Source organism: Styela clava, chromosome 3 (assembly GCF_964204865.1).
Source record: "Styela clava chromosome 3, kaStyClav1.hap1.2, whole genome shotgun sequence".
Taxonomy (NCBI): Eukaryota; Metazoa; Chordata; class Ascidiacea; order Stolidobranchia; family Styelidae; genus Styela; species Styela clava.
In genome coordinates this window covers 14,208,088-14,319,793 of record NC_135252.1, presented here as the reverse complement: position 1 = coordinate 14,319,793, position 111,706 = coordinate 14,208,088, and the positions used below count along the sequence as shown (strand labels likewise).

General features: G+C 31.8%; 10 protein-coding genes across 11 annotated transcripts; 5 read left to right on the top strand and 5 right to left on the bottom strand.

Annotated features, from left to right (window-relative positions):
* Window positions 1-210: 210 nt before the first annotated feature.
* LOC120342788 (uncharacterized) lies at window positions 211-13,931 on the top strand. Its single transcript, XM_078110557.1, has 15 exons — window positions 211-768; window positions 1,202-1,408; window positions 1,697-1,980; window positions 2,532-2,579; window positions 2,796-2,982; window positions 3,658-3,750; window positions 4,169-4,424; window positions 4,880-4,959; window positions 9,363-9,806; window positions 10,361-10,567; window positions 10,877-11,154; window positions 11,553-11,600; window positions 11,793-11,979; window positions 12,201-12,293; window positions 12,720-13,931. The coding sequence occupies exons 1-15, from the start codon at window positions 326-328 to the stop codon at window positions 12,979-12,981; spliced, it is 3,117 nt and encodes a 1,038-aa protein (XP_077966683.1). The 5' UTR covers window positions 211-325; the 3' UTR covers window positions 12,982-13,931.
* Window positions 13,932-14,278: 347 nt separating this feature from the next.
* On the bottom strand, window positions 14,279-19,479 carry LOC120342792 (ectonucleotide pyrophosphatase/phosphodiesterase family member 7-like). Its single transcript, XM_039411774.2, has 9 exons — window positions 19,153-19,479; window positions 18,129-18,259; window positions 17,476-17,627; window positions 17,018-17,206; window positions 16,810-16,955; window positions 16,298-16,464; window positions 15,869-15,990; window positions 15,454-15,552; window positions 14,279-14,712 (listed from the first exon to the last, which is right to left on the bottom strand). The coding sequence occupies exons 1-9, from the start codon at window positions 19,272-19,274 to the stop codon at window positions 14,458-14,460; spliced, it is 1,383 nt and encodes a 460-aa protein (XP_039267708.2). The 5' UTR covers window positions 19,275-19,479; the 3' UTR covers window positions 14,279-14,457.
* A 19,295-nt stretch (window positions 19,480-38,774) lies between these two features.
* LOC120342806 (uncharacterized) lies at window positions 38,775-40,477 on the bottom strand. The gene is made up of 4 exons (XM_039411789.2): window positions 40,313-40,477; window positions 39,983-40,196; window positions 39,747-39,892; window positions 38,775-39,629 (listed from the first exon to the last, which is right to left on the bottom strand). Exons 1-4 carry the CDS (start codon window positions 40,342-40,344, stop codon window positions 39,023-39,025), a joined length of 999 nt encoding a protein of 332 aa, XP_039267723.2. The 5' UTR covers window positions 40,345-40,477; the 3' UTR covers window positions 38,775-39,022.
* Window positions 40,478-48,436: 7,959 nt separating this feature from the next.
* Window positions 48,437-49,291, top strand: LOC144420850 (putative methyltransferase DDB_G0268948). Its single transcript, XM_078110556.1, has one exon. It carries the CDS (start codon window positions 48,437-48,439, stop codon window positions 49,289-49,291), a length of 855 nt encoding a protein of 284 aa, XP_077966682.1.
* Window positions 49,292-57,471: 8,180 nt separating this feature from the next.
* LOC144420759 (uncharacterized) lies at window positions 57,472-59,174 on the bottom strand. Its single transcript, XM_078110348.1, has 4 exons — window positions 59,010-59,174; window positions 58,680-58,893; window positions 58,444-58,589; window positions 57,472-58,326 (listed from the first exon to the last, which is right to left on the bottom strand). Exons 1-4 carry the CDS (start codon window positions 59,039-59,041, stop codon window positions 57,720-57,722), a joined length of 999 nt encoding a protein of 332 aa, XP_077966474.1. The 5' UTR covers window positions 59,042-59,174; the 3' UTR covers window positions 57,472-57,719.
* A 7,959-nt stretch (window positions 59,175-67,133) lies between these two features.
* Window positions 67,134-67,988, top strand: LOC144420849 (putative methyltransferase DDB_G0268948). The gene has a single exon (XM_078110555.1). It carries the CDS (start codon window positions 67,134-67,136, stop codon window positions 67,986-67,988), a length of 855 nt encoding a protein of 284 aa, XP_077966681.1.
* An 8,180-nt stretch (window positions 67,989-76,168) lies between these two features.
* Window positions 76,169-77,871, bottom strand: LOC144420757 (uncharacterized). The gene is made up of 4 exons (XM_078110342.1): window positions 77,707-77,871; window positions 77,377-77,590; window positions 77,141-77,286; window positions 76,169-77,023 (listed from the first exon to the last, which is right to left on the bottom strand). The coding sequence occupies exons 1-4, from the start codon at window positions 77,736-77,738 to the stop codon at window positions 76,417-76,419; spliced, it is 999 nt and encodes a 332-aa protein (XP_077966468.1). The 5' UTR covers window positions 77,739-77,871; the 3' UTR covers window positions 76,169-76,416.
* A 7,962-nt stretch (window positions 77,872-85,833) lies between these two features.
* On the top strand, window positions 85,834-86,688 carry LOC144420847 (putative methyltransferase DDB_G0268948). Its single transcript, XM_078110553.1, has one exon. The coding sequence runs from the start codon at window positions 85,834-85,836 to the stop codon at window positions 86,686-86,688; it is 855 nt and encodes a 284-aa protein (XP_077966679.1).
* Window positions 86,689-95,121: 8,433 nt separating this feature from the next.
* Window positions 95,122-96,799, bottom strand: LOC144420846 (uncharacterized). Its single transcript, XM_078110552.1, has 4 exons — window positions 96,412-96,799; window positions 96,082-96,295; window positions 95,846-95,991; window positions 95,122-95,449 (listed from the first exon to the last, which is right to left on the bottom strand). The coding sequence occupies exons 1-4, from the start codon at window positions 96,441-96,443 to the stop codon at window positions 95,122-95,124; spliced, it is 720 nt and encodes a 239-aa protein (XP_077966678.1). The 5' UTR covers window positions 96,444-96,799.
* Window positions 96,800-101,308: 4,509 nt separating this feature from the next.
* On the top strand, window positions 101,309-111,494 carry LOC120342810 (putative methyltransferase DDB_G0268948). Of its 2 annotated transcripts, none has more exons than XM_039411792.2 (2): window positions 101,309-102,463; window positions 110,473-111,494. In XM_039411792.2, exon 2 carries the CDS (start codon window positions 110,497-110,499, stop codon window positions 111,349-111,351), a length of 855 nt encoding a protein of 284 aa, XP_039267726.2. In that variant the 5' UTR covers window positions 101,309-102,463; window positions 110,473-110,496; the 3' UTR covers window positions 111,352-111,494. The 2 variants fall into 2 exon arrangements, with proteins under 2 accessions (XP_039267726.2, XP_077967062.1); XM_078110936.1 differs by lacking the exon at window positions 101,309-102,463 and adding an exon at window positions 109,742-110,230.
* Window positions 111,495-111,706: the final 212 nt, after the last annotated feature.

The following is a 111,706-nucleotide window of genomic DNA, read 5'->3' as shown; positions in this document are numbered from 1 at the left end:
TTGATATTAGCTGCAACTAATCGTAAACAAACAAGAAAGGAATGGTAAATATGTACAATAAAGATATCGTGCATAACGACCATGATCAAAGTATTTTATGCCATGTTTGTTGTTACTGCAAGATAGTCTCAGGAATACAGTATTGAGAAATAGCATCAAGATTTATGTAATTATAAGTCGGTCCGTATTGAGATCATAAAGATTTGTCACCGTGATTATGGTCTAATCTAAGTCTTTTATGTTTCAGATATTTAGAAATCCAAACTTTTCTGGTCATTTCATTCCAAAGAATTACAATATCTGACCGTAAGAGATCAGTGTGGCTATGGAACTAAGCTTTTCTGCATTAGTGTTCACGGTTGTGCTGGCTTGGATAATAATAAAGACTATTTTATTTGCCAAAAACTTCGTTACAAAATGGAAAATTTACGCAAAAATTCCTGGTCCACCAACATCGTATCCACCTGTTGGACACATCCAGCTCTTGAATTTCTACCCTGATAATGTATACGCAAGCACAGTAAAGATAATCAAAGACTACATAGTACCCCGCAAAAGCAATGTAGGATGTATATGGTGGGGACCAATGCCTGTTGTGTTAATCACGGGACCAGAAGCAGCAGAAGAGATTTTGAAAAGTTCTGAACACTTGGACAAATCGTATTTCTACAAATTTTTCCATGACTGGCTTGGAACGGGATTATTAACAGCAACAGGCGAAAAATGGAAATCTAGAAGGAAATTACTTACACCTGCGTTCCACTTCGAGTATTGAATTTACATTTATTGTTATATGTTATGGTAAAATCAAATATTATGGGAGCATAAAAATGTCATGTAATTTTATCTTGAATTTTTGCCATTAGAGATGTATAGTTTACAGAAGGAATTTGGCCAGTGTGGCGTTGAAAAATGTTGATCAAATTATAGAAATTTAAGCATATAAGTGTCTACAGAATTAAAATCAACTGGTGCTTCTAAAATAGTATCAGCAGTTTGATTTCATAAATCCTTCATGAAGATTGATATCGGCGTATCAGAAAAAAGAATCAGATAATCTCAATAACATTTTTCTATTCAGTCGTACTAATAAACTGAACAGGCATTATAGCTTTTAATCAATTTAAAAATCTGGCCATCAATATTTAGTGCTTACTTAGTTTAAGTTCAAAACTGTCTTTACCTATTCCGCTTTTTTTAGTATTTTGAAAGACTTTTTGCCAAGTATGAATGATAAGTGCGCGATATTCACGGAAAGATTACAAAAACTTGCAAATTCGGACACATATTTTGAACTATTGGAACATGTTGGTCTATGTGCTTTGGACATCATATGTGAAACAGCAATGGGAGAAAATGTAAATGCTCAAGTTGACGAGGGATCAGAATACGTTACGTCAATACACAGGTTAATAAATTCAATTGATAACCTAATTTTATCTATTTTATATTTAATCGTTCCTGTGTCATGCATTTTTTTTTCTGTATCTCATTCATGCATCTCAATCGTGTCGTAACTAAGAAAAATATTCCATGGGTATAAGCATTCAAAGGAAAACGTTTGGAGATTTGAAACCTATTACTTCAAGAATTGTCAGTGATAAAATTGTACAAACTCACGGGAATTTAAATTAAAGTTATGAGTGTTTAATGTACATAGATATACAGTTTAATATATTTTTTAATCCTAAATCAGAATTACTAGTTTGCTAATGGAACGATTCAAATATCCATGGATGTGGCCCGATGTAACTTACAATTTAACAAAAATGGGAAAAGAATACAGGAAGGTGCTGAACGTTATTCACACATTCACAAAATCAGTAATCAAAGATCGTATGTCGAAATTCGACAAGGAAGACGATACTAGGAACCATAGACGTCGTGCATTCTTAGATTTGTTAATCAAAGTTTCAGAAGGAGGAAAACACCTTTCTATAGAAGACATTCGAGAGGAAGTTGATACATTCATGTTTGGAGGTAACAAATCTTCCAATTATTGGACACTATTGATCGTTTTGTTGAATTGTTGATGTTACTGACAGTTGGGGTTACGTGAAATTCTAGAAGGTTACTACATTCAATTATTTCGAAAATTTCTTTGAGCTCTATGCAAAGGGTTTTTCACTCCGACTCCTATTTTGTGATGACGTCATTAAAATTAAAAATTGCGCACCTGGTGTCGGTTCTGCGGCCGCATTACAGCGATCTCTTGGTCAGCAAAATCAGAAGCTTTTGAATGAGGAGGACTATCGGTACTGGCACTGTGAAAAATTTGATACTACTTCGTTTTGGCTTTCGTTTCGATATATTTGAGAATGTCTTATCTATCTCTACAATTTAATCTAATAAACTTGGCCGTTCTTAAATTACCTTAATCCTCTCAAAATTTCAACAATTTTACAAAACGTGTTGGTTACCGTATATTTTAATAAAATTGTTCCTAGTCGTAATACAATTTTTTGAACAGATTCGAAATATGACCAAAAGCAAAATTCTTTTCTTAAAAACACCATTTGTTCTCGTTATAGGTCATGACACGTCGTCTGCAGGAATGACATGGACTCTTTATCTTATTGGTAAGATGATATTTTTCAAATGTGTAATGTAGGCTATACTAAAACATATTTTTTTCTTATTCTAAACAGCCTAGAAATATGTGATGTATTGATAATATGATAATAATAATGATAACTGTAACACGTTGCCAAACTTGGTGTCTCGATACAACGCGTCTAAGTTCGTAATTTTCGATAAAAATGCTTTATTTGTAGTTTATAAATTGAATTAATTAGGTACTTATCCCGATGTTCAACGTCGAATTCAAGAGGAATTGGACAATATTTTTGTCGACGATATCAATCGCGAAATAACATTCGAAGATCTTCGGAAACTTCAATATCTAGAAATGGTCATCAAAGAATCTCATCGATTCCTTGCACCTGTCCCAATAGTCAGTAGAAATTCAGCTCACGATTGCAAGTAAGTATCACAATGAATGTCGATATTTGAAATACCATGAAAATTTTGCACTTTATATGACTGACGTGTAACTTAGAGTAATGCACAACAGCGTGTAGAACCAGCGTACTTGGTCCAACTGACCGTTCAACAAATAAAATCGAAGCTAAAAAAAAACGTGCTGAATTCAAACATTACAGCCCGAACTTTTTATCTGTTCTATGAGTTCAACACCAGTAGAAGCCACAAATAGATAAATCACCTGGCTATAACAGATATTTCACGAAGCTGTCTGTTATAACAAGACACCAGAAACAGTCAAAATAAATCTCCAATATTTATCAGATGAAACTTATTTGTTAGGAAATAAGTAAAAAATTTAAACAATAAAAGGGCCTGTGTTTGTTCAAACGATTATTTATCATCTATTCGCTAAGTCGAACAAATATCTCTAATTAGCTATAACCATAAGCATCGAATAGATTCGAAAATTCATATTACAAAAAATACAATATTTGTAGCAGTTGAGACTAGTTTAAAATATCATCTATAGTCGCGAAATTTTATATGGAACAGTTTAAGATTAGTTCCTATCGGTGACCCGACAAATGAAAATACACGTTTGAGTTTCTTTAGAGCTATCTATAATATTAAGTCTCAGAGAAGACTTTACGCAATAATCAAAACATATTTCAGGATTGATGGATATGACGTACCTAAAGGGACTTATTGCATGATCTTCATCCAATTTATCAACAACAATCCGGAATGTTGGACCAATCCAGAAAAGTGAGGATTATTTATTAATATTATTTCTTGTCATATATTGGCGCGATAATCAAGCAGTTTAACCATGGAATTAATTTTGTTGGCGTTTCAAGTTAAAGATCTTAGGTATGCTTATTATCTCACTCACACTGCCGTTGATTGGTATGTGTAATTCTGAACGAAGCATACGGCCTTTCCAAAATAGTAGCCAATGTGTACCGGTAGTTTTCCTTTTGAAGGAGTTTTGTTCGGAGTTTTACACAATAAAAAAAGATTATTCTACAGAGACTAATCTTAAAATTTACTATTGTGAGCTTGGATTAAATGGGAAATACACATTAACAAAATTATTATTCGATGGGAATAACAAGAATATCATTTTATTTTTAGGCTTTGTACATACGAATTTAAAAATTTAACTAATTAATATTTTTCATAGATTTGATCCAGAAAGATTTAAGACCGAGCAGTTTGAAGGTCGACATCCGTATTCTTATATTCCATTTTCCGCCGGCCCAAGAAATTGCATTGGTCAGAAGTTTGCTTTAATGGAAGAAAAAGTGGTACTTGCACACATTTTAAGGAAGTTTGACATTGAATCTCGTGACAAATTGGAAGATATGCGAAGAACCGGGAATTTAATTTTGAGACCTATGGATGGCGTTTATGTGAAACTGAAAAATAGAAAAAATATTGAATAAGTCTTTCGGTATGGTATAATCCACCCACAAACGTTTACAGGACTTTTTTTTTGCTGGAGAAAATTGCTAGCAACAGTTTCAAATTCGTCCCAACAAAAAAACACTACATGAATGACAAGTGAACAATGCGCAAATATATGAACACGAAAGCCAAAATGAAATATTTTCTCCACAATTTCGCCATCAATCATATGCTGGACGAAGCTGAAACTATGGACACACAGCTGAAGTACTTTACCTTTTACAGTCACTTGCCATGCCGTACCTACCTGCAGTGCGTCAGATCACCGGTATACCGAAAAACTTCAAGCTTGGTGGATTAAAAATCGTGTTTCCACTAATAAAAAAAGATTACAGCCAAATTTTGGATGATATATCAGACAATTTAGGAATAAATAAAACTAATAGGCTTCAAGCGACAACAACTTAATCACTGAAAATTGGTCCAGTGGTTCAAGAGAAAAGCGACTATTTCACCACAAAAAGAAGAAGAAATGAAATACCAACAAGATGATCAACAACAACATCGGTATTAAACGATCCATATGTACATTTCATGTCCAATAAACGACCTGACCGCAACAACTCATTCTCTTATACACCTTTTAGTGCAATTATGTATTAAAGAACTCACTTTTCTGACAATATAAATATTATTATTACATATACTGTCTTTCTAAGAGCCTATAAACATCGAAAAGCATAAAATCTATGTTATTTATAGCTTGAAAAACGTTTTGAAATTTTCTTTGCGAATTAATTTTAAACTTGTTGTTTGCTAAGCTGTTTTAAAATTTGACCGGATATTGAAGGCAATAAACATCAATTAGCAACCAATCTCAAAGATTGATACTGAATATTGCAAACTTTTTGTAATCTCTTATTTTATTAAAAACCTTCTTAAATGATCCAAGCAAATTTCAATTGAGTTGGTCTCAGCTTTTTTGACGCAGAAACAATTTAAATGTAGAGCGGCTAGGTCAGGATTTTCCAAACTGGGACGAATACACAGACAGTCCACTGCAATGTTAGAAGTCTGAAATATATACATTTAACGTATATCCACCGTTACATAGACATTCATAAACGAAATATAGTCGTAAGTTAACGCAATCTCGAATGGTAATTGTTACGAGATCTTAACAATGGGAGTGAAAAAGTTGTTGTATATGCAGACGATCGTTGCTTTCAGCGTATGTGAGGTTAACCTCTGTCACAGAGTTACATCGTCGGTAATAATTGATTGTATGCGTTAGCGGTGTAGTGAGACCATTCGAGAAAAACTCATTTAGACTGTTTTCTAGGCTTTTATTAACTTAAAGATTACCGGTATTACTATACTAAAACAAGAAAAAGAACAAGTTACAAGATGTAGCAACTTTGACGCACGCTAACCAAATAAAACCCAAGCTTTGCAACGCCGACTATTATTACATTTCAGATCGCTCGGCGATGGTGCCACGTTGGCCACATTAGATGGCGCTAATTCAATTTCATCACAAGCGGTATTGAGTTATCACCAGTCGAGAACTTGTACGAATTTGCCAAGGTCATTTGGGCCCCACTGCTGCCAGAAAAAGGCGTGAAACCCAGTTAGTTAATTGTGAGAGACTATCCAAGTATACACAATTAACTTAGTTCGTTGTTGTAGAATTGGGCCTACGAGTTTGCCTGTCACCAATGTTTCGGTCACATTATTGTCGTTTGTGTTGTTGTGTTCTAAATCCAAATGGAACATCATCCTTCCTCCTAGGTTACGCACATAAATTGATATAAAATCGGGATATGGGGATTTCCTGTTTGATGGTATAGGATGGGGGTCCGTAAAAAATTATATCCCAAAAAACTCTGGGCTAGGCCACTATAATCTCAACACAATGTCAAAATAAAAATATGCGCCTGGAGAACTTGCAACGACTTCCCAGTCAAACGGGGATGTAATAGCACAATAGCACAAGTACACAACGGAATATGTTTACTGACTTGATAGTTTTGCGATTGCCAAAAAGCAAACAACCGGATACTCCGAATACATCTGATATGGCGCCTCTGTTGGGTACTCGCTGCGGAAGTTACGGGTTGATGCAAGTGGTATGAGCAATGAAGAATACTGATGACGATTGGGACTAAATTTCTAAATTTAATGAGCAATTACACAAATTTTGCGGCATTCTCTCTGAGAGATTGTCTTTTTCTTATACAATACGATAAGTTGCTGGCACAGTCAAAAACAGCGCGCACACTCGTTCGTTTTGCTTCAATGCAGAACTGTCCATGTCATAGATAATAATGTATTGTTGCATATCTTTTACGTCTGTTCAGTCTGGTGTGTTATCAATGTATTTCATGTATTGTACATGAGAGCATCCCGTTGCGGTTACACATTATGGTTCAGGTTATTCGAGTACAATGAATCGAGATATTGGGGCTCGGCTGATAACTCTTTGAGACATAGGCGTTGATTATATAAAGCAGGGTTTGCAAGGTAGCTGTTGTCATAAACCATCGGACTTCATAATATTTTCTGCCAGTTCGTTTATCACCTAACCCTGCTTTTACATACCTTATATGAAAAGTTGCGTAAAAATTTCCGATCAGTGTTGAGTATTTTTACCAGAGACTAAGGTGTTCCTATATCAAGATTTTTTGAATCGAGCTAGCAGCGTATTGTGTTTGTTTGGTACGATCGTATTTCGATTGGAGCTTTTATCATCTTAGATTAGGGATGATGAAAATACTTCATGTATATATTATGATTCCGATATATCTATAAATTGCACTGAGGACGTTTGGGCCATAATTGGCGATATAAAAGTAATTGTACGTAATGTAGAGTGTATGAATATGAGTAGATGTATTCATCTGCCCTTACGAGCTGTGTCCAGATTAATGATTAACTTTGTTACAAGATTTTCTGCACAATGCTGGCCTAGTTTGCGTGGCTTATTGCACAATGAATGGGATGTTTCGAAGTCGTTGAACTCGAAAGTAAACACAACTATGTTTTATAATGCTGCGTCATCATGTGGGTAAAATGAGGATAAGACTTTTATCTTATACTCGAGAGCAATTCGGGTATTCTATTCACACGAATAGCTCAAGTTTTACGAACACGTTGCAGCGTACAGCTTAGGTCAGTGGTTCTTAAACTGGGGGGCGCGCCCCTTTTTCTCTCATGGGGGGGAGGCATATCATCGTTTTACAGCATATAATAAAAATATGAATTAGATATTAATTAGGATAAATTAAATCTGCTACTGCGCCGATAAAATAAAAGCACCATTAGTCCAAAACACCGCGGCATTCGTCGGACATAATAATATGTGGCAAAGTGCCCGATCACATTTTGTTTTGATTCGTATTCTTGCAAATTTTACCAATATGAGCTGTCCCTGCAACCCTTACTTCGCTCCATCGCAAGGCTACCACACGATTAAATTTTAAGATATCACCGTTAGAGAAATTCCTAAGTCTGCGATAATATCCCACGGAGTAAAATTTTTTAATTTTAGAACACTACAGATGTGCACAAGGAATTTATGAGAGTGATCTAAATAGAGATCTAAGAAAGTGTGTTTAATCTGTCGCGGTCCACCCAAAAACAAAATCATGGTGTTTTTCGTTTTATTTTTAGTATATTATAATGCCGCTTTTTCAATTAATAAATTTTTTGTTGCGGATTCACTTATTTATTCTATCTTTAGCAACTTGTCTCTGATGAATATATAATAGAAACTAACTCGTTCCTTCACATATGTCAAGGTTCCACGCGAGAACAAAAAAAGTAATTATCATCGTCTTCGCGGCACAAAAATATGTCCGAGGGAAATTTCTGATTTAGGGAGAATAAACACCGAAATAAAGATTTTTACGGCTTAAATAACACGTCACGCTGACGAAAACAATCGAGATTTTAAAAAAATGCAATCGCAAACGTCTTAGCAACTTTATTTTTCAGCGGTCAAGGGCCGGGGAAACGTCCACGTGCATAATAACTAATAAAAATGAACAACTTTACTTTATGCTAAAAATGTACATATATTCATTTGAACTTCTCCATTTTGTAAACTGTATTTTTGAACCTGGTGGTTGTCCGAGGGTATTGGTAGTGAATTTTGGAGACGTTAGGCAAGCCAAGAAGTCTGTAATTGTAATTGTTGTGTATTTTAAACAGACAATAAATAATTTTTGCACTGCTCAATATAGGGATAAAGTAAACAATTGATTGAAACTGTACGTGTCTTATGTAAACGTTTAAGCAGAAAATACATTAAAGCACAAAAAGCATACGTCTATTGCGTGTTTAGTTTTATCCAAAACTTTGTTTGACTTTACCAGGTATCGCAAACTGAGCGGAGAAAGGAGAATGTATGATGACCACTATTTGAGTATGGCTTTATACATACGACAGTGAATGGCGAAGTTGTATTCCGATGCGTTTTATGCCTAAAAAATCTGAGCAATGACGCTATGAGACCAACACTCTTACAACGCCATCTCAATATAAAGCAACATGCCCATCACAAAAGCATTTTTTCAAAGCAAAAAGTGGGGGGGGGCGCGAAGTTTGTAAAATATTCAAAGGGAGGCGCTGCTCAAAAAGTTTAAGAACCACTGGGCCTTAGGTGATGTTGTGCGTGGGGTTTGAAGAGAGTATTTATAACATGTGACGCCAACTTATTTACCCATTAAACAATCATGACTACTTACAATGAAGTATTCTGTAAAATTCCAAATATACTTTCTGGGTGTAGTGAATGATATATGCAAGATAGAGGTTATTTTGACATTATATACTGATCTTCGTAGTGAGTTATATTTATTTTGAAATGATTGAATTCTGGTAGACATTCTGATCCAGTTGACCAGATTGATGTCAACAATAAAATATTAGCATATTGCTAACATTTGATTTTTTATTTGGTAAAATAGGTTAAATATTATGGAACTCAGCTTTTCCGTATTCGCTGTAACAATTCTACTAGTTTGGTTAATATTACGATGGAGGAAAGCTGCAAAGAAATGGGCAATATACGCGAAAATTCCTGGTCCATCCCAACTAGCATACCCTCTGATCGGACATGCTAGGCTTCTGAACTCTTGTCCAGACAATACTTATGCAAGCCTCTTGAAAATAACTGAAGGAAATATTGAATGTCAAACCAGCAATATCGTATGTATATGGTGGGGACCTATGCCTGTTGTGCTAATCAAGGGACCAAAGGCAGCCGAAGAGATTTTACGAAGTTCTGAGCACTTGGACAAAACATATTTTTACCAATTTTTTCACAATTGGTTGGGAACTGGATTACTAACATCGACTGGCTCCAAGTGGAGGTCGAGAAGGAAGTTGCTCACTCCCACATTCCATTTTAGGTGGGTGTTAATATTTTTTTCGTGTAATCTAGTGTAATGAATTTGTAATAAAATAAAATAGAGTATGTTTCATGGAAAAAACATATAATTAAATGACAGTTGAAATATTACCAAAGATAGCTTGAAAAAATATTGTTATTATAACCATTGTAACTATGCAAGACTACCTACTCCCAATATGCATCAGCGCTGCTCGGTTGCGTCCGTGTGCGTATATTGTAAGTATATTGTATTAAGAATAAACCTGTCGTCAATATATGAGTAAGTTTTAAATTATGATATTTCCTTTTTTTTCTATTAAATTTGCTATTGTTAAAATGAAATCCCCATTTGGTAAATATTATACGATTCCCTTGCAAATTTTATATATGGAGATGATTTAAATTCAGCAAGTTTTGAAAATATTTTTAAAACAAAATACTGAAATTCAACAATGGTAATCGTCGGTCTTCAATAAAAAAAATTAAAAGAAATCTCTCAATTTAATATTTTGTTCTTGATTATTTATCTTTTGAATTGAATAAAATCGTACAACTTAATTTATTTATATTAAGCATTTTGAAAGACTTCCTGCCAATTATGAACGATAAAGCTGAAATATTTACTGAACGAATAGGTAAATTTGCCGGCACAAATAATCATTTTGAACTATTCAAGCCTGTTGGTTTATGTGCTTTGGACATTATATGTGAGACAGCGATGGGAGAAAATGTGAATGCCCAAGTGGACGAGGAATCAGAATATGTTACTTCAATATCCAGGTAACCGATATAATTTTGCCTTACTTCTTAAAAATTAACTAATTTGTAAGTATAAATTAGTAGCAATAGCACATCGGGGAAAATGCCACGTCATTATTGCGACTAATCAAATTTTAGATACAAAAATCAATAAACTAACGCCTCTTCGGACAATACAAATTGGTCAGTTTCAGGTTGTCATGAAAAACTCCAAAAATGCGAAGTCGAATATATCAGATATCAAAACGAATCACAAATGCATAACGGTTAGGTCCAAACGTGTGTCCAAATCATATAAACCACGTTTCGTGTTTTAATATATGTTTTTAGGGTCAGTCATTTGTTTTTCGATCGAATAAAACGTCCATGGATGTGGCCTGATGCATCGTACAATTTAACGGAAGATGGAAGAGAATGTAGCGAAAGGCTGGACCGTCTTCACAAGTTCACGGAATCTGTTATCCGAGATCGTATGAAACACAAGGAAAACGTGACGCAGAAGAATAGAAGACAAGCTTTTTTAGACTTGTTGATCAATGTTTCAGATGGAGGAAAACAACTCTCTATTAATGATATTCGAGAGGAAGTCGACACATTCATGTTTGAAGGTAACCACTGAGACCACAATCTTATATAACTTTTATTTACAATAAAATTCAGATTGAATTGGTATATATTCTAATCGTTAAAACTACATAGTATGCGTATAATTAGGGCGGTATCAGATCTCGCTTTACTATAAATAAAAAATTGATTATTCAGTAAATTATAATATATATTTTATTGTTATCAAGACTTTATATTGGTGAACAATTTTACCTTTAATATAAAACTTTCAGAGTAAACTGAATACAGAATCCGCACAAAGCGAAACGTTCAACTTAGACAGCTCCAGGGTGGTCAACCGTGGCGGTGATATATCTCCTACAACAACTTTTAATTAAATTTTAAAAGCTTTCTGGTTCATTTACGGCTTATTAAGGCCTATCTTTTTCATTTACTATAGGCCATGACACATCTTCTGCAGGAATGACATGGACCCTTTATCTTGTCGGTGAGTTCATTTTAGATTTCTCCTCGTTCAGCGTCGAGATTTGAATCAAATTTTCCAGTCATAGTCAGGAAGGAGTCGATTTAAAAAATAATGAGTCCGAACTTTATTATATTTTCTTGTACCTTAAACAAAATTTCTTAATTGCTGATAACTTGTTAATTTCAACCCATTGTTAAATTATTCGAAAATTAGGTTTACACCCCGATGTTCAACGACGTATCCAAGAGGAACTGGACGAGGTTTTCAACGACGACGAGAATCGCAATATAACGTTCGAGGATCTACGCAAACTTCAATATTTGGAAATGGTCATCAAAGAATCTCATCGGTTACTGCCACCTGTACCATTAGTTGGTAGAAATACAGCTCACGATTGCAAGTAATAACAGCATTTCTAGAATGTTTAATCGCCAAACTTCAGACATTCCGCCAGGCATTCAGCTTGTTAAACTGTTTTTTAGAAATATTTAATTATATTTTGACAAGATTATAATGTATTCTATGGGTGTGTGAGTTGCAGATCAGATAAGCACAATTAAGAAAAATTATTGCCATAGTCGTGTTCTTTCGTGTACTTTAAAAGAGCATCTTATGTTACAGATTGGATGGATATGAAATACCCAAAGAAACCACGTGTATACTCTTTATTCAGAAAATCAACAATAACCCAGAATACTGGACTGATCCAGAAAGGTGGCGCATTTTCCTATAGTCTACACATATCGATGTTTTAAAACTTCCCTGATTTCGTTCAAAAAAAAATCTCAGCTCATTAAAATTTGAAAGGGTCATCGAAAAGTGATAAACAACATTTTTTATTTTTAGTCTTTGAGGAAGCATGTACCATAATCACTGATACTATTAACAAGACAAAACCACATAAAAAAAGTTCCGTTTGAAATCATAGTAAGTCAACAAACTTAATCTAACCATCGATATGCATCCAGCTTTTGGGTAGTAGTGAGCAAAAACAGCTACTTACCGACCTTCACTTTAGGAAGCTTAAGGAAAATAATAAAATTTTCTATTGCTTACTCGATAGACGAGATATTTTGTATACTGTTTTTTTGTCGAATATCCGACGTAATGCAAAAATACATTTAGTATTTTTTGTTTCAGGTTCGACCCAGAAAGATTCAGTACCGACAATTGTGAAGGCCGACACCCATACTCTTACGTGCCCTTTTCTGCTGGACCGCGTAATTGCATCGGGCAGAAATTTGCTCTCATGGAAGAAAAAGTTGTTCTGGCACACACGTTGCGAAAATTTGAAGTGGAATCTCGAGATAAATTCGAAGATGTCGAAATGCTTGGTGATCTAATTATGAGACCTATGGATGGTGTTTACGTCAAACTGAAGAAAAGAAAAAATGCCACGTAAAGTGGAAGATGCAGTTATTGTAATATTTCTGTTTGGTAATTCGCTTTTAATAGAAATTGCTACATACAAAGTTTGTAAAACATGCAAATTTTCTTTCGCTTACTCGATAGACGAGATATTTTGTAATTTTTATCCTGCTCCATGATCTGTATATATATATATGCCCATTACATCTCTAACTCTAACTAAACTTTGATTTTCTCAGATGAGGATCTTTGAATAATATGTCTCTTAAGCTCTTACTGACTTCACTAAGTTTATTGTTAAGACAGTTTTCCTATATTAAGGGTTAATAATACAGATAATTTCTGTTGGGACTTGCACTCTAAACTAGACTCAGATAACGCACTCGTTAGTAGTTTTATCACTGGCTTTCACGATACGAAATCAAAATCATATCTTGAATACTGCACTCTGTTGTAGTGTGTATTATACAAAAAATCAATTGAAAGCGAAAATATTAGTCAGTATTAATATTTCAAAGAATTTTAGTAGAATTATTGGCGCTCCGTATGGAGTATGAACATAGCATGTGTACCAGGTTAGGGTTGTGCGTCATCTTGGTACAAATACTTCGGGAGCATCGAATGTTTTTGTAAAATACAGATACCTATTTTTATTGAACATATGATTCAATCGGCATACTTTAGACAGTGTCGTGTCATTTTTGGGGATCGTGAAAAAAGCTTCTGACCTGCCCCGTTAGGTATCTGTTCTTTTCAAACTACAACTCCACACTTTCCACCTGTTTCAATTTGCACACCCGAATGTTCTGAGCCTCCGCATGTACGGCGTTGTTTACCCTTTTTCAAAGAGCTAGCAATTAGGAAACAAGATGTTAATATCTGTTGAACTACCAACCTTTCATTCTCTAATTCTTTTGCATACGTATAATACATACGACTTCTAATGTACTGAACTGCTGATGTAAAAAAAATGTGAATGACATGCGTAATGCTAATAAAACTAAATAAGATGTTATAATAACGCTTCGTGTAATAAAAACTTCTAGTTTATTGTAAAAACCTCATTCGCTGTTAGATTAAGTTATATCTTTTTTGTCAAGTTGAACTAGCTCCATTGTTATAATTTATCCCGAACATGAAAATAAGGGGCCACAATACATAATTGAATTTATTTCCTAGAATATGAAGGAAAGAGGCACAAAGAATTATCACAAACAAAACCTTCTTTTGTAAAATGATAGGTCTTACTCTAAAAAACGTTTGTAGTGACCGCCTTTTCGGTAAGTGATAGAAAGGGCGTTTCATCGTGCTATTTGTACTGTCTCTAAATTTCTAATAAGCATGAGCGCGTACTGATTGAATGTAATTATAACATACATTTTTAGACACTACAACGTTGTGCTTCATTAAACCACAATCTCGGCATCACGCCTTCTTTGCTTCACAATGTCAAAATGTAAAATATTCCTTCTTTGTTATAATTATGTTTTATTTTATTAAGTTTTATATTTTAATTATGTTTTATCAACCAACAAGCCAATGTTAGAATACTCAGAAAATGTACTACAGCTACAGGACGCTGCGCACCGCTGGTTGTACTCTGCACATTTGTCGTCGTGAATGAGGTTGTTTCCAGCAACTCGTCCCTTAAAATGGGGTAAAGAACGTCGAGTGATCCATTGTTTGGTGCAGGAGTCAAACCTAGTAAATGACACATCAGTTCATAAACATGTATCGACTGAAATCCCGGTACAATGTAGTTTTTCTGAAAAAGAAATGTTTTCTGCAATAATTAAATTTTAGTTAAACAGAAATAAAAATTGTCATACTGATTAAACACAATTAAATGAAAATTTATAATTTTGGATTTTCCGCTCCTAATATACATTATAAAATAAGAATAAAATAACTTATAATAATGGCTACATCCTAAAATTTTTATTATTTCAATTTCTGAACTATATCGAATTTTAATTTTTTCTAAAATAAATTTTAGGGAAATAACAAATTATATCTTATAAATGCCGATGCCAATAATCCGATTACTGAAGTTTTCCCTCACTGAATATCTGAATTTCGGTAAAAAGTAATTGAAACAACAGAGCAATGATCAAACATATGGACACAAAGGCCAAGACGAAGTAGTATAGATCAAATCTTTTACATTACCCATACCGGTAGTCTACCTTGTCAAAAACACACGACTTGGCTGACCACGAGATTGCTGAAATGCAATCATTGAACAGTCACAAAGGCTCAAGTTTTAATTTTGATGACGTCACGGCACAAACTTTAAAATGAAAAACGAAACTCCCACAGAGTCCCCATTTTTAACTATATAAATTAATATAATTCTAGCAACTGCAAAAATTATTAACCGCTGTACATTCCGAAGGAATTGGTCTAGCAACAATAATAACTACAACAATAGTACCAAGAATACAATTCAACAAATCGATCCATAGGTCAATAAAAATTTGAGTTTGATTAATTCATTAATTTTTACCTTGAATGAAGGCCCAATAGCAAAAAATGAAGCTCTCATATCTGGCAATTTGCTATCATATCCATGTTCACCCTTGTTAATGTGGAATCCTGGAAAAACCTTAAGAAAAAATCGTTTGATTGTTGAAAACAACTTTTGAAAAACGTTTTTGAAAACTTGGTATTGTATTCAAATTTAAACCTAATAAATACGAATGAATGAATATTTTGTCGCTAGAAAACAAAAAATTTAGGATTGTTATAACACACACTTTGCTATACAAAGTAGTACTGTTGAATAGGAACTATTTCTGCTGAAGCTGTCTAATTTAGTTAACTTGTGGTATATGATATCTTGATGTTAAACGAAAACCTGATATTTTCTAAATTAGAGTATCTTGTATATTAGTATAATATAGAATAATAAAATTACTAACCCTATACATGGTGTAACCTAAATCCGCTGTGAGCACGATAGAAGTAATTCTGTCATTGTTGGAATAATGAAAATATTCAGGCAAATCTTCTTTATAGAATGTATTCAAACGAGGGTGTGCCCCTGAATCAGCATTATACCCATTAAATCAAACTATTTAATTGAATAAAAGCAGAAATAGTTCAGTTACACAAAAAATATAAAATTGGTCTATACGGATCCCCCGCAAATTGCCTTTAATTCTATATAACACTTCTTTGTGGCTGATTCTTTTTTACCGACGGGCACTATAGTTAGCATTTTTGTGATTGCCAAAAATCAGTAATCAGATAACAATATTTAGCATTGATGTGATAATTTATCAGATGCAGTGATGTAATGCACCTCTAAGTCAAAACGTTAACAAATACATTTGGATGGTAATATTTACCTGTAAGCTGGTTGTATACTTTTTCCCTTTCGTTTGGGTACGGTTCTACGAGTCCTAATGCCGCATACGGGAACATGAAAAATATGTCTGAGACGTTAACGTAGTTCACCAATGAAATGACGTCATTAAAGCTAACGTCGATATCAACTGTTGTCATGCCGTGATCACTGATAAAAATATTCGCATGTTTAGCACAGCCAATTTTGGGGTTTTAAGTTATGGAAATTTATTCTCACTTCATGATGGAACGAAGCTCAAACCAGTTTAAATTATAAGCAGTGACTGGCAACACAATCTGTTTTGAAAAGATTTTTTACAACTTAATATTCTGGTCGTAGATCAATGGTATTTTTCTGTATTTGATTTTCAATGTAATTTAATGAAAAAAATTAGAAGTCGCAGTGCGATTCGATAACTTAAATGCAATTGGTAGCGAAAACGCAGGCAAAGCTGTGACAACGTTTTTACAAATTATTAACTTTAAGATACGCGGAGGGACTACAAATATTTACCTTGCTATGATAATATTGAGCTCGTCAGTTAATCCAGCTTCCTGGACTTTACTAAGAAGATAGCCTATTGTACGGTTGATAAGTGGTAGGGTTGTAGATTCAATAATATCATCATCTGGGCCTTTGTCGTGACCATCTGAATCGGGCTATTGACAATAAACAAATCATTACTATTAGTCCTACCTTTGTAAAAAATGTATGAGTTTACCTGTTCAAAATATAGTGCAATAAAGTCAAAATTGTCTTCGACAAACCACGAAATGACGTCATCAATTCTCTCTTGCCAATCGGATTCTTCTTTTGAAGTGCGAGCAGTTTGTAAAATGGAACGAGTTGCTGTTCTTCCGCCGATGGTGGCATTGCTACCAGGGAACAAGTAACCTCCGCTTTTCAGGCCCTGGTGTATATGTAAATGTCTCGAATGTATAATTCTAATTTTCATACAATGCATCGCCTATTTTCCAAACTATCTGGCATTAACATATGCTGCAGAATATTGCATTTTACATTTGCTATATTTGAAAGTATTCTTTCCAGATTCAATTTAATATTTAGCTTCGGATAATAATATTATGATATTTTATCTTACCCTATCTGACCACGGAATAAACGTTTTTTTTTTGTAATACCCAATAATAGAAATGAAATAAAAAAAAAGTCTAAAACCTGTGAGCTGGCAGTTATCCATATAGGTTCGTCTCCATTATCCCACCATTCATTTATGGCGAGAGTTCTATAGAAATCTCCTGTTACGACTTCACTACTGTATCGGTCATAATATACATTGTGAACAACCCCATGACTCTCTACATAAAGACCTATTACAATAAAAAGAAAAGGTTTACACCAACAACGTGTGCAGTCGCTTTTCTGTAACTTTGTGCAGTCAGTCAATCAATAGTTAATTTTTCACATAGCCTATCGAAAATACAAAGTGTACGGACAGTGAGGTAAAATACAAGAAAAATGTATTTTATCGTGAAGGAAAACGCGATAAACCAGTAATGGTCATCCAACAGCGTCACCTATGAGGGAGTCTAACATTGAATCATAAAAAGATAAAAATAAAAAATAAAACAGTTAGACAGAGCGGTATTTCAGCAGTATCTTCAATCTATAAAATATTTATATTTTTGATATCTCTTATATATATATTTAGTACAATTCATTTGTTTAACGAATTGCAATTTCAAGATCGAATGTTTGAATCCAATAACGTGAACTACTTAATAAAGGGACCGATAGAGTGAAAATAAACTGTTAAATTACAAATGTACTAAGTCGTATTTATAATGAAATCACTTATTGCGCAGTCAAACCTGTAGCCAAAGTAGTATGAGACGGAGATGTTTGACTAGGAAAAGGTGGCTCCAAAAACTCAGCTTTTACTCCTTCCTCTCTCAAAATATTGAAACTTTCTAGATCTGGTCTTCGATCAACATAATCCCACCTGAAATAAGTTTTAACTTTTGCTTTCTAAGTTATAATAATTTAAAAATCATAACGAATTGAATACCACGTATATATATAACTGCATTTTCATCAGTCATGACAAATATGGAAATCAGGGTTAGATTGTTTTTCGTTTTTTTAGTGTTGAAAAAAAAAATTTTGAATAATGGCTAGTCAAAACTTGCCAAAAATGCAAATTATTAAAAATAACATTTTAATGAAGATAAAGTCGAAAGTATGGTCGTGTGAGTAAAGAAACGTATATTTTTTCACCAATCGAGCCCTTAATAAAAACGATCCTTTTTTAAAAACAAAATTATGAACAGATTTTAGTCAATTCGCTAAAATAGTACAGTCAATTTTACTTTATCCCAGTCATAATAGCATCAATGAGTTGGTAGGTATGTCGGTTTCTTAAACACAGTGACCAAACAACAACAAGAATTTAGCAAAACGTTCCAAGTGTACACTTTTTGTCCGATTGCGATTATATGGTGACCGTACATTTGAACCCACGTACATTTGAACCATTTGTATATCCGCGGCTTTAATCTATATGCGGGTGCTAAAACCCATGGGTTAGGGTTAGAATGGGTTCAAGTATCCGTAAAACAAAAACAATTCCATATGTGGGTGCAATTGTCGTGGGATCAAATGTACGTGGGTTCAAATGTAATGGAACCCGATTATATATATGAGCAGAATTTTAACCCAGTGATATAGAGTCAAACTGAAGAAAAGTCATTGGAGACAAACACAGGCAAACTGGATTCACAAACTAGAATTTGCAAAAACAAGTTTTGAAATTATCACTTATTAGGTATATAATTAATTATCGAAATTTTCGATCAGAAGCAAAATGCTTTGAATAATAAATAAACGCTAATTAACCTCAATCCATCAAAAGATATGAGCAGAAGTTTGTGATGATCTTCTAGTGAATATTGATACGTTGGGATAATCGCCATTGACAAACCCACCAGCAAAGTAAAGCAGTAATCACGATTGTTCATCTTCGATGATTGTTTGATTTATAATCAAATAAGATCATATGAACAAGTCTTACTGTATTTTAATAAATATTTTTAACAATTAGTAAGTTTTCTTTTTCAAACTTTTGTTTTGTCATAATATTTATATCATCGGTAAAGTAAGTGTCAGTTTGGGAAATCTAATTTGTTTATACCTACCGAAGTACTGCATATGGTTCTGAGACACAATTTGAGTTTTCATAATACATAATACTGACGCTGTCTACTTGTTTTTGCAGCTTTATTCTATATTTTGCGTTAATAACGGGGAAGGGAATCACTGGCTTTAGATATACCTACTATCGCGTATAAGAAAATTGTACTGCTCAAGCCTTGTGCTGTAATAACAATCCATGAACATTCTCGTTGCAACTGCAATAAAACGATTCAAAACAGTGTACAAACAGTGACAGAAGATTTCATCAGTATCAGTACAGTTCAAATTAGTACGCAATATGTGATTTAGTGCTTATAATACGTCATTATATATTTGAGCAAATATTAGACGTCGTTGCAAAAATGTATATAACAACAGTGTTCGTAAATTATCCGATCGCAAATAAATTAAAACATGTCAATATTGATTTATAACTAGGTGTGCCATTACGACATATACTGTCTACTCTAGGGTATTTGATTGGCTAACTTCTGCGTAGATATACAAAACTAATCTTATCATTCAATTTGTACTAATAAGAATATGATCTGATATTGCATTAAAGTTAAAGCAATAGGCTTCTTTGCAACATCGTGATATGATTCACTTTGAAAATAATAATGTTTTTCTGGAACAAATTAGTTGGGTATTTTTGTTCACGGATCATACATTTGTGCGAATAATTTACTCATAGAAATGAATCGTTGCATTTATTTCGTGATTCTAAGTTAAGTATTATTGGACAGTTCACAACTAGAACCATGTGCAAAAATGACTGGCATGGAGCATATGACTAAGTTTGAAGAAACAAAATATTCCAGTTCCACTCTTGTAACATCCGCGCTTAGTTTGGGTTCTATTGCAATTATACCCATCAAAGTGCAGAATAATGCTCGCCATCAAATGGTTTATTTCACTCATTGAAATTGATATCGGGAACTTCTGAGAAATTAAAAAGAAAAATTTTAGTCAGTAGATGGCGGACAAGGGCAGAAATTTGAAAAAAGAAAAAGATGAACGAATGACGTCTAAGACAAGACAATTGTATTTTTCTAATTTTCTTAATGTGAAAGACTGTGTACGCCAAAATTTAGTTTCATCATTCCGTATTACTCTTCTTTCTATACACAGATTACTCTAGGCACTTTGATTTTCCCTAATTAACCCTCCTGAATCTCTGAAGTCTCAGATGTTTTTGCTCGAATTTCGCATTTCTAATTGCCTTTGTTATATATCAAAGTTGAGTACTCCTAAAGCTTAGCAGCTTTCTCAACGCCAATATGTCCAAACAAAACGTTGGGTTTTGGCCGCCAAATTGGCGATAACATACTCGTTCTTTTGCAGATTTATAACAATTTAAATATCAATTCTTTTCAACAGACAAGAACTCAAACTATATTTTTTTATATGTAATTTTCATTATAAAATCAAAAACAAATTCTAAATTTGGAATGAGTAAGGTGACTTAATAATAACCACCCACTTATCACACATAACTTGTGATAATGTCTTCAAACAAATTTATTTTTATATCTTAGAATATTCGAAACCACTACATTTTATTTGGCGAATTAGATGTTCGTTTGCCGAAAATGATAATAAAAAAGTTTACTTGCCTATAATTTTTTTAAATTCGAGAATTAGGCATTCGTGTTATGTGCCCATTACGATGGCAGTAAAGTCCGCCCTATCTTCAGATATAAATTCACCCCAATTGAGCAATAGATAATATATCAGACAACAAAAAAACTTCTCTAAGTTTATATAACATCATGTTTGTACTGAAAAAATCGGCTTGTGAGAAAAACGATCTGATGTCATGTTGCTATGTAAGTCACACTAGCAATCTACAGAGAAATGATCTTATTGTGGTATGAACTCTAACTTTCAAAACTGTGACCTTCAATTATGTAGCAATTTTTCGCACGAGGTTCGCTATTGCAAATTATACAGAAAATTGCTTGAACGTAACAAATTCCGTAATTTGACCATAAAGTAAAATTGTTACATAATTTTGTAGGTTTGTAAAAGTGATTTTAAATTTTACGTCAAATGTGAGTCTGTCGGTGAAACGCAATGAGTATTAGGAGTTTGTTGTTTAACCCGATTGTGTAAACGTCCGACAATAGAAATATTTTTCTTTTATGTTATTGTATTTCACTTGGTATGCATAAAAATAGATTTCTGGAGTAATATTTGCAATGAAAATATTGTTTATAGAAAAATAACTTTTCTATTTTTTGTTTGATTACATTCAGTTATTTTTTCCATACATAATATTTGACTATGCAAGAGCCTAAACGAAGAACTCGAAAACTTAAAAATACAGGTGTATTTTGAGGCAGAAATAAAAACTTTCTGGTATGATTTCGATAAATCAGTCCCCCTCAAACAAAACTGTAATCATTTTGTACGTTGTTTGTTTTCATTATACCTTCACAAACAATAGAAGTTGCTATTAGCAGATCAATAATTACACGGAAATTACCGAACTTCTTGTCTAATGAGATGTAATTAACAGTTTACAGGAGATCATATACTTTCAAAAGCTTTTCCCATGAGAAACACATCACAAGCACCTGTTTATGAAACAAGTATAAACATTTTTATTGAAGGAATGTTTTGTTGGAAATAAGCTAGTATATATAATTATAATATTAAAATATTTCGGTACAAATAAATATTACTGTCAAATATTATTCTGTTTTTAAACTAGAACCTCGAACTATCGTAATTTAATGCATTTTTATGTTATTCAACTTGTAATGAAAAATTGCAGAATCAAAACAAACAACAACAATGTACACCACTGATACCCTGACAACGAAAAAACCTATTCTGAATAAGAACGCAGATATAAAATTCCCTTTTTTTGTATTTTTACTGCCTATGTATTGTTCTGTAAAATAGATCGATTTTCTGAATATTGAAAACAGGTTATTTTGTTACGTTGACAATGTTGAATGGTTTTTATTTCCTAATTAACACAAATTTCTGAATATTCAAACGGGAAAAAAAATTACAGAATCAAAAATCAGCCACAATGTACACAGCGCACAATGCATTCAACTTATTTTGAAATAATCATGTTTGAAGCGTTGTAATATTAAATAATTTTTATAATTAATTGTGCGATATATTCAATAAACCTAAATGAATATTGGTAATATTAGACCAGACAGTAAATAAATTAATGGTTTGTATTTCGATTCGACTTTTCCTTTTCAAAATATATATACGTTTAGCTATTGATGTTGCCATAAGAACATAACTTATTTTGATATCATTTGGTGCAGCTGCCTAATGAGAATGAAAAACAAAAAATTTCAATTTGTCTGACTAGTCTACTCTATATATATAATATACGCAAGTACATATTTGGAACGAGCAATTTGAGAAATCCCCAAAAGTGTGATTTTTTTACCAAAAGTGGGTGTAGTTGAAAAAGTTTACTCCAAAGTCTCAAATATTTCTGTATTTAAAGAATACCCTAATTCACTAGCTTTTACAAAAAAAAAACGAATCTCAGAAAATGAAAGTTCTCTTTGAGATAAACCAAATTAGGAAACTGCAGAGATCTACAATTTAGCCCTCTGCTTGATTGAATTCATGATAGCAAGGTGTGATCTGAATCAAAAATATCGGTAAATACAAAAAACACGAATTATGGGTTTCACATCGCAATATATAATTGTACGTCCTATATGGAAATTAGCTGATATGATCAGGTATGCGCTGATTTATGGGTATTTGTTTTCTGTTCTTTGCACGACATTTTAACATTAGTATTTTAAACAAGCAAATATACTTTTGAATAAAGATCAACATAGATAATTTGAAGGTATTAGTGAAAGCACATGGCAAATATTTTGATAATAATCTAAAATGATAACCATTGTGAATTTTGTCTCAAAATCTTCCAATAAGATTTTTATAGCTGTAACTAAAATCTATTTGAAAACAATTAGAAATGATAGCTATGATTAACACCAGGATTCAATAAATTGCATGATGATATCAACGAAAGAACTTACCTCTAATAATATGTTAGTTTTATTTTCGTAACATTTTTGCCAGCGCACAGTTTCTGTATTATATAACAAATGATATTTATAAAAAAATATCAACATATTTATTATTCGTTTTATTATTGAAAGTTGTGTATGAAGGTGAGGAAGATTTTAAACTCACTTGCACTCAGCGGTGGTTAACTGACTAAGTGAATATGGATATCGTTATGTGATAAAGACTTTAAAATCATGGCTAGCATAAAAAGTTCTTCAGATCTGTGCTAATGCTCAACTTCTGCAGTCTGAAACTAAAAACGAGAAAGATCAATTGAAAGTAATAAGTAACACAAATATAATAATACTTAACGAAATATATTAATAAGCTCTTTATTTAAATACGGAATACTATACGATAAACATATTTTAAAGTTATTTTTGTATCAACTCTCGACATCACTCGCCTCACAAAAGTAAAAACTGGAATAGATTAAATCTACAATCCATCGAGCTATTTTGTTAGAAATTATTCGTATTTTTGCCAGATTCACTCTTCTGTGCTGGTGCTAATGAGATGAACTTTTTGCAATCATAATATCAAAATCTTGCAATTACATGCTTATTTAACCAATTTGGATCGAAAAATGATGGCACTTTTTAATATCTTAATAATTGAAACTCGGTTTTTCTCTTCTTTCTTTTACGCTCCAATATTAATATCATTCAACTTGTTTTTATTAGGTGTTTAATAAAAACTTCAGTATTTTTGCATTCTCATTCCCCATATTCTTTGCATGAAGGGACAATCATGAATTATCCGCTAAGTGTGTATGAAGATATATTGTATAAACATTAAAAAAATATTTTAATGAAAAAACGATATTGATTATTTATATCAATATGCAAACTTTCTTCTTCAATTATTTGAAATATGAAATACGATGGCAAAAAACAGTATCTAAAAAATCTTTACAACCTCAGAATTTTAATCAGTTCGTGGGTATTCTTATGTAAAAGTTATTTGTGGGTATCTAAAGAAGCAGAACCCCTTTAGTTGAATTATAAATATTTTACCCATATCTTCTTTGAATAGATTTCTGTAGCTTTATTGATATCATAAAGCAAGGACTAATTTTGTCACACTAGTCGGTATCGACATAACTTAGCGTCAATCGCTTTCTAATAGTTGGGCTAAATAACCTTTATAACATAAATTGTGATTAACTCGGTGTTGTAGTCGATACACTTGTAATTTCATACATCCTTGTTAGAAATTGTGAAATGTCATTTTCCACTTCTTATGTTAATGTCGTAACTAGAACATTTTGAATCCTATATTGGTTTAAAGTAAAAATGTTAAGAAAAATCTGCTAGGTACCCGTACTTAAACCTATAACGACTCTCGCTTTATCAGAATAGTTAGCTCAGGTTCCAATTTAAATTCGTCTCTTTTTAAAATGAATACATCGTATATTTATAGTTTAACATTATCGATTTGGGAGTTATTTTGTGCCATACGATCCGAGCCTTCACTATGTGAACCAAGACGATCATATCCATTAAGGATATTTTTATCATTATGTGTTTAAAAATAGGAACAATGTACGATGCACACTTCAAAAAATTGTTTTGCCTCGTATTTCAAAATTAAAAATATTATCAAATTACTTCAACCCTTCTCTCGCAATATTGAATTTATTACATATCAACAAAATGTATTTTTTTTTTGTGGGATAAAACAGGAACATGCTTCAAAAATATGTTAGCGGGCAATGCATCACGTGGAAATATTTACCGTCAATTTAAAAAAGGCCATATTAAACATGACAACAGGGCATTTGGAAAAAATCAAACTTAATTACGTCGTCTTGGCGATACATTCCCCATTCGTGAACAAAATCACCAAGGGAGCGATTTCAATATGTATATTAGGTAAATCATGTGAAGTGCTAATCAGTGATCCATCACTTTCATTACAGGGTATATTATTTTTTACACTTTCCTCCAATAATATTTTATTTTTATTTCCACCGAGTTTTGGCAATTGAACCAAGTAATTTTGGTCAATTTACACTTTATAGATAAAACACCCAATATGCGACTGGCGGAACACCGCACTTCGCAATATGAGTATCTAATTAGGTGGCTATAAGCGCTTAAGTCGATTTGTTAGTAACTTCTATAAACTACCCTTGTTACATATTGTTTCAAATAAATGATAGGATAGGTGAATGGGTCATTCGTAAATCTGTAAAAAGTCATTTTAAGCGTCAATTACGATTACCTACTCGTCTATTTTATATCAAATCTAAACAAAATGTCGCTAAAAATCCCCGTTACTTCATCTATTTAAGTAGAAATAATAGAAACGGTCACATTCACGTGGATACTTTGGTATCGGATTTTCATTATGAAAAATTTCATTTTATTTAGCATGCTACTATCACATATTATGGCGTTACGCATGACTGTGGCGTAATAATCAAACGATATTTAATCTACAATTCGAAAATATTTCCGAAACTCTAGTTGCGATGACTCACACCTGCAAATTTTATATTTATCTTGCCTCTATTATCTTGAAATAATAAATATTGCTCAACGAATGGTGGACTGTTAATACTGATATAGATTTAGAATATTTAGAAACGATGTTGAACGATATAATTAGACCTAATGTGTGAACCTTTACTTTTAACTTGTAGATCATGTAGGTAAAGATTATTCGGTTGAATATATTGAATATAATATTTTATACAAAATCCCAAACGAAACAAAGAAAAACACATTTTATATGTGTATGTATATATATTAAAAAATGCATTCTGGTATATTGCCAAAAATAGCCGAATAAACTTTTATTTCAATAGAAGCATGCTCTGAGTTAATATAACCTCTACTTCTACGAAAATAAAAGTGTGAAATTTACATAAATAATGTGTCAAAGAATTGTTTGTTTGTTAAACACTAGGTGTCGATAAAAATAAATACAAAATTTTTTAAAGGACTCTAAATTAGAAGTTAAAATATTTAATCAAATTAGGGAAATATAAATTTAGTATCTATGTACAGAGAGAGGTCTTTCAGAAATATTTCGATTGTGACGTTTTGTAACAGCAGAATACCGACTATAACAAATCTATCATACATTACATTCAAATCTGATTGCAAGATTGTTACAGTTGTCATTGGTGTATTTTACTTGAACTTATTTAATAATTTTTATACTTATGAAACATTCTTAATTTCAATTTGCATAGTTTGAGCACTTGGCAAGAAGAATATTCTATTCTTCAATTTCATTTTTTACTTTCATCATTTTTAATACAAATATTAATTAATTATATGTTTTACAGTGAGTTGAGTGAGATGAGTTAGAGCCGGATAACCTAGAAGCCGGATAACCTCGCCTAATTCTTTTTACATTGAATGTTCAGAATATTAAGTTTGAGCTCTTCTAATTCCGTGGTTCACTCAAACCAAAATGTAGGTCGTATTTTCTATTGGTGGACTCGAAATATATATTATATATATAGTTGTATATTGTTTCCAAATTAGTGTTGGCTGCAAGTTTTTTTAGAGCTTAGTAATTTTTCCATTTTTTTTTTAAATCAAATAAATAAATATATATGTTTATCAATGTCATTTAGTGTACTAATTTTACATTGACATTCCTAAAAATAAAAAGCATAGAAAGCACTGATGTTCTCGGACATTGATCCAAAAAAAGAATTTAACAGAATATACTCTTCGAAAAGGAAAGAAAACGCCAGTTATAAATAGTTTTATACGCCCCCACACGCATATCAGTTTACAGTGTTTATACAATAAAAACATAAAAATATTCTAAAAGAATTTAAGTAATTTTAGGATTATAAGATATTATTTAAGATATCTCTTCTTTTCCAATTGTAGGATTTATTATCAGGTAATTTCTTTTATTGTTAAAGTCAATTATGTTGTTATACTAAATCTATTCAAAAGCACGTTGGACATTTACGCGAAAGGAATGCCTCGTGTGAGAAAAATACAATTTTATACTAACCGAAGTGATTTTTATCTATAGGTCATCTTAATGTTTAGACGATGTGTAATAAATAATGACCGAAGCTCAAACTACGCTTTTCCAACGTCTATATTTTTCAGAAAAACATGAATAAATTCATTAAAATGAGATCACGTTTACTTCGGATACGTGTTATGTAGAATTCATTCTCGGTTTTGCATTTTAGGAAAAGTTCAACTTTATGATTTCCATATCAAAGCTTAGAAACCAACTAGTTGCCCAGGATTTCGTTCCATACGATACTTTCCACCGGGCCTCATAAACTATACTGAACGCTCAATTTTTTTTTCCGAATTTATGTAGTCCATGATTCAAACAAAAATTTGTCTTTTCTTATTTGATAATAAATCATATTTATGATAAAATCACAACTAGTGTAGTTTAATTTTCTCTATTTAATTTAATTTAGGTATTCAATCTATATTTAATATGTTTTTATTTGATATTTATATGGTTTGATTAAATCTTTTGCTAAATATGAAACTATGTTTGGCGGAACTGAATTGAATACTGACTGAATTGAGTGTATATATGTACATATATTCATAAATGTCGGAACAGCCCATGCTTTCATTAATTTACTGAATTGGGAAATCCCCCGTCCAGCAGTGGGTTTTCCGACTCTTTAATGGAATCTCAAAAAACTAAAAAACAGTAGTTTCTTAACTCTAAAAATTCACTTATTCAAACAAGATATTTGAACCTTGGGTGTCGTTGCTCGATAACCAGTTTTGGTTCCTCGCGACTTCTTTTTCCCAGTAAAACTGTAATTTTTCTTTTTTTTTCTCGTATTTTCTGTGTATAATTGTTCCTTTTATTTATTTACTGGTTGGAAAAAATAAACTCGACTTGACTTGGTACTTCAAATGTGCGGTTAATCAACTCACAAAGTAATAGATGTAAAGAAATAAATCGAGAAAATAAATAATTTAAGGTAATAAAATAAAAATTGTTTCAGTTACCATGTGATATTTCATTTTTAAGATTATGTGATTAAATTTTTGTTTTCCCGCTTTACATTACAAATAAAGCCTTTGCAACGATCTGAATCCATCGCGATAGTTTAGTCGTCCAATAGCCAAAATAAAATATTTACCAACGAAGCAACTACAAAACCCACTCGTAGATACTGAAAATTGGATTCGTAGATAGCCAATATTTTCTTGATAAATCTCTAATTAATTAAACAAAGAATTTCTAGTTAAAGCCACAGGTCTGTAAAACAATGAACACCGACTTTTACTAATACGTGTTTAAGCCACTAATGACAATTGTGCTTGGAACGACACAGCTGCATAGCTTGAAATAAATTACACAGTGCGACTTTCATATATCTGTGGTTGACGCAATTATAATTACTTAACAAAGAATTTTTTCAGAACTGACAACTTCCAGACGTCACCGCGTTAGTGTTTGACAATTACCTAGTCTACTTGCAGGAATGTGCTAAGAGGTTTGCGAAAACAAAACAATACATTGTCATCATCTAATTGTCAATAATTTACTGGCTTTTGGCCTAGACTTAAATATATGGATTTGTAGAATTGAAACATATTTGAGTTGAAGTTTCGGATTTCATTATCGGTTTTGTTGAAACGAACTTGGTGATGATGTGGTGAACGCAATTAAACAACAAAAGTTATATTTTTTATAATTATAACTGTGGTATGTTGTGGTACTTTTCAGTTTCAATTTTTATCAAATATATCCGACATGTTTTTCCAAATTAAACGGCAGTTTCATGTGTGTTTGAGTCCGGCGTATAGTGTCTGTGATTCAAGTAAGGGCCATCCATCATAATGCACAGATCGTGGGAACTTACTAAGGTACTACATACAGGTGACTGAACTTGCAATAAAAAAAAATATCATAAAAATCACCTCAAAATTTGAAACTCTGTACCGTTGGGTGTAGCGCCTTTTATATTGGATATTATATACGTACTTCCGTCGTAGCTCCTTAAATTATACCTGTAAAACAAGTAATTAGGAAAAACGCGTTGTTTTATTTTTAATATAAACTACGTTAAAAATTGAACAGTATTTTAAATATTCGCAAAAGCATAACAAATAAGCATATTAGCACTTTTAAGTCGTAAGTTATATTATTAAACCATCGACTTACTCTGAGTTTCAGACTTCAACGGCAACTTGCCTTTCATTTTTTACACATTCGGTGTATAAATGAGTAGCATGATTCAAAAACCAATGTATATTAATAACATTTTGCATAATAATGTAAATATCAATAATGTGGTTGTTAGGGAAAAATGATTTTTATAATATAGTTTTCAAAGTAGTTGTGATAAAAAATAATAAATTTATCCCTCGTAACATATGTCAAAAATTTGAATTTTCTTGTGTTTCAATGCATTCTACAATTTTCTTCTACTGATTAACTATTGTATTTTAATTCGATCAGAATGATTTAGCAAATGATCTATTTTTTTCGAATAATATTGCCTTCAACTAAATTGTACGCTATTAGATTCCCTAATCTATGTTTATAACCAGTGGTGGGATTCAAATTTTTTGTCAGTCGGTTCCATCACACGAATGTCATATTTTTCAGTCGGTTCTGTTACATAAAGTCCGTTTTTTACAGTAACGCCAACCGGTTCGCTGATCTCATAAAATTCCGTGGGACGGTTCTATAGAACCGGTGCGAACCGGCTGAATCCCACTACTGTTTATAACTCTATATAATTATTTTGCTGCCTTGAGTACAAATAACATCTACCAACGTAGCTTGGTATTTTCTCATTATTCCATTTTGCATATGCTTATTTAAAAAAAAAATATAGTATGGATGACGTAGCACTCGGACTAAAAATATTTGACCTTATTAAATAACATTTTGAGCAAGTGATGTGTTATTTTTGGCACACTGTTGGTGGCTTTAAGTTAAAAGTCGAATTTTTTTGTTAATAAAAAAAAATTTGATAATAAAACGGTTTCAACATTTCTACGGCATATTTACAGTTACGTTGATATATACCGAAGCTGTCCCCGATTCGTAAGATATGACAGTTGAATTTGAAAGTCATTTTCTCTTAGCTGCTTCCCTGACAGTGTTGACTTGAATTGTTTTATCTCCTATCAACTACCATCTCTGTTGAAGTGGTAAGCTGATATAGTGCGTCGTAAGTTGCTTGTTACTTATTGATCTTTAGATCGGTAAGTATGTTTATAGGTTTTTGTCTGTTTGTCTTTCAAATGCACGCGATATCTCACGAAGGCGTGGTTGAAACTACTCCAATTTTTTGCATGTGCATTCATCATATCTCGGACCAGAAGCCTATTGATTTTGGATGAATTATGTCCTATAATTAGCAAGTTATTAATTAATTAGTTATAGGACACGCGGTGTCACTATAGAGTCATGAATCGAAACCGCAGTTTCGATCGATAAGTCTTTGGTCTCCAACCGATATTTTCGTTACTATTTCATTAGTGCTTTTTCTACTTTTTGTTGAGTGTTCGGGGTATTACTTTAAGAAAATTTGCATAAATTCTCCCCAATCGGTGATCAAAATTATGATCAATTTAATTAGGTTATTGCTTAATATCGATTCTAAATATATAAATGAATACTAGGAGGCATTACGTTACCTGTGTGTGAATCGTATTCTTCCTTTCCGGAAACATGTGGCTGATGAATAACAAGAAATTTTGCTCTACATTTTCCCGATGACCTCACACAATTTAGTAATTATCCCGCAGTAATTTGAAAATCAGAAATTTAAAATATTACATCATTTTCATCTAGAAAACAACGCTTTGCAGTAAAACAAATTTATCAGAATAAAATTGAATATACTTTTCGGCATGTTTTAGGATGTTGAATTGAAAATTCGATTTTTTTTAAACACAAAGAGTACATCCGTCGTTACAATATTACTCTGACAAAATATCAGAATCTGATGTGAAAGGAACCTAATATTTCATGATTAACATTAGACTTGTCCTATAAATCATTTTATGACCTATTTAAAATCATTAATCCAATATTATTAAACGAATTCAACAAATCTAGGCATTTGTTTTCAACCGTAACAACGTTAAAACTACAACTTAATTTACACTTTCCAAGTATATAGTGAAAATAATGTGGCCAAAAAGTAATTGACACACCGAACACATGAAATTGTAGCGTTTCAACCACCATTGAGTGGTACTTAATCTAAATGGTGCATAATTACAAACAACAACGTCAAATTTCTCATGACCTATTGCACATTTAGATAACAACGAGATTTAAACATGAAAATACAATAGAGGTCATCCGCGATGGTGGGCCTGCGCAGAAATTGATGAAAGTTTCAAATTTAAATGAATTAATTAGTCAATTGTAATATAAAACGTTATTTTATTAAAATAGCGGCATAAGAAATGCACGAACAATAGTGAAATACTTTAATTCCAAACAATACTAGTTCGGGTTATATCATTTTTCGTTGGCGAAATTGAACTAAGACGAATATTATTATTTAAAAATCAGTAATAGCAAGTGTTCACATATACTTTTAAAATTTTCACGGGAAAACAGATTATGGCACATATATCGGCGACAATTTTTTGTTTTCAGTATAGGTAGAAGTCAGGTTATTTTTAAAACAAGCGGTGTTTATTTGATACGGCAGAATTACATGAAATAACTTATTTTGATATATAAAAGTGGTAGTAGGATATTTTTAGATTGTAAAATTTGTCAATATTGAAATGAACGGTGAAAAGAATCGGAGAAAGTTCATGCTCTCCTTTTTAAAAAGGCGATATACGTTTGGACATTACCTTTTTCGAGACATTTTGATTTTGAGAAGAACAAATGCGTCATGAAATCAGTATATAAAAGCTGCGGACTTCAACACATATTATTACACAGTGTCGAGCGCTGATACAACAATCGAAACAATCGAATTTTGTTGAGATCAAAGTATTTTGCAAATTATCTACAATTTTCTAAGGAAGATAAAAGTTATAAACTTCAACAAAAGTTAAAATGTGCAGGTATGACACTTACGTATAATTTAAGAATTAAGATAATAACATATTATAATTTTAGTTTTGATGTTTAATAAACGTTTATTGCTATATCGTTCATATTTTAAATTTTTTTTTCAGTAAAGTTATAGTTGAAGTATCACGTGAGGAAGAAGATTGGACAGAAGTCAGGGAATGCCTTGTTCGAGCTTTTCATCATTATGCTTTGTATAAATACTTGATACCAAACGAACAAACAAGACCAGAATTTTTAAGAAGATACTTAGAAGCAATATATGACGTCACTATACGTAATGGAAACTCAATACTTCTAGTTGGAAGATTATCTGACAATGTAAGTTTACGAATGTTGTCAAGTATATGTAATTCATAATAAAATGTTTAAATGTTTTCCTTATTATCTTTTAAATGTTTTCATTATTATCAAATACAGAACACAATTATCGGAGGAGTTATGGCTGTTCCTCCATCTCAAGATCATGGAGGATGGGAATGTGAAAAAGCTGATGATTTTTACGAAGCATATGAAAAATACAAGTTAAAAGAAATCGATCTTGAAGCATTTGAAAGAATGGAGAAGTAAGTTCGTATTTTTCGAATAACTTTATGATTTTCCATCGTATTATTTGTCAGAGATAAATTAATTCAGACATATTATTTATATTTATTTATATTCAGATATGAAGAATGGGAATATGAAAATATATCAAAACATGTTTGTTCAACTAAAGTACCGTTATGGAATGGAATATTTTGTGCTGTTGATCCCAAGTATGCAGGAAGAGGATGTGGGAGTATGAGTTACAATGAATGTTTGAAAATAATAAATAATATTCAAGAAACCAAGATAACCAAAATAAAGAAAATGGAGAGTAAAAACAGCGGGAATTTTTCAATAATTTCTCAAAAATTACTCGAGTATTGCAGAAAACAAATTAATTCCAAAACTTTTATGGCATTTATTCATAGTTTGGCAATACTAACACATCGTTCACCAGTCATTCAGAATGTTAAAGTCAACAACTCTGCAGCAAAAATTGAAAATACCAAAATCGAATCAAGAAAATCTTTAAAAAAGGATTTTAAAAAGTCACCAATGCTTTTTATGATTAGTCACAGTAGACAAGCAGTTCGATTTCACCAGAAGAATGGTTTATGCACAGTTGCCGATATTCCATACTACGATGAAAACACATCGATTGATAAAGCAAAATCTCATTTCAATGTAAACGTTTTGATGTTGGATCCTTTGGACGCCGATAGAATTGCTGACTTTACGCAAAAAATAAATTGTACAATGCCGGGAAAACAAAATGTCCAATTCGGAATCAGTTTTCCGACAACACATTCGGCTACAGCAGAGAAATCTCAGGTGAAACACAACATTCCCATTTCTAGTATGATAAATACATATGATCACTATGGAATCATCAGAAATAGAGGTTGAATAATATTCTTGTGGAAATCACGTTCTAATTTCCAATCCACAATTAGATATGTTGTAATTGGTAATTTAAAAAAAAATGCTTCGGTATCAATTTTAAATTCGCGTCATCCAAAATGTGAGTTGTTTTAGTCCCGTGTAAATATTACTTCAGAGAAAATGCCACATATAACAGTCTTTTTACTTTATACTTCATATATGTGCTATATTATTGGGAAGATATTTAAACAAGTTACTGTGAAATCCGCTAAAATTGATTTATTTTACACAACTTTTTTATATAAATGGGTGTTTTTTTCTAATAATATGTCAATATATTTTCAAAAATTATCTGATTTTTTTATGTTTCATTTTTTTCTATCTTTCCTGTATTATGTTTATTAATTTTTAATACAAATCTTTATGCCGACTTTTTGATGTTGTCGCGAGATTTGCGAGTTGCTACAAAAGAGTTATTTAAATTTTAAATCAGATCTCAAATGCTTCTCCGAGCTATTTTTCTCATTGAGTCAAAGTAAAAGTTAAATGCAGTTACAAGTTTAGACAGAGAGGATTAAAATAAAACTTGAAATTTCCACAATAAAATTTTACTTGCTTTCTGAAGTTGTTGGAGGTCATTTTGAGCAACTTTAACATTACTCAGTATTGTTTATAAATTGTGCTGGTCTTTCTTAAACATAATTCATCATTATGGTTTCAATATGTAAACTGATTTAACCACACTTTAATTTCATGACGTTTATTTAACGATGTGACATTATTACTACAGACAAATGGTAAGATATTAGGGTATTTTAAATTTGGTTCACCCGAACTAAACAACAATTTTTTATATAATGAAATATTTTCTCAAAAAAATAAAAAATAAAATAATCCCAATCACTTCTAATTTGGGACATTTTATTATTAGATATCAACTTGATATTTCTTTCTGCTTATCTGCAGCACATTTGATTAAATCTCTTTCGTTAATTAAACAAATATGTTAAAAGTTAAAAGTAAAAAAACTATGAGCATGGGAATGTGAGAAATGATTAGAGTCTAACAAACCAAATGTACTCAATCCAAAAACATTCAACCATACTGGTAAATGGTAAAAATTAATGATTTCTATTGTGTGGCATTTTCTCAAACATGAAATTGTATTCTCACGTGAAGTGACTTGATGTTACGCTTGCGTGATTGATAAAATTTGTACGTTTCTGGAAATCCATGATTGGATAATGGCAAATGATTGCCCAGATGACTTCACACAGCTTCGTTTTTAATATCCAATAAATTTTTGATCATAGAATGACGGATTGATAACGTGACATCATATTTTGGGCATATAAGGTTGAAATTGAATCTCATAAGGCATTTCAAGTTAATTGTTATAATTGAATTTCCGTTTTTGTTTGATTCGTTTGTCAGAGAACTTTTGATTTTCATTATAAAGAATATTTTACACTAGGTAGTACACAATTTAATCGTTTACCAATACTGATATAAATCAAAAAGCTGTCAAATTTAGCTGTGTCACTAGAAAATGTGCCTCTGAGTATAAATTAATTAAAAGATTATGGAAACATTTAAGAAAATCAACAAATGAATACATAACTCTATTGATATTGTTTGCAAAAATATTTAAATATTTATCCTATATATTTTAAATAGCTTTTTTAATATATTATATATATTATTTATTATTGGACATAAATATTGGGAGTGGTAGAAAAAATAAAGAGCAGAAAATTAAAAATAATTAAGAATACAAGATATTTGAAGTTTGCTTACAAATTTGATTATTTTTGTATTGATGAACTAACTTTGTTTGTAATTCTTGATTACAAAATTGAATTAACGCATACATTGATGAAAAGGTAATAATAAAAAAGTTAAAACCATGAGCCCCATTGAACGTAGATGAAATCCAATAGCCTTCTAACAAGGTATTTCATCTTTTAGGTATTAATTTGTGTAAATTGATTTTTACAACATTAACACAACAACAACAACAATTTAACAAAACTGTAGATTGCTACACTTTTTGTCTAATAAATATGCTATATAATTTTGACGTACTTTAAAAGTTACTTCAAGTGTGTTAATAATAAAATACATTATGATTTACTTGAATATTAACTTTGACATGCTGTAACTTTTAGAGGCTACACTTTCCAAATTCCGAATATAATGATGCTTGCGACATGATGAGCTGTTATACACCAATTTTACTCATTATAATAAAGATTTTTGATGCTATTTCTATTTACCATTATTATGGAATGCGTTTTTTGAAAAATATAAAATTTCCTTAACATTTTTGGTGAACATGAACAGAAACTTTCAAAAACGTTAGACGATTTTCTCATTATCGGATTAACTCACTGAAGTTCAAAATAATTTGGTTTATATGAAATAGAAACAGCACGACACAATTGATCAACAGTATAATGTAAGTGAGCTGTAGTTTGATTTTATCGCTTTGGGGGTTATTTTATGTTATACGATACCACTGATACGTATAACTAAAACTATCAAAACAGAGATATTTTTATCACAATGTGTTTAAAAATAGAAACAGTGAAAGCAACAAACTAGAATCTTTAGCCCACATTTTAAAAATGGATACAAGATCAAATTATCTTTTATACAGAATTTTTGTACGTCTGAATAAGATAAGAAATTTATTAGATAAGAAACAAATATAAAATTACATATTTAACAACCTTGGGCTATTTTTTTGTTGTTATAAATTAGGCAATCCATAATATACCGGAATATATAAGGCTAATATTACACTAATCCCAGTCAAAATTTAGATTAGATTTTGACTCCATTTATGAATTTATATTTTTCATTAGCTAAAACTTGTTAAGCTTTCTTGAAAAAGAAAGTAAGTGTATGGCATGATATTAAACAATTAGAAAAATATTTGATACGACTTATACGAATTTTAATACCTACTTAATGGTATCATTACTTTAAGGTGACTAAATTATAGTGTGTGAAATAAGTTTCGTGCATAATTAGTTTCGTAAATAATAATTAGTGTTTGGTTTCAAAGTACAACTTCATTTCTAACCTATTTTTTCAGGAACTTTTGAATTTTAAGTAACAAAACTGTTTACCACATATGTTTAAAAAACAATAAAATATTAGACAATAAACAATTTAATTTTTGTATTAGTAGTGTTTGTATTATACCATTGCCCTAACCAGATTCTGACTAAAATGTAGGCTGGATAACTACGATGTGGTTACTTTCTAAATCTAATTATATAAATTAAAACTTACTCAATCTCATGGTAATTTGTAAATGAAGTCATTAAACTCCCGCACCTGCTAGAAATGAGAATCACTTTTCGGTTACTCAAGAGAAAAGTACTTTATCTGAGAAAGATTTGGTTTTGGTTTATGAGGTGATTTCCTGGTTTTATGGTTTCAGCCTTAAAACCGCAATCTAATATATGACGTAATAATTTTTATGTGTATCTCAAATTTATTCCAACTGTTACAACCATATATGGTAATAGGTAAATTAGGTCTAGCAAAATAAATAGACTAGATAGTTTCATCTTTCATACTTTCATCTTGTGTTCAATTGTGTCTTTTTAAAAAATTTTGTTAAACATTATAGCTCGATTGGTAAAAATGTGGATGCAATAGCACAAGAGACAGGTTTATACGTTTTTGCTCAACGGACATTTTATTAATTAGTCTAGTTAAATAACTAGTTCTTGAGAAATGGTCACATTGATGAAGTGACGCACAACCTCGTGGATTTTCCAAGGTCTTGTTGCATCGCCACATGAAACGCAATTATAAGTCAAAATTTATTCTTGTTTTCCGATAGGCAATTTGTAATATGCGTATTCAACATATTTTGCAATTTTTATAAAAAAATAATTTGTTCGTGAATACTTAATATTTGCCCAATAAACCTACTGAGTTTATCACAACTTTATGATTGATCACAAACTTATATTTTCGCAAAGTAAAAACATTACATATTTACATTAAAAAAAATTTCATGTTAACCACTGAATGACTAAAACTGTTAGATGTATTCAAATTTTTCTGGTGTTAAATATATTTTCCATAATTTACCTTTCTATTAAAACATTAAAACGCGATCTGACAGCATTTGACTTTACGTAAAAAGTATGACTCTATTTACTTTTGGTTCATCCAAAATATACCAAAATTACTAATTTCAAGTAGCAAACTCTAAAATATAAAAGCTTCATGTGTTAGTTGTTCAACTAAGATTTATCTGAACCTATTACCAAACCCATACAATACTTCCGGTCGCATCTTAATTAAAGGATATAGGTATGCTAGTGTAAAAAAATTGAAATTTTAGTTGACGATCACCAGTGTCTGACGATTAAAAAACCTTAATTTGTGACTGTTTTCAAGATTTCAATTCAGTTCAGTCAAATATCGGAATATTCAACTCAATTTTCACGGATTCCTTGGTTTTCCACACCCTCTCAACATATTAACGAATATATTGTGTCTGTTATCAAAACGGCTGAGAATTTTACTTGTGAATCACGTCTTCTTATATAAAAATCTGTCAGACAGCACTACCTAATCACTCCTATAAGAGAATTACTAGAATTCCTATGCAGTAGAAAAAACAAGACAACGTATCAATAAATAGGTCAGTGTATTATTAAGTATATATAAAACATAATTTGAGCAAAATAGGAAAAATTGTATAAGATATAATAAAAACATATACAAAAATTAAACAGTGAATAATCGAGCCAAATTTGTAAAAAGCACCCATTTAAAAAAATAAAAATGAGAAAGAAAAGAACATTTCACAGCTGCTATTTTTTGATATATTATTACAAACAGATTAAATAATTCAAAAAAGATTGTTTTGCGTGACATTTTACTTATATATATAAACTTTTCAGAGCTAAAAGTCTCACAGTATTTTTAATTATTCAACTGAAAACAAATGTTAGTCAACGAGACACGTTGGGAGTGTATTAATATTTAGTACCTGTCTCAAAGTAACTCTAAAGAAAACTACCTTATTTGATAACTTTTTTATTTACCCTCTATTTCTAGTGATTTTTAAGCGACCATACATATTTATTATGCTAGTAATTGAGCTGTTGTGTATCAAATGAGATTCAGCTGTTACAGAAATATGTGTCATTTGTAAACCAGTTTCGATATTGTTTGTTCTCTTCGTTGGAAAATTTATTTTTTTCCTAAATTCAGCAATTCTATCAGCGTTAAGAGGATCCATCATCAATACAGTAGCGTTGAATTGAGAATTATCTTGATCAGTCGATGTGTTTTCATCGTAGTACGGTATATCGGCAACGGACTGAAAACCATTCTTTAGGTGAAATCGAACTGCTCGTTTACTGTGACTAATCATGAAGAGCATTGGTGAGTTTTCTGAATCTGTCAATCTCTTTATTAATTTTCTTGATTTTATTTCAAGATTTTCTTCGTGTTTAATTTGAAGTTGTTTCTTTTTATTGCTTTCTTGAATATTTTTAATTATTTTCAAGCATTCATTATAACTCATACTTCCACAACCTTTTCCTGAATATTTAGGATCAACCGCACAAAATATTCCATTCCATAACGGTACTTTAGTTGAACAAACATGTTTTGATATATTTTCATATTCCCATTCTTCATATCTGAATATAAATAATATAAATGAATAGAAATGAAATATCTAAATTAATTTCTCTTTTCTATCTCTGACAAGTAATAAGCTGGCAAATCATAGAGTTATTTGAAAAGTCCAAACTTACTTTTTCATTCTTTCAAATGCTTCAAGATCGATGTCTCTCAATCTATATTTTTCATAAGCTTCGTAAAAATCATCAGCTTTTTCACATTCCCATCCTCCATATTCTTTAGATGGAGGAACAACCATAACTCCTCCTATAATTGTGTTCTGTATTTGATATAAAAATAAAACATTTAATAGGTTGAATTTTATTTTGAATTAGATACGAATAAACTCATTTAGTATACCGGTACTTACATTTTCAGATAATCTTCCAACTAAAAGTATTGAATTTCCATTACGTATAGTGACGTCATATATTGCTTCTAAATATCTTCTTAAAAATTCTGGTCTTGTTTGTTCATTTGGTATCAAGTATTTATACAAAGAATAATGATGAAAAGCTCGAACAAGGCATTCCCTGACTTCTGTCCAATCTTGTTCTCCGCGTGATATTTCAACTAAAACTTCACTGAAAAAATAAAAATTTGTTAATATGGAAATAAGTACAACTTACCAACATACATATATTTTTCATGAGGTTATAATTACAAAAAGTTATAATAGTAGATAAATTAAATTGCATACCTGCACATGTTAAATTTTGTTTGTGACTTCATAGTTTTTAAACTTAAATGTAATTTCTGCGAGAAAAAAATGTAAAACACTTTGGCCTCCAAATTCGATGGCTCGACATTCGCAACAACGCGCCAAAATGTTTAATGTTTCGTTCTCTGATTCCGACCTTTTTATATATCGATTTCATGACGTATTTTTTCTTCGTGAAATTAAAATGTCTCGACAAACGTAAATTGCATTTCCGAAAACGAGAGCTTGAAGATTTCTTCAATTACCGTTACCGTTCATTTCTATTTAATTATCCAAATGCTTTGCGTTCTAAAAATATACACATGACACTTTTGTGAGTCAGAATATGCTTAATGTTATTTCTGACGATAGTTCTATCTACCAAGCATAATTGAAACATACGTCGATTGTTTTTATTCTACTTGCTTATCAGAAAAAAATTGTGTCGAAATAATTCGCAACAGACCTCATGCCATGTTTTTTAATCACGTCTTTCAAATATACGTGAACAAAATACCTGTAATATAAACAAATGGAAGGAGGAATTGTAAAACAATATTTCTAGTTTTTAAACACATTATTCCTCAGCGAGAATTGATCAATTTAAATATTATAAATTTCTCATGTGATTTAAAAGTCGCACTGCACACTTATACAAATGATTTTTATCACCGAAGTCAGACATCAACAGACAAGTATATTTGAACTATGACAAGAAAAGCGTCAAGACTACAATTTCGGATAACTGTTGGACAAAGTTATCCTATAGCCACGGTCAGCAGACATCGTAGTCTTCAACCAGCATGAGCTCACAAGCGCTGTTGTCGAATTTCTTAAAGAATGGAGTAGATATGATCATTTCATACGCTATCGCCTTTCTTGTCGTAAGACTGTCTGGGTAAGCTTGACCTCGGTCGGTCAGACAAAACATTACAGAAATAAATTGTGTTAGAGTGTAGCAAAACTGTTAATACAAATAATAGAGTCATCTTTATTCTTTCTACAACATATGTGCGCATACGTAACCACCAGTGCAAAGGCACTGAAAAGGATCAGTAGTTAGTCTTGTTCAATTCCAACTAGTAGTTAGGTTTAGATTCAGTATAAAACAATAACATTATATAATAATAATGATAATAACAGAATATTTTTGATCAAAACTGGGTTAATCATACACCTTTATTCTCAGCTCAAATTGAAAATATGTTTCTAAGAATACTGCTGAATCTTTTCTAGCATTATTGCATTTCTTTATTTATCTTCCGCTTCTCGATCTTGGTGAAAATTTAAAAATACTGTTTTTGATTGTAATTGCTTACCATTTAGCTTAAGTACCAGTAAATATCATTTTAATTGATACTGCTGCAATCTACCAGTGCCTGGTAGCGTAAATTGATTTTTGGACACCGAGTGGACCTATTGAAGAATGTTTTTCATGAAGTTGCTTATGGTAATTACTCATGTGATCATTTTCGAAAGCTTAACAAATATAAATTAATGGGATTAGTTGAGCATTTAAAATTATAAACTAATGATCACTTCAGACATCTGTTCTACTTCACTTTTCGTGACGCTTTTAGCATGATTTTGCATTTTCGAAAAACGACAATCTTTTTTTGTAGATTTTAGATTAATACCACAAGCTAATGAGTTTTAAAGTATTAACTTTCATAACTCGATTGAAGTATTTTTAGAAATAAATCTGAGATATGTTGAGAGCTTTTTATCTGGCGTAAACAGTCGTTATTTTACAAGAATTAATTAATCATCAAAATCACATTCCAGTCATTTAGAAAGAGTCTACATAGCCGACTAACATTGTTACAGCATCAGTACATTTAGAGATGTATTTCATATTCTTTTTATTTAAATACAGACCATGGAATATTTGAAGTAATAATTCGCTACAGAAATAATACTCAAATGTGGCCAAAATACAAAAATATAGTTTTAGTAGTTTCCGTGGTTTATATGTTGTGAAATATAGCAAAACGTCGTAAAAGTTATTTGACGTATTTTGACAAAGCAATAAAATGCTGAGTGAAAGTCTGAAAGTTATTACTTTCAGTTTAAACTCTCATAAACAATCATAAACTTCCTTTATCTTCTTTTATCTTCCTCCATCTTCTTTAATGTATGTTGTATATGTTGATATAAATCGCTGAATCCTATTTTTTCTGTGTTTAAACTTGCATTTATATGTCTCAAATCAAGATTATTGTATATGTTGATATGAATTGCTGCATTCTATTTTCTATGTTAAACCAACTTTGCATTTATATTATTTAATCCAATTTAAAGGATTTATATCTCAAATCTTTATTATTGTATATGATGATATGAATTGCTGCGTTCTATTTTCTATGTTAAACCAAACTTGCATTTATATTATTAATCCAATCTAAAGGATTTATATCCCAAATCATTATTATTGTTGATATGAATTGCTGCATCCAAGGTTCTGTGTTCAAACTTGCATCTATACGTCCTAAATTGTTATTATTGTATATACTGATGAAAAATGCTACATTGAGTCCATACCAAACTGGGCATTTGCCCCTATATGTGGGCAATATGGATTATAAAAATTGATAAGGGTCAGAACAATAATGAAAAATCTCTCACAACCATTCATATTCTGGAATATGATATTTGTATAGTAGAGATCATTTAGACTTTGTATTATTCCAAGTGTATATAATTAGAGATGTCACCTAACATTGTACTTCTGTCATTCAAATTGAAATTCATGATTACAAATTGTATGACTATTATATCATATTTTCTTATCTGATCGAACGGGTTCTAGGTATATTAATATATATATTATGTATAGTATATTGCAGCTAATACTCTTCTTTGAGCATACATGTCTTGAGTACTTCCTGTATATATTAAACAACTCGTTCGGGCCTACTGTGGTTCTAGGCATCATTGAATAATTTCCTCCTGGTCTTATAATCCATCATTATAGCAGTGGAGTACTACCAACTCAATAGTACATCCTGTTAAAATGTGAAAATTTTTCGTATCTCTAGACTTGTTAAATCATAGTGTCCATTATAAATCAACTATTTACTCAATCATAAAAAAAATTATTATATTTCAATTATTTAACATTGAAATAAATCCTCAAACACAATTGGCAATGTTAAATGCCAGTTGTGTTTAGGTTGAATTGCTCTACATTTGAGACCCTTTGACTTGATATACTAATCTACTACTATTTCCTAGAAATCATTCCCCCCCTCTTTTCATGTACAGCTCGCCATAGATGCTTTTTATATTCATATTTTGTGATAATGAAATTACGATACTGCATTATACTTTGCTGTTACATCAACTCATACTATTATAATTATTTACATTTTTATTTATCTTTCACTTGTCTTTTTATATACTACTTTGACATCCCTCTGCAAGCAAAAAATTGTTGATTATTATGCTGAAATATTGCTTGTTAGGTCCTATTAACTATTTTTTCCCCTCCTAATCTAGACAAATCAAAGCAGATCATGTTCGTTACATCTTCAATGCGTACCTATGCCATGAAATGAAGCATTTCTGCTAATTCATCACATATGCGTATAAATTATTTAAATTCTTTCAGTAACCTTTGGAATCTCTTCAGATTTTGATATCCCGCTCCACATAAATAAATAAAAATGATTTACTCTAGCATTCCCCTCCCCAATTTTATTCTTCCATTTTGAGAATATAATTTTAAATTCTAGAATGTTCCTCCCCAATATTTTAGTCATCTGAAACTGTGGATCTTAAACATAATAGCTTGAAGGGGGGGGGGGGGGGTTGACTTTGATGACCGTCTGGTCGTATCACTCCATCCTGTCTATACCAAACTAATTTATTTCTTATTGTTATTTTTATTATTATTACGATGACTGTTATTTTTGGTTGACGAAAAAATAAATCTCTCTCTCTCTCCCTCTCTCTCTCTCTCTCTCTCTCTCTCTCTCTCTCTCTCTCTCTCTCTCTCTCTCTCTCTCTTTATCGTAGTTATTTGATGCATGAACTTTTGTGGAATCTATCTAGATTGTTGAGATTTTTCAGAGCTACATTCAATAACCTGGTTTCCAGCACATTCCAAACTTTGCATAAATTGCATAAAGTAAAAGAAGGAAACAGTGCATTCGATAACTAAATTTTATAGAGATGATATCAACGACTTTTTCATTACAACTGCCTGATACTTGCCAAATTACTTGTGCTTTTTGGTACAGTATCTTTCATACATAGTTATTTTTCCTTCTTTTTTCGCAACATATCATTTGTAGAATATTATATAGTATGTATGGCATAGCATAGTGGTACGCGGGATCTTTTTGAGTGGTACGCGAGCAGATTTGAATTATTGCAACAATTAACCTTTGGGTTGGCTAAAATATGCCAGCAACGCTTTATCTTCCTTACTGTATGTATTCGCTGAACAGCGTTTACGGATGTTTCCCCAAGCATTCAGTTTCCTTTTAACTATAACCACGGAATCAATAATGACGCAACACGTAACAATTGCAATTTCTGCACCCAGCCGCTCAGACACTTTTGTCGCTCAAACAGATATTCAAGCATGGTTGCAAACATTGGCTGGTTTTTGTAGTTTTTAGAGATATTTGTCAGTTTTCAGTTGTGTTTCAAGAAATTAATTGTACATTAATTGACTTAATTATCATTATGTCTTCCGCGGAGCTTTACTTTAGTTGCAGTAATCAAAATTGAATCTCGCAAATGCTGCGATGTACAAGGCTAAACTTAGCTATACCAGTATCAGCAAACGGCACATGGTTGATTCATTTTAGTAAAAATGATGGTGTCAAACACGCAAACCCGTTTATATGCGCCTACAACCAAAACACTCTCAGAATAAGCATGAAGTTTGCAAAAGTAAAGTATAGGGGTATTTTTTCCGGGGTCAATGTTCGGGGAAACGTCCACAGCTCTGATGCGCTATCAATTCTTGTTTTTAGAGATCGCCGTCGCCCGCTATTGCCCACCTTAAATGAAGCGATATTGGGAAGTGTTTTTGTCCGTTTTACGTGTTACGCCACAAAAGATGTAGTGCCACATTATAGAATACTTCCATAGCACGTTTCTTGTGTCTTTTTCTCCACGCCAAAAAAGGAGCTTTGTCGGTGGTACGCGGCCATAGTAAAAAAGAGTAAAGTGGTACGCGGTCGGTAAAAGGTTGAGAACCACTGTTTTATATACTTGATCTGTTCACTATATCCAACTGCATGACAATGTCCCAGGTCCGTTAGATTATGTATTTGATCTGGTAAGAAAAGATTTGGCGCCGCTTTTTGATGGCCCAACTGCATTGCTTACTTATTTTCATTAATTAAGAGATATCTCGATTAATAAGTGTATGGTCATTTGGTTTTCATCGCCATATGGATGTCGTGTAATTGGCTTTGCTGAATTAAAATGTTACTCGTTTTTTAAAATTCAAGTATTTTTCCGGTTTATTGTAAGTATGGCTTTAAGTATGATTTTCCGATTGATTCTGAACTATACGGTATTTCCATATTTTCCAACAGTTTTATATTACTGTATGCGCGTGCCGTATTTGATGTATGTGGCAAACTAAATTTATTGCGTCATCCTTTTTGTTTGTTAAATCAACTTATTGAGCTATTCAGTCTAATAGCAGAAATACCTCACCAGAAATACAACGCCGTTTCTAGTTTAATCCCCGGGGGAAATTGTTACTAATCATTGGTTACGAAATATGAAGGCCATTATTCAGACAATTGTTTTGAAGGGTGACCGTACATTTGAACCCATGTACATTTGAACCCATGCGTATATCCACGGGTTCAATCTATATGTGGGTGCTAAAACCCATGGGTTAGGGTTAGTATGGGTTTAACTATTCGTGAAACAAAAAAAATTCCATAGGTGCAATAGCATACAGGTGCAATTGTCATGGGTTCAAATGTACGTGGGTTCAAATGTAATGGAACCGTTTTGAAGCGATGGACTGTGACAGCGGCAACTTATGCTGCCACTCAGGCTTTTGTTATTTTACTTATTCAGCATTTTTGCTGCTTGGCAGCGAGCTAAATCGGGGTGAAAATGACGCTTTTGTGCAAACAACAATTGCTGGGAATTAGTATTGCAATTACAAGCAGATTTGTAGATTGTAGAATATTGCACTGGTCTATGGACAGAGGGTTAGTGTTCTGCGTTAACTTATGACATGATGTATGATATATACACAGGTTATGTTATGTAATGATATATATATGATGAAAGTCGGGATGTGAAATATTATTTACACAACCAGTGTATATCTGTGACAGTTATTCTAGTGACAGTGATCTAAAGTCAAAATGTAGTTACTTTTATAAAGTAGCAACTTATATTTAATTATTTTCACTGTGGTTGTTAATTTATTGTAAATTAAACAATCAAGTGAAATAGGGCAATGCGAGTGTCTGAATACGTGTGAGCTAATGTCAGACTCGCAGGTTGCTCAGCGACAAAACGTTGAAGCCTCATTATTTATAAGTAGATGAGATTGAGTTAGCAAACAAATACATGAATTAAAAGGATGACAGTTCATTACATAAAAAAAAATTTGGGACCTCCAGAAGTATGCGCACCAAGATGGCGCACAGCCTGAACATAGTATGTGTGTACCGGTTAGGATTCAGGCTGTGCGACATCTTGGTGCGCATACTTCTGGAGCCCCAAAATTTGGATGGGGATCCTGTTATGTTCAATTCGCATTATGATAATATTACTTCATTTACGAAAAGTTTGTTTACAGCAATGATTCTTTGCGCTACTCTGCAAACTCCCGTCGTACTTAGCGGTTAAAACTAAGAATCCAATCTTAACTTGAAAAGAGAAAGCTAATGTCGTGCAAAGTTATAGAAATGAATATTGTGGTGTAACCTAAGATACCATTACATCGTGAGGAAATAGCCATTATTTTATAACAATAGTGTCGACGGCAGGGGAAGCAGATGTTTTTTTGTTGTTCAAGTTATGCGAATGAAAAGACGAAAAACTGATAAAAAAAAGTTTAAAAATCCGAAAAAATGGTAATATGCCTCAAAAACGTTAGTAGTTCAGATCATTTGTTTCTCAAACTTTTAACTGCAATAAATGCGGATAAAAGCGTTTGCCAATTGTTTTATATTAAAGAAATAAATATAGTATATGACTCGGCGCCATATCGAGTTGTCCGTAACGAATGATGATAACTTCGGGCAAAACACTGCAATTAAGTATACTTTGTCGCAAATTTATCTATCACCTAGGTCCTAGAGAATTCGAACACACTCAAACACATTTTGCATTCATTCATGTACATTTACTGCCTAACTTCGATTTATCTGTGAAACTGAGTTAAATTTTAATAGTAAGGTAGAATATGAATAGGGTCACGCAAATATACCCCTTGGTTTTTCATAACAACCAGTGGTGGGATTCAGCCGGTTCGCACCGGTTCTATAGAACCGTCTCACTGAATTTTATTAGATCAGCGAACCGGTTAGCTTTACTGATTACTGTCAATGTTCTGTCTGTAACAGAACCGGTTAAAAAAATATAACTCTTGTGATGAAACCAGCTAACAACAATTTTAAATCCCACCACTGGTAACAACCTAATATATTCGAAGGCCAAAATAATCAAAAAGATACACACACCCAAGCGTGCATCATCTGTGGAGATGTGAGATTTCAATGAAATGTACTGGAATCTAAGGAGTAACATCGACAGGTCCTGCAGGAAGCTATACACACAACTAAGCTAATATATTAGTTGTTGAACGTATAAGTTTGAATATCTGCGATGAACCAAAGTTGTTTTTTGCATAATTAGTAGGCTAGGTAATAAAAACGTCTCATAACATGTAACTGTTTCTCAGGACCTTTGTCGAACCCATGAAACAGCTTCACCAGGGTTTCGATTGAACCCAGGTTAGGAATCACTGATTTACAGCGTGAAGACTGTAAAGACATGAATAAACAAAAATTAGTTCAGACCGCTTCAAATAAAATATATTATCTTTTTATATTGTTGTATTCACATTTTAGATATAAATTCCGTTTTTTTTGCTATTTTCATTAGCTGAATTTTTAAAACAAGATCGGCATGGAACCCTGGTTGTCGGAAGGATCAGCAGAACTTTATGCAACGAATCCAATACATTATCCAGACTTGGTGTATGATGTTATGATGCAACATTTGAGAGAAAAGCGAAAATCAACTTCAGACAATAAATTTGATGTTCTTTTGGATGCTGGATGTGGAAATGGCGAAGCTCTCAGGAAGTTTCTCCCGTATTTTCAATCAGCTATTGGCTTTGATATAAGTGAGGAACAGATAACGTTGGCTAAAACCATGAACGACTTAGCAAAAACTAAATATTTCGTCGCTCGAGAAAATGCTATGCCTGCAGAAAATAATTCTGTGGACCTGTTGATTAGTTTTGGAGCTGCTCACTATATGGATATTGACTTATTCGTAGCGGAATGTAAAAGAGTCCTTAAAGATGATGGATTGGTGGCATTGTCTGGTTGTTCTGTCTCCGGAGTGGACGTCCTGCTTCCACCAAGCAATGGAGAGTCGTCTCAATCAGTGTCAGGAAATCACATTCTTGAGGAATACTTTCTTAGACCATTACATCAATACCACTCTAAAGTTAATCATCCATATCTAAAATGTTGTGATAATTACCGTGGCTTTTACAATGAAATAACTGGATTGAAAAAATATCAGGCCAGCGATATTGATTTAGAACAAAATGTTTCTTTGGCAGAAATGAAGCAATATTTTGTTTCCATGCCCACTTTCAAAGTTTTCAATGATCTTTTCGATGCTGATGTTGCTCCTCTTAAAGTCATGGGAGACAAACTGAAAGAATACGTTAACGAGACTGGAATATCTGACAACGACTTGAGATTGAAATTCAAAAGCAAAATCTTATATATTTTTTTGTGGAAATAAGTATACATATATAGTTTATATATTTATTTCTATATTCAGATCGCATTCAACTTGATTTGTAAAACGAAGCTGTCCCCGATGCGTAAGATTTGACAGTTGAATTTGAAAGTCATTTTCTCTTAGCTGCTTCCCTGACAGTGTTGACTTGAATTGTTTTATTTGCTATCGACTGGCATCTCTGTTGAAGGAGTAAGCTGATATAGCGCGTCGTACGTAGCTTGTTACTATTTCATCAGTGCTTTCTCAACTTTTCTAATGAACTGTCGTGCATATAGAAATGAAAGACGCATACTAAAGATGAAATGCCGCGATTATGGCATTGAATTTCAACTCAAAGCTATCTTACGCGACCCTAGCATTTTCCCTGCTCTTGTTGATTTTGTGAAATCTACCAAGAGAGTACTATAGGCATATACAAAATTTTGATTTAAATTGTCTGGCGCAAAAGACTCAAATTGTTTAAAGCGCCATATATGACCATACCACACACATACTTTTTGTTGAGTGTTCGAAGCATTACTTCAAGAAAATTTGCATAAATTCTCTCCAATTGGTGATTAAAATTATGATCAATCGAATTAGGTTATTGCTTAATATCGATTCTAAATATATAAATGAATACTAGGAGGCATTACGTTACCTGTGTGTGAATCGTATTCTTCTTTTCCGGAAACATGTGGCTGATGAATAACAAGAAATTTTGCTCTACATTTTCTCGATGACCTCACACAATTTAGTAATTATCCCGCAGTAATTTGAAAATCAGAAATTTAAAATATTACATCATTTTCATCTAGAAAACAACGCTTTGCAGTAAAACAAATTTATCAGAATAAAATTGAATATACTTTTCGGCATGTTTTAGAATGTTGAATTGAAAATTCGATTTTTTTTAAACACAAAGAGTACATCCGTCGTTACAATAATACTCTGACAAAATATCAGAATCTGATGTGAAAGGAACCTAATATTTCATGATTAACATTAGACTTGTCCTATAAATCATTTTATGACCTATTTAAAATCATTAATCCAATATTATTAAACGAATTCAACAAATCTAGGCATTTGTTTTCAACCGTAACAACGTTAAAACTACAACTTAATTTACACTTTCCAAGTATATAGTGAAAATAATGTGGCCAAAAAGTAATTGACACACCGAACACATGAAATTGTAGCGTTTCAACCACCATTGAGTGGTACTTAATCTAAATGGTGCATAATTACAAACAACAACGTCAAATTTCTCATGACCTATTGCACATTTAGATAACAACGAGATTTAAACATGAAAATACAATAGAGGTCATCCGCGATGGTAGGCCTGCGCAGAAATTGATGAAAGTTTCAAATTTAAATGAATTAATTAGTCAATTGTAATATAAAACGTTATTTTATTAAAATAGCGGTATAAGAAATGCACGAACAATAGTGAAATACTTTAATTCCAAACAATACTAGTTCGGGTTATATCATTTTTCGTTGGCGAAATTGAACTAAGACGAATATTATTATTTAAAAATCAGTAATAGCAAGTGTTCACATATACTTTTAAAATTTCTACGGGAAAACAGATTATGGCACATATATCGGCGACAATTTTTTGTTTTCAGTATAGGTAGAAGTCAGGTTATTTTTGAAACAAGCGATGTTTATTTGATACGGCAGAATTACATGAAATAACTTATTTTGATATATAAAAGTGATAGTAGGAAATTTTTAGATTGTAAAATTTGTCAATATTGAAATGAACGGTGAAAAGAATCGGAGAAAGTTCATGCTCTCACTTTCATAAAGGCGACACACGTTTGGACATTATCTTTTTCGAGACATTTTGATTTTGAGAAGAACAAATGCGTCAGAAAATCAGTATATAAAAGCTGCGGAGTTCAACACATATTATTACACAGTGTCGAGCGCTGATACAACAATCGAAACAATCGAATTTTGTTGAGATCAAAGTATTTTGCAAATTATCTACAATTTTCTAAGGAAGATAAAAGTTATAAACTTCAACAAAAATTGAAATGTACAGGTTTGAAACTTACGTATAATTTAAGAATTACGATATTAACATATTATAATTATAGTTTTGATGTTCAATAAACGTTTATTGCTATATCGTTCATATTTTCAATTTTTTTCCAGTAAAGTTAAAGTTGAAGTATCACGTGGAGAAGAAGATTGGATAGAGGTCAGGGAATGCCTTGTTCGAGCTTTTCATCATTATTCTTTGTATAAATACTTGATACCAAACGAACAAACAAGACCAGAATTTTTAAGAAAATATTTAGAAGCAATATATGACGTCACTATACGTAATGGAAACTCAATACTTTTAGTTGGAAGATTATCTGACAATGTAAGTTTACGAATGTTGTCAAGTATATGTAATTCATAATAAAATGTTTAAATGTTTTCCTTATTATCTTTTAAATGTTTTTATTATTATCAAATACAGAACACAATTATCGGAGGAGTTATGGCTGTTCCTCCATCTCAAGATCATGGAGGATGGGAATGTGAAAAAGCTGATGATTTTTACGAAGCATATGAAAAATACAAGTTGAAAGAAATCGATCTTGAAGCATTTGAGAGAATAGAGAAGTAAGTTCGTATTTTTCGAATAACTTTATGATTTTCCATCGTATTATTTGTCAGAGATAAATTAATTCAGACATATTATTCATATTTATTTATATTCAGATATGAAGAATGGGAATATGAAAATATATCAAAACATGTTTGTTCAACTAAAGTACCGTTATGGAATGGAATATTTTGTGCTGTTGATCCCCAGTATGCAGGAAGAGGATGTGGGAGTATGAGTTACAATGAATGTTTGAAAATAATAAATAATATTCAAGAAACCAAGATAACCAAAATAAAGAAAATGGAGAGTAAAAACAGCGGGAATTTTTCAATAATTTCTCAAAAATTACTCGAGTATTGCAGAAAACAAATTAATTCCAAAACTTTTATGGCATTTATTCATAGTTTGGCAATACTAACACATCGTTCACCAGTCATTCAGAATGTTAAAGTCAACAACTCTGCAGCAAAAATTGAAAATACCAAAATCGAATCAAGAAAATCTTTAAAAAAGGATTTTAAAAAGTCACCAATGCTTTTTATGATTAGTCACAGTAGACAAGCAGTTCGATTTCACCAGAAGAATGGTTTTTGCACAGTTGCTGATATTCCATACTACGATGGAAACACATCGATTGATAAAGCAAAATCTCATTTCAATGTAAACGTTTTGATGTTGGATCCTTTGGACGCCGATAGAATTGCTGACTTTACGCAAAAAATAAATTGTACAATGCCGGGAAAACAAAATGTCCAATTCGGAATCAGTTTTCCGACAACACATTCGGCTACAGCAGAGAAATCTCAGGTGAAACACAACATTCCCATTTCTAGTATGATAAATACATATGATCACCATGGAATCATCAGAAATAGAGGTTGAATAATATTCTTGTGGAAATCACGTTCTAATTTCCAATCCACAATTAGATATGTTGTAATTGGTAATTTAAAAAAAAATGCTTCGGTATCAATTTTAAATTCGCGTCATCCAAAATGTGAGTTGTTTTAGTCCCGGGTAAATATTACTTCAGAGAAAATGCCACATATAACAGTCTTTTCACTTTTATACTCCATATATGTGCTATATTATTGGGAAGATATTTAAACAAATTACTGTGAAATCTGCTAAAATTGATTTATTTTACACAACTTTTTTATATAAATGGGTATTTTTTTCTAATAATATGTCAATATATTTTCAAAAATTATTTGATATCTTATGTTTCATTTTTTTTCTATCTTTCCTGTATTATGTTTATTAATTTTTAATACAAATCTTTATGCCGACTTTTTGATGTTGTTGTGAGATTTGCGAGTTGCTACAAAAGAGTTATTTAAATTTTAAATCAGATCTCAAATGCTTCTCCGAGCTATTTTTCTCATTGAGTCAAAGTAAAAGTTAAATGCAGTTACAAGTATAGACAGAGAGGATTAAAATAAAACTTGAAATTTCCACAATAAAATTTTACTTGCCTTCTGAAGTTGTTGGAGGTCTTTTTGAGCAACTTCAACATTACTCAGTATTGTTTATTAATTTTGCTGGTCTTTCTTAAACATAATTCATCATTATGGGTTCAATATGTAAACTGATTTAACCACACTTTAATTTCATGACGTTTATTTAACGATGTGACATTATTACTACAGACAAATGGTAAGATATTAGGGTATTTTAAATTTGGTTCACACAAACTAAACAACAATTTTTTAATTAAATATTTTCTCAAAAAAAACACATATTCCATCAAATAATTCCAATCACTTCTAGTTTGGGAAATTTCATTCTTAGGTATCAACTTGATATCCCTTGCCTAACTGCAGCACATTTGATTCAATCTCTTTCGTTAATTAAACAAATATGTTAAAAGTAAATAAAAAAAAACTATGAGCATGGGAATGTGAAAAATGATTAGACAAACCAAATGTACCGTACTCAATCCAAAAACATTCAACCATACTGGTAAATGGTAAAAATTAATGATTTCTATTGTGTGGCATTTTCTCAAACATGAAATTGTATTCTCACGTGAAGTGACTTGATGTTACGATTGCGTGATTGATAAAATTTGTACGTTTCTGGAAATCCATGATTGGATAATGGCAAATGATTGCTCAGATGACTTCACACAGCTTCGTATTTAATATGCAACTAATTTTTGATCATAGAATGACGGATTGATAACGTGACATCATATTTTGGGCATATAAGGTTGAAATTGAATCTCATAAGGCATTTCAAGTTAATTGTTATAATTGAATTTCCGTTTTTGTTTGATTTGTTTGTCAGAGAACTTTTGATTTTCATTATAAAGAATATTTTAAACTAGGTAGTACACAATTTAATCGTTTACCAATACTGATATAAATCAAAAAGCTTTCAAATTTAGCTGTGTCACTAGAAAATGTGCCTCTGAGTATAAATTAATTAAAAGATTATGGAAACATTTAAGAAAATCAACAATTGAATACATAATTCTATTGATATTGTTTGCAGAAATATTTAAATTTTAATCATATATATTTTAAATAGCTTTTTTATTATATTATATATATTATATATTATTGGCCATAAATATTGGGAGTGGTAGAAAAAATAGAGAAGAGCAATAAAAAGAATTAAGAATACAAGATATTCGAAGTTTGCCAACAGCCTTCTAACAAGGTAGTTTATCTTTAAGTATTAAATTTTGTGTAAAGTGATTTTTACAACATTAACACAACAACAACAACAATTTAGCTAAACTGTAGATTGCTCCACTTCCTGTCTAATAAATATGTTATATAATTTTAACGTACTTTTAAGTTACTTCAAATGTGTTAATAATAAAATACATTATGATTTACTTGAATATTAACTTTGACATGCTGTAACTTTTAGAGGCTACACTTTCCAAATATAATGATGCTTGCGACATGATGAGCTGTTATACACCAATTTTACCCATTATAATAAAGATTTTTGATGCTATTTCTATTCACCATTATTATGGAATGCGTTTTTTAAACAAATATGTAATTTCCTTAACATTTTTGGTGAACATGAACAGAAACTTTCAAAAATGTTAGACGATTTTCTCATTATCGGATTAACTCACTGAAGTTCAAAATAATTTGGTTTATATGAAATAGAAACAGCACGACACAATTGATCAACAGTATAATGTAAGTGAGCTGTAGTTCGATTTTATCGGTTTTGGGGTTATTTTATGTCATACGATACCACTGATACGTATAACAAAAACTATCATATCGAAACGAGGATATTTTTATCACAATGTGTTTAAAAATAGGAACAGTGAATGCAACAAACTAGAATCTTTAGCCCACGTTTTCAAAAATGAATACAAAATAAAATTTTCTTAATCTATTTTAAACAGAATTTTTGTACGTCTGAATAAGATAAGAAATTTATTAGATAAGAAACAAATATAAAATTACATATTTTGCAACCTTGGGCTTAGAATACACAAACGCGTTTTCACCCATTTTTTTTTTTGTTTCGTTGTAAATTAGGCAATCCATAATATATCGAAATATATAAGGATAATATTGCACTAATCGCAGTAAAAAAAATAATTTTTTTAAGCTTTTGACTCAATTTATGAATTTATATTTTTCATTAGCTAAAACTTGTTAAGCTTTCTCGAAGAAGAAAGTAAGTGTATGGCATGATATTAAACAATTAGAAAAATATTTGATACGACTTATACGAATTTTAATACCTACTTAATGGTATCATTACTTTAAGGTGACTAAATTATAGTGTGTGAAATAAGTTTCGTGCATAATTAGTTTCGTAAATAATAATTAGTGTTTGGTTTCAAAGTACAACTTCATTTCTAACCTATTTTTTCAGGAACTTTTGAATTTTAAGTAACAAAACTGTTTACCACATATGTTTAAAAAACAATAAAATATTAGACAATAAACAATTTAATTTTTGTATTAGTAGTGTTTGTATTATACCATTGCCCTAACCAGATTCTGACTAAAATGTAGGCTGGATAACTACGATGTGGTTACTTTCTAAATCTAATTATATAAATTAAAACTTACTCAATCTCATGGTAATTTGTAAATGAAGTCATTAAACTCCCGCACCTGCTAGAAATGAGAATCACTTTTCGGTTACTCAAGAGAAAAGTACTTTATCTGAGAAAGATTTGGTTTTGGTTTATGAGGTGATTTCCTGGTTTTATGGTTTCAGCCTTAAAACCGCAATCTAATATATGACGTAATAATTTTTATGTGTATCTCAAATTTATTCCAACTGTTACAACCATATATGGTAATAGGTAAATTAGGTCTAGCAAAATAAATAGACTAGATAGTTTCATCTTTCATACTTTCATCTTGTGTTCAATTGTGTCTTTTTAAAAAATTTTGTTAAACATTATAGCTCGATTGGTAAAAATGTGGATGCAATAGCACAAGAGACAGGTTTATACGTTTTTGCTCAACGGACATTTTATTAATTAGTCTAGTTAAATAACTAGTTCTTGAGAAATGGTCACATTGATGAAGTGACGCACAACCTCGTGGATTTTCCAAGGTCTTGTTGCATCGCCACATGAAACGCAATTATAAGTCAAAATTTATTCTTGTTTTCCGATAGGCAATTTGTAATATGCGTATTCAACATATTTTGCAATTTTTATAAAAAAATAATTTGTTCGTGAATACTTAATATTTGCCCAATAAACCTACTGAGTTTATCACAACTTTATGATTGATCACAAACTTATATTTTCGCAAAGTAAAAACATTACATATTTACATTAAAAAAAATTTCATGTTAACCACTGAATGACTAAAACTGTTAGATGTATTCAAATTTTTCTGGTGTTAAATATATTTTCCATAATTTACCTTTCTATTAAAACATTAAAACGCGATCTGACAGCATTTGACTTTACGTAAAAAGTATGACTCTATTTACTTTTGGTTCATCCAAAATATACCAAAATTACTAATTTCAAGTAGCAAACTCTAAAATATAAAAGCTTCATGTGTTAGTTGTTCAACTAAGATTTATCTGAACCTATTACCAAACCCATACAATACTTCCGGTCGCATCTTAATTAAAGGATATAGGTATGCTAGTGTAAAAAAATTGAAATTTTAGTTGACGATCACCAGTGTCTGACGATTAAAAAACCTTAATTTGTGACTGTTTTCAAGATTTCAATTCAGTTCAGTCAAATATCGGAATATTCAACTCAATTTTCACGGATTCCTTGGTTTTCCACACCCTCTCAACATATTAACGAATATATTGTGTCTGTTATCAAAACGGCTGAGAATTTTACTTGTGAATCACGTCTTCTTATATAAAAATCTGTCAGACAGCACTACCTAATCACTCCTATAAGAGAATTACTAGAATTCCTATGCAGTAGAAAAAACAAGACAACGTATCAATAAATAGGTCAGTGTATTATTAAGTATATATAAAACATAATTTGAGCAAAATAGGAAAAATTGTATAAGATATAATAAAAACATATACAAAAATTAAACAGTGAATAATCGAGCCAAATTTGTAAAAAGCACCCATTTAAAAAAATAAAAATGAGAAAGAAAAGAACATTTCACAGCTGCTATTTTTTGATATATTATTACAAACAGATTAAATAATTCAAAAAAGATTGTTTTGCGTGACATTTTACTTATATATATAAACTTTTCAGAGCTAAAAGTCTCACAGTATTTTTAATTATTCAACTGAAAACAAATGTTAGTCAACGAGACACGTTGGGAGTGTATTAATATTTAGTACCTGTCTCAAAGTAACTCTAAAGAAAACTACCTTATTTGATAACTTTTTTATTTACCCTCTATTTCTAGTGATTTTTAAGCGACCATACATATTTATTATGCTAGTAATTGAGCTGTTGTGTATCAAATGAGATTCAGCTGTTACAGAAATATGTGTCATTTGTAAACCAGTTTCGATATTGTTTGTTCTCTTCGTTGGAAAATTTATTTTTTTCCTAAATTCAGCAATTCTATCAGCGTTAAGAGGATCCATCATCAATACAGTAGCGTTGAATTGAGAATTATCTTGATCAGTCGATGTGTTTTCATCGTAGTACGGTATATCGGCAACGGACTGAAAACCATTCTTTAGGTGAAATCGAACTGCTCGTTTACTGTGACTAATCATGAAGAGCATTGGTGAGTTTTCTGAATCTGTCAATCTCTTTATTAATTTTCTTGATTTTATTTCAAGATTTTCTTCGTGTTTAATTTGAAGTTGTTTCTTTTTATTGCTTTCTTGAATATTTTTAATTATTTTCAAGCATTCATTATAACTCATACTTCCACAACCTTTTCCTGAATATTTAGGATCAACCGCACAAAATATTCCATTCCATAACGGTACTTTAGTTGAACAAACATGTTTTGATATATTTTCATATTCCCATTCTTCATATCTGAATATAAATAATATAAATGAATAGAAATGAAATATCTAAATTAATTTCTCTTTTCTATCTCTGACAAGTAATAAGCTGGCAAATCATAGAGTTATTTGAAAAGTCCAAACTTACTTTTTCATTCTTTCAAATGCTTCAAGATCGATGTCTCTCAATCTATATTTTTCATAAGCTTCGTAAAAATCATCAGCTTTTTCACATTCCCATCCTCCATATTCTTTAGATGGAGGAACAACCATAACTCCTCCTATAATTGTGTTCTGTATTTGATATAAAAATAAAACATTTAATAGGTTGAATTTTATTTTGAATTAGATACGAATAAACTCATTTAGTATACCGGTACTTACATTTTCAGATAATCTTCCAACTAAAAGTATTGAATTTCCATTACGTATAGTGACGTCATATATTGCTTCTAAATATCTTCTTAAAAATTCTGGTCTTGTTTGTTCATTTGGTATCAAGTATTTATACAAAGAATAATGATGAAAAGCTCGAACAAGGCATTCCCTGACTTCTGTCCAATCTTGTTCTCCGCGTGATATTTCAACTAAAACTTCACTGAAAAAATAAAAATTTGTTAATATGGAAATAAGTACAACTTACCAACATACATATATTTTTCATGAGGTTATAATTACAAAAAGTTATAATAGTAGATAAATTAAATTGCATACCTGCACATGTTAAATTTTGTTTGTGACTTCATAGTTTTTAAACTTAAATGTAATTTCTGCGAGAAAAAAATGTAAAACACTTTGGCCTCCAAATTCGATGGCTCGACATTCGCAACAACGCGCCAAAATGTTTAATGTTTCGTTCTCTGATTCCGACCTTTTTATATATCGATTTCATGACGTATTTTTTCTTCGTGAAATTAAAATGTCTCGACAAACGTAAATTGCATTTCCGAAAACGAGAGCTTGAAGATTTCTTCAATTACCGTTACCGTTCATTTCTATTTAATTATCCAAATGCTTTGCGTTCTAAAAATATACACATGACACTTTTGTGAGTCAGAATATGCTTAATGTTATTTCTGACGATAGTTCTATCTACCAAGCATAATTGAAACATACGTCGATTGTTTTTATTCTACTTGCTTATCAGAAAAAAATTGTGTCGAAATAATTCGCAACAGACCTCATGCCATGTTTTTTAATCACGTCTTTCAAATATACGTGAACAAAATACCTGTAATATAAACAAATGGAAGGAGGAATTGTAAAACAATATTTCTAGTTTTTAAACACATTATTCCTCAGCGAGAATTGATCAATTTAAATATTATAAATTTCTCATGTGATTTAAAAGTCGCACTGCACACTTATACAAATGATTTTTATCACCGAAGTCAGACATCAACAGACAAGTATATTTGAACTATGACAAGAAAAGCGTCAAGACTACAATTTCGGATAACTGTTGGACAAAGTTATCCTATAGCCACGGTCAGCAGACATCGTAGTCTTCAACCAGCATGAGCTCACAAGCGCTGTTGTCGAATTTCTTAAAGAATGGAGTAGATATGATCATTTCATACGCTATCGCCTTTCTTGTCGTAAGACTGTCTGGGTAAGCTTGACCTCGGTCGGTCAGACAAAACATTACAGAAATAAATTGTGTTAGAGTGTAGCAAAACTGTTAATACAAATAATAGAGTCATCTTTATTCTTTCTACAACATATGTGCGCATACGTAACCACCAGTGCAAAGGCACTGAAAAGGATCAGTAGTTAGTCTTGTTCAATTCCAACTAGTAGTTAGGTTTAGATTCAGTATAAAACAATAACATTATATAATAATAATGATAATAACAGAATATTTTTGATCAAAACTGGGTTAATCATACACCTTTATTCTCAGCTCAAATTGAAAATATGTTTCTAAGAATACTGCTGAATCTTTTCTAGCATTATTGCATTTCTTTATTTATCTTCCGCTTCTCGATCTTGGTGAAAATTTAAAAATACTGTTTTTGATTGTAATTGCTTACCATTTAGCTTAAGTACCAGTAAATATCATTTTAATTGATACTGCTGCAATCTACCAGTGCCTGGTAGCGTAAATTGATTTTTGGACACCGAGTGGACCTATTGAAGAATGTTTTTCATGAAGTTGCTTATGGTAATTACTCATGTGATCATTTTCGAAAGCTTAACAAATATAAATTAATGGGATTAGTTGAGCATTTAAAATTATAAACTAATGATCACTTCAGACATCTGTTCTACTTCACTTTTCGTGACGCTTTTAGCATGATTTTGCATTTTCGAAAAACGACAATCTTTTTTTGTAGATTTTAGATTAATACCACAAGCTAATGAGTTTTAAAGTATTAACTTTCATAACTCGATTGAAGTATTTTTAGAAATAAATCTGAGATATGTTGAGAGCTTTTTATCTGGCGTAAACAGTCGTTATTTTACAAGAATTAATTAATCATCAAAATCACATTCCAGTCATTTAGAAAGAGTCTACATAGCCGACTAACATTGTTACAGCATCAGTACATTTAGAGATGTATTTCATATTCTTTTTATTTAAATACAGACCATGGAATATTTGAAGTAATAATTCGCTACAGAAATAATACTCAAATGTGGCCAAAATACAAAAATATAGTTTTAGTAGTTTCCGTGGTTTATATGTTGTGAAATATAGCAAAACGTCGTAAAAGTTATTTGACGTATTTTGACAAAGCAATAAAATGCTGAGTGAAAGTCTGAAAGTTATTACTTTCAGTTTAAACTCTCATAAACAATCATAAACTTCCTTTATCTTCTTTTATCTTCCTCCATCTTCTTTAATGTATGTTGTATATGTTGATATAAATCGCTGAATCCTATTTTTTCTGTGTTTAAACTTGCATTTATATGTCTCAAATCAAGATTATTGTATATGTTGATATGAATTGCTGCATTCTATTTTCTATGTTAAACCAACTTTGCATTTATATTATTTAATCCAATTTAAAGGATTTATATCTCAAATCTTTATTATTGTATATGATGATATGAATTGCTGCGTTCTATTTTCTATGTTAAACCAAACTTGCATTTATATTATTAATCCAATCTAAAGGATTTATATCCCAAATCATTATTATTGTTGATATGAATTGCTGCATCCAAGGTTCTGTGTTCAAACTTGCATCTATACGTCCTAAATTGTTATTATTGTATATACTGATGAAAAATGCTACATTGAGTCCATACCAAACTGGGCATTTGCCCCTATATGTGGGCAATATGGATTATAAAAATTGATAAGGGTCAGAACAATAATGAAAAATCTCTCACAACCATTCATATTCTGGAATATGATATTTGTATAGTAGAGATCATTTAGACTTTGTATTATTCCAAGTGTATATAATTAGAGATGTCACCTAACATTGTACTTCTGTCATTCAAATTGAAATTCATGATTACAAATTGTATGACTATTATATCATATTTTCTTATCTGATCGAACGGGTTCTAGGTATATTAATATATATATTATGTATAGTATATTGCAGCTAATACTCTTCTTTGAGCATACATGTCTTGAGTACTTCCTGTATATATTAAACAACTCGTTCGGGCCTACTGTGGTTCTAGGCATCATTGAATAATTTCCTCCTGGTCTTATAATCCATCATTATAGCAGTGGAGTACTACCAACTCAATAGTACATCCTGTTAAAATGTGAAAATTTTTCGTATCTCTAGACTTGTTAAATCATAGTGTCCATTATAAATCAACTATTTACTCAATCATAAAAAAAATTATTATATTTCAATTATTTAACATTGAAATAAATCCTCAAACACAATTGGCAATGTTAAATGCCAGTTGTGTTTAGGTTGAATTGCTCTACATTTGAGACCCTTTGACTTGATATACTAATCTACTACTATTTCCTAGAAATCATTCCCCCCCTCTTTTCATGTACAGCTCGCCATAGATGCTTTTTATATTCATATTTTGTGATAATGAAATTACGATACTGCATTATACTTTGCTGTTACATCAACTCATACTATTATAATTATTTACATTTTTATTTATCTTTCACTTGTCTTTTTATATACTACTTTGACATCCCTCTGCAAGCAAAAAATTGTTGATTATTATGCTGAAATATTGCTTGTTAGGTCCTATTAACTATTTTTTCCCCTCCTAATCTAGACAAATCAAAGCAGATCATGTTCGTTACATCTTCAATGCGTACCTATGCCATGAAATGAAGCATTTCTGCTAATTCATCACATATGCGTATAAATTATTTAAATTCTTTCAGTAACCTTTGGAATCTCTTCAGATTTTGATATCCCGCTCCACATAAATAAATAAAAATGATTTACTCTAGCATTCCCCTCCCCAATTTTATTCTTCCATTTTGAGAATATAATTTTAAATTCTAGAATGTTCCTCCCCAATATTTTAGTCATCTGAAACTGTGGATCTTAAACATAATAGCTTGAAGGGGGGGGGGGGGGGTTGACTTTGATGACCGTCTGGTCGTATCACTCCATCCTGTCTATACCAAACTAATTTATTTCTTATTGTTATTTTTATTATTATTACGATGACTGTTATTTTTGGTTGACGAAAAAATAAATCTCTCTCTCTCTCCCTCTCTCTCTCTCTCTCTCTCTCTCTCTCTCTCTCTCTCTCTCTCTCTCTCTCTCTCTCTCTTTATCGTAGTTATTTGATGCATGAACTTTTGTGGAATCTATCTAGATTGTTGAGATTTTTCAGAGCTACATTCAATAACCTGGTTTCCAGCACATTCCAAACTTTGCATAAATTGCATAAAGTAAAAGAAGGAAACAGTGCATTCGATAACTAAATTTTATAGAGATGATATCAACGACTTTTTCATTACAACTGCCTGATACTTGCCAAATTACTTGTGCTTTTTGGTACAGTATCTTTCATACATAGTTATTTTTCCTTCTTTTTTCGCAACATATCATTTGTAGAATATTATATAGTATGTATGGCATAGCATAGTGGTACGCGGGATCTTTTTGAGTGGTACGCGAGCAGATTTGAATTATTGCAACAATTAACCTTTGGGTTGGCTAAAATATGCCAGCAACGCTTTATCTTCCTTACTGTATGTATTCGCTGAACAGCGTTTACGGATGTTTCCCCAAGCATTCAGTTTCCTTTTAACTATAACCACGGAATCAATAATGACGCAACACGTAACAATTGCAATTTCTGCACCCAGCCGCTCAGACACTTTTGTCGCTCAAACAGATATTCAAGCATGGTTGCAAACATTGGCTGGTTTTTGTAGTTTTTAGAGATATTTGTCAGTTTTCAGTTGTGTTTCAAGAAATTAATTGTACATTAATTGACTTAATTATCATTATGTCTTCCGCGGAGCTTTACTTTAGTTGCAGTAATCAAAATTGAATCTCGCAAATGCTGCGATGTACAAGGCTAAACTTAGCTATACCAGTATCAGCAAACGGCACATGGTTGATTCATTTTAGTAAAAATGATGGTGTCAAACACGCAAACCCGTTTATATGCGCCTACAACCAAAACACTCTCAGAATAAGCATGAAGTTTGCAAAAGTAAAGTATAGGGGTATTTTTTCCGGGGTCAATGTTCGGGGAAACGTCCACAGCTCTGATGCGCTATCAATTCTTGTTTTTAGAGATCGCCGTCGCCCGCTATTGCCCACCTTAAATGAAGCGATATTGGGAAGTGTTTTTGTCCGTTTTACGTGTTACGCCACAAAAGATGTAGTGCCACATTATAGAATACTTCCATAGCACGTTTCTTGTGTCTTTTTCTCCACGCCAAAAAAGGAGCTTTGTCGGTGGTACGCGGCCATAGTAAAAAAGAGTAAAGTGGTACGCGGTCGGTAAAAGGTTGAGAACCACTGTTTTATATACTTGATCTGTTCACTATATCCAACTGCATGACAATGTCCCAGGTCCGTTAGATTATGTATTTGATCTGGTAAGAAAAGATTTGGCGCCGCTTTTTGATGGCCCAACTGCATTGCTTACTTATTTTCATTAATTAAGAGATATCTCGATTAATAAGTGTATGGTCATTTGGTTTTCATCGCCATATGGATGTCGTGTAATTGGCTTTGCTGAATTAAAATGTTACTCGTTTTTTAAAATTCAAGTATTTTTCCGGTTTATTGTAAGTATGGCTTTAAGTATGATTTTCCGATTGATTCTGAACTATACGGTATTTCCATATTTTCCAACAGTTTTATATTACTGTATGCGCGTGCCGTATTTGATGTATGTGGCAAACTAAATTTATTGCGTCATCCTTTTTGTTTGTTAAATCAACTTATTGAGCTATTCAGTCTAATAGCAGAAATACCTCACCAGAAATACAACGCCGTTTCTAGTTTAATCCCCGGGGGAAATTGTTACTAATCATTGGTTACGAAATATGAAGGCCATTATTCAGACAATTGTTTTGAAGGGTGACCGTACATTTGAACCCATGTACATTTGAACCCATGCGTATATCCACGGGTTCAATCTATATGTGGGTGCTAAAACCCATGGGTTAGGGTTAGTATGGGTTTAACTATTCGTGAAACAAAAAAAATTCCATAGGTGCAATAGCATACAGGTGCAATTGTCATGGGTTCAAATGTACGTGGGTTCAAATGTAATGGAACCGTTTTGAAGCGATGGACTGTGACAGCGGCAACTTATGCTGCCACTCAGGCTTTTGTTATTTTACTTATTCAGCATTTTTGCTGCTTGGCAGCGAGCTAAATCGGGGTGAAAATGACGCTTTTGTGCAAACAACAATTGCTGGGAATTAGTATTGCAATTACAAGCAGATTTGTAGATTGTAGAATATTGCACTGGTCTATGGACAGAGGGTTAGTGTTCTGCGTTAACTTATGACATGATGTATGATATATACACAGGTTATGTTATGTAATGATATATATATGATGAAAGTCGGGATGTGAAATATTATTTACACAACCAGTGTATATCTGTGACAGTTATTCTAGTGACAGTGATCTAAAGTCAAAATGTAGTTACTTTTATAAAGTAGCAACTTATATTTAATTATTTTCACTGTGGTTGTTAATTTATTGTAAATTAAACAATCAAGTGAAATAGGGCAATGCGAGTGTCTGAATACGTGTGAGCTAATGTCAGACTCGCAGGTTGCTCAGCGACAAAACGTTGAAGCCTCATTATTTATAAGTAGATGAGATTGAGTTAGCAAACAAATACATGAATTAAAAGGATGACAGTTCATTACATAAAAAAAAATTTGGGACCTCCAGAAGTATGCGCACCAAGATGGCGCACAGCCTGAACATAGTATGTGTGTACCGGTTAGGATTCAGGCTGTGCGACATCTTGGTGCGCATACTTCTGGAGCCCCAAAATTTGGATGGGGATCCTGTTATGTTCAATTCGCATTATGATAATATTACTTCATTTACGAAAAGTTTGTTTACAGCAATGATTCTTTGCGCTACTCTGCAAACTCCCGTCGTACTTAGCGGTTAAAACTAAGAATCCAATCTTAACTTGAAAAGAGAAAGCTAATGTCGTGCAAAGTTATAGAAATGAATATTGTGGTGTAACCTAAGATACCATTACATCGTGAGGAAATAGCCATTATTTTATAACAATAGTGTCGACGGCAGGGGAAGCAGATGTTTTTTTGTTGTTCAAGTTATGCGAATGAAAAGACGAAAAACTGATAAAAAAAAGTTTAAAAATCCGAAAAAATGGTAATATGCCTCAAAAACGTTAGTAGTTCAGATCATTTGTTTCTCAAACTTTTAACTGCAATAAATGCGGATAAAAGCGTTTGCCAATTGTTTTATATTAAAGAAATAAATATAGTATATGACTCGGCGCCATATCGAGTTGTCCGTAACGAATGATGATAACTTCGGGCAAAACACTGCAATTAAGTATACTTTGTCGCAAATTTATCTATCACCTAGGTCCTAGAGAATTCGAACACACTCAAACACATTTTGCATTCATTCATGTACATTTACTGCCTAACTTCGATTTATCTGTGAAACTGAGTTAAATTTTAATAGTAAGGTAGAATATGAATAGGGTCACGCAAATATACCCCTTGGTTTTTCATAACAACCAGTGGTGGGATTCAGCCGGTTCGCACCGGTTCTATAGAACCGTCTCACTGAATTTTATTAGATCAGCGAACCGGTTAGCTTTACTGATTACTGTCAATGTTCTGTCTGTAACAGAACCGGTTAAAAAAATATAACTCTTGTGATGAAACCAGCTAACAACAATTTTAAATCCCACCACTGGTAACAACCTAATATATTCGAAGGCCAAAATAATCAAAAAGATACACACACCCAAGCGTGCATCATCTGTGGAGATGTGAGATTTCAATGAAATGTACTGGAATCTAAGGAGTAACATCGACAGGTCCTGCAGGAAGCTATACACACAACTAAGCTAATATATTAGTTGTTGAACGTATAAGTTTGAATATCTGCGATGAACCAAAGTTGTTTTTTGCATAATTAGTAGGCTAGGTAATAAAAACGTCTCATAACATGTAACTGTTTCTCAGGACCTTTGTCGAACCCATGAAACAGCTTCACCAGGGTTTCGATTGAACCCAGGTTAGGAATCACTGATTTACAGCGTGAAGACTGTAAAGACATGAATAAACAAAAATTAGTTCAGACCGCTTCAAATAAAATATATTATCTTTTTATATTGTTGTATTCACATTTTAGATATAAATTCCGTTTTTTTTGCTATTTTCATTAGCTGAATTTTTAAAACAAGATCGGCATGGAACCCTGGTTGTCGGAAGGATCAGCAGAACTTTATGCAACGAATCCAATACATTATCCAGACTTGGTGTATGATGTTATGATGCAACATTTGAGAGAAAAGCGAAAATCAACTTCAGACAATAAATTTGATGTTCTTTTGGATGCTGGATGTGGAAATGGCGAAGCTCTCAGGAAGTTTCTCCCGTATTTTCAATCAGCTATTGGCTTTGATATAAGTGAGGAACAGATAACGTTGGCTAAAACCATGAACGACTTAGCAAAAACTAAATATTTCGTCGCTCGAGAAAATGCTATGCCTGCAGAAAATAATTCTGTGGACCTGTTGATTAGTTTTGGAGCTGCTCACTATATGGATATTGACTTATTCGTAGCGGAATGTAAAAGAGTCCTTAAAGATGATGGATTGGTGGCATTGTCTGGTTGTTCTGTCTCCGGAGTGGACGTCCTGCTTCCACCAAGCAATGGAGAGTCGTCTCAATCAGTGTCAGGAAATCACATTCTTGAGGAATACTTTCTTAGACCATTACATCAATACCACTCTAAAGTTAATCATCCATATCTAAAATGTTGTGATAATTACCGTGGCTTTTACAATGAAATAACTGGATTGAAAAAATATCAGGCCAGCGATATTGATTTAGAACAAAATGTTTCTTTGGCAGAAATGAAGCAATATTTTGTTTCCATGCCCACTTTCAAAGTTTTCAATGATCTTTTCGATGCTGATGTTGCTCCTCTTAAAGTCATGGGAGACAAACTGAAAGAATACGTTAACGAGACTGGAATATCTGACAACGACTTGAGATTGAAATTCAAAAGCAAAATCTTATATATTTTTTTGTGGAAATAAGTATACATATATAGTTTATATATTTATTTCTATATTCAGATCGCATTCAACTTGATTTGTAAAACGAAGCTGTCCCCGATGCGTAAGATTTGACAGTTGAATTTGAAAGTCATTTTCTCTTAGCTGCTTCCCTGACAGTGTTGACTTGAATTGTTTTATTTGCTATCGACTGGCATCTCTGTTGAAGGAGTAAGCTGATATAGCGCGTCGTACGTAGCTTGTTACTATTTCATCAGTGCTTTCTCAACTTTTCTAATGAACTGTCGTGCATATAGAAATGAAAGACGCATACTAAAGATGAAATGCCGCGATTATGGCATTGAATTTCAACTCAAAGCTATCTTACGCGACCCTAGCATTTTCCCTGCTCTTGTTGATTTTGTGAAATCTACCAAGAGAGTACTATAGGCATATACAAAATTTTGATTTAAATTGTCTGGCGCAAAAGACTCAAATTGTTTAAAGCGCCATATATGACCATACCACACACATACTTTTTGTTGAGTGTTCGAAGCATTACTTCAAGAAAATTTGCATAAATTCTCTCCAATTGGTGATTAAAATTATGATCAATCGAATTAGGTTATTGCTTAATATCGATTCTAAATATATAAATGAATACTAGGAGGCATTACGTTACCTGTGTGTGAATCGTATTCTTCTTTTCCGGAAACATGTGGCTGATGAATAACAAGAAATTTTGCTCTACATTTTCTCGATGACCTCACACAATTTAGTAATTATCCCGCAGTAATTTGAAAATCAGAAATTTAAAATATTACATCATTTTCATCTAGAAAACAACGCTTTGCAGTAAAACAAATTTATCAGAATAAAATTGAATATACTTTTCGGCATGTTTTAGAATGTTGAATTGAAAATTCGATTTTTTTTAAACACAAAGAGTACATCCGTCGTTACAATAATACTCTGACAAAATATCAGAATCTGATGTGAAAGGAACCTAATATTTCATGATTAACATTAGACTTGTCCTATAAATCATTTTATGACCTATTTAAAATCATTAATCCAATATTATTAAACGAATTCAACAAATCTAGGCATTTGTTTTCAACCGTAACAACGTTAAAACTACAACTTAATTTACACTTTCCAAGTATATAGTGAAAATAATGTGGCCAAAAAGTAATTGACACACCGAACACATGAAATTGTAGCGTTTCAACCACCATTGAGTGGTACTTAATCTAAATGGTGCATAATTACAAACAACAACGTCAAATTTCTCATGACCTATTGCACATTTAGATAACAACGAGATTTAAACATGAAAATACAATAGAGGTCATCCGCGATGGTAGGCCTGCGCAGAAATTGATGAAAGTTTCAAATTTAAATGAATTAATTAGTCAATTGTAATATAAAACGTTATTTTATTAAAATAGCGGTATAAGAAATGCACGAACAATAGTGAAATACTTTAATTCCAAACAATACTAGTTCGGGTTATATCATTTTTCGTTGGCGAAATTGAACTAAGACGAATATTATTATTTAAAAATCAGTAATAGCAAGTGTTCACATATACTTTTAAAATTTCTACGGGAAAACAGATTATGGCACATATATCGGCGACAATTTTTTGTTTTCAGTATAGGTAGAAGTCAGGTTATTTTTGAAACAAGCGATGTTTATTTGATACGGCAGAATTACATGAAATAACTTATTTTGATATATAAAAGTGATAGTAGGAAATTTTTAGATTGTAAAATTTGTCAATATTGAAATGAACGGTGAAAAGAATCGGAGAAAGTTCATGCTCTCACTTTCATAAAGGCGACACACGTTTGGACATTATCTTTTTCGAGACATTTTGATTTTGAGAAGAACAAATGCGTCAGAAAATCAGTATATAAAAGCTGCGGAGTTCAACACATATTATTACACAGTGTCGAGCGCTGATACAACAATCGAAACAATCGAATTTTGTTGAGATCAAAGTATTTTGCAAATTATCTACAATTTTCTAAGGAAGATAAAAGTTATAAACTTCAACAAAAATTGAAATGTACAGGTTTGAAACTTACGTATAATTTAAGAATTACGATATTAACATATTATAATTATAGTTTTGATGTTCAATAAACGTTTATTGCTATATCGTTCATATTTTCAATTTTTTTCCAGTAAAGTTAAAGTTGAAGTATCACGTGGAGAAGAAGATTGGATAGAGGTCAGGGAATGCCTTGTTCGAGCTTTTCATCATTATTCTTTGTATAAATACTTGATACCAAACGAACAAACAAGACCAGAATTTTTAAGAAAATATTTAGAAGCAATATATGACGTCACTATACGTAATGGAAACTCAATACTTTTAGTTGGAAGATTATCTGACAATGTAAGTTTACGAATGTTGTCAAGTATATGTAATTCATAATAAAATGTTTAAATGTTTTCCTTATTATCTTTTAAATGTTTTTATTATTATCAAATACAGAACACAATTATCGGAGGAGTTATGGCTGTTCCTCCATCTCAAGATCATGGAGGATGGGAATGTGAAAAAGCTGATGATTTTTACGAAGCATATGAAAAATACAAGTTGAAAGAAATCGATCTTGAAGCATTTGAGAGAATAGAGAAGTAAGTTCGTATTTTTCGAATAACTTTATGATTTTCCATCGTATTATTTGTCAGAGATAAATTAATTCAGACATATTATTCATATTTATTTATATTCAGATATGAAGAATGGGAATATGAAAATATATCAAAACATGTTTGTTCAACTAAAGTACCGTTATGGAATGGAATATTTTGTGCTGTTGATCCCCAGTATGCAGGAAGAGGATGTGGGAGTATGAGTTACAATGAATGTTTGAAAATAATAAATAATATTCAAGAAACCAAGATAACCAAAATAAAGAAAATGGAGAGTAAAAACAGCGGGAATTTTTCAATAATTTCTCAAAAATTACTCGAGTATTGCAGAAAACAAATTAATTCCAAAACTTTTATGGCATTTATTCATAGTTTGGCAATACTAACACATCGTTCACCAGTCATTCAGAATGTTAAAGTCAACAACTCTGCAGCAAAAATTGAAAATACCAAAATCGAATCAAGAAAATCTTTAAAAAAGGATTTTAAAAAGTCACCAATGCTTTTTATGATTAGTCACAGTAGACAAGCAGTTCGATTTCACCAGAAGAATGGTTTTTGCACAGTTGCTGATATTCCATACTACGATGGAAACACATCGATTGATAAAGCAAAATCTCATTTCAATGTAAACGTTTTGATGTTGGATCCTTTGGACGCCGATAGAATTGCTGACTTTACGCAAAAAATAAATTGTACAATGCCGGGAAAACAAAATGTCCAATTCGGAATCAGTTTTCCGACAACACATTCGGCTACAGCAGAGAAATCTCAGGTGAAACACAACATTCCCATTTCTAGTATGATAAATACATATGATCACCATGGAATCATCAGAAATAGAGGTTGAATAATATTCTTGTGGAAATCACGTTCTAATTTCCAATCCACAATTAGATATGTTGTAATTGGTAATTTAAAAAAAAATGCTTCGGTATCAATTTTAAATTCGCGTCATCCAAAATGTGAGTTGTTTTAGTCCCGGGTAAATATTACTTCAGAGAAAATGCCACATATAACAGTCTTTTCACTTTTATACTCCATATATGTGCTATATTATTGGGAAGATATTTAAACAAATTACTGTGAAATCTGCTAAAATTGATTTATTTTACACAACTTTTTTATATAAATGGGTATTTTTTTCTAATAATATGTCAATATATTTTCAAAAATTATTTGATATCTTATGTTTCATTTTTTTTCTATCTTTCCTGTATTATGTTTATTAATTTTTAATACAAATCTTTATGCCGACTTTTTGATGTTGTTGTGAGATTTGCGAGTTGCTACAAAAGAGTTATTTAAATTTTAAATCAGATCTCAAATGCTTCTCCGAGCTATTTTTCTCATTGAGTCAAAGTAAAAGTTAAATGCAGTTACAAGTATAGACAGAGAGGATTAAAATAAAACTTGAAATTTCCACAATAAAATTTTACTTGCCTTCTGAAGTTGTTGGAGGTCTTTTTGAGCAACTTCAACATTACTCAGTATTGTTTATTAATTTTGCTGGTCTTTCTTAAACATAATTCATCATTATGGGTTCAATATGTAAACTGATTTAACCACACTTTAATTTCATGACGTTTATTTAACGATGTGACATTATTACTACAGACAAATGGTAAGATATTAGGGTATTTTAAATTTGGTTCACACAAACTAAACAACAATTTTTTAATTAAATATTTTCTCAAAAAAAACACATATTCCATCAAATAATTCCAATCACTTCTAGTTTGGGAAATTTCATTCTTAGGTATCAACTTGATATCCCTTGCCTAACTGCAGCACATTTGATTCAATCTCTTTCGTTAATTAAACAAATATGTTAAAAGTAAATAAAAAAAAACTATGAGCATGGGAATGTGAAAAATGATTAGACAAACCAAATGTACCGTACTCAATCCAAAAACATTCAACCATACTGGTAAATGGTAAAAATTAATGATTTCTATTGTGTGGCATTTTCTCAAACATGAAATTGTATTCTCACGTGAAGTGACTTGATGTTACGATTGCGTGATTGATAAAATTTGTACGTTTCTGGAAATCCATGATTGGATAATGGCAAATGATTGCTCAGATGACTTCACACAGCTTCGTATTTAATATGCAACTAATTTTTGATCATAGAATGACGGATTGATAACGTGACATCATATTTTGGGCATATAAGGTTGAAATTGAATCTCATAAGGCATTTCAAGTTAATTGTTATAATTGAATTTCCGTTTTTGTTTGATTTGTTTGTCAGAGAACTTTTGATTTTCATTATAAAGAATATTTTAAACTAGGTAGTACACAATTTAATCGTTTACCAATACTGATATAAATCAAAAAGCTTTCAAATTTAGCTGTGTCACTAGAAAATGTGCCTCTGAGTATAAATTAATTAAAAGATTATGGAAACATTTAAGAAAATCAACAATTGAATACATAATTCTATTGATATTGTTTGCAGAAATATTTAAATTTTAATCATATATATTTTAAATAGCTTTTTTATTATATTATATATATTATATATTATTGGCCATAAATATTGGGAGTGGTAGAAAAAATAGAGAAGAGCAATAAAAAGAATTAAGAATACAAGATATTCGAAGTTTGCCAACAGCCTTCTAACAAGGTAGTTTATCTTTAAGTATTAAATTTTGTGTAAAGTGATTTTTACAACATTAACACAACAACAACAACAATTTAGCTAAACTGTAGATTGCTCCACTTCCTGTCTAATAAATATGTTATATAATTTTAACGTACTTTTAAGTTACTTCAAATGTGTTAATAATAAAATACATTATGATTTACTTGAATATTAACTTTGACATGCTGTAACTTTTAGAGGCTACACTTTCCAAATATAATGATGCTTGCGACATGATGAGCTGTTATACACCAATTTTACCCATTATAATAAAGATTTTTGATGCTATTTCTATTCACCATTATTATGGAATGCGTTTTTTAAACAAATATGTAATTTCCTTAACATTTTTGGTGAACATGAACAGAAACTTTCAAAAATGTTAGACGATTTTCTCATTATCGGATTAACTCACTGAAGTTCAAAATAATTTGGTTTATATGAAATAGAAACAGCACGACACAATTGATCAACAGTATAATGTAAGTGAGCTGTAGTTCGATTTTATCGGTTTTGGGGTTATTTTATGTCATACGATACCACTGATACGTATAACAAAAACTATCATATCGAAACGAGGATATTTTTATCACAATGTGTTTAAAAATAGGAACAGTGAATGCAACAAACTAGAATCTTTAGCCCACGTTTTCAAAAATGAATACAAAATAAAATTTTCTTAATCTATTTTAAACAGAATTTTTGTACGTCTGAATAAGATAAGAAATTTATTAGATAAGAAACAAATATAAAATTACATATTTTGCAACCTTGGGCTTAGAATACACAAACGCGTTTTCACCCATTTTTTTTTTTGTTTCGTTGTAAATTAGGCAATCCATAATATATCGAAATATATAAGGATAATATTGCACTAATCGCAGTAAAAAAAATAATTTTTTTAAGCTTTTGACTCAATTTATGAATTTATATTTTTCATTAGCTAAAACTTGTTAAGCTTTCTCGAAGAAGAAAGTAAGTGTATGGCATGATATTAAACAATTAGAAAAATATTTGATACGACTTATACGAATTTTAATACCTACTTAATGGTATCATTACTTTAAGGTGACTAAATTATAGTGTGTGAAATAAGTTTCGTGCATAATTAGTTTCGTAAATAATAATTAGTGTTTGGTTTCAAAGTACAACTTCATTTCTAACCTATTTTTTCAGGAACTTTTGAATTTTAAGTAACAAAACTGTTTACCACATATGTTTAAAAAACAATAAAATATTAGACAATAAACAATTTAATTTTTGTATTAGTAGTGTTTGTATTATACCATTGCCCTAACCAGATTCTGACTAAAATGTAGGCTGGATAACTACGATGTGGTTACTTTCTAAATCTAATTATATAAATTAAAACTTACTCAATCTCATGGTAATTTGTAAATGAAGTCATTAAACTCCCGCACCTGCTAGAAATGAGAATCACTTTTCGGTTACTCAAGAGAAAAGTACTTTATCTGAGAAAGATTTGGTTTTGGTTTATGAGGTGATTTCCTGGTTTTATGGTTTCAGCCTTAAAACCGCAATCTAATATATGACGTAATAATTTTTATGTGTATCTCAAATTTATTCCAACTGTTACAACCATATATGGTAATAGGTAAATTAGGTCTAGCAAAATAAATAGACTAGATAGTTTCATCTTTCATACTTTCATCTTGTGTTCAATTGTGTCTTTTTAAAAAATTTTGTTAAACATTATAGCTCGATTGGTAAAAATGTGGATGCAATAGCACAAGAGACAGGTTTATACGTTTTTGCTCAACGGACATTTTATTAATTAGTCTAGTTAAATAACTAGTTCTTGAGAAATGGTCACATTGATGAAGTGACGCACAACCTCGTGGATTTTCCAAGGTCTTGTTGCATCGCCACATGAAACGCAATTATAAGTCAAAATTTATTCTTGTTTTCCGATAGGCAATTTGTAATATGCGTATTCAACATATTTTGCAATTTTTATAAAAAAATAATTTGTTCGTGAATACTTAATATTTGCCCAATAAACCTACTGAGTTTATCACAACTTTATGATTGATCACAAACTTATATTTTCGCAAAGTAAAAACATTACATATTTACATTAAAAAAAATTTCATGTTAACCACTGAATGACTAAAACTGTTAGATGTATTCAAATTTTTCTGGTGTTAAATATATTTTCCATAATTTACCTTTCTATTAAAACATTAAAACGCGATCTGACAGCATTTGACTTTACGTAAAAAGTATGACTCTATTTACTTTTGGTTCATCCAAAATATACCAAAATTACTAATTTCAAGTAGCAAACTCTAAAATATAAAAGCTTCATGTGTTAGTTGTTCAACTAAGATTTATCTGAACCTATTACCAAACCCATACAATACTTCCGGTCGCATCTTAATTAAAGGATATAGGTATGCTAGTGTAAAAAAATTGAAATTTTAGTTGACGATCACCAGTGTCTGACGATTAAAAAACCTTAATTTGTGACTGTTTTCAAGATTTCAATTCAGTTCAGTCAAATATCGGAATATTCAACTCAATTTTCACGGATTCCTTGGTTTTCCACACCCTCTCAACATATTAACGAATATATTGTGTCTGTTATCAAAACGGCTGAGAATTTTACTTGTGAATCACGTCTTCTTATATAAAAATCTGTCAGACAGCACTACCTAATCACTCCTATAAGAGAATTACTAGAATTCCTATGCAGTAGAAAAAACAAGACAACGTATCAATAAATAGGTCAGTGTATTATTAAGTATATATAAAACATAATTTGAGCAAAATAGGAAAAATTGTATAAGATATAATAAAAACATATACAAAAATTAAACAGTGAATAATCGAGCCAAATTTGTAAAAAGCACCCATTTAAAAAAATAAAAATGAGAAAGAAAAGAACATTTCACAGCTGCTATTTTTTGATATATTATTACAAACAGATTAAATAATTCAAAAAAGATTGTTTTGCGTGACATTTTACTTATATATATAAACTTTTCAGAGCTAAAAGTCTCACAGTATTTTTAATTATTCAACTGAAAACAAATGTTAGTCAACGAGACACGTTGGGAGTGTATTAATATTTAGTACCTGTCTCAAAGTAACTCTAAAGAAAACTACCTTATTTGATAACTTTTTTATTTACCCTCTATTTCTAGTGATTTTTAAGCGACCATACATATTTATTATGCTAGTAATTGAGCTGTTGTGTATCAAATGAGATTCAGCTGTTACAGAAATATGTGTCATTTGTAAACCAGTTTCGATATTGTTTGTTCTCTTCGTTGGAAAATTTATTTTTTTCCTAAATTCAGCAATTCTATCAGCGTTAAGAGGATCCATCATCAATACAGTAGCGTTGAATTGAGAATTATCTTGATCAGTCGATGTGTTTTCATCGTAGTACGGTATATCGGCAACGGACTGAAAACCATTCTTTAGGTGAAATCGAACTGCTCGTTTACTGTGACTAATCATGAAGAGCATTGGTGAGTTTTCTGAATCTGTCAATCTCTTTATTAATTTTCTTGATTTTATTTCAAGATTTTCTTCGTGTTTAATTTGAAGTTGTTTCTTTTTATTGCTTTCTTGAATATTTTTAATTATTTTCAAGCATTCATTATAACTCATACTTCCACAACCTTTTCCTGAATATTTAGGATCAACCGCACAAAATATTCCATTCCATAACGGTACTTTAGTTGAACAAACATGTTTTGATATATTTTCATATTCCCATTCTTCATATCTGAATATAAATAATATAAATGAATAGAAATGAAATATCTAAATTAATTTCTCTTTTCTATCTCTGACAAGTAATAAGCTGGCAAATCATAGAGTTATTTGAAAAGTCCAAACTTACTTTTTCATTCTTTCAAATGCTTCAAGATCGATGTCTCTCAATCTATATTTTTCATAAGCTTCGTAAAAATCATCAGCTTTTTCACATTCCCATCCTCCATATTCTTTAGATGGAGGAACAACCATAACTCCTCCTATAATTGTGTTCTGTATTTGATATAAAAATAAAACATTTAATAGGTTGAATTTTATTTTGAATTAGATACGAATAAACTCATTTAGTATACCGGTACTTACATTTTCAGATAATCTTCCAACTAAAAGTATTGAATTTCCATTACGTATAGTGACGTCATATATTGCTTCTAAATATCTTCTTAAAAATTCTGGTCTTGTTTGTTCATTTGGTATCAAGTATTTATACAAAGAATAATGATGAAAAGCTCGAACAAGGCATTCCCTGACTTCTGTCCAATCTTGTTCTCCGCGTGATATTTCAACTAAAACTTCACTGAAAAAATAAAAATTTGTTAATATGGAAATAAGTACAACTTACCAACATACATATATTTTTCATGAGGTTATAATTACAAAAAGTTATAATAGTAGATAAATTAAATTGCATACCTGCACATGTTAAATTTTGTTTGTGACTTCATAGTTTTTAAACTTAAATGTAATTTCTGCGAGAAAAAAATGTAAAACACTTTGGCCTCCAAATTCGATGGCTCGACATTCGCAACAACGCGCCAAAATGTTTAATGTTTCGTTCTCTGATTCCGACCTTTTTATATATCGATTTCATGACGTATTTTTTCTTCGTGAAATTAAAATGTCTCGACAAACGTAAATTGCATTTCCGAAAACGAGAGCTTGAAGATTTCTTCAATTACCGTTACCGTTCATTTCTATTTAATTATCCAAATGCTTTGCGTTCTAAAAATATACACATGACACTTTTGTGAGTCAGAATATGCTTAATGTTATTTCTGACGATAGTTCTATCTACCAAGCATAATTGAAACATACGTCGATTGTTTTTATTCTACTTGCTTATCAGAAAAAAATTGTGTCGAAATAATTCGCAACAGACCTCATGCCATGTTTTTTAATCACGTCTTTCAAATATACGTGAACAAAATACCTGTAATATAAACAAATGGAAGGAGGAATTGTAAAACAATATTTCTAGTTTTTAAACACATTATTCCTCAGCGAGAATTGATCAATTTAAATATTATAAATTTCTCATGTGATTTAAAAGTCGCACTGCACACTTATACAAATGATTTTTATCACCGAAGTCAGACATCAACAGACAAGTATATTTGAACTATGACAAGAAAAGCGTCAAGACTACAATTTCGGATAACTGTTGGACAAAGTTATCCTATAGCCACGGTCAGCAGACATCGTAGTCTTCAACCAGCATGAGCTCACAAGCGCTGTTGTCGAATTTCTTAAAGAATGGAGTAGATATGATCATTTCATACGCTATCGCCTTTCTTGTCGTAAGACTGTCTGGGTAAGCTTGACCTCGGTCGGTCAGACAAAACATTACAGAAATAAATTGTGTTAGAGTGTAGCAAAACTGTTAATACAAATAATAGAGTCATCTTTATTCTTTCTACAACATATGTGCGCATACGTAACCACCAGTGCAAAGGCACTGAAAAGGATCAGTAGTTAGTCTTGTTCAATTCCAACTAGTAGTTAGGTTTAGATTCAGTATAAAACAATAACATTATATAATAATAATGATAATAACAGAATATTTTTGATCAAAACTGGGTTAATCATACACCTTTATTCTCAGCTCAAATTGAAAATATGTTTCTAAGAATACTGCTGAATCTTTTCTAGCATTATTGCATTTCTTTATTTATCTTCCGCTTCTCGATCTTGGTGAAAATTTAAAAATACTGTTTTTGATTGTAATTGCTTACCATTTAGCTTAAGTACCAGTAAATATCATTTTAATTGATACTGCTGCAATCTACCAGTGCCTGGTAGCGTAAATTGATTTTTGGACACCGAGTGGACCTATTGAAGAATGTTTTTCATGAAGTTGCTTATGGTAATTACTCATGTGATCATTTTCGAAAGCTTAACAAATATAAATTAATGGGATTAGTTGAGCATTTAAAATTATAAACTAATGATCACTTCAGACATCTGTTCTACTTCACTTTTCGTGACGCTTTTAGCATGATTTTGCATTTTCGAAAAACGACAATCTTTTTTTGTAGATTTTAGATTAATACCACAAGCTAATGAGTTTTAAAGTATTAACTTTCATAACTCGATTGAAGTATTTTTAGAAATAAATCTGAGATATGTTGAGAGCTTTTTATCTGGCGTAAACAGTCGTTATTTTACAAGAATTAATTAATCATCAAAATCACATTCCAGTCATTTAGAAAGAGTCTACATAGCCGACTAACATTGTTACAGCATCAGTACATTTAGAGATGTATTTCATATTCTTTTTATTTAAATACAGACCATGGAATATTTGAAGTAATAATTCGCTACAGAAATAATACTCAAATGTGGCCAAAATACAAAAATATAGTTTTAGTAGTTTCCGTGGTTTATATGTTGTGAAATATAGCAAAACGTCGTAAAAGTTATTTGACGTATTTTGACAAAGCAATAAAATGCTGAGTGAAAGTCTGAAAGTTATTACTTTCAGTTTAAACTCTCATAAACAATCATAAACTTCCTTTATCTTCTTTTATCTTCCTCCATCTTCTTTAATGTATGTTGTATATGTTGATATAAATCGCTGAATCCTATTTTTTCTGTGTTTAAACTTGCATTTATATGTCTCAAATCAAGATTATTGTATATGTTGATATGAATTGCTGCATTCTATTTTCTATGTTAAACCAACTTTGCATTTATATTATTTAATCCAATTTAAAGGATTTATATCTCAAATCTTTATTATTGTATATGATGATATGAATTGCTGCGTTCTATTTTCTATGTTAAACCAAACTTGCATTTATATTATTAATCCAATCTAAAGGATTTATATCCCAAATCATTATTATTGTTGATATGAATTGCTGCATCCAAGGTTCTGTGTTCAAACTTGCATCTATACGTCCTAAATTGTTATTATTGTATATACTGATGAAAAATGCTACATTGAGTCCATACCAAACTGGGCATTTGCCCCTATATGTGGGCAATATGGATTATAAAAATTGATAAGGGTCAGAACAATAATGAAAAATCTCTCACAACCATTCATATTCTGGAATATGATATTTGTATAGTAGAGATCATTTAGACTTTGTATTATTCCAAGTGTATATAATTAGAGATGTCACCTAACATTGTACTTCTGTCATTCAAATTGAAATTCATGATTACAAATTGTATGACTATTATATCATATTTTCTTATCTGATCGAACGGGTTCTAGGTATATTAATATATATATTATGTATAGTATATTGCAGCTAATACTCTTCTTTGAGCATACATGTCTTGAGTACTTCCTGTATATATTAAACAACTCGTTCGGGCCTACTGTGGTTCTAGGCATCATTGAATAATTTCCTCCTGGTCTTATAATCCATCATTATAGCAGTGGAGTACTACCAACTCAATAGTACATCCTGTTAAAATGTGAAAATTTTTCGTATCTCTAGACTTGTTAAATCATAGTGTCCATTATAAATCAACTATTTACTCAATCATAAAAAAAATTATTATATTTCAATTATTTAACATTGAAATAAATCCTCAAACACAATTGGCAATGTTAAATGCCAGTTGTGTTTAGGTTGAATTGCTCTACATTTGAGACCCTTTGACTTGATATACTAATCTACTACTATTTCCTAGAAATCATTCCCCCCCTCTTTTCATGTACAGCTCGCCATAGATGCTTTTTATATTCATATTTTGTGATAATGAAATTACGATACTGCATTATACTTTGCTGTTACATCAACTCATACTATTATAATTATTTACATTTTTATTTATCTTTCACTTGTCTTTTTATATACTACTTTGACATCCCTCTGCAAGCAAAAAATTGTTGATTATTATGCTGAAATATTGCTTGTTAGGTCCTATTAACTATTTTTTCCCCTCCTAATCTAGACAAATCAAAGCAGATCATGTTCGTTACATCTTCAATGCGTACCTATGCCATGAAATGAAGCATTTCTGCTAATTCATCACATATGCGTATAAATTATTTAAATTCTTTCAGTAACCTTTGGAATCTCTTCAGATTTTGATATCCCGCTCCACATAAATAAATAAAAATGATTTACTCTAGCATTCCCCTCCCCAATTTTATTCTTCCATTTTGAGAATATAATTTTAAATTCTAGAATGTTCCTCCCCAATATTTTAGTCATCTGAAACTGTGGATCTTAAACATAATAGCTTGAAGGGGGGGGGGGGGGGTTGACTTTGATGACCGTCTGGTCGTATCACTCCATCCTGTCTATACCAAACTAATTTATTTCTTATTGTTATTTTTATTATTATTACGATGACTGTTATTTTTGGTTGACGAAAAAATAAATCTCTCTCTCTCTCCCTCTCTCTCTCTCTCTCTCTCTCTCTCTCTCTCTCTCTCTCTCTCTCTCTCTCTCTCTCTCTCTCTTATCGTAGTTATTTGATGCATGAACTTTTGTGGAATCTATCTAGATTGTTGAGATTTTTCAGAGCTACATTCAATAACCTGGTTTCCAGCACATTCCAAACTTTGCATAAATTGCATAAAGTAAAAGAAGGAAACAGTGCATTCGATAACTAAATTTTATAGAGATGATATCAACGACTTTTTCATTACAACTGCCTGATACTTGCCAAATTACTTGTGCTTTTTGGTACAGTATCTTTCATACATAGTTATTTTTCCTTCTTTTTTCGCAACATATCATTTGTAGAATATTATATAGTATGTATGGCATAGCATAGTGGTACGCGGGATCTTTTTGAGTGGTACGCGAGCAGATTTGAATTATTGCAACAATTAACCTTTGGGTTGGCTAAAATATGCCAGCAACGCTTTATCTTCCTTACTGTATGTATTCGCTGAACAGCGTTTACGGATGTTTCCCCAAGCATTCAGTTTCCTTTTAACTATAACCACGGAATCAATAATGACGCAACACGTAACAATTGCAATTTCTGCACCCAGCCGCTCAGACACTTTTGTCGCTCAAACAGATATTCAAGCATGGTTGCAAACATTGGCTGGTTTTTGTAGTTTTTAGAGATATTTGTCAGTTTTCAGTTGTGTTTCAAGAAATTAATTGTACATTAATTGACTTAATTATCATTATGTCTTCCGCGGAGCTTTACTTTAGTTGCAGTAATCAAAATTGAATCTCGCAAATGCTGCGATGTACAAGGCTAAACTTAGCTATACCAGTATCAGCAAACGGCACATGGTTGATTCATTTTAGTAAAAATGATGGTGTCAAACACGCAAACCCGTTTATATGCGCCTACAACCAAAACACTCTCAGAATAAGCATGAAGTTTGCAAAAGTAAAGTATAGGGGTATTTTTTCCGGGGTCAATGTTCGGGGAAACGTCCACAGCTCTGATGCGCTATCAATTCTTGTTTTTAGAGATCGCCGTCGCCCGCTATTGCCCACCTTAAATGAAGCGATATTGGGAAGTGTTTTTGTCCGTTTTACGTGTTACGCCACAAAAGATGTAGTGCCACATTATAGAATACTTCCATAGCACGTTTCTTGTGTCTTTTTCTCCACGCCAAAAAAGGAGCTTTGTCGGTGGTACGCGGCCATAGTAAAAAAGAGTAAAGTGGTACGCGGTCGGTAAAAGGTTGAGAACCACTGTTTTATATACTTGATCTGTTCACTATATCCAACTGCATGACAATGTCCCAGGTCCGTTAGATTATGTATTTGATCTGGTAAGAAAAGATTTGGCGCCGCTTTTTGATGGCCCAACTGCATTGCTTACTTATTTTCATTAATTAAGAGATATCTCGATTAATAAGTGTATGGTCATTTGGTTTTCATCGCCATATGGATGTCGTGTAATTGGCTTTGCTGAATTAAAATGTTACTCGTTTTTTAAAATTCAAGTATTTTTCCGGTTTATTGTAAGTATGGCTTTAAGTATGATTTTCCGATTGATTCTGAACTATACGGTATTTCCATATTTTCCAACAGTTTTATATTACTGTATGCGCGTGCCGTATTTGATGTATGTGGCAAACTAAATTTATTGCGTCATCCTTTTTGTTTGTTAAATCAACTTATTGAGCTATTCAGTCTAATAGCAGAAATACCTCACCAGAAATACAACGCCGTTTCTAGTTTAATCCCCGGGGGAAATTGTTACTAATCATTGGTTACGAAATATGAAGGCCATTATTCAGACAATTGTTTTGAAGGGTGACCGTACATTTGAACCCATGTACATTTGAACCCATGCGTATATCCACGGGTTCAATCTATATGTGGGTGCTAAAACCCATGGGTTAGGGTTAGTATGGGTTTAACTATTCGTGAAACAAAAAAAATTCCATAGGTGCAATAGCATACAGGTGCAATTGTCATGGGTTCAAATGTACGTGGGTTCAAATGTAATGGAACCGTTTTGAAGCGATGGACTGTGACAGCGGCAACTTATGCTGCCACTCAGGCTTTTGTTATTTTACTTATTCAGCATTTTTGCTGCTTGGCAGCGAGCTAAATCGGGGTGAAAATGACGCTTTTGTGCAAACAACAATTGCTGGGAATTAGTATTGCAATTACAAGCAGATTTGTAGATTGTAGAATATTGCACTGGTCTATGGACAGAGGGTTAGTGTTCTGCGTTAACTTATGACATGATGTATGATATATACACAGGTTATGTTATGTAATGATATATATATGATGAAAGTCGGGATGTGAAATATTATTTACACAACCAGTGTATATCTGTGACAGTTATTCTAGTGACAGTGATCTAAAGTCAAAATGTAGTTACTTTTATAAAGTAGCAACTTATATTTAATTATTTTCACTGTGGTTGTTAATTTATTGTAAATTAAACAATCAAGTGAAATAGGGCAATGCGAGTGTCTGAATACGTGTGAGCTAATGTCAGACTCGCAGGTTGCTCAGCGACAAAACGTTGAAGCCTCATTATTTATAAGTAGATGAGATTGAGTTAGCAAACAAATACATGAATTAAAAGGATGACAGTTCATTACATAAAAAAAAATTTGGGACCTCCAGAAGTATGCGCACCAAGATGGCGCACAGCCTGAACATAGTATGTGTGTACCGGTTAGGATTCTGGCTGTGCGACATCTTGGTGCGCATACTTCTGGAGCCCCAAAATTTGGATGGGGATCCTGTTATGTTCAATTCGCATTATGATAATATTACTTCATTTACGAAAAGTTTGTTTACAGCAATGATTCTTTGCGCTACTCTGCAAACTCCCGTCGTACTTAGCGGTTAAAACTAAGAATCCAATCTTAACTTGAAAAGAGAAAGCTAATGTCGTGCAAAGTTATAGAAATGAATATTGTGGTGTAACCTAAGATACCATTACATCGTGAGGAAATAGCCATTATTTTATAACAATAGTGTCGACGGCAGGGGAAGCAGATGTTTTTTTGTTGTTCAAGTTATGCGAATGAAAAGACGAAAAACTGATAAAAAAAAGTTTAAAAATCCGAAAAAATGGTAATATGCCTCAAAAACGTTAGTAGTTCAGATCATTTGTTTCTCAAACTTTAAACTGCAATAAATGCGGATAAAAGCGTTTGCCAATTGTTTTATATTAAAGAAATAAATATAGTATATGACTCGGCGCCATATCGAGTTGTCCGTAACGAATGATGATAACTTCGGGCAAAACACTGCAATTAAGTATACTTTGTCGCAAATTTATCTATCACCTAGGTCCTAGAGAATTCGAACACACTCAAACACATTTTGCATTCATTCATGTACATTTACTGCCTAACTTCGATTTATCTGTGAAACTGAGTTAAATTTTAATAGTAAGGTAGAATATGAATAGGGTCACGCAAATATACCCCTTGGTTTTTCATAACAACCAGTGGTGGGATTCAGCCGGTTCGCACCGGTTCTATAGAACCGTCTCACTGAATTTTATTAGATCAGCGAACCGGTTAGCTTTACTGATTACTGTCAATGTTCTGTCTGTAACAGAACCGGTTAAAAAAATATAACTCTTGTGATGAAACCAGCTAACAACAATTTTAAATCCCACCACTGGTAACAACCTAATATATTCGAAGGCCAAAATAATCAAAAAGATACACACACCCAAGCGTGCATCATCTGTGGAGATGTGAGATTTCAATGAAATGTACTGGAATCTAAGGAGTAACATCGACAGGTCCTGCAGGAAGCTATACACACAACTAAGCTAATATATTAGTTGTTGAACGTATAAGTTTGAATATCTGCGATGAACCAAAGTTGTTTTTTGCATAATTAGTAGGCTAGGTAATAAAAACGTCTCATAACATGTAACTGTTTCTCAGGACCTTTGTCGAACCCATGAAACAGCTTCACCAGGGTTTCGATTGAACCCAGGTTAGGAATCACTGATTTACAGCGTGAAGACTGTAAAGACATGAATAAACAAAAATTAGTTCAGACCGCTTCAAATAAAATATATTATCTTTTTATATTGTTGTATTCACATTTTAGATATAAATTCCGTTTTTTTTGCTATTTTCATTAGCTGAATTTTTAAAACAAGATCGGCATGGAACCCTGGTTGTCGGAAGGATCAGCAGAACTTTATGCAACGAATCCAATACATTATCCAGACTTGGTGTATGATGTTATGATGCAACATTTGAGAGAAAAGCGAAAATCAACTTCAGACAATAAATTTGATGTTCTTTTGGATGCTGGATGTGGAAATGGCGAAGCTCTCAGGAAGTTTCTCCCGTATTTTCAATCAGCTATTGGCTTTGATATAAGTGAGGAACAGATAACGTTGGCTAAAACCATGAACGACTTAGCAAAAACTAAATATTTCGTCGCTCGAGAAAATGCTATGCCTGCAGAAAATAATTCTGTGGACCTGTTGATTAGTTTTGGAGCTGCTCACTATATGGATATTGACTTATTCGTAGCGGAATGTAAAAGAGTCCTTAAAGATGATGGATTGGTGGCATTGTCTGGTTGTTCTGTCTCCGGAGTGGACGTCCTGCTTCCACCAAGCAATGGAGAGTCGTCTCAATCAGTGTCAGGAAATCACATTCTTGAGGAATACTTTCTTAGACCATTACATCAATACCACTCTAAAGTTAATCATCCATATCTAAAATGTTGTGATAATTACCGTGGCTTTTACAATGAAATAACTGGATTGAAAAAATATCAGGCCAGCGATATTGATTTAGAACAAAATGTTTCTTTGGCAGAAATGAAGCAATATTTTGTTTCCATGCCCACTTTCAAAGTTTTCAATGATCTTTTCGATGCTGATGTTGCTCCTCTTAAAGTCATGGGAGACAAACTGAAAGAATACGTTAACGAGACTGGAATATCTGACAACGACTTGAGATTGAAATTCAAAAGCAAAATCTTATATATTTTTTTGTGGAAATAAGTATACATATATAGTTTATATATTTATTTCTATATTCAGATCGCATTCAACTTGATTTGTAAAACGAAGCTGTCCCCGATGCGTAAGATTTGACAGTTGAATTTGAAAGTCATTTTCTCTTAGCTGCTTCCCTGACAGTGTTGACTTGAATTGTTTTATTTGCTATCGACTGGCATCTCTGTTGAAGGAGTAAGCTGATATAGCGCGTCGTACGTAGCTTGTTACTATTTCATCAGTGCTTTCTCAACTTTTCTAATGAACTGTCGTGCATATAGAAATGAAAGACGCATACTAAAGATGAAATGCCGCGATTATGGCATTGAATTTCAACTCAAAGCTATCTTACGCGACCCTAGCATTTTCCCTGCTCTTGTTGATTTTGTGAAATCTACCAAGAGAGTACTATAGGCATATACAAAATTTTGATTTAAATTGTCTGGCGCAAAAGACTCAAATTGTTTAAAGCGCCATATATGACCATACCACACACATACTTTTTGTTGAGTGTTCGAAGCATTACTTCAAGAAAATTTGCATAAATTCTCTCCAATTGGTGATTAAAATTATGATCAATCGAATTAGGTTATTGCTTAATATCGATTCTAAATATATAAATGAATACTAGGAGGCATTACGTTACCTGTGTGTGAATCGTATTCTTCTTTTCCGGAAACATGTGGCTGATGAATAACAAGAAATTTTGCTCTACATTTTCTCGATGACCTCACACAATTTAGTAATTATCCCGCAGTAATTTGAAAATCAGAAATTTAAAATATTACATCATTTTCATCTAGAAAACAACGCTTTGCAGTAAAACAAATTTATCAGAATAAAATTGAATATACTTTTCGGCATGTTTTAGAATGTTGAATTGAAAATTCGATTTTTTTTAAACACAAAGAGTACATCCGTCGTTACAATAATACTCTGACAAAATATCAGAATCTGATGTGAAAGGAACCTAATATTTCATGATTAACATTAGACTTGTCCTATAAATCATTTTATGACCTATTTAAAATCATTAATCCAATATTATTAAACGAATTCAACAAATCTAGGCATTTGTTTTCAACCGTAACAACGTTAAAACTACAACTTAATTTACACTTTCCAAGTATATAGTGAAAATAATGTGGCCAAAAAGTAATTGACACACCGAACACATGAAATTGTAGCGTTTCAACCACCATTGAGTGGTACTTAATCTAAATGGTGCATAATTACAAACAACAACGTCAAATTTCTCATGACCTATTGCACATTTAGATAACAACGAGATTTAAACATGAAAATACAATAGAGGTCATCCGCGATGGTAGGCCTGCGCAGAAATTGATGAAAGTTTCAAATTTAAATGAATTAATTAGTCAATTGTAATATAAAACGTTATTTTATTAAAATAGCGGTATAAGAAATGCACGAACAATAGTGAAATACTTTAATTCCAAACAATACTAGTTCGGGTTATATCATTTTTCGTTGGCGAAATTGAACTAAGACGAATATTATTATTTAAAAATCAGTAATAGCAAGTGTTCACATATACTTTTAAAATTTCTACGGGAAAACAGATTATGGCACATATATCGGCGACAATTTTTTGTTTTCAGTATAGGTAGAAGTCAGGTTATTTTTGAAACAAGCGATGTTTATTTGATACGGCAGAATTACATGAAATAACTTATTTTGATATATAAAAGTGATAGTAGGAAATTTTTAGATTGTAAAATTTGTCAATATTGAAATGAACGGTGAAAAGAATCGGAGAAAGTTCATGCTCTCACTTTCATAAAGGCGACACACGTTTGGACATTATCTTTTTCGAGACATTTTGATTTTGAGAAGAACAAATGCGTCAGAAAATCAGTATATAAAAGCTGCGGAGTTCAACACATATTATTACACAGTGTCGAGCGCTGATACAACAATCGAAACAATCGAATTTTGTTGAGATCAAAGTATTTTGCAAATTATCTACAATTTTCTAAGGAAGATAAAAGTTATAAACTTCAACAAAAATTGAAATGTACAGGTTTGAAACTTACGTATAATTTAAGAATTACGATATTAACATATTATAATTATAGTTTTGATGTTCAATAAACGTTTATTGCTATATCGTTCATATTTTCAATTTTTTTCCAGTAAAGTTAAAGTTGAAGTATCACGTGGAGAAGAAGATTGGATAGAGGTCAGGGAATGCCTTGTTCGAGCTTTTCATCATTATTCTTTGTATAAATACTTGATACCAAACGAACAAACAAGACCAGAATTTTTAAGAAAATATTTAGAAGCAATATATGACGTCACTATACGTAATGGAAACTCAATACTTTTAGTTGGAAGATTATCTGACAATGTAAGTTTACGAATGTTGTCAAGTATATGTAATTCATAATAAAATGTTTAAATGTTTTCCTTATTATCTTTTAAATGTTTTTATTATTATCAAATACAGAACACAATTATCGGAGGAGTTATGGCTGTTCCTCCATCTCAAGATCATGGAGGATGGGAATGTGAAAAAGCTGATGATTTTTACGAAGCATATGAAAAATACAAGTTGAAAGAAATCGATCTTGAAGCATTTGAGAGAATGGAGAAGTAAGTTCGTATTTTTCGAATAACTTTATGATTTTCCATCGTATTATTTGTCAGAGATAAATTAATTCAGACATATTATTCATATTTATTTATATTCAGATATGAAGAATGGGAATATGAAAATATATCAAAACATGTTTGTTCAACTAAAGTACCGTTATGGAATGGAATATTTTGTGCTGTTGATCCCCAGTATGCAGGAAGAGGATGTGGGAGTATGAGTTACAATGAATGTTTGAAAATAATAAATAATATTCAAGAAACCAAGATAACCAAAATAAAGAAAATGGAGAGTAAAAACAGCGGGAATTTTTCAATAATTTCTCAAAAATTACTCGAGTATTGCAGAAAACAAATTAATTCCAAAACTTTTATGGCATTTATTCATAGTTTGGCAATACTAACACATCGTTCACCAGTCATTCAGAATGTTAAAGTCAACAACTCTGCAGCAAAAATTGAAAATACCAAAATCGAATCAAGAAAATCTTTAAAAAAGGATTTTAAAAAGTCACCAATGCTTTTTATGATTAGTCACAGTAGACAAGCAGTTCGATTTCACCAGAAGAATGGTTTTTGCACAGTTGCTGATATTCCATACTACGATGGAAACACATCGATTGATAAAGCAAAATCTCATTTCAATGTAAACGTTTTGATGTTGGATCCTTTGGACGCCGATAGAATTGCTGACTTTACGCAAAAAATAAATTGTACAATGCCGGGAAAACAAAATGTCCAATTCGGAATCAGTTTTCCGACAACACATTCGGCTACAGCAGAGAAATCTCAGGTGAAACACAACATTCCCATTTCTAGTATGATAAATACATATGATCACCATGGAATCATCAGAAATAGAGGTTGAATAATATTCTTGTGGAAATCACGTTCTAATTTCCAATCCACAATTAGATATGTTGTAATTGGTAATTTAAAAAAAAATGCTTCGGTATCAATTTTAAATTCGCGTCATCCAAAATGTGAGTTGTTTTAGTCCCGGGTAAATATTACTTCAGAGAAAATGCCACATATAACAGTCTTTTCACTTTTATACTCCATATATGTGCTATATTATTGGGAAGATATTTAAACAAATTACTGTGAAATCTGCTAAAATTGATTTATTTTACACAACTTTTTTATATAAATGGGTATTTTTTTCTAATAATATGTCAATATATTTTCAAAAATTATTTGATATCTTATGTTTCATTTTTTTTCTATCTTTCCTGTATTATGTTTATTAATTTTTAATACAAATCTTTATGCCGACTTTTTGATGTTGTTGTGAGATTTGCGAGTTGCTACAAAAGAGTTATTTAAATTTTAAATCAGATCTCAAATGCTTCTCCGAGCTATTTTTCTCATTGAGTCAAAGTAAAAGTTAAATGCAGTTACAAGTATAGACAGAGAGGATTAAAATAAAACTTGAAATTTCCACAATAAAATTTTACTTGCCTTCTGAAGTTGTTGGAGGTCTTTTTGAGCAACTTCAACATTACTCAGTATTGTTTATTAATTTTGCTGGTCTTTCTTAAACATAATTCATCATTATGGGTTCAATATGTAAACTGATTTAACCACACTTTAATTTCATGACGTTTATTTAACGATGTGACATTATTACTACAGACAAATGGTAAGATATTAGGGTATTTTAAATTTGGTTCACACAAACTAAACAACAATTTTTTAATTAAATATTTTCTCAAAAAAAACACATATTCCATCAAATAATTCCAATCACTTCTAGTTTGGGAAATTTCATTCTTAGGTATCAACTTGATATCCCTTGCCTAACTGCAGCACATTTGATTCAATCTCTTTCGTTAATTAAACAAATATGTTAAAAGTAAATAAAAAAAAACTATGAGCATGGGAATGTGAAAAATGATTAGACAAACCAAATGTACCGTACTCAATCCAAAAACATTCAACCATACTGGTAAATGGTAAAAATTAATGATTTCTATTGTGTGGCATTTTCTCAAACATGAAATTGTATTCTCACGTGAAGTGACTTGATGTTACGATTGCGTGATTGATAAAATTTGTACGTGTCTGGAAATCCATGATTGGATAATGGCAAATGATTGCTCAGATGACTTCACACAGCTTCGTATTTAATATGCAACTAATTTTTGATCATAGAATGACGGATTGATAACGTGACATCATATTTTGGGCATATAAGGTTGAAATTGAATCTCATAAGGCATTTCAAGTTAATTGTTATAATTGAATTTCCGTTTTTGTTTGATTTGTTTGTCAGAGAACTTTTGATTTTCATTATAAAGAATATTTTAAACTAGGTAGTACACAATTTAATCGTTTACCAATACTGATATAAATCAAAAAGCTTTCAAATTTAGCTGTGTCACTAGAAAATGTGCCTCTGAGTATAAATTAATTAAAAGATTATGGAAACATTTAAGAAAATCAACAATTGAATACATAATTCTATTGATATTGTTTGCAGAAATATTTAAATTTTAATCATATATATTTTAAATAGCTTTTTTATTATATTATATATATTATATATTATTGGCCATAAATATTGGGAGTGGTAGAAAAAATAGAGAAGAGCAATAAAAAGAATTAAGAATACAAGATATTCGAAGTTTGCCAACAGCCTTCTAACAAGGTAGTTTATCTTTAAGTATTAAATTTTGTGTAAAGTGATTTTTACAACATTAACACAACAACAACAACAATTTAGCTAAACTGTAGATTGCTCCACTTCCTGTCTAATAAATATGTTATATAATTTTAACGTACTTTTAAGTTACTTCAAATGTGTTAATAATAAAATACATTATGATTTACTTGAATATTAACTTTGACATGCTGTAACTTTTAGAGGCTACACTTTCCAAATATAATGATGCTTGCGACATGATGAGCTGTTATACACCAATTTTACCCATTATAATAAAGATTTTTGATGCTATTTCTATTCACCATTATTATGGAATGCGTTTTTTAAACAAATATGTAATTTCCTTAACATTTTTGGTGAACATGAACAGAAACTTTCAAAAATGTTAGACGATTTTCTCATTATCGGATTAACTCACTGAAGTTCAAAATAATTTGGTTTATATGAAATAGAAACAGCACGACACAATTGATCAACAGTATAATGTAAGTGAGCTGTAGTTCGATTTTATCGGTTTTGGGGTTATTTTATGTCATACGATACCACTGATACGTATAACAAAAACTATCATATCGAAACGAGGATATTTTTATCACAATGTGTTTAAAAATAGGAACAGTGAATGCAACAAACTAGAATCTTTAGCCCACGTTTTCAAAAATGAATACAAAATCAAATTTTCTTAATCTATTTTAAACAGAATTTTTGTACGTCTGAATAAGATAAGAAATTTATTAGATAAGAAACAAATATAAAATTACATATTTTGCAACCTTGGGCTTAGAATACACAAACGCGTTTTCACCCATTTTTTTTTTGTTTTGTTGTAAATTAGGCAATCCATAATATATCGAAATATATAAGGATAATATTGCACTAATCGCAGTCAAAAAAAAAAAATTTTTTTTTAGATTTTGACTCAATTTATGAATTTATATTTTTCATAAGCTAAAACTAGTGAAGCTTTCTTGAAAAAGAAAGTAAGTGTATGGCATGATATTAAACAATTAGAAAAATATTTGATACGACTTATACGGATTTTAATACCTACTTATTGGTATCATTACTTTAAGGTGACTAAATTATAGTGTGTGAAATAAGTTTCGTGCATAATTAGTTTCGTAAATAATAATTAGTGTTGGGTATCAAAGCACAACTTCATTTCTAACCTATTTTTTCAGAAACTTTTGAATTTTAAGTAACAAATCTGTTTACCACATATGTTTAAAAAACATTAAAATATTGTAAAATAAACAATTTAATTGTTGTATTAGTAGTGTTTGTATTATACCATTGCCCTAACCAGATTCTGACTAAAATGTAGGCTGGATAACTACGATGTGGTTACTTTCTAAATCTAATTATATAAATTAAAACTTACTCAATCTCATGGTAATTTGTAAATGAAGTCATTAAACTCCCGCACCTGCTAGAAATGAGAATCACTTTTCGGTAACTCAAAAGAAAAGTACTTTATCTGAGAAAGATTTGGTTTTGGTTTATGAGGTAATTTCCTGATTTTATGATTTCAGCCTTAAAACCGCAATCTTATATATGACGTAATAATTTTTATGTGTATCTCAAATTTATTCCAACTGTTACAACCATATATGGTATTAGGTAATTTAAGTCTAGCAAAATAAACAGACTAGATAATTTCATCTTAGCAAACTATTTCAATATGTTTGTAAAAAATTGTGTCTTTTTAAAAAATGTTGTTAAAAGATTATTGCTCAATCGATAAGAATGTGGATGTAATAGAAAAAGAGACAAGTCGATATGTTTTTGCTCAACATACATTTTATTAACAAGTTTAGTTTAATAACAAGACCTGAAGAAATGGTCACATTGATGAAATGAGTGACACACAACGTAAAATCTCGTGGATCTTCTAAGGTCTTGATGAATCACCACATGAAACGCAATTATAAGTCTGAATTTATTTTTGTTTTCCGATAGGCAATTTGTAATATTATGCGTATTCAACATATTTTGCAATTTCGGTAAAAAATAATTTTGTTCGTGAATACTTAATATTTACCCAATAAACCTACTGAGTTTATCACAACTTTATGATTGATCACAAACTTATATTTTCGCAAAGTAAAAACATTACATAATAACATTAAAAAGTATTCCCTGTTAACCACAGAATGACTAAAACTGTTAGATGTATTCAAATTTTTCTAGTGTTATATATATTTTCCAGAACTTACCTTCCTAATAAAACATTAAAACGCGATCTGACAGCATTTGACTTTACCTAAAATATTATAACTCTGTCTACTGTTGGTCTATCCAAATTATGACCAAAATTACTAATTTCAAGTGGCAAACTCTAATATATAAAAGATTCATGTGTTAGTTGTTCAACTAAGCATTATCTGAACCTATTTCCAAAGACAGACAATACTTCCTGTCGCATCTTAATTAAATGATATAGATATGCTAGTGTAAAAAAAATTGACGATTGAAAAACCCTAATAATTTGTGACTGATTTCAAGATTTCAATTCAGATCAGTCAAATATCGGAATATTCAACTCAATTTTCACGGATTACCTGGTTTTCCACACCCTCTCAACATATTAACGAATATATTGTGTCTGTTATCAAAACGGCTGAGAATTTTACTTGTAAATCACGTCTTCTTATATAAAGATCTGTCAGACAGCACTACATAATCACTCCTATAAGAGAATTACTTGAATTCCCATGCAGTAGAGAAAAACAAGACAACGTATCAATAAATAGGTCAGTGTATTATTAAGTATATATAAAACATAATTTGAGCAAAATAGGAAAAATTGTATAAGATGTAATAAAAACATATACAAAAATTAAACAGTGAATAATCGAGCCAAATTTGTAAAAAGCACCCATTTAAAAAATTATAAATGAGAAAGGAAAAGAACATTTCACAGCTGCTAATTTTTGATATAACATTACAAACAGATTAAATAATTTAAAAAAGATTGTTTTGTGTGACATTTTACTTATATATATATATACTTTTCAGAGCTAAAAGTCTCACAGTATTTTTAATTATTCAACTGAAAACAAATTTTAGTCAACGAGACACGTTGGAAGTGTATTAATATTTAGTACCGATCTCAAAGTAACTCTAAAGAAAGCTATCTTATTTGATAACTTTTTTATTTACCCTCTATTTCTAGTGATTTTCAAGCGATCATACATATTTATTATGCTAGTAATTGAGCTGTTGTGTATCAAATGAGATTCAGCTGTTACAGAAATATGTGTCATTTGTAAACCAGTTTCGATATTGTTTGTTCTCTCTGTTGGAAAATTTATTTTTTTCTTAAAGTCAGCAATTCTATCAGCGTTAAGAGGATCCATCATCAATACAGTAGCGTTGAATTGAGAATTATCTTGATCAGCCGATGTGTTTTCATCGTAGTACGGAATGTCGGCAACGGACTGAAAACCATTCTTTAGGTGAAATTGAACTGCTCGTTTACTGTGACTAATCATGAAGAGCATTGGTGAGCTTTCTGAATCTGTCAATCTCTTTATTAATTTTCTTGATTTTATTCCAGTATTTTCTTCGTGTTTAATTTGAAGTTTTTTCTTCTTATTGCTTTCTTGAATATTTTTAATTATTTTCAAGCATTCATTATAACTCATACTCCCACAACCTTTTCCTGAATATTTAGGATCAACCGCACAAAATATTCCATTCCATAACGGTACTTTAGTTGAACAAACATGTTTTGATATATTTTCATATTCCCATTCTTCATATATGAATATAAATAATATAAATGAATAGAAATGAAATATCTAAATTAATTTCTCTTTTCTATCTCTGACAAGTAGAAAGCTGGCAAATCATAGAGTTATTTGAAAAGTCCAAACTTACTTTTCCATTCTTACAAATGCTTCAAGATCGATTTCTCTCAATTTATATTTTTCATAAGCTTCGTAAAAATCATCAGCTTTTTCACATTCCCATCCTCCATATTCTTTAGATGGCGGAACAACCATAACTCCTCCTATAATTGTGTTCTGTATTTGATATAAAAATAAAACATTTAATAGGTATAATTTTGTTTTGAATTAGATACGAATAAACTCATTTAGTATACCGGTACTTACATTTTCAGATAATCTTCCAACTAAAAGTATTGAGTTTCCATTACGTATAGTGACGTCATATATTGCTTCTAAATATCTTCTCAAAAATTCTGGTCTTGTTTGTTCGTTTGGTATCAAGTATTTATACAAAGAATAATGATGAAAAGCTCGAACAAGGCATTCCCTGACTTCTGTCCAATCTTGTTCTCCGCGTGATATCTCAACTAAAACTTCACTGAAAAAATAAAAATTTGTTAATATGGAAATAACTACAACTTACCAACATACATATATTTTTCATGAGGTTATAATTACAAAAAGTTATAATAGTAGATAAATTATATTGCATACCTGCACATGTTGAATTTTGTTTGAGACTTCATAGTTTTTAAACTTCAATGTAAATTCTGCGAGAAAAAACTGTAAAACACTTTGGCCTCCAAATTCGATGGCTCGAGATTCGCAACAACGCGTCAAAATGTTTAATGTTTCGTTCTCTGATTCCGACCTTTTTATATATCGATTTCATGAAGTATTTTTTCTTCGTGAAATTGAAATGTCTCGACAAACGTAAATTGCATTTCCGAAAACGAGAGCCTGAAGATTTCTTCGATTACTGTTACCGTTCATTTCTATTTAATTATTAAAATGCTTTGCGTTCTAAAAATATCCACATGACACTTTTGTGAGTCAGAATATGCTTAATGTTATTTCTGACGATAGTTCTATCTACCATACATAATTGAAACATACGTCGATTGTTTTTATTCTACTTGCTTATCAGAAAAAAATTGTGTCGAAATATTTCGCAACAGACCACATGCCATGTTCTTTAATCACGTCTTTCAAATATACGTGAACAAAATACCTGTAATATAAACAAATGGAAGGAGGAATTGTAAAACAATATTTCTAGTTTTTAAACACATTATTCCTCAGCCAGAATTGATCAATTTAAATATTATAAATTTCTCATGTGATTCAAAAGTCGCACTGCACACTTATACAAATGATTTTTATCACCGAAGTCAGACATCAACAGACAAGTATATTTCAACTATGACAAGAAAAGCGTCAAGACTACAATTTCGGATAACTGTTGGACAAAGTTATCCTATAGCCACGGTCAGCAGACATCGTAGTCTTCACCCAGCATGAGCTCACGCCATTGTCGAATTTCTAAAAGAATGGAGTATATATGATCATTTCATTTAGTAATATTTTTTACAGAACTGCGGGATAACCATTTTTAATGCACACGCTATCGCCTTTCTTGTCGTAAGACTGTCTGGGTAAGCTTGACCTCGGTCGGTCAGACAAAACATTACAGAAATGAATTGTGTTAAAGTGCAGCAAAACTGTTAATACAAATGATAGAGTCATCTTTATTCTTTCTACAACATATGTGCGCATACGTAACCACCAGTGCCAAGGCACTGACAAAGGATCAGTAGTTAGTCTTGTTCAATTCCAACTGATAGTAAGGTTTAGATTCATTATAAAACAAATAACATTATATAATAATAATAATAATAATAACAAAATATTTTTGATTAAAAATTCATTTTTATTTTTGGTTAATCATACACCTTTATTCTCAGTTCAAATTGAAAATATGTTTCTAAGAATACTGCTGAATCTTTTCTAGCATTACTGCATTTCTTTATTTATATTCCGCTTCTCGATCTTGGTGAAAATTACTGTTATTGATTGTAATTGCTTACCATTTAGCTTAAGTACCAGTAAATATCATTTTAATTGATACTGCTGCAATCTACCAGTGCCTGGTAGCGTAAATTGATTTTTGGACACCGAGTGGACCTATTGAAGAATGTTTTTCATGAAATTGCTTATGGTAATTACTCCTGTGATCATTTTCGACAGCTTAACAAATATAAATTAATAGGATTAGTTGAGCATTTAAAATTATAAACTAATGATCACTTCAGACATCTGTTCTACTTCACTTTTCGTGACGCTTTTAGCATGGTTTTGCATTTTCGAAAAACGACAATCTCTTTTTGTAGATTTTAGATTAATACCACAAGCTTTATAGTATTAACTATTATTATTAGAGTTTTATAGTATTAACTATTATAACTCGATTAAAGTATTTTTAGAAATAAATCTAAAATATGTTGAGAGCTTCACATTTTATCTGGCGTCAACAATCGTGATTTAAGAATTAAGTAATCATTAAAATCACATTCCAGTCATTTAAAAAGAGTCTACTATAGCCGACTAACATTGTTACAGCTTCGGTACATTCAGAGATTTATTTCATATTCTTTTTATTTAAATACAGACCATGGAATATTTGAAGTAATAATTGGCTACAGAAATAATACTCAAATGTGGCCAAAATAGAAAAATATAGTTTTAGTAATTCCCGTGGTGTATATGTTGTGAAATATAGCAAAACGTCGTAAAAGTTATTTGACGAATTTTGACAAAGCAATAAAATTCTGAGTGAAAGTCTGAAAGTTATTACTTTCAGTTTAAACTCTCATAAACAATCACAAATTTCCTTTATCGTAGTTACTTGATGCATGAACTTTTGTAGAATTTATCTAGATGTTGAAATTTTTCAGAGCTACATTCAATAACCTGGTTTCCAGCACATTCCAAACTTTGCATAAATTGCAGAAAGTAAAAGAAGGAAACAGTGCATATGATAACTAAATGTTGTAGAGATGATATCAACGACTTTTTCATCACAACTGCCTGATACTTGCCAAATTACTTGTACTTTTTGGAACAGTATCTTTCATACATAATTATTTTTTTTTTTCGCAACATATCATTTGTAGAATATTATATAGTATGTATGGCATAGCATATTGGTACGCGGGATCTTTTTGAGTGGTACGCGAGCAGATTTGAATTATTGCAACAATTAACCTTTGGGTTGGCTAAAATATGCCAGCAACGCTTCATCTTCCTTACTGTGTGTATTCGCTGAACGGATGTTTCCCCAAACATTCAGTTTCCTTTCAACTATAACCAAGGAGTCAATAATGACGCAACACATAACAAATGCAATTTCTGCACCCAGCCGCTCAGGCACTTTTTTCGCTCAAACAGATATTCAAGCATGGTTGCAAACATTGGCTGGTTTTTGTAGTTTTTAGAGTTATTTGTCAGTTTTCAGTTGTGTTTCAAGAAATTAATTGTGCATTAATTAACTTAATTATCATTATGTCTTCCGCGGAGCTTTACTTTAGTTTTAGTAATCAAAATTGAATCTCGCAAATGCTGCGATGTACAAGGCTAAACAAAGCTATACCAGAATCCGCAAACGGCACATGGTTAATTCATTTTCGGTCGGTAAAAGGTTGAGAACCACTGTTTTAGATACTTGATTTGTTTGTTCACTATATCCATGACAATGTCCCAGCTCCGTTAGATTTTGTATTTGATCTGGTAAGAAAAGATTTGGCGCCGCGTTTTGATGGCCCATTCGCATTGCTTACTTGTTTTCATTAATTAAGAGATATCTCGATTAATAAGTGTATGGTAATTTGGTTTTTATCGCCATATAAATGTCGTATAATTGACTTTGCTGAATTAAAATTTTACCCGTTTCTTAAAATTCAAGTATTTTTACGGTTTATTGTAAGCATGGCTTTAGGATGATTTTCCGATTGATTCTGAACTATACGGAATTTCCATATTTTCCAACAGATTCATATTACTGTATGCACGTGCCGTATTTGATGTATGTGGCAAACTAAATTTATTGCGTCATCCTTTTTGTTCTTTGAATCAAATTATTGAGCTATTCAGTCTAATAGCAGAAATACCTCACCAGAAATACAACGCCGTTTCTAGTTTAATCCCCGAGGCAAATTGTTACTAATCATTGCTTACGAAATATGAAGGCATTTTATTCAGACAATTGTTTTATTAAATCGCTTTTGTGCAGAAACAATTGCTGAGAATTAGTATTGCAATTACAAGCAGATTTGTAGATCATTGTACTGGTCTATGGACAGAGGGTTAGTGTTCTGCGGTAACTTATGTCATGATGTATAATATATACACAGGTTATGTTATGTAATGATATATATATGATGAAAATCGGATTGTGGAATATTTTTTCAACAACCAGTGCATATCTGTGACAGTTATTCTAGTGACAGTGATCTAAAGTCAAACTGTAGTTTCTTTTATAAAGTAGCAACTTATATTTAATCATTTTGACTGTGGTTGTTGATTTATTGTAAAACAATCAAGTGAAATAGGGCAATGCGAGTGTCTGAATACGTGTGAGCTAATGTCACAATCGCAGGTTGCTCAGCGACAAAACGTTGAAGCCTCATTATGTATAAGTTAGATGAGATTGAGTTAGGCAAAGAAATATATGATTTAAGAGGATGACAGTTCATTACCAAAAAAAAAAATTGAATTGGGATCCTGTTATGTCCAATTCGCATTATGATAATATTACTTCATTTACGAAAAGTTTGTTTACAGCAATGCTTCTTTGCGCTACTCTGCAAGCTCCCGTCGAACCCCACCGTACTTAGCGGTTAAAACTAAGAGTCCAATCCCAACTCTAAAAAGAAGAAGCTAATGTCTTTTCTTTATTTTTTTCCCAACGTATCATTTGTAGAATATTATATAGTATGTATGACATAGTATACAACGTGTAACATATTCAATATATACCCAGAAAGCAACATCTATCGGTCAACGATACAATTTGCGAAGTAGTCAATAACTGAAATTTTAGTAACTGTTTCTATGTGTATAGCTTATGTTTCTGTACGTATTTGGTGACCAGAATAAATATTTGTCTCATCACGATATTCATTTCTCAGTGGTCGCGACAATAGAGCAATTTTCTTATTGTTTATTTTCAATCTGACCCAAACTAAAAAATAGTCGACTGTGTGCTAATGATGATTTTTAAAAAAAATAAAAAAAAATTTCAAGACAGTATGTTTTAGATTCCTAAATTTTATTTCAAGTTTTTGGAGTTGATAATATTTCTGACTCCCACGTAAATATTATTCACTGGCTATGTTAGCTATATTGAAGTGAATTCAAACACTTATTGTTTTGAAGTGTGTGAATCCACATATAGGTGTAAGATTTCGAAACATTGCAAAAATAATTCCGTTCAATCAAACATTTGAGAAAAGGTTTCCGTTTTCCGTTTCCAACGTCTGTCAAAATATAATTGAAGATGAACTATAGAAAAAATATTACTTAAGCGTTTTTAACATGACGCATATTTAAATATAATATAATTTCCTGGTGCGCGTAAATAAGGCTCGCTTTCAAAAATGAATAAAGGAGCGATTTTGGATAATGTTTTGATATTAAATATAAGATGAAAGATTGAGCTGTTCACTTTTGTTTATCAAAGCCTAATTTATGGCAAATCAAATAAACTGATAGTCAATAAATTTGCAAGTTTGAAATATTTCCATAAATTATATTAAATTATGATTTGTGGGTCATTGAATTGGTATTGTCTGTATTTGAATATATTATATTAGTACTTGTCACCAGGCATTATTGCAAAACAATGGTACTAATAAAGTTATAAAAGATCTAAAGCCCTCTATTTTGAATAGTGAATTGGTTCCAGTGTGCATGTTTGAATTATATGAAGTTATCATATACCGCAGACTCATTATTTTATATACTTGATCTGTTCACTATATCCAACTGCATGACAATGTCCCAGATCCGTTAGATTTTGTATTTGATCTGGTAAGAAAAGATTTGGCGCCGCTTTTTGATGGCCCAGCTGCATTGCTTACTTATTTCATTAATTAAGAGATATCTCGATTAATAGGTGTATGGTCATTTGGTTTTCATCGCCATATGAATGTCGTGTAATTGGTTTTGCTGAATTAAAATGTTACTCGTTTTTTTAAATTCAAGAATTTTTCCGGTTTATTGTAAGTATGGCTTTAAGGATGATTTTCCGATTGATTCTGAACTATACGGGATTTCCATATTTTCCAACAGATTCATATTACTGTATGCACGTGCCGTATTTGATGTATGTGGCAAACTAAATTTATTGCGTCATCCTTTTTGTTTGTTAAATTAACCTTTTGGGCTATTCAGTCTAATAGCAGAAATACCTCACCAGAAATACAACGCCGTTTCTAGTTTAATCCCCGGGGAAAATTGGTACTAATCATTGGTTACGAAATATGAAGGCCTTTTATTCAGACAATTGTTTTGAAGCGATGGACTGTGACAGTGGCAACTTATGCTGCCACTCAGGCTTTTGTTATTTTACTTATTCAGCATTTTTGCCGCTTGGCAGCAAGCTAAATCGGGGCGAAAATGACGCTTTTGCGCAAACAACAATTGCTGGGAATTAGTATTGCAATTACAAGCAGATTTGTAGATTATTGCACTGGTCCATGGACAGAGGGTTAGTGTTCTGCGTTAACTTATGTTATGTAATGATATATATATATATGATGATGAAAGTCGGGATGTGAAATATTATTTCAACAACCAGTGTATATCTGTGACAGGTATTCTAGTGACAGTGATATAAAGCCAAAATGTAGTTACTTTTATAAAGTAGCAACTTATATTTATTTATTTTTACTGTGGTTGGTAATTTATTCTAAATTAAACAATCAAGTGAAATAGGGCAATGCGAGTGTCTGAATACGTGTGAGCTAATGTCAGACTCGCAGGTTGCTCAGCGACAAAACGTTGAGGCTTCATTATGTATAAGTTAGATGAGATTGAGTTAGGCAAAGAAATATATGATTTAAAAGGATGACAGTGCATTACATAAAAATAATTTGGATGGGGATCCTGTTATGTTCAATTCGCGTTATGATAATATTACTTCATTTACGAAAAGTTTGTTTACAGCAATGATTCTTTGCGCTACTCTGCAAGCTCCCGTCGAACCCGGCCGTACTTAGCGGTTAAAACTAAGAATCCAATCCTAACTCTAAAAAGAGGAAGCTAATGTCGTGCAAGGTTATAGAAATGAGTATTGTGGTATAACCTAAGATACCAATACCCCGTGAGGAAATAGCCATAATTTTATAACAATAGTGTCGGCGACAGGGGTAGCTGATGTTTTTTTGTTGTTCAAGTTATGCGGGTGAAAAGACGAAAAACTGATAAAAAAAAGTTTCCCTTTACTTATATACGTTGGTCCCAATCGACTTTTTATACCCCTTTTATAATATGACATGAATAGTTAATCAAACACGCAAGTAGATTTCCAAATATATCTTTAAAAATCCGAAAAGTGGTAATATGCCTCAAAAACGTTAGTAGCTCAGATCATTTGTTTCTCAAACTTTAAAATGCAATAAATGCGGATAAAAGCGTTTGCCAATTGTTTTATATTAAAGAAATAAATATAGTATATGACTCGGCGCCATATCGAGTTGTCCGGAACGAATGATGATAACTTCGGGCAAAACACTGCAATTAAGTATACTTTCTCGCAAATTTATCACCTAGGTCCTAGAGAATTCAAACACACACATTTTATTCGCTGTATAATTAAGTTTGCAGATGATAGTTTAATCTTTGGTTAACTTAAGTACTAAAGCCTGCTACCTTCGATTATATCAACAAACGGAATATACCTGTCTAATTATAATACTACATTAGATTCTGCTGAAATAATTACCTGTTCAACTCGAAACTCCACGGAAAATCAATATGAATACCGAAGTTCATAACCAGATTCTGGCTGCTGTTACATCCCTCCAGGCCAACCAAAAAGCGCTCATGCAACGCTCAGATGAACTGTCTGCCACTGAAGACCATGGCAGCAAGTCTGAAGCTGTTAAGAAGTTCCAGCATGATGTGGCTCAAATCTCTCTTAAGATCGAGGAGATTATAAAAAGACTGGAGTTATGTGAAAAACAGCAAGATGATCAGGAACAGTACAGCCGGAGGAACTGTGTTGTTCTTCATGGCTGCAAATCGGTTCCAGAATCTGAGTACTACAAGTTTGAAGACTTTGTTGTTAACACCCTGAACACTAACTTCAATCTTGACCAGCCTATTGTTAACACGGATATTGATATAACCCATAAATTGCGATCCAAGTCCCCGAAGAACCCCATCATTATTAAATTTGTCCGAAGATCGACAAAAAATTTAATATATGGTAGGAAGAAAGATCTAAAAGGCAGCGGTTTGTCCATCACGGAGTCCTTGACCCGGAATAGGCTCAAGCTCCTCGCCGCTGCCAAGGAAGCATTCGGGAAGCATAAGGTGTCGACAATGAATGGGACTATATACGCTTACTTGGACAGAAGGCGAGTTATATCTTGTTTAAACGATATCACTACTCTCTCTCGTCCCCTGTACTCCAGGGCTGCTGCTCGCCCAATGGGACCTAGCAAATAGGCACACTGTTTGCAACTTGGTCTCATTGGTATAGTGGTGGCCTTTAGCACAGGGTTGATAATATAATTTAATTTAACTCAATTTATTTTCACCCTTATTTTCTTTATGCTAATTAGGCTAGTACTTATTTAACCATAAGTTCTGCACCTGGAAACTTTGTATTCAAGCTTTGTATTTTAGATTTTGTCTTACTTCACTATACTTTTTTTATTTCATTACTTTGCCACCACCATGAAACATAATTTAAAATATCCCTGTAGAAATTGCCACAAATCAGTCCGAACTAATCAGAAAGCTATTTTTTGCAACATTTGCTCACATTGGATACATTTAAAATGCACCAATATCTCTAACCAGCAGTATGAAAACCTGCAATCTGAAGCTGATGATATGCCTTGGTGCTGTTTCTTTTGTGAAAAAGATTGCATACCATTCTCTTCTCTCTCTGATTCTGAATTATTAGAATCATGTACTTCCCTTCATTCAGAAAAAGCTGAAACCCAGGCACTTACTAAAATACTTGATCCTGAATACCTAAACCAAATGTTTCTGGAGTCAGCCAATACTGACAATGATGAATTCAACAACATAAACAGTGTTTTCATGTACAACAGCTCAAATCAGTATATTTGCTCTAGTGATGTCAATGACCTCAAATTCAATGATAGTTTTAAACTAAGTGGTTTCATGACTCTTTCACTCAATATCAGATCTTTAGCCTCTTTCAAAAACTACACAAAATTTGAAGCACTAGTGAATTCACTGAATTGTAAGCCTCATGTAATTGCTGTAAATGAAACATGGATTGTATCTGGTACAAATGGCCATTTCAATACATTGGATGGCTATATTTTTATCACTAACAGTAGATCTCATCACCGAGGTGGTGGTGTTGGTCTCTACATTCGAAATGATTTGAAATACATTGTCCGCAAGGATATTACTATAATGTGTGAAAAGGTTTTCGAATCTATATTTATTGACATATTATTGGAAAATAAAACAATAACCTGCGGTACTATTTATAGATCACCACTAACTGATGAATTGAACAATGCTAACTTTCGAAATCTCTTGTCCCAAGTTCTCTCAAAGATGAACAAGTTGAATTATAATTATATAATGGGTGACTTCAACTATAATCTTATTGATGAGTCCAGTATGAATACCAGCCTATTTGTTGATATTATGCACAACATGGCCTATTATTCTCTGATAAACTGCCCCACCAGGATAACTTCAAGTTCTGCTACCTGTATAGACCACATTTGGACAAACGTATATGATAAAAAAGTTAATAGTGCTGTTTTAGCAGAATGTGTTTCTGATCATCTGCCAATTGTACAATGCTCTCTTCTAGAAAAGCAAATTCAGAACAGAATTGAAACGCTTTACCGCCAGTTTACTTCGTCCAACTTGAATACTTTTATGAACGAACTGAATTCTATTGATATTGATGACTTCAGCAGCATCCAGGATCCCAACACTTGCTTTGAAAAATTTTTTGAAAAATTCTCTACTGCTTACTCTCAATCTTTTCCTTACAAAAAACAAACAAACAGTTCAAACAAACCTTGGTATGATACTGAGTTACGTAAACTAAACAAAGTCAAACAAAAACTTTATAAGAAATTAATAAACAATAAAAACATAAATGACAAGCACAAATTACAGTTCAATGAATGCAGGAACCTTTATACTCGATTGCTCTACAAAAAGAAATCAAATTATTACAAATCTAAATTTGCCTCTCACAAAGGTAACATCAAGGCAGTGTGGAAAACAATTAATGAACTTATTGGTAAAAATAAAACAGGTTCTTGTCCTTTGATTGGACTCGATTGCAGTAATACACAAATTGCAAATAAATTTAATGAACACTTTTCCCAAGTGGCACAAACCCTGCTCGACTGTATGCCACAACCAGCTGGCTGTGACAAAAATTACATTTCATATCTTGGGAAGCAAGAATCCTCATCCATGTTTTTAAGGCCAACTACATCATTAGAAATAAAAAATATTATACGCGAAATGAAGCCCAAGTCAAGTTTTGGTATTGATGGTATTCCATTCAAAGTATTGAAACACGTTCCAGAACATATCATTGACATCCTGACATATATATTTAATCTTTCACTATCTAGTGGATTATTCATTGAAAGCTTCAAGACATCTAAAGTTCTTCCTCTATTTAAAAAGGGTAGTGTTTCAGATCTTGGAAATTATAGACCTATTAGTCTTTTACCATCATTTTCTAAGATTCTTGAGAAAATAATGTATAGTAGAATGTCAAACTTCTTTGAAACTAACAATGTTTTCCACTCTCATCAATTTGGTTTCCGCAAGCATCACTCCACTGCTATGGCTGCTAATGTTTTGGTACACAAACTGACCAAGGCCTTTGAAAGCAAACAACATGCAATTGGAATATTTCTTGATATTTCAAAAGCTTTCGACACCATTGACCATTCCATCCTTTTAAGTAAGCTCTATCACTATGGAATTAGAGGCGTCCCATTCAATTGGATCAGGAGCTACCTGCAAGACAGGAAACAAATTGTGCAATATGACAACTCATTCTCTACAAATATTTGTGTCATGAAGCACGGAGTTCCACAAGGATCTTTACTTGGCCCATTATTTTTTCTAGCTTACATTAATGACATGTCCAGGTGTCTGAAATCCTCTGAGTCGATCATGTTTGCTGATGACACTGACTTGATTCTTCATGGGAAAAACCTTGAAGATCTACTCACAGTTGCAAACCAAGAACTAACTAACATTCATAGCTGGATGTTGGTTAACAAATTATCTCTTAATGCTAACAAAACTAAATTTGTATTATTCCACCCAAGCAAGCATAAAAGTGTGAGTTGTTCAAAACCACTACTGCTCAATGACAATGAAATTGAAAGAGTGAAAGAAATAAAATTTCTAGGAGTTATCTTTGATGAAAATCTGTCATGGAAATCACAAATGTCGCATGTTATTGGTAAAACAAAAAGGAACTTGGCAGTTGCTGCCAAAGTATCCCAGTGCGTTAATCAATCAGCTTTACTAGCAATGTTTCAATCTCTACTACTAAGTCATATCCGATATTGTAGCTCAGTCTGGCTCCATGGTAATAAAACACTTGTCTCGAAATTGCAAAGCATTTGTAATAATTTTTTAAGAATTGTCTTTAGGAAAAGTAAACGTGAAAGCGTAAATCATTTCTATAAATCGCTAAATATACTCAAGGTTGAAGACATAATGAAATTTGAAGTATTATCATTAGTTTATGATTTTCATGACAACTCATTGTCAAACTGCTTTGATGACATTCTAACCAAAACCACCTCCAATCGAAGAAGTAATTCCAATTTATTTATACCGTTTATGAGTAAATCTGTGAGCCAGCATGCCCTATGCTATAATGGACCTAAGCTATGGAACTCTCTCCCCTTGAATTTGAAGTCATTAAAATCCAAAAAATCATTCCAGAAACAAGTTAAGTCGTACTTGGTATCCAAATATTAAAAGTTATTTTTCCATAACCACACTGATATATATACTCTTTCGTATGTAATTAGCTACAACGTTTTGATAGCTCGGACACAAAAAATATTGAACCTTCATGAATGACCATGATAGAAAGTTGGGACACTCTTCACTTGCACATACTTATTTTCATGAAAATATTAAACAGCTACAATATTGCTATTGCCCCTGCAGCTGCTGATTGTTGTTGAGCCGGCAGTTAATCTCTCTCCACCTGTTCTACATCTAATGTTGGTGTGTCGGGTTCTGTAGCATGCACAGCAAATTATTTTATTTATTTATTTTTCAAATGGCTGTTTACACTCTGACATCTGCATGTGCATGTTCCCTTTTTGCTTAACGTTGGATTTTTGACATTACACATGCATGGTCTTTGTTTCTATATGGGTGGTGTGATACCTTATGAGGGTTGTAGACCGTATAGTTTAGCTCCTGTACCTATTATTGTAATTAGGCGACCAGTGGAGATATATTGGATTCTCCCCTTCATTTTAATTTGTTGTGGTATTCTATGATTTGTTTTGTGTGTATACAAAATTTTATCCTAGGTTGAGGTTCTGCTGTGAAGTTAATGTGAAGGCCAACATACGAATGGTCAGTGTGGTTTGAGAGTTTCTGCATGGTTTGCGAGGAATTCACCCTGTGTCCCAACCATATTTCAACTCTGGTCTTTGAACTAGCGTTTTATAGATAGATAACTAATAATCAATATCTACTCGAAATAATAATTAATTCTAAACAAAAGTGTAGGGTAGTGCTGTTTCCAAATATGTAACCCTTGAATATCCTACTCGCAGATTTATTTTCTGTTTTTCAGGTCGTTCTGTGATGATTAATACAATGGCTAGTTTATTGAATATAAATGGTGTCTACAACAACAAAATTCGCAGGCTGATGTCTCATCCACGATAAACTTGAATTGACATCTATTACGCCACAATAATTAAATGAAGATATGATCCTGTGAAATAACAATACTAATTCCTTTATTCCTAATTCCTTTATCCTTGCAGAAGTCAATATCTAAGAATGAAAAAAAAAACCTTATAACCTTAGCAACCAACATATTCCTATACCCTGTCTTTCTACCATAATTAATTATAATTACTCATACTTATAAAGTTACTGATAGATTCAAATACTTATTGCAATCTGGACTATAATTTGGCAATAATAGGCTCTAGTTTGGGCAATGAAGTGGTCTAGCCCACCTCTTCATGCACCCAATTCTGGCAACATTGGTTGGGCATTTTGGCATTTGACTCCATCTATAATCAGCTTGACAATATATTTTTTTATAAAAGTTTATTTTTACTGTTCACTCCCATTTATAAAATTGATCAATTTGGCAGTGGCAATCATGATAAATTTATTAATATGGTGTGGCGAGTAATTTTTATTTATTTATTTTTTATTAACTACCAGTATGTAATTTTTCATGTTCCCTTTACTTAATAACCTCTATATGGTTGTGTGTGTGGGTGCGTGTGAGCGTGTGTGAAATATTTCAATTATTTTAGGTGAGTGAACACGTACCACATCTTCTTGGCAAAACCTTCCATCTTATATACATTCTGTACGTTTTAAACCTTATCTAAGGTTTTGTTCGCTCTCCTGATTTCATAATCAGTTTTTATTTATTTATTTTTACCATTTATTTTATTGTTTTGCTGATTATGGAGTCGAAATAAACTTATACTTATACTTATACTTATACACTCAAACACATTTTGCATTCATTTATGTAGCCTACATTTACTGTCTATCTTCGATTTATCTGTGAAACTGAGTTAAAATTTATTAGTAAGGTAGAATATGAATAAGGGTCACGCAAATATACCCCTTGGTTTTTCATAACAACCAGTGGTGGGATTCAGTCGGTTCGCACCGGTTCTATAGAACCGTCTCACTGAATTTTATTAGATCAGCGAACCGGTTAGCTTTACTGAATTCTGTCAATGTTCCGTCTGTAACAGAACCATGTAAAAAATATGCCACATGTGATGAAACCAGCTAACAAAAAATTTCAATCTCACCACTGATAACAACCTAATATATTCGGAGGCCAAAAGAATCTAAAAGGTACGCACACCCAAGCGTGCAACATCTGTGCAGATGTGAGATTTCAATGAAATGTACTGGAATTTAAGGAGTAACGTCGACAGGTCCTGCAGGAAGCTATACACACAACTAAGCTGATATATTAGTTGTTGAAGTTTGAATATCTGCGATGAACCAAAGTTATTTTTTGCATAATTACTAGGTAATAAAAACGTCTCATAACATGTAACTGTTTCTGAGGACCTTCGTCGAACCCATGAAACAGCTCCACCAGGGTTTCGATTGAACCCAGGTTAGGAATCACTGATTTACAGCGTGGAGACTGTCAAGACGTGAATAAACGAAAATTATTTTAGACCGCTTCAAATAAAATATATTATCTTTTTATATTGTTGTATTCACATTTTAGATATAAATTCCGTTTTTTTTTGCTATTTTCATTAGCTGAATTTTGAAAACAAGATCGGCATGGAACCCTGGTTGTCGGAAGGATCAGCAGAACTTTATGCAACGAATCCAATACATTTTCCAGACTTGGTGTATGATGTTGTGATGCAACATTTGAGAGAAAAGCGAAAATTAACTTCAGACAATAAATTTGATGTTCTTTTGGATGCTGGATGTGGAAATGGCGAAGCTCTCAGGAAGTTTCTTCCGTATTTTCAATCAGCTATTGGCTTTGATATAAGTGAGGAACAGATAACGTTGGCTAAAACCATGACCGACTTAGCAAAGACTAAATATTTCGTCGCTCGAGAAAATGCTATTCCTGCAGAAAATAATTCTGTCGACCTGTTGATTAGTATTGGAGCTGCTCACTATATGGATATTGACTTATTCGTAGCGGAATGTAAAAGAGTCCTTAAAGACGATGGATTGGTGGCATTGTCTTCTGCTTCTGTCTCCGGAGTGGACGTCCTGCTTCCACCAAGCAATAGAGAGTCGTCTCAATCAGTGTCAGGAAATCACATTCTTGAGGAATACTTTCTTAGACCATTGCATCAATACCACTCTAAAGTTAATCATCCATATCTGAAATGTTGTGATAATTACCGTGGCTTTTACAATGAAATAACTGGATTGAAAAAATATCAGGCCAGCGATATTGATTTAGAACACAATGTTTCTTTGGCAGAAATGAAGCAATATTTTGTTTCCATGCCCACTTACAAAGTTTTCAATGATCTTTTCGATGCTGATGTTGCTCCTCTTAAAGTCATGGGAGACAAACTGAAAGAATACGTTAACGAGACTGGAATATCTGACATCGACTTGAGATTGAAATTCAAAATCAAAGTCTTTTATATTTTTATGTGTAAATAAGTATACATATGTAATTTATATATTTATTACTATATTCAGATCGCATCCAACTTGATTTGTAAAACGTAATCCGATTTATCTGGCCTTATTACCGCCTTACTTATGTGATATTTGCCAAAAAAAACAGAGGGTTAATTATTTGGTTTCTGCGAGACTGACTATACTTCTCCTTTTCCTGGGCTTTTGTGCAGGAGGATCCGTATGCATATAATGCAATGATGCTGTAGCAAGAGTAAATATAACTATCCTAAGTGATTCAAGTGACTCTTGAATCATTCCCTGTTTAAGGATAATATACTGTAGACTTGTAGAGTATGGATTCTTCCAAGCGTCCAATTCCTGATTCGTCAAGTAC

What these genes read in the sequence shown, in the direction of transcription:
- LOC144420757 (XM_078110342.1), bottom strand. Translation starts at nt 77,738, where the DNA reads ATGAAGTCACAAACAAAATTTAACATGTGCAG. An exon ending in ACAAAATTTAACATGTGCAG is followed by an intron (nt 77,591 to 77,706) that starts GTATGCAATTTA and finishes TTATTTTTTCAG; the next exon opens with TGAAGTTTTAGTTGAAATAT. An exon ending in GCATTTGAAAGAATGAAAAA is followed by an intron (nt 77,024 to 77,140) that starts GTAAGTTTGGAC and finishes ATTTATATTCAG; the next exon opens with ATATGAAGAATGGGAATATG.
- LOC144420849 (XM_078110555.1), top strand. Translation starts at nt 67,134, where the DNA reads ATGGAACCCTGGTTGTCGGAAGGATCAGCAGAACTTTATGCAACGAAT.
- LOC144420850 (XM_078110556.1), top strand. Translation starts at nt 48,437, where the DNA reads ATGGAACCCTGGTTGTCGGAAGGATCAGCAGAACTTTATGCAACGAAT.
- LOC120342788 (XM_078110557.1), top strand. Translation starts at nt 326, where the DNA reads ATGGAACTAAGCTTTTCTGCATTAGTGTTCACGGTTGTGCTGGCTTGG. An exon ending in ATGGACTCTTTATCTTATTG is followed by an intron (nt 2,580 to 2,795) that starts GTAAGATGATAT and finishes TGAATTAATTAG; the next exon opens with GTACTTATCCCGATGTTCAA. An exon ending in CGACACATTCATGTTTGAAG is followed by an intron (nt 11,155 to 11,552) that starts GTAACCACTGAG and finishes CATTTACTATAG; the next exon opens with GCCATGACACATCTTCTGCA.
- LOC120342810 (XM_039411792.2), top strand. Translation starts at nt 110,497, where the DNA reads ATGGAACCCTGGTTGTCGGAAGGATCAGCAGAACTTTATGCAACGAAT.
- LOC120342792 (XM_039411774.2), bottom strand. Translation starts at nt 19,274, where the DNA reads ATGAACAATCGTGATTACTGCTTTACTTTGCTGGTGGGTTTGTCAATG. An exon ending in TCATACTACTTTGGCTACAG is followed by an intron (nt 17,628 to 18,128) that starts GTTTGACTGCGC and finishes TTATTGTAATAG; the next exon opens with GTCTTTATGTAGAGAGTCAT. An exon ending in TAGGTTACACCATGTATAGG is followed by an intron (nt 15,553 to 15,868) that starts GTTAGTAATTTT and finishes TTTTTTCTTAAG; the next exon opens with GTTTTTCCAGGATTCCACAT.
- LOC144420846 (XM_078110552.1), bottom strand. Translation starts at nt 96,443, where the DNA reads ATGAAGTCTCAAACAAAATTCAACATGTGCAG. An exon ending in ACAAAATTCAACATGTGCAG is followed by an intron (nt 96,296 to 96,411) that starts GTATGCAATATA and finishes TTATTTTTTCAG; the next exon opens with TGAAGTTTTAGTTGAGATAT. An exon ending in TTGGAAGATTATCTGAAAAT is followed by an intron (nt 95,992 to 96,081) that starts GTAAGTACCGGT and finishes TATCAAATACAG; the next exon opens with AACACAATTATAGGAGGAGT.
- LOC120342806 (XM_039411789.2), bottom strand. Translation starts at nt 40,344, where the DNA reads ATGAAGTCACAAACAAAATTTAACATGTGCAG. An exon ending in ACAAAATTTAACATGTGCAG is followed by an intron (nt 40,197 to 40,312) that starts GTATGCAATTTA and finishes TTATTTTTTCAG; the next exon opens with TGAAGTTTTAGTTGAAATAT. An exon ending in TTGGAAGATTATCTGAAAAT is followed by an intron (nt 39,893 to 39,982) that starts GTAAGTACCGGT and finishes TATCAAATACAG; the next exon opens with AACACAATTATAGGAGGAGT.
- LOC144420759 (XM_078110348.1), bottom strand. Translation starts at nt 59,041, where the DNA reads ATGAAGTCACAAACAAAATTTAACATGTGCAG. An exon ending in TTGGAAGATTATCTGAAAAT is followed by an intron (nt 58,590 to 58,679) that starts GTAAGTACCGGT and finishes TATCAAATACAG; the next exon opens with AACACAATTATAGGAGGAGT. An exon ending in GCATTTGAAAGAATGAAAAA is followed by an intron (nt 58,327 to 58,443) that starts GTAAGTTTGGAC and finishes ATTTATATTCAG; the next exon opens with ATATGAAGAATGGGAATATG.
- LOC144420847 (XM_078110553.1), top strand. Translation starts at nt 85,834, where the DNA reads ATGGAACCCTGGTTGTCGGAAGGATCAGCAGAACTTTATGCAACGAAT.